The sequence below is a fragment of the Castor canadensis genome, chromosome 17 (genome assembly GCF_047511655.1).
Source record: "Castor canadensis chromosome 17, mCasCan1.hap1v2, whole genome shotgun sequence".
Taxonomy (NCBI): Eukaryota; Metazoa; Chordata; class Mammalia; order Rodentia; family Castoridae; genus Castor; species Castor canadensis.
In genome coordinates this window covers 15,063,817-15,207,995 of record NC_133402.1, presented here as the reverse complement: position 1 = coordinate 15,207,995, position 144,179 = coordinate 15,063,817, and the positions used below count along the sequence as shown (strand labels likewise).

General features: G+C 43.3%; 1 protein-coding gene and 1 long non-coding RNA gene across 2 annotated transcripts; one reads left to right on the top strand and one right to left on the bottom strand.

The window, feature by feature from the left end:
• Window positions 1-51,138: 51,138 nt before the first annotated feature.
• Window positions 51,139-125,385, bottom strand: LOC141418482 (uncharacterized). The gene is made up of 3 exons (XR_012443123.1): window positions 125,253-125,385; window positions 52,026-52,228; window positions 51,139-51,460 (listed from the first exon to the last, which is right to left on the bottom strand). It is a non-coding gene; the product is annotated as an uncharacterized lncRNA (long non-coding RNA).
• On the top strand, window positions 81,692-120,390 carry Gpr139 (G protein-coupled receptor 139). Its single transcript, XM_020180053.2, has 2 exons — window positions 81,692-81,815; window positions 118,231-120,390. Exons 1-2 carry the CDS (start codon window positions 81,692-81,694, stop codon window positions 119,163-119,165), a joined length of 1,059 nt encoding a protein of 352 aa, XP_020035642.1. The 3' UTR covers window positions 119,166-120,390.
• Window positions 125,386-144,179: the final 18,794 nt, after the last annotated feature.

Here is a 144,179-nt window from a genome sequence, read left to right as displayed (position 1 = left end):
CTTAGTACACTGCCATAGCTCCTATAACCAAGACCCCAAAAAGGCAGTTGAAATGAGAAGTTCATTATTATCCTGTGAAACAATCTGTAATAAGCAGAGGCCCAGAATGCTTATGGCCCAAGATCCTTCCATCCGGTAACTCTTCCACCCATAAGATAGTATGGTCCAAGATGCCTCATCTCCATGCTGCATTCCAGCCAACAGAAGAGAAGAACAGGGATGAACTGGACTGCTCATCCCTACCCTTCAAAGGCATGACCCAGCAGTCGCTCACATCACTTCTGCTCATTCTCATTGACCAGAACTTAGACACATGTCCATTCCTTATTGCAAGGGAGACTTGAAAGCAATCCATTCTGAGAGGCCATGTACCTAGCAAAAAATCTATTATGACAGAAAAATAGAATAACAAATATGGAGGACAAGACAGGGTCTTTCATACTCACGATGCAGCTGCTTATGTACTCATACTTAGCATAAACAAACATGCTCAAATGCACACATCTTATATCAATCCATGCACATGGTACCCACACTCATGTGTATCACACACATGCAAATGTAGTCACACTCCGATTCAATGCATATTTGCATATTCATTCATACATTCGTTAAAGGCATACACAGAAAGCGCAAACATACCAACATAGTCGTGTCATTAACATACATGTACATATGCATATATGCATGGAGAGACATCCTGAAAAATCTGTCACTCTACTTTGCAGTGTAGTGTCCCCACTCAATGAGCATGCCTTTTAAAGGATATAGTCTCCTTCCCTACATTCAGAAAAGTATTTAGAACAAGATCAAGAGTGTGCAGTATAACACAATGTAAAATAAAATGAGCTATCGTGAAAAGTGCCTGCAAAGAGATCCACATCCAAAACCACAAGAGTAGGTGACGCCTCACCCTCTCTATTGGAAGTCTGCCAATTGCATGCTTGGGGTCATCCTGCATACCCAAGGAGATGGGAAATATTAGCACCTAAGAAGATCTAGACTCTAAGAAGATCTCCAAGATCAATGGCTACAGGAAAGGAGGCAGAATTAGAAACAAGCCCAGGATATTGTGAAAGACCCAAAAAGGTTACAGAATGAAGACTCGGTTAATATCTGTTCAGTGGGTAGATAGATGGATGAATGGATGGATAGATGAATGAGCAGAAGGCATAGAACATCCACATCCCACCCCAGTTCACTCTAATAACTAAACTGTGCGCACACCATCAGGCATACAGTATGTGCTCAAAGAATAGCTAAGCCCACTGGCTAGCTGATAGAATAGATGCATTAATGATGTAAAGCCATTCTTCTTGGAAAATGAGTGTTTACCACAAGGAACATTTTGAATTAAGTAAAGCCAGGCACTGGGGAGAGAGGAACCAGAATTTATTGGCATTTTCTATGCTTCTGGCTGAACAGGTGCTCAGGTGTCACATTTAATTCTCAAAAGAAGCCCATAGGGTAACCTCTATTATTTATCTTCCTCATTTGTGATGGTAACTTTTAGGTGTCAACTTGACAGAGTTATGGAATGCCTAAAGAGTTGCTAAAACATTTCTAGATGTGTCTGTGAGGGTGCTTCCAGAAGAGATTAGCACTTGAATTGGTGGACTGGGTAAATCAGATTACCCTTCCCCAATAAGGCCCTCCATTGAGGGCCTGAACAGAGCAAAAAGACAGAAAAGAAACAAATTCACACTTCCTCTTCTTGAGTCAGGACATCCATCTTCTCCTGTTTGCAGACAGCAGAGATTCCGGAGTTCAAGTCTTCAGACTCAAGCTGGAATTCATACCATTGGGTTCTTTGGTTCTCAGACTTTGGGCTTGGATTGGATCTGCCCCCTCCAACCCTGTCCTGGATCCCCAACTTGCAGACGGCAGCTGTGGAACTTCTCAGGCTTCATCTCTCATGACCAATCTCTTCCTTCCCTCTATGTATGTTCTAAGGGGTTCTGTTTCTATGGAGAATTCTAGTTAATACACAGCTGATAAAAATGAGGCATGAAAAGGTGACCTGCCTTGCACAAGGTCATTTGTCTGAGGTCACTTGCTCAAGAGAATAAAGAGAAAACAGGCATTTGAACCAGGGATGTCTGCCTGTAACCTTGCTATACTGTACAATGTGTTCCCCAGCTATAGTGGAGCATGGTGCCCAGTTTATGTAACAAGATGAGAGAGAAGCAGCTCTAGCTACAGCTCTGGCTGTTTGACTCAGTTCCCCAGAGCTCTGCTGCACCCTGTAACCCTCTGCTTATCCCCAAAGACACATCTATGGGCCCCTAGAGCTCTACAAAGCATGAGATCAAACAATGTGACAACCACAGCTCTCTAGGATACTCCAGGGCTCTTCCTGTGGACCCTGTGCTAAGATGCTGCCTAGCCTACAGAGTCAGAGACAAAATGACACACACACCCCAAGTCCTCTAACCAATAGGGAAAAGGCTGTGGACACAACACCAGGAAAGAATCCAATGGGCTTAGCTTTTGTTAACTTGTCATTTTGAGCTTCAATTTCCTCCAATGTGACATGGGCCTAATAACATCATCTTCACAGGAGTGATAGAGGATGAAAGGAAATGGTATGAGTGACATGCTTAGCTCTGTGCACTGCATATAGCAAGTGCTGCACAAAAGCCAGTGGGTGGAAGTAGTGGGGGAGGCTACCTCCCCAGTTTTATGGACCCGATGAGTGCAACTCCTGTTCTTTATCTCTTCTGGCAGTAATGGGGGCAAGAGCAATATTTAGATTAAAATGCCAAATCTGCTCTTTACTAGTGCAGCTCTGGGCAAGTCACTTAACCTCTTGAGCTTCCATTTCTGCTTACTTAAATGTGGCAAATATTCTTATTTTTATAAGAATATAATTATAAGAATATAATTTTATAATTTCTTATCTTATAAGAAACAACTGAGATAAAGAAGAAAACATGGCATCCAGAAAGGAGTACAGAAGCATCTGTCTTCCCTTCTTATTGCCCAGGCTTAGGGACTAAGAGTGAGAGCTCACAACATCACATGAAATCCATAGGTATAGCTTTGGGATGCAGATTTCTAGTCACTTCTCATCTCTGGGTTTACCAAGATGCTGGCTTCAGTTAGTCTACTGGGTGACAACTCCCTCATTATTATTTATTTATCTTTAAACAATGATAAAGAGTAGGCTGGCTTTTGCCTTAGGCAGACAACACTCACAAATATAGGTTGCTCCAGCAGCCAGGGAGCCCTGGATGAATGGACTATGAGCTCCTTCCCCACACCCTGGGCCTAGAGGAAGAGAAGGATACCATAGCTCCATCATCAAGCTGTCACCATGGAGAAATAGGAGATGAGTTGCCAGAATTCCTGGAAAATGACGGGAGAGAGGAGGCTTTTCAGGGGAAGGAAGATGATTTACCAATCCACCAGACATGAATAACCATGCCCGGATGTCCTGTGATACTTCCATCATCTTAGGAAAGGAGCTCCAAGTGAGGGCGGCAGCTGTAGCAGAATCCCTAGTGGCAATAGGTAATTAATTGTCATCTCTGCCTTTGCCATTGCCAGGGAAGTTGAAGCTCTTCTCTCTGCTCCTTAGGCTGCTTACTCTGGAGTTTATATGTGTAGGATAGGGATGACAGAAGGCAAGAAGCCTAAGAACAACCTTGATTACAGACAGGAAATAAAACAACCCTATCAGGGTAATGTTTTCTGGCTATATTTTGATGGTCACACATTCTTCCAAAGGTCTTTGTAAGAACCAACTCACACAATTCTCAGGGCAACTCTTGTGAGTTGGGTCCTCTTATCATGCCCATTTCCAGATGTTCAAACTGTGTTAGTCAGCTTTCTGTTATTGTGACAAAATACCTGAGATAACTCAACTTATAAGAAGTTAAAATATTCATTGCCGTGGAAGTTGAAGCTCTTCTCTTCATGATTTTTGGTTCATGATTTCAGTCCATGGTCATTTGGCCCTGTTGCCTTGGGCCTGTGATGGCTCAGTGCATCATGGTGGGACTGCATGGTGGAGGTGACCTGCTCACCTCATGGTGGCCAGGAAACAGAGAGAGAAGAAGGGGTTCCAATATCCTCTTCAAATTCATGCCTACAATGACTTCACTTCCTTCCACTGTGCTCCATCTATTAAAGGTACCACTGCCTCCTAATAGTGCCACAGGTTAGTGACCAAGCCTTTAACACAGGAGACTTTAGGGAACCCTCCAGATCCAAACTATAACAGAAACAAAAACATAGGAATCCTCTTCTTATAGGTCACACAGGAGGGAAATGCAGAAGCTGAATTTGAACCTGGGACATTTAATTGCGACGCTCATGTTCTCAACAATTGCATAGTCAGTGACTTCCAAGTCCCTTAGGTACTAAGCTGGAGGCTGGTGAGCACACATCCATTCTATCTGATTGACCCTTGCACAAGAATGTTTTGAACACCTGTCAGGTGCCTGCTGCTGAGGTGGGCACAATGATGGTATGGAGATGAGTTGCATCAGAAAGAGGGTTGGAAGGACTAGATGCTGTTCACATTGTCATGTAACAGTCACGGTGCTGGGCACCACTTGCTAACTTCTTTGCCTTCATGGCCACCTTATGAGACAGGTGCAATTATTCCTGGTTTTCAAATGAGGATAGTAAGATACACAGTTCAGTGATTTGCCCAAGATCATAGCCAGGAATGACAGAGGTAGAAATGGAAACCAGACAGTATAGCTGCACTGTCCACCCCCAGCAGGTCCTCGGCACACCACTCAGGGCAGAATGTGGTGCAGCACCTTCACATCCAGATAAAGTGCTAAGGATCGTGGTCTACAAAGGGGCCCAGGGAAGTTTCCTAGATCCCGTTCTGTTTGGGAGGCCTTGAAGAGTGAGAAGGATTTGGAAAGATGGGGAAGGGAGAAGATGGCCAGTCAGGCAGATGAAAACAAGAGCAAATGGATAGGTGAGAATACCATGTGGACTCAGAAAGTGGACAGGGTGCAGCCCAGCCTCATTGGTCAGTAGGGAGAGTCCTGAAAGAAAAAGTTGGGAAGAGAGGACTCAAGCACTAGGTTGAGCCCAGTAGACTGATCCATGTGCAGATTTCGGGGTCAGTGGGTTCCTGAGCAAGAGAGACCTGCTTCAATATGTGCTTTGGGGTCAGCAGTGTCATGAACAGAGGAGTAATGGAGGGGCCCCAAGGCTAGGGATGAAGAGAAATGTATAGGCTCTTATAAAAGATTCTGTGAGATTTGAAGAAGACGAGAAAAGAGAGGAAAATAGGAAAGAGTGAGATGAAACCCAAGGAAAAAAAGAGGAGAGAGGTACAGGGAAGGAAGGTAGAAGGAAAGGAAAGAAGAGACAGAAGGGAAGCCTCTTGAAGGAGTGTCAGTTGGTTTTCCCACCTCTCAATCAGCATTTCCCTAAGTACAGTGCTCATGCATCTAGTGACAGGTAAACACCAGAGATGACCAGAGGGGGCACCCAGCTGTGAGATTCAACAATCCTGAGCCTCACAGTAGAATAGTGGTCACTTTAAATTCTCTTGATCCCCAATTATACCAGAGAGAGCTTCCATTTGGAGCTAGTAAAACCTTCAGCAGCCACTTAGCATTTGATGGTTTTCTTTTGGACAGAGTAGGCCTTAGGCTCACAGCCATCTATAAACCACAGTAAGTGACTAGCATTTGAGAACACTATTTGTTTGCATTCTTATTGTGGAGCCAATAAAAGCAAAACCCACAAAGTTAGTGCCCTAATGACAAAAACACTGATTTTTCTACCTTCTAAGCTTTATCTGGTAGTCAAAAAATTATTGATGCCCAGGCTATACCACAAGAGATTCTGATGTCATAGCTGAGATGGGGTCAAAGTATCAGGATTTATAAAAATTTCCCCAGGTGAGTTCAAAGAGCAGCCTGGCTGAAAACCAATGGTGACAGTCTTGCAAATGTCATACTGACTCATTTCAATCCTCACTTGCACGATGTTACTCTGCAAGTGGAGGCAAAATCCCTATCTCACACCATTGCTCAGCTCTTGGGGTTCCTACCCTCTTTTATAGTTTAGGTTTATCTCTCCTCCTATGATCATGCCCTTTGCCTAGCCCCAGTCTTCATTCCATCACCCAGTAGGCTGGATCCAGGTCTAGAACCATAACAATAGAAAGTTCTTCAGGGTCTTCTGCCTTAATAAAAACCTCACCAAAGTTACCCCCAGTTGCTTTCCAAGCGCACATAGTCCCAGGTCTGGCAACATTGGAATTTTACAGGCTTGCAGAGGAGCCTAAGAAACCCCATGACCTCTCCCTAACCCTGCCCCACCCATCCACTCCAGTGGAGCAAGCCAGCACGTAGTATTCTTTTCATTAAGTCCCACATCAGTGCCTAGCACTCCCAGAGATGGCGTATAAGAGAAGTCTCTGGAGTATGAAGCAGGTTGACAAAGTGAGGGGTCATAATGAATCTCTTCACACCAGACCCAATTTGTTTCTAATGACTTGTGACCCAGCCAACATCAATCCAGGCTACAGAGGCCCTCATGATGGATTTGTCTCCACTGCAAACCAGAACTGAGTTTCACTCGAGGGAAGTCAATTCCTAAGTATGCCATTGCCTAAGATGTATTAGTCTGTAAAACAGGAATTGCAACCTCAAGTGCCTACAGGAGGCATAGAAGAAACATAGTGAGTGAAGCACAGCAGAATGGAGGTAGTAGGGAGGAAAGGAGAGTGTGGCGAAATGGAAGCAAATGCCTAATCATCTGACATTGAGGTCCAGCCTCCTGTCACTCTGGGGCCATTAGGCCCTGATCTAACCCAGTCTCCTGGGGTATTTTTAGTGAATGAGGATTCCCAAAATCCTGAAAAGTTTACAAAGCCTTGCATGATCTACTTCCCCTGATCATCTCTGTGTCCTCTTCTTCTACCACTCCCCGCTGTTTGTCCTGTTCCAGCTGCTCTGGCCTTCCTGCTGAAGGATTACTTACACACCAGCCCCACGCCTGTCTCAGGATCTTTGCTGTTCCCCCTGCCTAGCAAGCTCTTGCCCTAGACATCCCATGGCTCCTTCACTTACCACCTTCAAATCTTTGCTGGAGGACTGGGGGGCATGGCTGAGGTGGTAGAGTGTCTGCTTAACAAGCACAAGGCCCTGAGTTCAAACCCTTGTACCACCAATAAAAGGAAATAACAAATCTTAGCTGTAATATCTACCCTGTCAAAGAAAGCCAGCCTCAGATGACATTGAGCACTGCCATCTGCCCTCCTCTTGTCCTAGCCTTCATTTTTATTTTTCCCATACCATTCATCACCTGTTAGAATATAAGCCCCATCAGGAAAATGTCTGTTTTGCTTACTACTATATTCTAAGCACCTGGAACCATGCCTGGCACATATTAAGTGGCCAACAGACATCTGTTCAATGAGTAACTGTAATCTGGTGTTAGGGGATAAATTGTGCCTCCCTTCCCAAATTCATATGGTGACTCCCTAACCTCCAGGGTGACTGTATTTGGAGATAGGACCATTATCTCATAAGGAGATAATTAAGTTCAGTGAGGTTTATAAGGATAGAGCCCTTGTGCAGTAAGACTGACATGCCTAAGAAATAAAACTGGGACAAGATGACTCTAAAGTCTTGACCCAATTGTCCCAACTATCATCTTACTCTGATCCAAGGGACTTAATCCCTAAATCTGGTATCTTAGTCTATTTTTTGTTGCCATAACAGAATGCGTGAGACTGGGTAATTTACAAAGACACGAAACTTATTTCTTACAGTCTGCAAGTCGAGAAATCCAAAGTCAAGGGGCCACATCTGATGATGGTTTTCTTGCTGGTGGAGGCTCTCTGCAGAGTCCTAAGGCAAACCAGGGCATCACATCACATTAAAAGAAAGCTTATTTTTACAACAAAGCCACTCCTTTGATAACTCACTAATCTATTAATGGATTAATGCATTCATAAAGGCAAAACCCTCATGACTCAATTACCTCCCAAAGGTCCCACCTCCAAACACCATTGAGATATTTTAATGTGAATTTGGGAAATTATGTTTTCAACACATGGATTCTGGGGGACAAACATTGAAGCCATAGCACTTGGTCTCCCTGCCAAAGCTAGCAGGCTCTGCACCTTGTACCGCCTTAGGAAGGAAGACTCCCTTCTTAGTCCTGCTATTTCTCATCCAGACTCTAGCACTGGCCCTTGAAAGAAGTTCTATTCCAGAAGTCCACACCAGCAACCAGCTCAAGAGGCTATCTCATTCAACATGGCCACAGAACTAATCTTAGTTCATTTTCTTCCAATTCCATTTCTGAATGGAAAAGAAATTCCATTTCTTTAACAGATTGAGGATGGAAACAAACTCACATAATGGTTGAGAGGTGGAGATCTGAAACCAGCCTGGCTGTATTTAAATCTGATCCCCATTAATCACTAGCAAGTGACCTTGGATATAACTTTCAGAGCCTTGATTTGTAAAATAGGCCTAAAAACAGTCCTTGTTCTCAAAGTTTTGTGAAGATTTAATGAACTAATAAGTATAAATTATTTAGAGCAGCGTCTGGCACACAGCAAGCACTCGATGAATTATCACTTACTGCTGTGTCACATACTAACTATATTGTCCCATTTTTTACCTGGTCAAAAGTAACATTCTATTCTCCCTTCTGTACATGAAGAATTAGAGACTCATAGGGGTTAAATAACTGGCCCTGCCAAAAAAAACTTGTCAAGGATCTCACCAAGATTGAAAGCCATGTCTCTCTGCCCTCACCTTTTATTCTGCTTCTTCAAAGTTAGGCCAAGTTTATAAGACACCCATCAATGCTTTGAACCAACAGTTTCAATTATCCCCCAACAGCACTGGGAAGTAAGGAACAGAACCCCCCAATTAGCAGTCGAAGAAAGTAACTCTCAGCAAAGTTAGAGAAATCACTGAAGGTCTCCCTGCTAACAAGAGTAATCAGGCTTTGAAGGCAAGTCAGTGTTACTCCAGGGGTCACTCCAGTGTGCCTCACTACCTCTTGGAGTAATTAAAGCTGTTTGTGGAGGCTTCTTTCATGTTTCAGGCAAAGTACAATTCTCATGGCCTCCTTTGGAAAGGAGAATGTTGTCCTTATTTTAGAAACAAAAAAATCAAGGAATGGTAAACTCAATTGGTTGCTCTAAGTGCACGCAACTCCTAAAAATCTGTCACCTACATGTTTGTTCTTGTCTGACATCAAATTGCAAAAACTAAAGGCATCCATAATGACACAATTCTTCCCCCACCTCACTGGTCACATCATAGCTGTGCCATAACAGTTCATTGACTTGCATGCTTGGATTGTAATTCAGAATTTATGATACTCTGACCAAATTTGAAGGTTCTCAGCATGCTATGCAGAAAGGATCAGCCTAGCGAAGAGGGGTGAAGAGATTATAGGATCTTCTTGACCTATGCTAAGCGTGTGCTCTTTAAAACCTTCACGCATCTGAAAATTGCACCCTTTTGAAGGAACCATCCCCCCAAACTATTGAGAAAGGACATAAGGGTCCAGCTTCTGCAGCTAATTAATTGCCTGTCAGCCAGGTGACATCGATAGCTGCTGAGGCTGGTCCAGCTCTGCCCCACAGATAAGAGATGCTGCCAATGTTAAAGTCCCCTTGGAAGGAAGGCCAAGCTACGTCCCAGCTATCCTCCATTTTCACCATCCTAGGGGAGGCCAGGTCCTCAATGCAGACCATTTTCATCACAAGAAAGAGCCAAAGAAAATGCTCCTGCTACTTCAGAAACACATAAGGCAAACCCCAGTAAACCAAGAAAGCAGGATGTTTTCCCCTCTTAAGAGGACCTCCTGTTTTCATTCCTGTAAGTGTACTAATTGCCCTTCTGCAGCTGGGTGCTGCTAATTACAAATGAATGGGATTTATTCATTATAGGAGACCAGCAGGGGGGTCTGTACTTAGCAACACTATGTTAATTTGAGTTTGCTTCCTTTAGAAGGTCATAAAACTGCTTTGAATGAAAAGGTTTCTACAGACAGAACTGCTTCCCCTTCTCCTTTACCCTTGGATATAGTTTCTGCCCTTTTTTTCTCTGCTCCTGGACTTGTTCCTGCTAGGATCAGAGAGCCTGAGGCTATGGTTTGGACCTTAAATGTCCCCAAAAAGGTCATGTGTAGAGGGCTTGGTCCCAAGCCCATTGCTTCATTGGAGGTGATAGAATATTTAGAAGGTGGGGCCTACAGGAAAGAAGTTAGGTCACTGGGCGCATCCTCCCAGGAACATTAGAACCCAATCTCTTCTCCTCCTCTCCCTCCCTCCTTCTCTCTCTCTCTCTCCTTCTGAATTTCAATTACATAAGGCAAAACAACTTCCATTTCTAATTGAATTATTAGTTAGGTTTTCTGTCAGTTGCACTTCCAAGTGTCTTCAGCATATACCAGCTTTATGCATTGTTGTTGTTCTGTTGTTAGTATTTTTATAGCCCATGGTTAGATTGCTTAGCTGTGGATCAAGAGACTCTTACTTCACTTAGAATTTAAGGGTGATGGACAATTTGTATATGTAATACATGGTGTTTGGTTGAATAGTGACCTCCCCCTCTGCCAAAACCTCACAATGTTACCTTATTTGAAATTAGAATCTCTTCAGATGTAATTAAGGCAAAGATTGAGATAAAACCACATTGGCCTTAATCCCAATGAGAAAGTCCTTTCAAGAGCCAAAGGACACTTTGAAACACGGAGAAGATGGGACAGTGAAGGCGGATATTAGAGTGATGTATATGCAAACCAAAGAATACCAAAGGCACTCAGGTGGTGGTAATTTGTCATGGAACCCTAGGAAGCTAATGTATGGTAAGGACTCATGCTTAATAAATAGATTTGTTTTTTCCCCTGTGTTAAAGAGCATCAGTCCACAAACCATCTATTCCAGCTAGATGTTTCTTTACTCAAGCTGCCATAACACGTACCACTCATGGCTAGATGATGTAACAAACAGAAATGTATTTTCTCACTGCCCTGGTGACTAGAAGTCCAGCATCAAGGTGACAGCAAGGCTGTTTCTTTTTTGGCCTCCCTCCTTGGCTTGGAGATGTTCTATTTCTCCGTGTGTCCACGTTGTCTTCCCTTTACATGTCTATGCTAATTTTCTCTTCTCATGAAGGCACCCAACCTATCGGCTTAGGGCTTACCCTAAAGGCCTCATTTTAGCTTAATCATCTCTTTTCATAACCAGTCTCCAAATTTAGTTCCATTCAGAAGCACTGAGAGTTAGGACATCGGTATATGAATTTGGAGGAGGCACAAATCAGCTTGCACCAATGTTGGCAAATGCTTACTGCACTGAAGCATTAAAATGTTGAGTCCAAAGTTTGCAAAGACATCTCAGTAACACTGAACAAGGATTTACAGGGCTTGCTATGGAGATCATAGAGGTATCCTGGTCATATCCCACTATACAGAGTAGGGCTGACTTACAGCCTCCACCCATCAACACCTTTGTATTTATGGCAGTATTTCTGCAGGTCATGCTTCTGCTAGGCAGCTCTAGCAAATGGCTGAGCAGTGGGGGAAAGGAGGGGAGCCACTCATGTGGCTGCAGCTTTCCCATAAGGGACAACTATCTCTCTGGGTGTCCCCAATGGCTGCACCAGGACCTGAAGTTTTCCCACCTAATTCATCTTCCCTCTCTCCTTGCATAGGTGAGTCATGGTTGAAGCCTCATCCCTAACTCTTTATCCTTCATAGGAATTTCCCCCAAATAAACCTCTCGTACATTGTCTTAGCGTGCTTGGGCTGTTATAACAAAGTAACATAGATTGTGCAACTCTGATTTCTCAGTTCTGGAAGCTGAAAGACTGAGATCAGTCTCCTAGCATGGTGGGACTCTGGTGAGGGCCCTCTTCTAGGTTGCAGATGGTTGACTTCTCATTATATTTTTACATGGAAGAAAGAGGGCAAGAGATCTGGGATCCCTTTTATAAGGGCATTAATCCCCTTCAGAAGGGCTCCCAGGTGACCTTCAGCACCTCCCAAAATCCCCACTTCTTACTATGACAACCTTGGAGGGTTCAGATTCCAACATGAATTTTGGGAAGCACAGACATTCAGTCCTTAACAAACCTTGACGTGTGCTTCTCAGAAGACCAAATTGACCAAGTGCGCTGCTGAGAATTTGGGAGTGAGACTAAACCTAGAATTCAACAAAGCCACCCCAAAGCACAAAATCATTTGGGGGTAAATTTATGGTCTGGTGCTTCCATTTTCATCTCACAATAACATAAATTGAATAGGTACAAACACTGTCACCACTCTATGTATCTTACATAAATAAGTGGAGAAGTTGGAACCCATATTTAGGTCTTTCTTGTCCCTAAGCCAATGCTCCTTACTGTTATGTCCTTAGGGTTCTGAAATGCAAATGGATGAGACATTGGGCAGATAACAGAGTGGCAGGAACCAAGGCAGATTAAGATCCAAGATGTAATGGGGCTGGAAGAAGCATGCATTAAAACTCAGATTTAAGTCAGGCAAAGAAAACAATCTGTGGACAGGACTCAGCCTTCTGGACACCTCACCAGGAGCTTACAGTTCCTCCTGTTTTTCTTCATCACTGCCACCGATCCCTCCTCACCATCAGCATCCTGCATCCTCTGCTTGGAGATATTTTTTTGGATACTACATGGTGAACTCTGCCCAAGCTTCAAGGCCTTAGATAAATGTCACCTTTGTATTATTCCATTTTCATTACTGCTAAGATTTGAATATAAAATGCCTCCCATGAGCTCATTGTTGAAGACTTGGTCCCCAGCTGGTGGGGTTATTTTGGGAGGTGGTGGATATTTCAGGATATGAAGCATCTTTTTATAAAGAAGTTTATTTAGCTCATAGTTTGGGAGGCTGAGCATCCAAGATTGGGCACTCCCATTGATTGGGCCTCTGATAAGGACCTCAGAACATGGTGGCAGAAGCATATGTAGGCATGAGAGATCCCAAACCAGGAAGCCAGGGAGCAATTCAGGAATCGCTCTTACAACAACTCACTCTCACAGAAGCTCAGTGTCCCCTCCAAGGACAGCTCCCTCAATGACCTAAGGACCTCTCACTTGGCCCCAGCGCTTACAGGATCTATCACTCCACATTGTCACACTGGGAACTGAAACAGTCCCCAGTGGTTTGGAGCTAAAATGTCACCACCACTACCCCAACCATGTGATAAAATCCTGGTCACCAACCATGAATCTTTGGGAATAAACCACGTCTAAACCATAGGGCTTATGCAGAACCATCTCTCATGTCCCTTATCCATTCCCACAACGTATGTGCAGGACTTTATTCCAGTCACATTTCTCTGTAGGCCTGTCTCCTGTGCTAAACAGTAAGCACCCAAGGTCAGACCATGTTCTTCTCCCATTTCTCACTTGCATTTGGGAACAGGAAAAGATGTACGGGGGCTTACTGTGTACCTTACATTGTGACAGGTACTTCATCTAGACGAGCCACCTGCATTTTATAAAAAGAGATTCTGAGTTCCAGAAAGGTAAAGCCACTTGACCAAGGCTCCACAACTACCAAAGCTATGGCAGAAGCCAGAATTCAAACTCAGGTGCCTTGATACCAAACGGCCTTCTTGGTATCTCACCCCTCACAACTCCCAGACATCCAGAGGGGACACCTGCCTACAGATGGCTGGGAACACAGACAAAGGGCTGCTGGAACAAGTCCCTGCCCTGTCTGTATACTGAGGGAGCTAGACTAACTGATATTTAGCAACTTGCCTGCACTGACATTTTATTCTAGTTTTGTTATCTCTCCTTGTGACACTGCCTGCACTATTCAAGACAAGTCCCTCATCCCTCTGCCTTAAAAATAATGATAAAACTGCCTGTCAGTGGAAATAAGCTGCACACACTATCTCACTAATAGAAACAGGAGCATTTCTGAGATACCTCTGCGAGTTCGTTAGGCATGCAAGATTAAACTCAAATTTATCTCGGCCCAGTCATACGCGCTCTGAAACTGAATTGCAAGGGATGGAATTGTCAGCCACTTTGTGAGTTCATAGTGAGGGTGATAGAGATGGACAAACATGCAGAAAGCTGGCCATTGGAGGACAGGGGCTTAAAATTCCCCACAGTCTAGTGGATTCTTGCTAACTTGGGATAGGTAGCAGAAAGAGTCATTGCACAAACTCTGGAATCAGAACATTGGAGTTCACACTGAGCTCCACCATTTGTTAGATAAGTAAGATAAGCAAGTTTCCTCATCTCTCTATTCCTCAGTTTCCTCACCTGTAAAATGGGTGAATGATAGAGCCCATGCCACTAGCTATTGTGGAAAATAAATGAATGATAGTATGTAGTTAGCTCAGACCTTGGTGTATGGGAAATGCTTTATAATGTAAGTCATAATTATTACATAGGGTTTTTCCAACTACAGTCTCCTCCATATCCTTGGATCCCTGCAGATATCACCATGCAAGATGCTCATGTCTTTTATATCAAATGCCATAGTGTTTAATATCACCAGTGCACACTCTCCTGTATACTTGAAACCATCTCTAGATGACTTACAATCCCAAATCCAATGTAAGTACTTGCCATACTATATTTTTTAGGGAACAATTTTTAAGAAAAATTCTGCACCTGTGCAGCACAGTTACAACTATTTTCCATAAATGGTTGATTGGATCCACAGACAGACCCTGTGGATATGTAGGGCTTTGCAGGACTCCAGATATGTCCCACTCTCTTTTCACATACAGCCTCCTATTTACCCTTCAGAGGTTGCCTCCTCTAGGAGCCTTCTCCTGCTTCCCTGCCAGACAGGAAAACTGGACTTGGGGCTGCAGGGAGATCCCTGCAGGTGGGGATGGCGCTCCAAGGATACCACCCCTCAATTCACCTTGTCCTATGGTAAGTGCACAGGAATGTGCCTTGGGGGGAGGGCAGTTGTGCAAAGGGTCAGCATCCTCAAACTGCCAGGAGAGACCAGGATGCCATCCACGGCAATGACCAAAGGCAGCTTCTCTGAGAATCAAACAGAATCTTGTCTCCTCTGAGTTGTACTATTGGTAGCAGAGGTCTTGGAAATCCCCATCCCAAGAGTGAGGTGTTTTTCTTATTCACAAATTCTGGTAATCTTTGTCCTTGATTTCTAGCACTCTCCCCTACAATCCTATCACCCCCATTACCCCACATGAGGCCTCTCTTCTGAGCCTCCGGCACCATGCTTTTCTCCTTTAATAGTTCTTCTCATGCTGTGTACTATTGGTGCTCAGAGTGTGGATTCAGAGACCAGACTACTGGATTCCAATCCAAGATTCTTCATTTCCTAACCTTGTGAACACAGGAAACTGACTTAATTTCTCTGAGCTTCAGTTTCCCCATCTGTAAAATGGGCAGTACTAGTACCTTTCTCATAGCTTTGCTGTGAGGGCTATGAGTCAACACATAGAAAGCTCTTGGGATAGTGCCCAGTGCACAGATCTTGCCTAAGAAACATTAACAATGACCTGTATTGCAACTAACCTGCATCTGCCTTTCTTGTTCCTACTGACTTGTAAAATCTAAAAGATTAGTGGCTATCTGCATTGTTTATCCTTTGTCCCAACACAGGACTTAAGACCAGGAAGAACCCAGTAAGTACTGGTGGAAAGAAGGAAAAGTGGGGGAAAGAAGAGAGGAGATGAGGAGAGGGAAAAGAGAGAGGGATAAGGAAGGAAACAAAAGGCAGGGGGAGAAAGAAAGTGAAGAGTGAAAACCTTAAAGATCATTTAATTGCAACACATAAATAGAAAATTATCTATAATTGAGGAAATCCAGATAAATATATTTCATCCAAGTGAAATCAGACACCCTTAGTATTCCAATATCATTTAACTATCCTCAACTATTCCATAATTCCTTATATTGAGTTTATTATTTGATATTTTAGGGAGTGGGATTAGGATGCATTAGTGGATACCTGAAGATGCATCAAACGGCTACTTTGTACCAGCATCTAGCTGATTCAGAATATATCTCAATCCAGCCAGTATCCAGAGAGGCCAAGGACCAATGAGGGATTCATTTCACTCATAGATTCACATTACCCAAAATCTCAAGCTTAATACTTAAAACCAAAAAGCTTATTCAATCATTTCCAATACAAAATCAGACAGATTGAATTTCTTTAACTCCATGTGACCAGCATTTTCTCTGCCAGTCAACAGCCAAGCAATATTCAAAGGTCATCTGATGATTAGAGATACTCAGAGCTCGAGGACTTACATGAATCAAATTTCCAGCAGCATCAAGATAAGATGGTCTGATGCCTTCACCTGGCAGTGACAGAGGGTCATGCTTCATATTTCTCAAACTTCACTTATTCAGGCACCACCTACATAGGTTTTTTGTTGTTGTTTTTGGGTTTTTTTGCTATATCCACTGATACAATTACTGACTATCTTGATTCAGGGCTCCTGGACAATCCCTTTGTGGGGAAGGCCTTGGGGATCCCATTAAATAACTTCACATCAAGCATTTTCCCCTTGGTAACCAGGGGTAACTATAGGTCTTCCTTAAATGCAAAGATGTGTGTCAGCCTCCCATCACTGGGACAAAATACTTAAGAAAACCTGCTTAAAGGAGGAAAGGTTTACCTTGACTTGATTTCAGTCCATTGTTTTTGGGCCTATAGTGAGGCAGAGTGGTCATGGCAGGGAACAGGTGGTAGAGCAAAGTTGCTCACCCTGTGGCAGCCAGGAAGCAGAGAGCTGGCTTTTAGAACAAAAATTCTTCCTTCAAAACTCATAAAGCTATGAACCCAACAATGGATTAGTCCATTGATGAAGTCAGAGCCCTCATGATCCAATCACTTCCTAATGGCCCCACCTCTGAACACCGCTATATTGGGAAGCAAGTCCTCAACACACTGAAAGACATTGAAGATGTCAACCATAACAAGCTGTCTTTGCAACTTTTTTAAATCATTTATTTTTGATAAGCATTTGAGCCTCAGGATTCAACAGGGTGATCTAACATATTACTTTATAGTCAGGAAAAAGGATTATTAAATTCTCAACATTTCACTTATTTTTAGCAACAAAATGGCAATTACATATGGTTCAAAAAGTAAAATTTAAAAATTGGATAATTTCACATTTTCCTCAAAATTCTGGACATTAAAATACTTTTAAATTTAGAAAAGAAATAACAGATAAGCACAAATGCTTAAATAATTTAAATTTAGTCAAATATCAGTAGTAGTCAAATCATTAAATTTAGGTCAGTAATAATAATTAGTTAAAGTGGTTACACAAGTAGGCAACTTGTGTACACAACTATATTAACTAAATATAGTTCATGTATGTACTTGTTCATGGTGGCCTGATATTTTGTTAATGGTCATCTGGTGACTACAGACACCAGCCCTGTGTCTTACTCATGGCTATGTTCATAGTACCCAGTAAAGTGCATGAAGTATGGTACATGATCAAGAAACATCTACTAAAATGAGCAATGGTACACTTACCCACTGTCTCCTGTAAAAGAAGGCTCCAGGTTATTTTCATTGCATGTTTTTTCACAGTCACATTACACCCAAACCAACTTACCTGCTGCTAACCAAGGCATACAAATGCCTGCACAAAAGGAGAAAGGTGGAGGTATCAACAATCTGAATATTTTCTAATTGTGTCCTCTGTGTGACTAGACTAAATAACAGCAAGAGGTTCATCAAAAATGGGAACCTCCAGAAGAGATAGTACAATACAACCAGAGGATAACTTCCACCATGGAATATTTAATTTTCTAGAGGCAATATGGTGGTCTATTAGGAGAATGAGGCTTGTATATTGAGGCTTATGTCTGTGTTCAAAACTCAGCTTTTCTCCTTTCTAGGCAATTGACATTGGGCAAAATCTTTAACCTCCCTGAGCTTTGGTTATTCATTTGTAAAATGGGGGTGATAATTATCCATTCATTGATTCATTTATCAAATATGCACCATCTGGAGTATGGAACAACCACCTGCCATATTCCAGGGCTTGAACCAGGCTCTGGGGATACAACAGTGAATAAAATAGATCAAGATTCCTGTCCTCTTGGACAGTACATCCCCAAAAGAATGACAGACAGTAAATCAAATAAATGATAGAGTATGTTTGACAATGAAGAGAATTTTCAGGAGACAGACTGTGCATGAGCAGGCAAGGCAAAAACCAAAGGGCACTGAGTAGTTATTGGTAATGGGGTGAATTACTTATAACAATGGGCAGCTTAAAACAATTACCTAAATAGATTTAAGAGAGTGATCATTGCTAGCTTGATAGACGGATGCCTGCATAGATTGGTATGATGGATAGACAAACAGAGCAACAGATGGATGAAGTAGAGACTCAGGAAGGCAGACAGACAGACCTAAACAGATTGGCACAAATGGTATCTCCAGGTGCCCAGACAACAGCATCTGCTGATAGAATGATTAACTGTTGACCTTGCACTTCTGGCTAGCTAGCAATAGAGACATTTGAGTCTCTCTCTCTTCCCGAGCCACATGCATCCTCACCATCCTTGAACACAATGTAGAAGAACTGGTCTTCATGACAGTACCTACATAAACCCATGCTAGGTCTGTCCTCTAAATCCTCTGAAGAAATTTGGCTCTTTCAAGCAGGAAAGACATATACCAGGAAAGTCTTTGCAGTGCCAAAAGCTAATAGCAGCAAGAGATAAAAGGAAAACAGAGACCAGAAAGCTGGAAAGAAGATACATCCAACAAGGAGTTGGATGTTGGAGGATGTCAGGTTTTATTTCGATAAGACCAATAGTACATCCTTCAGAATGCTCCATTTCAGAGGATTGAGTCTAGACTGCACATCAAAAGCTACTGGAGGATTATTGTTGGTCTTTTGGGTGTGATAATGGCATTGTAGCACTGTAGAGAAAGAAAGGTCTGTCTCTGATGTCTACAGTAGAATAATATGATATCTGGGACTTACTTCAGCAAACTTCAGCCAGAAAGGAAGTAAAAAAGGAAGTTGAGAATTTAAATGAATCAAGGTTGCCAGCATTTATGGTTGTTGGGCCTAAGTGTTGGGTGCGTGAATGTTCAATAGACATTTTTCTCCACTATTGAGTGTGCTGGAAAGTTTTCACTGTGGGAAATTAAAATGTAATCTTTCTACTCATATTTTGAAAAGAAAAAATATACATGAGCACAGATATATGCTGTTGTGGCATTTTTCTAGCTTTGGGGATTAATTCTGTCAGACAGACAAAAGGTAGTCCATTAAATGGTTTATTATAAAAACTGCTGGGAAAAGTGGTTAGCAGTCTGCAAAAAACTGAAACTAGATCCATGTATATCACCCTATACCAATATTAACTCAAAATGGATCAAGGATCTTAATATCAGACCCCAAACTCTAAAGTTGATACAGGAAAGAGTAGGAAATACTCTGGAATTAATAAGTATAGGCAAGAACTTTCTCAATGGAACCCCAGCAGCTCAGCAACTAAGACATAGCATAGATAAATGTGACTTCATAAAACTAAAAAGCTTCTGCTCAACAAAAGAAATGGTCTCTAAACTGAAAAGAACACCCACAGAGTGGGAGAAAATATTTGCCAGCTACACATCAGACAAAGGACTGATAATCAGAATATATAGGGAACTTAAAAAACTAAATTCTCCCAAAATTAATGAACCAATAAAGAAATGGGCAAGTGAACTAAACAGAACTTCCTCAAAAGAAGAAATTCAAATGGCCAAAAAGCACATGAAAAAATGCTCACCATCTCTAGCAATAAAGGAAACGCAAATTAAAACCACACTAAGATTCCACCTCACCCCTGTTAGAATAGCCATTATCAGCAACACCACCAACAACAGGTGTTGGCGAGGATGCGGGGAAAAAGGAACCCTCTTACACTGTTGGTGGGAATGTACACTAGTACAAACACTCTGGAAAAAAATTTGGAAGCTACTTAAAAAGCTAAACATTGATCTACCATATGATCCAGCAATACCACTCTTGGGGATATACCCTAAAGAATGTGACACAGGTTACTCCAGAGGCACCTGCACACCCATGCTTATTGTGGCACTATTCACAATAGGCAAGTTATGGAAACAACCAAGATGCCCCACCACTGACGAATGGATCAAGAAAATGTGGAATCTATACACAATGGAATTTTATGCAGCCATGAAGAAGAACAAAATGTTATCATTCGCAGGTAAATGGATAGAATTGGAGAACATCATTCTGAGTGAGGTTAGCCTGGCCCAAAAGACCAAAAATCGTATGTCTCCCTCATATGCAGACATTAGATCAAGGGCAAACACAACAAGGGGATTGGACTTTGATCACATGATAAAGCGAGAGCACACAAGGAAGGTATGAGGATAGGTAAGACACCTAAAAAACTAGATAGCATTTGTTGCCCTCAATGCAGAGAAACTAAAGCAGATACTTTAAAGTAACTGAGGCCAACAGGATAAGGGGACCAGGAACTAGAGAAAAGGTGAGATCAAGAAGAATTAACCTAGAAGGTAACACACATGCACAGGAAATTAATGTGAGTCAACTCCCTGTATAGCTATCCTTATCTCAACTAGCAAAAACCCTTGGTCCTTCCTATTATTTCTTATACTCTCTCTTCAACAAAATTAGAGAGAAGGGCAAAATAGTTTCTGCTGGGTAGTGAGGGGGTGGGGGAGAGAGGAAGGGGATGGAGGGGCTAAGGGAGGGGGTGGGGAAGGGGGAAGAAATGACCCAAACATTGTATGCAAATATGAATAAAAAAATAAATAAAAATCTACATTAAATAAATAAATAAGTGGTTTATTATACTTAAAGAGCAATTTGGGTCCATATAATTGCTACCTGAAATTAACTGCTACCAAAGCCTGGAGAGATGACTATTAGGGCCAGAGTGGAGGAAGAGGTGACAGTGAGCTTCAAGTTATATTGAGTGATTTCAAGTGTGGCCAGCAACTTGGGGGAATCTCCCATTCCCCAGGCAGTATATAGAATTCCCAGGTAGAGTTCAAAACCCACTGCTCTCAACAATCTGCCAACATTTAAGTAAAAGTTTAACTGAATTCCTTCCCAACCATTCCCAAACAGAGAGTTTTGCAATATGTAGGAATTGTTACATAATTGAGTCCTGCCTTACACACCTTCAACATTCATTCACTGCATAATTATTCACTGTCTCCTCTGTAACAGGCACTATCTCAGACATAAGGGATATATGATAGACAACCCAGAGAAGGACACTACTCTTTAATTAATTAATGAATTAATTAATTGATTTTGGCAGTACTGGGAATTGAACTCAGGATCAAATGCTTGTTAGGCAAGCACTCTATCACTCGGGCCATACCGCCAGTCCTTTTGATCTCTAATTCGTTTTTCAGATAGGGTCATGTGCTTTTGTCTGGGCCAGGCTTAGACCATGTTCCTCCTACCTCCACTTCCTGAGTAGATGGGGCTATAGGCATGCACACCACACCTGACTTGTTCTGAGATAGAGGCTTGCTACATTTTGCTCAGACTGACCTCAAGTTACAATACTCCTATCTCTGCTTCCTGAGTAGCTGGTATTACAGAAATGCACTGCCCTTATGAGAATGGCATTGCTCTTATAAGATTCATGGTCCAAGCAGGAGAACAGGCATCCTCAATGTCTAAGTACACAATACGCAGTTAGTTACTACATGATAAGTGCCAACGTTTTAGAGCATGGTAAGAATGTACTACATGTTCCACAACAGCAATTCATTTTTCTTCTACAGATGAAGAAACTAAGGCACAGGGGAGTTAAAATAATTTTTCCCAAATTAGGAATTTGAATTCTACTTTGAAAGGATGAGGAGACCCTGAGGTTGAAAGCAGCAGAGAGCAAGGCTATGCCATGTTTTCTAAAGGCTCATTCTTTTGGGAGTGAGGTTGGTTGTATAGAGAACCTTTAGGAAGCTGTTGTAATGGTCCAGCTGTTCATAACAGTGGCTTGGACCCACAGAGGAGGATGGCAACTGACCCATACTGGATGCATTCTGAAGGTGACAGAGCCAATAGAACTTGCTGGCAGGTTGACTGTGGGTATGAAAGAAGATCCTGAGTCATTTGGCCTGAGTATCAATGAAGAGGAAGCTGCCTTTGAGATGGAGAAGGCTGCAGGACAGCAAAGTCTCACCTCCTGGCACCTGGGGCAGGGTCTGGCAGGGAAGAAGAAGCAGGAAGAATGGGTCTCCTCACTCACTGGAGACACACACCTAGATGGAGTCCTAAGTCAAGGCTGGAAACGAGACTAGAAGAAGAACAAAGGATTAGCACAGACCAGAGAGCATGGGAGATCTGAAGGAATCCGGGAGCCTAAATGCCTGTGCCCAAGAGGGATGTCACCCAAGAAAAAGCTGGGGTGCTGCTTGGTTTTTAATGTAGCATTGGAGGATGGCGAAAGCACAGAGAGGCAGAAGGAATGGTATTCCAGCAACCTAGCAAGCAAAGGTGCAGAGGGAGGCATGGCCTTGACATGTGCCAGCACTCAATGTCCCCAGACACCATCAAATAGACAAGGCTACCAGGGCCCCATTTGCAGGTAGTGGGCAAGTGGATGGGCAGAGCAGAGTCTCCCAGGCAGACACATTAAGCCTGAAGGAGAAAAACAGATGGTACGGCAGCCACAACAGGCTACTCGCTTCATGGCTCAGCTGTTTGGGTTGTGAAATTATTGATGGAAGCTGAGCAAGTGGAATCTGGGGAATAACAATTCAGTTTAGTAAACTTTCAATAACTTTCTTAAACATGGTGATTCTGAGAGGAGGATTTAGACAGTCCTCTTCCCCTACAACTCACCACACCCCTCACTACTCATCCAGGCCACCCAAGCTGCTGTCCCAGGCTAGAACACAGGTTCTGGAGGAACTGGGAAAGGGCAGCAGAGACAAAGGGTTAGGGAAATTGTTTGGGAGCCTGACTTCTGGACTTGAGAGCTTCACTCTCACTTGCTAGCTACATGAGCATGAAGAGTCACTGGGCTGCTCTATGCCTCTTGTAGTGAAGGTCACAGGGGCTCCTTGTGGGTAGTTGTAGCATCAAGTGAATTAATCCATGTTAAGCAGTAGCACAGTGCTCAGTATGTATGAAATGCTCAATAAAAGTCAGCTATACTTATTATTATTCACCTCTGCATCCACAGAGCTGAGCATGCAGCTCGGCACCTCTTGGGAGTTCATGGAATTTGATACAATCTTCATTATCAAGGCTATTGAATATTTAGTGTCCAGTTCTTTGCAAAGCAGTTGACAGACTCATAAGTTTCTTGGGGTATGGTGTAGGGAAAACTCAAAAACCTGGGGACACTGTCAGGCACCAATTTTGGGCCTGACATTCATGATCAGTTGCAGAAGCAAATTTTTCCCCTATTTTCTGTGTCTCTGCCTTCCTTCTATTAACACTATATCTATTCATTGAATTCCTGATACATAGCTTAGTGATTAAGAGTGTGAAACCTAGGAGACAACCTGCCATGTGACCTTGGGCAAGTCACATCTACCCTACTATGCTTCAGTTTCCTCATCTATAAAGAGGATGGAGGCAATAAAAGGAGTGGCCTCAAAGGGTGATAGTGAGGATTAAATAAGTTAGTATTGTAAAGTTCTTAGAACAGTCCTGTTTCATAGTAGTGATCAACACACGATAACTATTATGAAAACAGCTTATTACTGCGTTACAGTTCACATAGTTGAATGAAACTACCCAAACTAAGACAAAGCAGAGAAAAACACTTGGAAGAGTATTTCAGAGTTTAATTTCCTTGAGTTTTAATTTATAGAAGGGTAGTCAAACTGAGAGGGTTATATAGGTTCCATTTGGGAAAGGGTGTGATCACTGGGAAGCTGAATACCATCACTGGGTATAGTTTGAGATAAAATAGGAGTGAATTTTCAGGTTCTGTAATGCCTATAGAGTTTGCTTAATGAAAGAGTTGTCATGATCCATTTCAGAGAATTCTGGAGATCAGTAGCTGAACCATCTTTCCTACTGGCTCCAGGAAAACAGCATGCAAAGATGTGTTGGGAGAGAATTCTCCTAAAAGGAGAAGCAGAATCACTTATTTACACTTCCTCTCCTCCCTCAAGGAGAAACATTGGGTTTACCATGTGACCCAGTAATAATGAAGATGAAACCTACAGAGGGTTTCAAAGAAGGGTAGTGGTTTTCCTCTCTCTTCACATTTCTGGCCTCTTCCTCAGGGAAGAGAGAATTCCTGACCTTCTCTATAGCCGTCATCTCTGTGTCACTGAAACATGGGGACAGGAGTGGAGAGGGAGAAATTGATCATCTAGTATTCACTGGGAACAATTTTGCTGGAAGTCAGTACATTAAAAGGGGAGACTTGCAGTTGTCAGTGTGTTTCACTGTGTCTTGTTCTTACACAGATGTGATGTATTTCAACGTTTTCACTCTTTGGTCTTTCTCTTCTCCCCTAGTCTCCTCGAACAGTCCCACTGTGGAACGTGCTCTGTATGTATATGTGTATGTGGTGATGCTTGTATTTGTATTTGGATCTATCTTCCTGAAAACTGCTGAACAATATGGGCTAGGAGCGAAAGGGTAAGGAAGAATAATAAAGTAGGTTAGACTGTTTAAAGTACAACATATTTACAGGTAAAATACTAAGGCAAAACCCACTAAACAGTGAAGACAGACTTAAACAGTGAAGGACAGGAATGTAAACCATGCCATGTTAAAAGGAGAGCAGCAGCAGCAGAAGGAGGGTAAAAGAGGGTAAATATGGCTGATGTATTTTCTACACATATATGCAAATGGAACATTAAAACCTGTCGAAATCATTTTAAGAAGGGAAGTGAAGAGGGAGAACAATGGAGAGGATGAACCAAACTGGGTTACATTGTGCTCATATATGGAAATGCCACAACAAAACCTCCTATGCAACTATTAAAGACTAATAAATTTTTTTTTTAATTTTTTGGTGGTACTGGAGTTTGAACTTGGGACCTCATACTTACTAGGCAGGCTGTCTACCACTTGAGCCACTCAACCAGCCTAAAAAAAATTTTTTAATAAAGGAGACTTTCTTTCTTCTGCTTTGTATGGTAGACACATTAGGACTGGCACTAAAGATACCTTCACTTTCCTCCACTCCCTCTAGAATATGGATAAAGAGTCTTATAATTTCCTTTTCTTCATATGCCTCCAGGCAGACAGCTACCAGCCAGAAGTGAAAGCCAGGTCCAAGTCTGTCTTATTTCTGCCTGCATCCATGTGTCACCTCCCACCACTCCCATCCAGGCAGAACCCTGTGACTAGTCCCCTCCTCCCGCCTGCTGCCCGCAGGCTCTCCCTGTGCATGTATGAACCCGTGGTACAGAACCACATGGTTCTTTGAGGCAAAGCTCCAGATACCCTACTCCCTTTCGTCTAATTACATTCAACCCTAAACAGCACAGGTGGTAATTTCTACTGTGTAGATGGGAAAACAGAGGCCCCAGGACTTAAAGGGCTAGAACATAGAGAATGGGTAGAGAGCCAGGATTCTATGACTGGCCTTCAAATTTTCAATTCTCTTGACAGTTTACCCACTGTCTTATCCATATTCATTATTCTCTGATAACCTAATCAGAGAAAAATGTACATATATATTTTATATGTGGGTAATAAAATAAAATAGTTAAAGGAGAATATAACAATAATGTACACAATATATAGTAGAATCACAGAATTCCCTATCCAATGTCTAGATTTTGGAGGAATATATAAAAATCAAGTCATGTTATTGTCCACGTAGTCTTATTGGGCTCAGGGCTGCTTCTCTACTTCCTAATTCACCATAGACTCTCAAGACAGCAGCTCTGCCTCCACTCTCATTCCTCCATCTGGCAGTCAAGTTCAGAGCTATGTTCTCATTAGAGCCGCCTCCCACATTCAGCACAGGATGGAGGCTCTGTGGCACTGAGGGATATAGACTTTGCCAACAGTTCCAGTCAGGGAGACATGACAAAGATGCTTACAATGCCCAGAGTGTGGACAGAAGATGAAAGACTTGAACACGGACCCCACTAGACACAGATAATAGCCCTGGTTTGCACAGACTGGGCAGCTGCAGCTTACTGCTCCTGCCTGTCTCTGAGGCAGGATGTGGGATGTTGAGTAATGGGTGCAATAATGCCAACTGGACCGCCAGGTGCTCTGGGGTCAGATTTTTCTCAATTAATGAATTAATGCTGGTATCACAAGGATGGTTTCTGCACTGCGGTGCCTGAGCAAGCCTGGCAGCATTCTGTCCCCGTTAATCCTGCAGAGGATTTTCTAATCTTCTCTCCAGGGTGGCAGGGAGCTGAGGAGTGGGGGACAGAGCTCGAGGCAGCTATAGGGAAGGAAAAGGAGCCCCAGCTTTAGAGTGAGATCCTGGGCTCTCATCACAATTGGGTTTACATAGGAGTTAAGGGACCTGGGACAAATCACCCCATTTTCCTTGGGCATAGCTTCCTTATACTCCCCTGTATATAAATTATATAAGTATATAAATTATACAAGTATACATGTACATAGTCACCCTTAGTCCACAGGGGATCCTTTCCAGGACCACTACCAGATGCCTGCTGATGTTTAAGTACCTTATAAAAAATGTCATTGTAATTGCATATAATCTATGCACATCCTCCCATATTCCTTAAATCATCTCTGGATGACTTATATTACCTTATGCAATAGAAATACTATATAAATCATTGTTATACCATATTGGTTAGGGAATAATGACAAGGAAAAATGTCCATACATGTTCAGTACAGGCACAATATTTTTTCAATTCTATTCTTTTTGTTGTTCTTTCTTTTTTTTTTCTTTTCCCTTCCTTCCTTCCTTCCTTCCTTACTTTCTCCCTCCCTCCCTCCCTTCCTTCCTTTCTTTCCTTCCTTTTTTTCTTCCTTCTTTCTTTCTTTCTTTTTTTTTTTTTGAGACAGGGTCTTCCTATTCAGCCCAGGCTGGCCCTAAACTCATGATCCTCCTACCCTAGCTTCCCAAGTGCTGGGATTGCAGATGTGCACCACCACACCTGGCTTTCAAGTGTTTCTGATCCTCAGTTGGTGGAATCTATGTTGCAGAACCCATAGACATGGAGGACCAACTTTGCATGAGAGCATTAGCTCCCACCACATTCTGGCCCCACTCATCCTCCACCTTCATCTCATTGGCTCCAGACCCTGGCCTTCTTGCATTCCCTTGAAGGACCAAACTCATGCCACCTTCACTCTGCACATTCTCCTCCCTCTACCTTGAATACTTCCCCACCATTTTTCTTTGGTCCATCTTCCACATCTCAGAAATTTCACTTCTTCCAAGAACCTACCTGAACTGCTCCCTGTTCTAGACTGAGTCCCTGTCAAACAACCTAGGAGGTCATGTAGTCTAATAGTTTCACACAGCTCTGGAATTGTCTTACCCAGGCTCCAACAGTCACTGATTCATTGCACCTTGGGACAAGTGCTGACTGAGACCCTGTTTGCTAGTCTGTAAAACAGGGCCCATATTACCTTTGTGTGGGGGGAGGGCTGATGTGAGGATTTAATGAGATTAACTACATAAGATGCAGACACTCTGTAAGTGCAACCTGTCCACATACACCCACAGCACTTAGGATCACTGAAATTTTAGAAAATATCCATGCTATCATTGGCTTCATGTCTCTTTTGTCAGATTTTGAGCCCAGTGAGACAAGGAACCACTTCTGCCTGTTTTGTCCCAGTCCACAAATGTCCACAGGATCAGGTGCTCAACACATTGTGTGCTTAAGTAAATGACTAAAAGGAAGACAGAGCACCCACCTCCAGGAACAGTGAGATCACATGCAGCTGAGTGCATCATAAACCATTAAGTGCTGTGAAAACAGGAAGGGCGGTTATTACCATCGCTCCTAAGGAGCAGAGGGGCTCAAGACCACTGAGTGGGGCAAGAGCTATGGCCCAGCTATGAGAAGGAGAAGAATTAGAAGAAGATGGGTAAAGGCCTGGAGGAGATGCTGGGGGTGGGGGGCTGTTAGGAGGGTGACCTAGGGAAATGGAAGATGAGTGACTGAGGGAATGACATGGCATTTGTACAAAATATACAGGGCCCTAAGCAGAGCTGAACATTCAGTCTAGTGGGGAGAGAGAACTAGTAAGTAAATTGGCCCCTACAGATCCCATGTCCAGGATAAGTGTCATGAAGGAAAATAATGCTACAGGAAAGGGATGGGGTGACACTGGGAGGGGCTGCCTCAGTCAAGGATGCTCAGGTCAAACCCATGTAAGCAAGATCTGAAGGAAATGGAGGTTTGTCATACAAGAACAGCAGGAGTAAAAGCTCTTGGGTAGGAAAATGCATGACAGATTCAAGGAATAGCCACATGGCCATTTTGGCTGGAGTAGAGTGAGGAAGAGGAAGTGGAGAGAGAGGAGGGCACCTGCTCACAAAGGGCAGTACCAGCCATGATAAGGACTAATGAACGAGGGCAGTGTCTGACTTAGCCACTGGCAGCTCACTAGCTGCCCTGGGGAAGCAGAATGTGGGGGCAAGGGTGGAAGAAGACCATTAGGAAGAGGATATTGCTGTGGTCTGGGTGGGCAGTGATCTCACCTGGGACTGAGGTATTATGGAGGACATGGGAGTCTCCACAATGGACTTTTTGCCATCTAAAGGGCATTAGATTTGTATCAGAAATCATAGTTGGAACTGACAGAGAAGTTGACCCTCAGCTTGTCCAAACACCCTCATTTGACCAATGAGACTTCTCCAAGGCCTTCTCATCAGAGTCTGGGCATAAACCCCTTTCCCAATTCATACACTTCCACCTGATGCCACCTTTCTGGTCCTTGTCACTGTCCCTTCACTCTGTGGCTTTGGAGAAACAAAGCTACTGTGTTCCAGAGGTTGAGGGTAAAATTAAGAACAATTTGCTTTTCATTCATAATTTATGCATTATACACAACCTACTTCCCAAAAGGATTTGATAGAGCTTACAATAATAATCATCTTCAAACCATCTGCGCAGCCACTAAAAAACATGTTTTCAGAGAATCCTTAATGGCACAAGGAAATGCTCAAAACATAACTTTAAATGAAAAAGACAAGATACAATACTTTATTTACTATTACATTATTACATAATTCAGAGATGAATAGGGAACAAGGAGACCAAAGAAAGAGAGGGAGGGGGGAGGAGAAGGGAAAGGAAGAGAAAGGAGAAGGGGAGAATAGGGAGGGGAAGGAGGAAGGAGAGAAAGAAACATTAATAGTGGTTCTTTTCTTTCTTAAAACTGTATGGTGAGAACTCAATGCTTGCAGAATGGTTCCCAAAACAAGATGCAAATAAGATTTTCAATGGTACTCTAATGTCTCTTGTGTTAATAAATATGCATTTGTGTATCAAATGTGTATTTTTTAATATAGTTCACACATCAACAGTATGCATGCTTAGACTTCCTTTCTACCCCTTCTGTCCTGCTCAATGCAAAGAAGTCTCCTCACCTCTCTGGCTTTTGATTAATTTGGACCAATAGGGACTCTGGATTTAAAAAACAAATCAGAGGACAATAGAAGAGGAGGGGTAGGCTACCTGTCACCATCCAACCCAACCCTTCCTGCTTTTCCTCAGCTATGGATTAGCTGCATTCCTTGGCTGCCTGAGAGCCTCCATCCTAGGGCTCCAGCTCTCCTTGGTGTCACTAATGCTGTTCTGTTTCCCTTGGATACATCCTGTCTCCTATGCTTTGTTGCTTCCCTGATCTCTGGACTCAACTCTATAATTCCTTTATGAAATTATTTGTTTAGTACTTCTTAATATTCACATGCGTAAGAGTCACTGAGATGGAAAACATAGATTCATATATAATACATTATTGTCCGTTCAAGTCAACCTACTGTGCAATGGAACACCAGAGCTAACTCCTCTTACCCAACTGTAACTTTGTGCCCATTGATCAGTTTCCTGATTCCACCTTCCCCTGACCTCCCCGGTCTCTGATAACCATTACTTTATTCTCCACATCCATGAGCTCCATATATGAGTGAGAAGGCGCACTATTTGTGTTTCTGTGCCTGATTTATTTCACTTACCATAATGTCCTCTAGTTCCCTCCATGGTGTTAGCTACCTTTTACGTCACTCTGACAAAACACCTGAGCAAAATGACTTAAGGGAGGAAAAATTTGTTTTGGCTCACTATTTCAGAGGTTTTGGTCCAATGTGGCAGAGATGGTGGGGAGGAGCAAAGCAGCTCACATCATGACCGCCAGGAAGCAGAGAGAGAGCATGCGTGAGGCTAGCAGGCTTTCTTCTCCTTCACCTTTTATTCCTTCTGGCTCCCTATAAGATGGTGCCACCCTCATTCAAAGCAGTTCATTCTCCTTTAATTAATTGGAAACATCCTCATAGACACACCTAAGAGGTATGCTTGTTCATCTCCCAGGCTCTTAGTCCAATTAAGTTGACAATCAAGCTTAGCCATCATAGTGAATATGCCACATTTCCTTTTTCCATTCATCCATTACAAAATAGCTGAAAGAGAAAACATTTGATGTTCTCACCAAAAAATGATAAATGTTTCTGGTGATGGTGCAAAATACTCTAATGTGATCATGACACAATACATGCCAGCATTGAAACATCACACTGCACTCCATAACTACGTACAGTTGTCAATGAAAAATGAAATAAAACTTTTTAAGTACATACATTCCTGCACCTCCCCTTCCCCACAATCATGATTCAGGAGGTCTGGCAAGGACCTGAGAAGTTCTTTTCTAAAAAACTCACTTCTGGTGATGTTATTGCTGGTCCGGGGCCACACTTTGAGTAGCTATGGTTTAGTTTCCTTTTGAGTATGCTGTCCACTTCCTGAAAGTCCCTGACTTAAGCTTTGATAAGAGCAGATTCCACAAAAGTTTCTGCAGTGGTGGAGAGGCTACATAAAATTCTGCACTCTCTCACGACTCTGCCATGATTATGTCACAAACACTTGAAATGTGACTGGAGATATTGAGCTGCAGGTAGGCTGGACTTTTAGGTAATAAATGCAATTGCACTTTCAGCATTCTTCCTGGAAATCTCCTTCACCAATTGACAAGCTCCTTGAGTGTCATCTCTGTCTCTGTGTTTTGCTAATTGTTCTGAAGCTGGTCACTCTGGTTCCATTTCTTCTCCTGGCTCTAACAGTACTGTCCCCCTCTCCTTCCAATCTCCAAAAATGGTTTCCTGGAAACACTGCAGGCCTCTCCCTACTGCCCAGTTCCAAGGTCAATGCCATGCTTTAGGTTTATGTTACAGCAATGTCCTATTTCTCAGTGCCAACTTCTCCTTCAACGACCTACTGGTGTATAATAAACCACCATGACTTCATGACTTCCAACAAGCAGCATTTGATTATCTCTTAGCAATGCTTCTGCTTTTTATGATGTTGGCTGGGGTCAAAGTCTACAGGGGGTTCAACTTAGATGGCCCATTGACGATGGCTTACTCAGCTGGCTGGTTGTAGGGGTTGGCTGAATGCTCAAATGGGACTGTTGATCAGATGTGTTCACCCAAGTGTCTTCTCCACATAGCTTGAGTGTCTCACCATATGGCAGCAGGGTTCAAAAAGAAGTGCCAAGTGCTCAGTTATCCCAGAATGTAATTTCCTGTGCACTCTAGTGGTTAAAGCCAGTCTTGAGATAAACCCAGGTGATGTTTCACTCCTTGACCTACACTCCTTGTGTAGTACTTGAGGATGGATTGTTGGGTCATCTTTGGAGAGTCTGTCTTCAGTGACTATCTTTCCATAGCAAAACAATGGACTATGTAGACCACTGGTTCTCAAACCTCAGTGCCCCTCACCATCTCCTGAGGATAGTGTTGAAATGCAGACTGGTTCAATAGATCCAGATGAGTCCTAAGAACCTACATTTTTAAAAAAGTTTCAGGTGATGCTGATGCTGATGGTCCCCAAACCATGGTTTGAGTAGCCATGATGTAGACTGTACAGTGGAAGTAGCCTGGTATTTAGAATCACAAGACCTAAGTTCAAAACCCACTTCTACTCCTTTTGCTTGTTTGTTTCGAATCCCTGAGTAAATTATCTAACGCACTCTAGCCACAGTGTCCACATCTGTAAAAAGGGAATTGTGGGATCATTTTGAGAATTAATAGAAAAAAATACAATGTAGTGCTATTCGAGTCTCTTATTTGCTGTGTATCTTGGGGTCCTCAATTTCACCTCTCTGAACTAGTTTCTGCACTTAAAGTGGGGATGCTAGTGATAGTAGCTATCTCACAGGGTTCTTGCAAACATTATTTAGTGACACCTGAAACAAATGGTGACTATGTGAGAAGATGTAGTACATGCACTAGATCACTTTCTTGTTCATCCTGCCCACTCCTCTCCCCTCACACACCACTCCCCCCAACTCCCACCAGCCCCATCACATATGCCTTAGCTTGTCAACATCTGCCTCTGTATGGCAGAAAAATAGGTTAGAAGGATGAAAGACTGAGCCTGAGTTAAGTGAAGCTTGAAGTTTACCCTTGGCCCACCTCTAACAAGGACCCTGTTACCACAGAAAAGTGAGGATTGAGTTCTCTTCCTATCACAGTGGGTTGAAACCAAAAGTAATAACCAAGAGCCATATTCTTCCAAGATGTGTGGTGAGCAGCCTCAGCCCTGTTGCTTGTGGTATCAGTGACTGGTGTGATTAATGTCCTCTGCTGGGACACTCAGCTGTGGGATTCTGTCAACTGTGGAGTCATGAGGCATTGCCTTCTAGAATGTTCCTGACCTAGCTTTATGTAAGCTGCTCCCCCAGGGTGATCCTTGGGCTATTCTTGGGAATTGGGTATTTTGAACTTCTGAGGACAATACTTCTTTGTTTGGTCATTTATATGGGTTTTACTGAGATCTGTGTAGAATTCAAAATGGCCCCCAAACTTTGAGATGATGTCAGAGTGTTAACCTAAGCTGACATACCTGGGAATAAGAAACAAGGTGAGAAGCAATAGTATTCATTTTGTTCTTAGTAAATGCAAGGCTCTGACCCTAACTGGTGGAGATGTGATCTCAAAGATGTGTCATTAGGGGACTTCACATTATGAGAACATCATAGAGTGTACTATGTCACTAGGTGATGTAATCTTACAGGACCACTTTCATCTGTGCATTCCATCTTAACCAAAAGGTCATTTTGTAGTATGGAAATACTGCTGTATGGAAATAGGCTTTGTCTTCTCCTCACATCCCTAGGAAGAAGACAGCATAATAAGCCCTCATTACCAGATAAGGAAGCTGAAGTGCCTAAGGATGAAATAAATGATCTGGTCAATGCCACACAGTGAAGTGGTAGGGCTTGGATTTGAACTCAGGTCTGGCTAATGTCAGATTGCATAGTGAAATGATTTTTAAGGGCTGATGGATTTTGGCTGGGGTAAGAAGGGAATAGTGTCTTGCAACTAAAATTATTTTTCTCTTGATTCAGTGACTGTGATGTTCCCTTGTATACACACACACACACTTCAGAAAAAGCAGGCATATAGAAAGGCAATTCATTGGTTCTGTTAACTCAATGTAGATGCTTTGAGGCTCAGTAGTGGACCTGGGGGCCAGTTGTTCCAGGCTGGACACCCCCACACATACAAGACCTGCCATTATACTGCCTGATGACCACAGCACCTTCCTTCTTTCATATGCAGGCCTTCTCTGTCCCATTGACTATGTCTTCCTTGAGGATTGAGACCTTCCTGTGTTCTTTTTCCAACCCCTGCAATTGTCTGGCCTGGTCAGTGAGACAAGAACCTTCTCTCTGATCCCCTGTCTCTACCTGGGTCCTCTTCCAGCTCATCCTTGGAAATGCAAATTAAAAAATGTCACTCTCCAACTTTGAAATCCTTCATGGGCTCCCCTGTGTTTAGGGCCAGAGCATCTTCCAGAGCATCTCGCAACGTCTTCCACCTCTTCCCTTTCCACACCCAGCTCTGCAGCCACACCCAGTCACCAGCAGCATCACTGACCCACTTTTGCTCACACTCCTTCCTGGGCCTGGAATGTCCTTTCCCCAACTCACTAGTCTGGCAGTGTGGCCTTGAGTGTGTCACCTCTCTTTCTGAGAGACAGCTGACCCATCATCCCTGTGAGGCCCATCATTTATGCCTCCCTCAAAGGCAGCTGGAGGAGTAAGATTGACAGGGCAAGACCCTAGTAGTCATTAGAGACTCCAGTTGGCTATGCAGGCAGGAACTCTTCCTGGGTTCTGAACCAATATCAGTTTATGATGATATCGCCAGAGTCTGGCCTAAAACTAAAATTCCTGGACAAATGGGAAATGGAGTACAGCAGCATGTGAACAGAAAGTGTGGGGAATAAACACAGAGCACAGTGTAATCTGTGTAGGTGACTCAGCACCTGAACATAAAAATTGATCAGTGAAGGCCAAAGATTCTAAGCTGCCTGCACATAGTATTTCCTGATGGAGAGGAAGAGAACCTAGTGGAGGATGAGAATTTGTGTTGGCCCAGTACACCTTCTAGTACATCTGCCTGATGTAATGGAAGAGCCTTATGTACCCTGTGAACGTTGTGAGCAGACAACCATATAACCAGGAACTGTACTTTTCCCTCAGTCACACCACACCTGTCATCTTTATCAAAGGGCATAAATGCATCACTTGCCTTCAATTGAATTTCGTTAGAAAAATTCCACTAAATAGATCAGTTATGTAGGAAAAAATAGTTGACATTTTATACTTTTCCAAGGAGAAGACACTTCTGACACTCTTCTGACCCCCCTACCAATGCTTATTTTTTTCCCAAAAGACCTTATTTTGCATGATTAACAAGGAATAAAGAAAAGAGGTGTTTTTCTTTTTCTTTCCACTGGCCAAAGGAGAAAGGGGAAGAGGGATGGATGACCCAAGGAAAGCAGAGATTTGGAATGACTGTGGTATTTTAAAGAAGAGGCCTCTGGTTTAGGCATGCGGGAAGGGATTGGTGACCTTCCTTTCTCTTAGGAAGTGACTTGAGGCAGGCCCACGCACAGCACTTTCTTGGCAAACTGCTGCCATTGCTTGCCCTTTGGAAAAAGAATGAGCAGCAGGAAAAAAAATATATTAGGAAAGTATTTTACCCTAAAAGCCTCACGGTCTGTAAAATGAATTACCTGACATGGCCAGAGCCACAGGGAAAGTTCCCACAGTTATTCATCCAGGAGCCTCATAAATCCTAAACCCTGGTAGTTGGATGCTAAGCTGAATTTGAGGGACAATGGGGACAGCATAAACATTAAATACATAATATACTTCAAGTGTGTCCTTTCATTTCCCGACTGTTTCTTCTCCAAAGGGAATTGCTTCCTCTCTCTTTGCCTTTGACATAGCACTGAGGAGTCAGAGCATCCGTTTGATTTCTGATTTACCACTCAGATCACAGAGCTCTAGGAAGAACCACTTTAGAGAAAAGTGGTGTGCAGGAGCCAGACGATCCTGATTGTCCATCCCCACATCATCAATACCAGCAAGATGTCTCCTCTGTAAGCCAGTTTCCTCATCTGTGAAATAGGAATAAATCATGTCTACCCCTCAGGGTTGTGAAATCTACACTGATGAATGCATATAAAAGGCAAAAGACAGGGCTGGCAGAGTAGCTCAAGAGGTGGAGCCCGTGCCTACCAAGCATGAGGCCCTGAGTTCAAGCCCCAGTACTGAAAAAAAAAAAAAAAGCAATAGGCAGGAGACATTTGATGATCATCTCTTACTATTATTGTTCTTGTTGCTGCTATTCTACTTAAATAAGATACTTTGGTGGCACCAATGAGTCCTAGAACCCGATCCCTGCCTCACACTCTTTTCTTCCCCTGCTGCATTTTTCTCCATAATCTTTATCAAAATCTGATACACTCTATACATTTCTTCATTTGTAATTATTAATGTTCCCCATAGGGAATCTAAGCTTCTTGGGTGCAAAGATTTTGGACTGTTTGATCCAGTGTCAAAATTCCAGCACAGTGTCTAGCACATAGTAGACATTCAGTAACTATTTACTGATTGAATAAATGAAAAGGTTCACTTTCACTGGAGAGAAAGATTCACCTCACCGTCTGCTGTACCATCTGTAAGTATGATGACTTGCCAACATACCAAACAGGGATCCTGGGTCCATATATCTTTGCTGGCTGTCATAAACCATACCAAGTTTAATAGCATAAAACAACCACCCCTTCGTTTTGCTCATGATTTTGTGGGCCAAAAATTCAAGTCTCACATGCAGTTGCAGTCAGATGCTAGCTGGGCCTAACTAGGTGTTCACAGGAACACCTGAGCTGGCTGCTCCAGCATAGCATGTTCTGGGTAGATTTTTACATGGCAGCCGCCCCCAAAGCAACAAGGAAGGTGTTGCTTGGTTGTTATCCAAGACAACAAGGCAGAAGCCCTGGCCTTTTGTTGACCTAGTGTCTAAAGTCACTTTGTGTCACCTTTGCTGTACTCTATTGGTCTAAGCAGTCACAAGCCCCCTGAGGTGCAGTGGGAGGGGACATGGACCTCAGCTTATCTGACTGTTTAAAAACTTAGGAACCATGCTTTACAACCTCCACCAACAAATCTACAGGGACTTACCAGGTCTAAACAGTGAAGTGGGTGTGGGTAAGTGAGATGATTGAGAGCAGTGGGGCCTGTGGAAAAATGTAGACTTTTCCCCTGTCTGTGGGAAGCATCCATAGCTCGACCCCAGCCACCGTTCCCCCATGTAAATGTGGGCCCAGGACAGCCAGACCTTTTGACTTTTCAAATGAACTGTGAAATTTCCCAATTTTAAAACATCGTGTGTGCCAGAGAGCAAGTCTGAAGTCCCATGGGTTTCCATTTCATGGCTCCTAGGACAAATGATGAAGTCATAGGGGTGTGTGATCACAGCACAAGGGGGGCTGCTTCAATGCCCCTCCCCAAGACAGGGAATGATGGAAACCAACCAGAAGTCCTCTTCATTACAAATAAGTCATTATCAGTCCTGAGATATACAAAGAAAAATAAATGCACTGAAGTGACTCACTTGTTGACACCCTCTCCCACCACTACCATCAGGTGCCATGAGGTTTTACACACAGTTTGTAGCTAACCCAGCCAAAAAGTTCATGAGATCCCATCTCAATCTGTAAAAGTTGGGAATTGTGGGGCACCTGTTATCTCAGCTATACAGGAAGTGTAAAATAGGAGGATTTCAGTCCAAGCCAGCTCAGGCATAAAAGCAAGACCCTATTTTTTTTTAAGTCATAAAGCAAAAAGGACTGGTGGAATGACTCAAGTGGTAGAACACTTGCCTAGCAAGTGCAAGGCCCTGAGTTCAAACCCCAGCACCGAGCCCCCCCCCCAAAAGAAAGAAAGAAGTGAGGTCCTGTAGAGTTCCCCACAGTCTGAATTACTGGATGTCCCTGTAGACGAGTTTAGCATTCCCATCTGTCTACTGTACTTGTGGAAGTTACATTTGCAAGGTGGATCCAAGTCTGGTTCTGTGGTTTACTATTCCATGGTTAGGGACACACCTCTGTCAGGAGGGCATTGCCTCTGACATCAGCAACCGCCAGCAATCACTTCCTAAATCCTTCCGTTTAGTAGATTTTAAAATAGTAAAATTCTACCAAACCTTCTTTTCTTACTAGATACAATGCCTACAAAGATTAGCATGCCTTTCAGCGATCTGGTTACCTTGACAGGCAGTTTGTTTACGGAAAGTAGTCATTTATTCTAAAATGCTCGCTCCTCTCCCTTTGTTACCACTTTCAACATAAAGCATTGATAAGCTGCCACTGTGCAAGGGGACCTGTGCACTTGGTTGCTGTGGTGGTGAGTACCTCATCAACTCCTGATGAGTTCATATTAACAGCATTGTCAGACCCTTGCAGTTCTGTTCCTTTTGATGCTGAAATTGTTTTGTCTTTGGCTCCCAAGTCCCTCTGATGGCCCCCAGTGCTCTTGTGCTATTTCCTGGCTTCCTAGGATGACAAGACACTCCAGGTTCATTGTGCTCAGCTCCTGCCCCAGACCAGGGATCAGTCCTGTCTTCAAGGAGCCCTAGTACCTTTTAGTAAGTTCAAGCTTCTTTGCCACTTCCTCTGAACAAGGTCCCCGAGCCACTGACCTCCACACTAATGGCCATGAGAGGTAGAAAGGAAAGATTTGACCTTGGGGGCTATTGCGACAGGAAGCAGCTTTGCTCCCAAGATGACAGAAAGAGAAGGTGTGAAAACACTTGGAGAAGAGAGACAGTGGTGTCCCCAACACCACCACCAAGTGACAATTCATATTCTCTCTTCCCTTCCCCTTCTCCTCTTTCCTCCTCCTCCTCCTCTTTCTTCTTCTCCTTCTCCTCCTTCTTTTTCTTTCTTTTTAGTTCACATGACTGAACATGACTGCTCCCACAGTTCCTGAAGTCACATGTCCTCCCAACTTAAGTGTCAACAGAAATTAAGTCCCACCTCTACATTCCCAGAGACACAGTCTGACTCTTCCCATCTGGCTGAGTATAATTAGGTTTATCTTAAGGTCAAGGTCATGCAACACAATCCTACCCACAGAGGTTCCCCATTGGAAATGGAAAAACCAGCTCCTAATAAAAGGAAGACCAGTCAGAGTTCACATCCCAAATACAGATCCTCTGCCTACAGCCAGAGTTGGAGGCTGGGTGATTCAAACTCTGGAAGTTTCTAGTTCTGGGAATTTAATGTTGCAGTTCCCAACATGTGTGGCTCCCATCCATGTACCTCAAACCATATGCAATCGCCAAACCCTTGTCTCTGACACCAATGACCGACCTCTCCTGCAGCTGATAACCTCACCTCACATGTACTGGGGGGACAGCTTCATTGGAGGGGCAGTCCCCCATACAAGCCTCTCTTTAGCCTCTCTCTCATGGACACTATGGTCATTGTCCCTGTTTTTCTGATAGAGAAAGAAGCTACAGTTTGGAGACATTAATATTTCCCATATTTCATCACCTTACTAGTAAGAGATGTAGCCAGAATTTGAGCCTAGAAGGTCTAACGCAAAAGCCTATGCTCCTCAACATGTCACCATCCTTTGGTGTCACTTGCACTTGGGGACACTCAATTCTTCCTCTGCACAGTAACCACGGTGTCTAATGACATTGATTATGTCTCTGGTTGCATCCAGGTGTCCCCCACTCTGCAGTGAGCTCTCAGGAAGCCACCCGATTCTAATGCCAGTCCCCATACACTCACCACAAGACAACTCAGTGACCAGACTGACTACCCTGCTCCCCATATAAGGGACCTAGCTGTCAATAATAACATACAAAAAGCCTCATTATACCCATTTGTGTGCTGAATGAGGGTTTATCAAAGTATTCAAAGATACAAATTAATTCCATAATTCAGAAATCACTGTTTCAGGCACGGTGATAGAGCAGTTAGTGAAACAGGTACACAGCCTGCTTTCATGAACTTACACTGAGTATGGGGTGGGTGTGGTCTATCAGCAAGAAAAGTAAGTACATGGAATTTTAGACAATGATGAGTGTTATGGAGAAAATAATAAAGGAGGGAAACGATGTGAAATGTTGAAGGCAGGGAATTAAAACTTTAGATCATTGTTGGTGGAAGGGCCATGTGGATAAAGTGCTGAAGGCAGTGAGGGAGTGTGAGGTTACTTGGAGAAACATCAGTACAAGAGGAAAGAATATCAGGTGCAAAGGCCCTGTGCAGTAGGAGCCTGATGGCAGGTGTGTTCCAGGAACAGAGAGAAGGCCAACATGGCAAAAGGGAAGGCAATGGAGGTGTCATCAGAGAGAGCAGAGAACTGGGTCCTATGTGGCCTTCATGGTCACTGTGAGCACTTTGACTTTTACTCTGGGTGGGTGAAGTAGGAGCCAGAACACGAATGACAAGCTCAGACTTGTGCCATCCTAGCATCCCATGGCTGCTACACAGCAAACAGATGCCCAACAAGGAAGCCAGGATACAAGTTAGGAGCCTATGGCAATAATCCAGAGAACTGATGATGTGATTTCAACATCGGAGGTAATGGTGGAGGTAGACATATTTATCTCCCTTCCTCATAAAGGAAAAGGTGTCAAAATTAATGCAGAGGGTGAGCCAAAGAGGAATGTAAGGGAGTCTGAGGTTTGGCCTGAGCAAATCCTCCAACCTATAAAATTTCTAGGTAAAGGGACTGAGTGTGGTGATTCACCTTATAATCCCAGCTACTTGGGAGGCAGAGAAAGAAGGATTGCAATATGAGGCCAGTCCTGGGATGAAGGGAAGTTAGCAAGACACCATCTCAACAAACAAAAAAAGTTTTATGGTTCATGGCTATAACCTCAGCTATACAAGAGGTCAAGATAGGAGGATCATAGTCCCGGGCTAGTCTAGGCAAAAGTTTGAGACACTGTCTGAAAAATAACTAAAACAAAAGGGCTGGAGGCATGACTCAAGTGGCTTAGGTCTTGCCTAGCAAGCACGGAGCCTGAGTTCAACCCCCAGTACCATGAAAACTTTAAAAGTCCAAGTGAGCCAGTATGTCACTAATGATGCCTCCAAGCTGACCATGACAGTAGTCTGTCGAGTAGCTATGTATTTTCTTTTTCTTTAACAAGGCCAGGTGGAAGCCCATTTGTTTATAACTTAAAAACCTCAAACCACTTTAAAGAGGAAGTACAGGTAAAAAGATTGTACCTCCTCTCTCACAGATGCCCAAAGTACTTGTAGACCATCAGCTACTAAGGACTGCTCACCACCTGTCCAGCCCCTCCCCAGACAGCCAGAGAAATAATTTTCCTAAAAGCAAAGTCCAAGCAAAAACACATTCTTCAGCTTATGGTCTCAGGCAAAGTTCCACTACACTGCTTAAATACTGCCAGGCAATTAGTCAAAGATGTGTGAACTCACCCCAGTACTCTAAGACAGAGATGCTCATGTGTGTGTGTGTGTGTGTGTGTGTGTGTGTGTGTGTGTGTGCTGTTTAACATATACTATTTACCAAAACACACTGAAACCAAGAGAAAACCAGAGGATAAAAAATATTAAAGATGAGAGAGAAAAATCACAACTGGGGGAAGAAGTTCAAACCTATAGACTTAGGATAGCAAACCGTCAAGCCCTTGGGTTCCAAGAAAGAAGAATTTAAAACAGGAGAATCAGGGCTGGGGCTGTAGCTCAGTAGAACACTTCCCTAGCATCTGTGAGGCCCTAGTTTCAATTCCCAACACCACAAAAATAAATAAACAAAGCAAAAACTGAAATGAAAGCCTCTCTCTCTCCTGATAATGTACATATATTAGAACTGTCTCCATGGAAACATCGTCAGACATTCACCATGCCATGGGCATTGATTTCTCCCCCTATAGATCCACCATGCTGTTTTGCAGTGTATTGAGCTTATCTGTGGAGCGGAGCTGCTTGAGAAGGGGCAGGCCTGTCCTACCACAAGAAGAAAACGACAGTTTCTAATTCCTTCTGGGCAAGAGCTAAGAACTGGAAGTAAGGCATCCTGTTAGATGGTTATTTCCTGCCCAACAGGATGCTGATGGCAGGACAAAAAGCTCTGACCAGAAGTGGGTTCAAATCCCAGCTCTGAACCTGGGAAAATCTTGCCCAGGTGATTTAACCTCTCCTAGCCTCATTTTATTCATCTGCAAAATGGAACAATTCAACCACACTCCTACAGCAGCTATGAAGATTTTTTTTTTAATTCCATAAAATGTAGCACAGTACAGCACCTAGCAAGGAGGGAGACCACAGGAGACATGGGTCAGAGCGATTTCATTCTTGACAAAAAAGGCTTCAGGGAGTGTCTGGTGACTAGCGTTACTTCATGTTTCCAGATTCAGGGACCAAGAGTCCCTCCGGTGTGTTGTGACACAGCATCAGTGGAATGTGAATATTTAATGGCACACAGAAGCTAGCTTTGACAGCGTGTTTTCCTCTGTCGGGCTGTAATTTCTTAATTGCTTCTAGCAGATGTACTGGGTTTGTCAGCCAAGTTGTAAGGAGACAGGTTTCAGGGTTTGGATTTCAAAACATGACATTAGCATTGAGTCTTTTTGTGTTTGCAAGATGGCCCCTGGGAGACATTTTCTGACTTAATCAGGACAGGACAAGGAGTAGGACTTTCTGGGTTCCTGCATGGCAGGTGGAGTAGCTGAAATGACCCCAAATAAAGTGGGAGTGGAGGGGAAAGCTGGACGGTGTCATTGGGGCTGGAGGTTATAAGAAACCAAGTGCCACTTCTACATGCCCAGAGACATCATCTGACTCTTCCTATCTGGGCCAAGCTTTATCCTAAGGTCAGGGTCATGCAACACAATCCCACACACAGGGGCTTCCCTTTGGAAATAGAAAAACTAAGCTCTGAATACAAGAGAGACCTGTCGGAGCCCACACTCTGAAAACAGATCCAGACCCTATTGGGGCTCCCCATCCCACATTTGATGACACTCATTACCAGTGTCATGGTCATCGCTATTGAGGACTCACAATGTGCAGTGCACAGTTCCAAACACTTTGCATAAATCAATACATTACGTCCTTCCAGAAGCCCCAAGGGACAGGTACAGTTATTGTCACCATTTTATTAGTACACGCTTCCATTTTGCTGCACACACACACACACACCCTGAAATCATTTCTGTACTCTACACCAACAGAAACTGTTTCAGCATTCCAGGAGTACTTGGACCCCTTGTTCCCTTAGCTCATTCTTCCTTAATATCCATTCATTCATTCGTTCAATAATTATTTAGAATCTTTACTAGGAAAGGGAGCTGGGCCCAGTAGTTTTCAGTATGGTCTTTTGGATGCAGGCTCTGGAACATTCTGCAGGGGACAGCAATGACAAACAAGGGAAAAGCCTCAGGACCTTCACATCACATTGCAGCCAAGTGCAGTGGATCCTCGTGTGGATCTGACTTGAAAAACATCTAAAGACATGTATGACACAATCAGGGAACTGTGCCTGCAGACAAGGTATTGGATGGTATTAAGGATTGTTGTTAATTTTGTAAAGAGTGATAATGGCAGGGAGGTTATGTAAAACACAGTCTTCATGGCCTACTTTTTCTAACAAATAAATTATAAGGAGAAAAAAAAGCAGAGACAGAGGGAAAAATCTATAGATAAAAAGACTTAAGAAGCATCTCAACCACTTGCAACATATGGTCCTTGTTTGCATTCTCATTCAAACAGATTGTAAAAGAAAAAAGGGAGCGAGCGAGAGGGAGGGAGGGAAAGCAAAGAAGAAACAGTAAGACAATTCGAGACAACTGAGGAAGTGTGAATGCCAACTGAATATCTGATGATCTAAAGAAAATGACTGCAGGATGTTTAGGCGTGATAAGGGTATTGTGGCTATGTTTGTCTGTTTTGTTTTGTTTTGTTTTGTTTTTAACATACTCCTTGTCTTATAAAAACCATGCTGAAATATTTACAGATAAAATTATACAATGCCTGAGATTTGCTTCAAAATAATTGTCAGGAAAGAGGAAGGAGAATATAGATGAAAATTTAATGCACCAAGACCACCCGTGAGCTGAGCACCATTGAAGCAGATGGGACACAAAAGAGGGCTTGTCCTATTATTGCCTCTGCCTTTGCCTTGGTTTCACATTTCCATCTTTTAAAAATATTCACATAAGTGAGATATACAAACAGACATAATTTTAAGTGAAATAACAGTGTCTGGGGTTTGTTTTAAAATAATCAAGCAAAAATGTTTGAAATGTTGGAGGAAGGATGAAATAATATTGGGGTTCCTAATTACTGAAACTGATGGACAGATCTAGGACATGTGGTATTTGGGTCTACTTTTGTTTTTATAGCACTTTATTAGCATGTATTCATTTTACAAAGGGGCTTTGCCACAGTATTTCAAACATACTTCTATTGATCACATTAATTAACCCCCTCCACTGCTCTTTTTCTCCACCCCTCCTATTTTTTAGCAGTTTTTAGTGGGCTTCTTTATGCCGTCTTCAAACATAGACACAATGTACTTTGATGCCATTCACTGCTCCCACCCCCCATTCTCTTTCTCTCTCCCACCTTCCCCCAAACGATCCCCAAATTACACATACACACACTTTCGGGCTAGATTCTACATGAGACAGAATATGTGATATTTATCGTTCTCAACCTGGCTTATTTTGCTTAACACAATGATTTCTTCTAATTCCACCTATTTTCCTGCAAGTGTCATAATTTCATTCTTCTCTGCAGAAGTAAATATCTGAAATTTTCTTTGCATAGAAGAAGTAAAATGAGCTCTCTGAACCTATAGCACCCAAGTCTGCATAGGACTTTGAAATATTCCTTAAACAATTGAGATCCACCTTAAACAATTCATAGCCTTCCTGACTCGGCTTCCTCATCTGCAAAATGGGGCAAAACTACCGCCATAAAAATAAAACCTATCCCATAAAATAAAACCTATATCCATAGCAACTTTATTTTTGAGAGCCTCAAACTGAAAACAGGCATTTATCCATCAACAGGGAAACAGATGCATGGCTCGTGATGTGTCCATACAATGACTGGAATGCCACTCCTAAGTAAACAGAAACGAACACCAATATGCACAAAAAAATGGATGAACTTCAAAACAATTATGCTGCGTGAAATAGAGCAGACAAAAGAGTGCATTTTATAAGATTCCAGTTACATAAAATATCAGGAAAAGCAAGCGTTTCCACAGTGGGAGGAAGTGAGCTGTGAGGAGAGATGGTAGGAAGGGGCATAGGGAGCGTTTGACCTCAATGGACCTGTCATCTTGATTATGCTTTGTTTCTGCAGGTGTATATATGCTAAATTTATCAAATTTTACACTTAAAACACGTAGTTTATTGTGTGCCCATTACATTTCCATAAGCCTGTAAATAATAAGATAAAGCTTATCTCAGAGACTGGTGAGCATTAAATGAGAAAATTTATATGAAGTCTGTGAATCATCATCTTAGGGCCCATTGCCAGGTGTCACATCCCATGCAAGGAGTTGGGAGTACAAGAATAAGCAAGATAGCCAGGCATGGTGGTACACATCTGTAATCCCAGCACTTGGGAGCTGAGGCTGGAGTGTAACAAGATCTTGTCTCAAAAAAAAAAAAAAAACATAATGAAACATACCAGGATCTTCACTCTTGCTCCTTGTGAAGCTCTTGGTCTTCCCAGAAAAGAAGAAAAACAAATCACAAAATATTTTAATAGGAAAGAACCAAAGGGAAAGAGAGCACAAGTCAATGCAGGATTCCTGGGACAAGAAATAAATCAGCTGAGGCCTGCAAGATGAGTAAGAGTTGCTTAGAAAGAATTCTGAGAAAGGTGTGTACTGGTCAGAAGAAATGCATATGCAAAGTTCCCATGGCAGGAAAAAGCATGGTATAGTCTGAAAATACAAATTAATCTAATTGGTGGAATACCCAGATCATGAGGGTCTGAAAGAGGGAAGGTCAGGAGGGAGGCTAAAATGAATAAAATAATAATGTGAACCAGTATATAGTGTTCACTGTTAAGCATTTTGTGTTCATGAATTCATATATACTCAACAACAAACCTATGAGATGGGTACTATTGCTATTCCCATTGTACATAGGAGAAACTGATACACAGAGTGGTTGAGTCACTTTATCCAAGATCACAAAGCCGGGAAAGATGGCAAGGGGAACTCAAATACAGAGCTGGTTGACTCCAACTCATAACCATATCCTAACACCTCACACTCATGACAAGACAAAAGAGAGTTTGCAATATTAAACAGCCCAGTACCAAAGGGAGCCTTCCTCCTAGATGGAGCGAAAAGTATCAGAAGAGAATGAAAAAGGGAAGGCTTTCTCTAGAATACCAACTGTGGGTAATGTTTGCTGTGGTACATAATATCCCCCCCCCCACTGAATGAATGAGAAAACTAAGATTCAGAAAGGTCAAGCAACATTCCCAAAGTCACAAGACTGGAAAACACTGGAGTCTGTCTGGCACTGAATCCCAGGCCCTTAAACATCCTGCCATCTTGAAATTAGAGTTCTCTCCACAGGTCAATATCGCTCCTTCCCCTTTGTCTCACTCTTTGCACCCCATGCTCAGCAGGGCTCAAGACTCCTGTTTTCCCTTCTTTTGCCAATGCCAGGCACCAAGCAAAGCTGTCTAAGGAAAGTTGTTCCAACCACTGTGGGCAGAGGGGACATCAGATGTCCACCTTTTGCAAATGGGTGTCAGAATCCTATGACACAATACTCTCAGTCATCTCCTTTCCTATTGAATTAGCACAGTTTGACACAATCCCTCTTCAGTCATTTTAATGTGATAAGTGGCTAATTTGATGGGATTCAATGAAATGTAAATGATTGGATTCAGTAAAGAGCCAGGGTGTGTTTCCCTCCACTCGCTGACCTCATCACTCATTGGAGGGACAGCTTTCTGCCCAGGAGCATGAAGAAAGGAGACAGAGGGCCTGGTGAGCATCCTGAAGATAAGGAAGACTCCAAACTGCCCTCCTGCTGGGATCTGGATATTGTGTGGCTATCCCCCAAGGCTCATGTATTGAAATTTGATCTCCATCATTAGGTGTTAAGATCACAGAAACATGGTCTGGCTGCCATGTTTAGAAATGAGGCTTCTTGGAGGTGATTAGGTAATAGACAAGGTCATGAGGTAAAGCACCCATGATTCGTCTTGGTGCCTTCATGAGAAAAAGGAGACCAGAGACAGACACACATGTGCTCTCTGACTCTTGCTTTTTGATCCCCCTCAGGATGCTGCCAGCAAGAAGGCCATCACCAGATGTGGCACCTGGTCCTCATACCTCCAGAACCATCAGCCAAAATGAACCTCGTTTCTCATGATTTGTTTTTCAAGAAATGAAGAGTAAAAGAACACATCGTTGAACCCCTCAGGTTAGGCCTTTTGGTTAAGAATAGCTGATCTATCCAGGCCTACGAGCCAACTCCAAGTGCATGAACTTGACCACATTACCTAGTCTCTCTGAGCCCAACCTCCCCTTCTGCTTTTATTTATTTATTTTTTGACAGCCCTGGGGTTTGAACTCAAGACCTCATGCTTGCTAGGCTGGCACTCTTACCACTTGAGCCACTTCACCAGCATCCCTTCTGTACACTGAGGGTAACACTAGCACCTACCTCAGCAGGTTGTAAAAATGAATAGGATAATGACTAGTAGGAGGTAGTCAAACCTGACACTTACCAAGTACTTAGTAAACATTAGCTGTTGCTACATTAGTGTCATAATTAGAATTGGCAATATTAAGGCTAGGTAAGAATTGCAATTTAAAAAAAGTAAGAATCTATTACCTAAAAGCATCTGTTTAGAAACTAAAGAGTTTTTTTTACATATACAACATTCTACTTTATGGCATCTTAATTGGATAATCATATTTAATCTTCTAACTCATCTACCCTCTTCCTCTCTTTCTTCCTTCCTCCTTCCCATTCCCCTTCCTTCCTTTCTTCTCTTCCCATTCCTTCCTTCCTTCCCTAAAAAGAGATTTGAAATAAAATAAGTTTACACCTTCTGTGAACCAATACAATACCCACAAAGGCCATGTGCAACACGCATTTGTCACTTCAAATCAAACTCCAGACGTCCCTACCTCAAATACTCAAAGGTGCCCCCCACCATCAGGCCCATGTGCCAACAGGTGGCTGACTTCTAGGCACTGCACATTTCATCTGAGTTCACCCCTCAGGCCATCAAAGAAATGAGTCAATGGCTTGCTGGGAAAGACTTCAGCCATCCCACATCTCCTGGCTGCTGCAGTGACCCACTCCCCACCACCCTCTGCTACAGAAAGCAGATAGGGAATGGGAAATCTAAGATGAACCCATTTTAAAGGGAGCCCAGATTAGGACTTCTTTCAAAAGATGTCTTGGTTGAAAGAACCAGGACTCTGGGGTCAAAACAACTCATTGCAGCCCCAGTGAGGTCCCATAATCTTCTCACTGTAAAATGGTACAAGATGATACCTCCCTGGCAGGGTTTACAAGATCACACTGTAAAGAAGGTTCCCAGCACATAAGAGGCCTTCAACAAATAGTAGCTAGACACCTACCAGGGTTGGCTCCATAGGATGATAAAAGTGCCTTCAGGGTGTTGCTCTAACAGAAGTGTATCAGACACATCCTTCATGGTTGTCTATAAGACAAATTTCATTCTTCCCAAAAGTTCCTAAATCCCTCTTTATCCCGATTAATCAGAAGAGGAATGATGAATTCTTCTAGAGCTTCTTGACCAAATTCACAGGTCCTCTCCCACCCCCACTCCCCCACACACAATCACTAAGAGAAGACAATGGGTAATTCTCTGACAAACCCATTACCTCTTATTCCTGGGCACATGACTGAACAGTTCCCAGCCTCCCTTGCAGCTAGATGTAGCCATGTAACTGCAATCCAGGCAGTGGTTGTGGACAGGGTGATGTAAGCACTTCCATGCCCATAGGGACCTCCCTTGCTGCTCCTCCATGGTTTCTCTTTTATCTCTGGATGGATGCAGAAAATCCTACAGCTCCAGAGGAGGGGGCAAAGCCACAGGATAGAAAGAACCTGGGTGTCTGAGTTACCCCATGAACAGTCCCCAGGCACCAGGAATGCTCCCACTGAGCACCAAGTGAGCATGAATCAAGCTGGCATGACAGCAAGCTACTGGATTTCAGGGTTGGTTTGTTCCAGGAGCTAATATTACATTAATGTCTGGAAAAGCCCACTCAAAATCCTTTCATAACCTGCACACTAAATGTGTCAAGTGGACACGACTCCTCTGGGGATTTGTAGGTTAGCTATTTCACCTGCAAATATGAATGCTTTTATATCAAAGGTGCCACAAAGGGTTTCTCACAGAGAATTAACCTATTAAATACTGCTACTGTAATGCTGCCAGACACTTCTGAGTGCTTTCAGATGCCAGGCACCATGATACATCCTGCACGAGCTTAATCTCACCTATTTCCCATGATAACCTTACGTGATAAATATTATTAAGCCCATTTTACCACTGAGGGAACAGAGGGTCAATGGTATTATGAAGCTTTTCCTCATCTCCACAGTGCTGAGCTAGTTCTGCAGCTCCATCACTGACAGCTCCAGTTTGGCAGGAGAAGAAGAATAGGTCTTCCTCGGGGTCTTCTAGAAGCCAATAAGGAACAGAAGGGTTACCAGGTCCCTAGATGTGGGGAGAGGATCATGCTGCCATTTCTGGATGGTGAGGAAAGACCAATATCTGAACTTTGAAACATTTGCCCCAGGTCAGCCCTGCCCAGTGTCACACACTTAATGCAGACATTTCATTTGTCTATTAGAAGTATCCACCAGGAGAATATTCACTTTTGTGGGTTTGGATGCCGTCCCTACCCTTTCAGGCCAGCCATTAAGTGGCTTTCTTCTGAACTCTCAGAGCACTTCTTCAGTATCTCTCGCTGTGTAAACTCAGGCAAGTTACTTAACCTCTCTGAATATCAGTGTGACAATTCACAGGATAGAGACAAGAATAGCACCAACTCCCTTGGTCTGCTGTGAAGATTGAATGACATAATGCATTAATATGCTTAGCATGAAGCAAACGCTCAATCTACTCCATCTATGTTTGCATATATATAGCCACGCCACGTTATCTCCCGCTGTCTCTAAAGAAGATTAACTCCTTTGGTGCCAGGAGAGCTGACTAAAAAAAATATTTCCAATCAGTACAGCATCTTGCACATAAGAAATATTCACCAATCTTTGTTGGCATTATTGTTTCAAGTCACTCACATCCGCATTGAACCAGGATTAAGAAGTCCCTAGTTTGATTCCCTGGCTAGGTATCTTTGGCCAAAGCAACTCATCTTTCTGTGCCTCAATCTTTATGCCAACAACGTGGGAACAATGTGCTCACTAGAGAAGGGTTTATTTAAGCATGAAATGCTGTATACAATATTCTGTAGGTCGTAATAGGTTTTTATAATATATATAATTACAATTATTTGGGGACATGCCCTTTCTATTTAATAAGAAACAGATGATTTTACTATAGTCTATCAACATCCAATACAATGCCTGACACATAGCAGGTCCTCAATAAATCTAAGCAACTGAGTGAATGAGTGGGCTGAATGTCTCGGACTTTCATAAGCTTCTAGAACTCAGGCTTTTTGTCTTGAAAACTAATTTCTTTTGGAACGATTGTCTCTACATGCTGTTCACCCAGGACCTCAAGCTTGATTTTCAATAACAGTGATGAGGGTTTTCCAAACCCTTTCTGATAAGCACGACAATAATAATAATTTAATGCCTTACTTTTAAAGTGTCTGGGCATCTATCATTGCATTTTATTTAGTCAGAACCCTCATAAAAGCAAGAATTATTCTTTCCATTTTGCAAATGGAAAATGAAAAGAAGGTGGAGAAAGGAAGTACCATTCTCCCAACATGGCAAGCCAACGGCCTCCCCAAAATTTCTAGAAGAAAGTTGATTTTGGGTGTTCTTCCCTGTCCTCAGAAATCTTGGTGTTTTGATTTAGGGGATTGAAAAATGCCTTCATCATAGTGTCCATCAGCACTCACTACAGTTCAGATATTTGATGAATTTGGCCATTGTCCAGTCTAGAAAGTTGCAAATTCCCCTGAGTTCTTAGCTGTCTCCATACCCCTCACCCCTGTGCAAACCAGTCACCATGTGTTAACCACTTCCTCTTAAAAATGTCTCTCTTGTCTTCTTCTCTTTCCCACAGTAGACCAGGCCACCATTACTTCTCACCCAGATGACATCTCCACCTCCACCTCTGACTCATTCACCCATTCATGTTTTAAACACATAAATTCTATCCCACAGACTTAGGATAGAATCAAAACTCTTTCTGTATAGCTATGCTTATCTCAACCAGCAAAAACCCTTGGTCCTTCCTATTATTGCTCATACTCTCTATACAACAAAATTAGAGATAAAGGCAAAATAGCTTCTGCCAGGTATGGAGGGGGTGGGAGGGAGAGGGAGGGGGCGGTGTGGGGAGGTAAGGGAAGGGGTTGGGGGAGGTGGAAGAGATGACCCAAACATTGAATGCACATATGAATAATAAATAAATAAATAAATAAAACTCTTTTCCATGACCCACAAGGTCATTTAGGGTCTGTGTTTTTCCTCCTCTCTCATATCCTCTCTGTTCAGCACCCCCTTATTCTCAGACCAGAAAGAAGTTCTTGAAATTTCTGGAGTATTCCCTGTTCTCTCTGGCCTCTGAGTCTTCACACACATTGTCCCTTTCTCTGGGAAAACCTGCACCTCCATCCTGCTCTAATCCCCAAGACTTGGCTAAATATCACAACCTCAAAGAAACCTGTCTTGTCTCTCCAGTCCTCCTCCTTCCCTTTACCATTGAACACACTTTGCTGTTTGGGGATCTCCTTACCAGCAGTAATGTATCAGTGAGACTGCGTTGAGCCATCATTTCTCTGTGACTTCCACTCCCATCCAAAGTCCTCCCAAAGACTCTATGATGTCCTAGGACACAGAGAAAATTCTTTGTTGGCACATCTGTCTGCTTGAACACTTCAAACCCTTCTTCATTTTTCACACTAAAAAAAAAAAAAAATCACTCTCTCTTTGGCTATCCTACAAGGTCTGGAGATACCCAGAGAGATGTGAAACACACATCTTTCTGTCATTTCACTGGAATGTTTTCCATTTCAAAGCCTCTGTCAGTCCCCTTCCTTACCTCCTGCAAAACAGCTTAGCAAATCCTTGAGGTCTTACTCCTGAACCAGTACTGTAGCCACTAGCCACATGTGACCAACTCAGTGCTTGGAATGTGACCAGTTCAAAGAAAGACCTACTGTAAGTATGAAATACACACCGGATTTCAAAAACTTAGTATTGAGAATGGAAAGCATGTCAATAATTTTAATACATATTGGATATATTGAGTTAAATAGTTATCAAAATAATTTCACTTGTTTCTTATTACTTTTTTAATGTGACTACTGAGAAATCTGAAGTAGTATCTGGGACTCATGTTACTATTGGACAGACTGGCTTTTTTATTATCTAATTATTAATGCATACTCACACATGTTCATGGGTTTCACTGTGACATTTCTGTACATGTTACGTTGTGCTTTGATTGTATCCACTTTCCCAAGCATCTGCTCTTTAACTTTTTGGGCAGACTTTGTCTACACCATTGAGTTCACCAATGACGGCTATTTCCCCAGGAGACATTCCAGTGCTTGGGGTTAGGATGAAGCGTCTCATCAACCTCCTCTTCACACACTGTAAGGTGAAGGCACCATAGCAGAGAATTAAATCCTTTTGTCTGTTTTCCCAAGGATAAAATAGAGGGTATTCATTTGACTGGCAGTTTCAGAGCCCCACTATTCAACTAAAGGCAAAGGGGTAAATTAAATGGCATAGAACCCACTAAGGAGTGGACAAGAGGATCTTTAGGTCCTTGCATCTCTAAAATGTCCCCCTCAATTCACATTTCTGACTTTCAATGATGCAGCCTAGGAATTTCTTGGGGTTGGGATCAGAGCATGAGGAAGTTGGGCTCCTAGAACTTAAAATAATATTTTTCCATAGACGTTCCATTATAAAATGTGAGCTATAAGATCTCAGACTACCCCATACATTTTTATTTAACCAATAATTATAGTAATATATTATCTATTCTATATAAAATATGATGTGATTTTAGAAATCATCTCTATTTTTCATATCAACCATCAGAGTTAGACATTAATGTGCTGGTTTTTTTTTTTTCACATGAAGAAACTGAGGCTCAGAAAATCTTAGGGGCTGTCCAAGGGTTAAAGCATTGCTTAAACCAGAATTTGAACAAAAACAAGGGTCGACAGGTGAGGGGAGAGGGAGGCTGAAGATTATGGTGCTTCACTACTCTGAGGTAGAACTGGAGAAGGAAACTCTTCTTCTTCCTCTATCAGATCTTTCTTTTATACGTTCTTTCATGTTTGCTTCAAGTTTGGTCCAAAGTGTGAAAACTGGGAGGAGTTGAAACTATTTCAGCAACACCTTATTAATTTCCAAAATATAGAAAACCCAACATAAATAAGCTCAATCCAAACAAAGATGGGGTGAAGGTCACACTGGCTCAGCCACTTTAAAGTTCAGAGATATTTGGCATCAGACCTACCTTGTGGGTTCTTAACTCACATCAGGACCTGCTATGTAGCCTTACCCTTCAAGTCACATGACCTGGAGTGAGTACTTCTCCAAAGGAATTTTGCAATCACCAGGAAAAGTGACAGGCAAAACTCACAAATGTCAACTGTTAATCCTTACCCTTGGTGGTACACAGGTAAACCAGCTCTCAGGGAAACAAACCCTGACTCACAGCATTTGAAGGTGTCATGTGGTGCAAATGATCCCATTGTGGTTGATTTCAGGATATCAGCAGTCTTAACAACTCTTAGAAGTTTCTGAATATTTAATAGTCTGTTCTAATGAGCCAATGGTCAGCACATCACTGCATCCTCCAAAGGAAGAAGAGAAGAACTCCTGCAGAGAGAAAATCCTTACAAGAAGAAAGGGATTTTCTATTCCTTTTGTATTTTGGATTTTCTTAAATGAAAGTCTAAATGCCTTTTAATCCCACCTCACAAAACATCCCTGCTCTTATCTCCACAGCTAGAGAGGAAGCAAGGGACAACTCCAGAGAGCTCAGGGTAGCAGCTCCAATTCCTGAGCAACAGTAGAAAGCTCCCTCACTCATTTTCCAAAATCTCTCAACAAAAGCACATATGGCACAAACAAAAGTTTCTCTTTCTACCTTAAAATTGATGTTTATGTTATTATCAAAACACTGATTCAAAGAAAATTCTGCCTTCTGTGAACATCTGTTGTTACTGATTAGAAACTACTTAGAACTAAGCTATTTTCCATCTTGCCTAATATTAACTGCAAACAGACACTATACCCAACTTCTTCTAAATAACTTGTAATAAACAGGGATGTTTCCTTAAGTGAATACGCTGGTGAAGACTCACCCTAGCAAATAAGAATGCCAGGAATTGAGATGCGTGTGGCAAATACGGATGCAGCTGTGCTGTACCGGGTTCTCAGAGAAACAGAACCAACAGAAAATGTGAACATAAAAAGATGTTTACCTTGAGGAATTAGCTCACACAATTGTAGACACTGAGAAGTGCAAGATCTGCAGTCAGAAAGCTGGGCATCCAGGGAAACTGATAGAATGGTTTCAGTTCAAGTCTAAAAACCAGGAGAGCCAAAGATAGAAGTTCAAGTTCAAGTCTAGATCCAAAGCCAAGGGAAGACCAGTGTCCCAGCTCAAAGTCAGACAGGAAAAGAATTCTTTTACTCGGACTTTTACTCTAGTCAAGCCTTCAGAGTAGTCAGTCTACTAATTCAATGTTAAAACCACCTTCACAGACATTGCCAGGGAAAGATTAATGAGCGCTCCATGGATCAATCAACCTGCCACATAAAATTAACCATTTCTTTTATAGTCCAAATCCAACAAGGATCTGATCATTTCAGACCTTATATTATACATTTTATAATGGAGTTTTTATGGAAACATATCCTCCAAGTTCAAAGCTCCTGACTTTGGACCCCAGGAGAGTTGCAGGAATTTCTAGCCTAGGCCACTGGATGTCAAACATTTGAGATGAGGTGGATGATTTTAAGTTTGAAAGCATCGTAAAGTTCACCCTGTCCAGCCCTGAGGATGGGCATAATAACATGCTAAGAGCTCAGCACTTGAAGTCAGATAGACCTAGATCCTATGTCACCACTATCACTTTATATTGGTCACTCTGAGCCTATTTCTTTTTCCCTATTTTTATTGCTGTATATAATTGTACAAAGTAACAGTTTCCATGATCACACTTCCATACATATATATAACGTGCTGCAATCACATTCACCCCCCTAGTACCCTTCCTTACTCCCATTTCCACTCCCCTTATAGCCTTCCTCTTACTTTATGTTCTTTTTCGTGTTTGTAAATTCCACATATGAGATAAAAATATGTGATCCTTACCTTTGTGAGCCTGGCTTATTTTGCTTAGCGTGTTGATCCCCATTTCCATCCATTTTCCTGCAAATGACATTTTTTCATTCTTCTTTATAGTTGAATAAGACTCCATTGTGTGTGTGTGTGTGTGTGTGTGTGTGACATTTTCTTTATCCATTTCTTCATTGGTAGGCAGCCAAGCTGATACCATAACTTAGCTATTGGGAATAGTGTTGCAATAAACATGGGTACACAGGTATCTCTATAGTAAGCTGACTTTGACTCCTTTTCAGTATATTCCCAGGAGTGGTATAGCTGAATTATGTGACAGTTCTATTTTTAATTTTTTGAGGAATCTCCATACTGATTTCCACAGTGACCGGACTAATTTACACTCCCACCAATGGTATGAAAGTCTCCTTGCTCCCCTGCATGCTTGCCAACATTTGTTGTTTTTTTGTGTTTTTGATGGTAGCCATTCTGACTGGGGTGGGATGGAATCTCTGAGTGTATTTCCTTTTTTTTTTTTTTGATTTTTTTTCTTGTCCTTTTTATTATTTATTGATTTGTAGATCTTTAAAAAGTTTTTTTTTTCATTTTTCTTTTATTATTCATATGTGCATACAAGGCTTTCTGAGTGTATTTCCTAACTTCTCTGAACCTCAGGTTCATAATCTATACACTGAGAAAAACAATAGCACAGATGGAAAGTGATCCACCTTCAAAAGGTACCATACTTGGAAGTTTGGATTTGGATCTTTCACCTGGCTGACAGTAGTGGTACAATACTGTCTTTAAATTCTGGGCAGTGGCTGTGAGCTGCAGCTCCCCATAGCCAGGTCATCACAGAGACATGACAGACACTTTACAGTGCACTGTGTTTCTAAGCCAGGGTGTTCTGTAGGTTACATGTATTAAGCATATTTTTACTTAAGATATTTTCAGGACATGACCCCATCCTAAGTTAAAGCACTTCTGTTTCTAGCATGGACTAGGTATTTTATACTTATTTGCTGAATTGACAACCAAACAAACAAAATAGATAACTTGTTAATAAACAGCAAATACCCAAACTGAGTGATGATGATAGCTGGTGTGTGCCAAGACTGTTCTAGAACTTTCTAACCTATCTAATCCCCATGACAACCCTAAGAAGAAGGTATTTTGTTTTCTGTACTCATCAGAAAAGCCAGGTCAGAATGGCTCAGACATCTGCTCCTAATCATATATCCAGGAAGTAGCAGAGATCTAGATGTCTGGTTTCACAGGCCAGTTGTTCAAGTAATGCACTATTTAATGTACAGACGGGGTGCAGAGCAAGGAAGACAACCTTGGATCTGGCACACAAAGGCCCCACTTTCTCTAAGATTAGGAAACAGATTATAAGAAAGCTTAGATCAAGGACTCTGGGGTGAGATGAACTTGACCTCCAATCCCAGCTCCACTGCTTTCTCACTGTGCCCTGCAACAAGCAGTTTAAGTCGACCTGAGACCCAGAAAGATGGAGATTATAATCAATAGTTGACAGGAGCAAGTGAGATCATAGGTATATGGCTCCTATCTCAGTGCTCAGGACCTGGAGAAATAGCAGTAAATGATAACAATTGTGATAATAACAGCAATGCCAAAATGGTAGTCGTGATCCAGATACCAATGGTGCAAGGCTAAGTGAAAATGGGGAGGAAAGGGAGGAGCATGAGGAGGAGGAGGAAGGAGAGAGGGGAAGTCAGCGCCTTCCAGAAAGAAATAGACTCCAAAGAAAGGTTAGGTTCTGAAGAAGGGTAGGAATAATGTCAGAGTCTAGGCTGTTCCCCAGACAGGGCAAGGGGATCAGGGAAATGGCACATCAAAGGGCACAATTAGCCTTGAAACCCACTCTCTGTACACAGAAGAAGGAAAGAAGAGCCCAGGAAGTTTGCAACAGGAGCAGCACTTGAGGACACAGAGCCCAGTAACCTGGGTCCCTTTAGCCATTTTCCAGGAAGCCTGAGGTTACCGCCCAGGTGACTTCACTCTAGGCCATCAGATGGCATGTACTTCCTTCACATCACCACAGGATTGAATTTTCAGCCACATCCTGCAGACACATATACATTTTGACAGAGGTGCTATTTGCAGGGACCAATCAGAACGTGTATCTTAAATGCAATTGCCCTCCTCAGAGTAACCTCCTCTCTGTGCCTGCGTGCCCTCGCACACCCAGACAGAAAATGCGTGTGTCTGAAAGGTTAGGCTTGCCTGAAGCAGTTGAGCAGAAACTCAAATTCAGAGACCAATTTGCTACTCGTAAGGAGCCATCACTCAGAAACGCACTGACCAGCCTCGAAGAATCAGACCATCACTCACAGCTCCTGTGCAGATCTAGATTTGGGGGACCTTGAGGTGTGATGTCCCTAAGACTTGAAGCCTAGCAACAACTTCTGTTGCTCAGCAGAGACCCCATCCCAGGAGGGCCAGAGGCCACAGAATCCTGAATGAGAAGCACGAAAGTCAAGGACAGACTAATTCATTTTTCTCTGTCCTTTCCATCAATGAGACTTCAACATGTCACATTCCTTACAGACCTTGCTACTCAAAGCAGCACCAGCATCACAGGAAGATTATTGGCCATGAAAAATCTCAGGCCCCACCTAGATTTTCTGAATCAAAATCATCTCATCCTAAGACTTCCAGCTGATTCCTGTGTACATTGAAGGGAGTCACCCCTCTGAACTCATGTAGCCCAAACTCATCATCCTAAACTTAAAGTAAACCAGTCAGACATCCAAGGAAAATCAGGACAGCCCCTGCTTTCCAAGGTCCCACCAATCTGCCACGTGGCTCCTCATCTCTTTGCCTCACTTTTTCCAGGTGCCAGCACTGAGATTCAGACAGAGTATCTCGCACAAGGTCAGTCACCCACTAAGTGACAGCTGAGACAATGATGGCTCACTGGGAGGCTGAAGATGTGGTTCACCTCCCCAGAGCCCATGGCTGCAGGCTTTATTAGCCAGGAAGAAGTTATCATGGCTCTTGGATGGAAGGCCAGTAATGTATTTTGAATGTGGATTGTGTTCCTCAAGTGTTTTTGTGATTAAAGGCTTGGACCCAAGGATGGAACTGTTGGAAGGTGATGGAATATTTGGGAAGTGGGACCTAATGGGTGGTCAGTGCTTAGATCATTGGGGGTATGCATTCAGAAAGCATCATGGGACTCCAGTTGCTTGTTCCCTCTCCCTCTCCCTCTCCCTCTCCCTCTCCCTCTCCCTCTCCCTCTCCCTCTCCCTCTCCCTCTCCCTCTCTCTCTCTCCCCCTCCCTTCCTCATCTGCTATTTGATTATAGAAGCTCTTACATACATATGTGCCTTCATCTTATGTGACACAACTGAGAAGGAGTTCCTCACCAGAACTGAGCCATGAGCCTCCTAAACTATGAACCAAATAAAACTTTTCTTTTTATAAATTAGCTGCCTCCTGTATTCTGTTGTAGTAACTATAGGCTAACTAATGAAAGTAATGTCAGCCACACCTGGATTGGAAGAGTTGCGCTCTTCCATAGAGCTCCGAGGCTCAAGAAACTAGACACATAGCTCCTGAGACAGAGAAGTCATTGCAGGATCCATGTGCCAGTGCCAGGAAACCTGGATGATAGTTCTGAACTGTGACTAGTCCTTGAAGTAGCATAGGACAAAGACTGGGACTAATCACCAAACATACTTGAATCATGTGATCACATTTCTTTTTCAGATGAACTGTCATCATTCCCATGATACAGATGGTAAACTGTGGTTTGTAAAGGCAATGTCTACTGCTCAGAGAAAACTGGATAGCAGATTAAGTCTGCTATGATCACAGAACTCTAGCTCTTTTTACTACATCACACACAGGTATTAAGCTCTTGACCTAAGGGAGTAATGAATGAAAAGGGATGAACGGAGAAGACCTGCACAAAGGGGTCAGATATCAGATGATGGGGAGGTCACTCAGAAATCTCCAGCTGACCACATTAATCGTGGATAAGTCACTCCTTGCCCATAGATAAATAATGAAATATCTGGGGATTAATTCTCAAGATTTGGAAAAGACACTGAGCTGCACAATCACACAGCATTCTATCCCCAAGGCTCAGTCATTTCCAGAAGGGAAAGGCTGAAGCCAGAGGCCACGACCCCCCAGAAAAGTGTTCCCTGTCCATAGGGAAGTAGCAGCCTACAAGATCCTACCCATTGCAGAGGTTTGTGACACCCCCTCACAACTGTCACTAAAACACCTGGACTGGTCATCTCTCTTAGGGCTTAAGTGAAGGTAGGGTAATTCCTACAACCTTGACTTCTGACTCTATCCAAAGTTGGAGAACCCTTCAGTCCAAATGTTTTCTAACACTTCTGACACTCTTGTCTAATGGCCAAATTCTACTTCCCTTTAGCCTTCTCTCCCATAGCAAATTTGCAGAACTCTGTTTGTGTCACCTAGAAGTTAGCCCCCTCCCAGAGTGATGGTACAGGAGGGGGAGCCTCTGGGAGGTAATTAGATCCTGAAAGTAGAGGCCTCATGAGTGATATTAGCACTGTTACAAAAGAGATCTGGAAAGCATTCTCACCTTACTTCCACCATGTGAAGATACAACAGGAAGTCAGCCCCAGGTGACCAGGGAAAGGGCCCTCACCAGAGCCCAACCATACCAGTGCCTGATCTCAGATGTACAGCCCCATTACTGAGAGAAATAAATTTCTGTTATCATAAGCCATTCAATCTGTAGCATCCACATACAGCTAGAACAGACCAAGACAAGCCCCTATAACTTAGAGGATTTCAAAGAATGATGCCTACAGAAGAGCTTTTCCATCGAGCAGATAGGTGTCTGGTGAGCCTAGTTTCCAACTGAAAACAAATGCAGAATGGATGCTGACATCTCTTCCCATGTTAGGGTTGCCAATTGAGGCCATGCATCCACAGAAACAAAGAACCTTGGATGTAAGATAGTGGGGTTGGTGGTGTAGGTGAGTGGTGGAGCCATGAGTTGCCATGAGTGTAGGTCAGAGTTGTCCCATGAGTTGCCAGCTTCAAAGGCAACTCTTGAGGTGTGGCATTCAGTGCTAGCACAGTGGGAACGACCTCCTAAACAATCCATCCTCGTGACTTATGCCACTAGACCCAGAGAAAGGCTCCCTTGAATCCTTTGCTCTGTGTCTCTAAAGCAAAAGAAACTGCATTCAAAAGCCACAAGGAATTGCAGATGTCACCCCTGCTGATTTCAGGAACAAACACTGCTCTGCTAGCCCAGAAAGTTTCAGTATTGAAAACACTTAGGTGAGGAAAAGTACAAATTAATTAACTTGTCACATCCTCCAGCTCAGGTAACACAAATGCAATATATTCTTACAAAATGAAACATTGTTTTCCAGCACTGCTAAGCAACTATTTATTTGTTTCCTTCATGTCTCAATTCCTGGGTCCAGAGGCGCCCATGAATTAGGGCGGCATTTGCAATAGTCGGACATGACAGCTGAGAAGCATTTTGCAATATGAGATGATTTATGTGATGTGGAAGCTTATGTAGGTACAGAGTTGGATTCCACTCTGGCAAGCGTGAAGCATTCTTTCGATTAACAGCTGGCTGGACTCTGAATGCTTAAATGAGAGTTTGAATTTGAGTTCTTAAAACTGACACTCACTTCAGTTTGATGTAAATCATGTGGTGTTGGATTTAGGTACTCATTAATTATAACTTGCAATTTGCTTTTCAAATATAATAGATAACCGAACATATTTAGGCATGAGGTGTGTGAGTACCCCTTTGTTCCCTAGGGACCTAAAATGTTGTAGTCAGAGTTTCTCCACTGTTCTAATTCCAGTGGAGTTTCTTGAGTTCCTCAAATACAGAGACTTCTTTTTTACCCCCGGGCCTTTGCACTTACCTAGAACTCACTTCCCTTCAGCACTCATCACCTAGATAGATCTTCCTCTTGCCTCATAGCTTACCTTAAATTTGTCATTCTTTGGGAAGCCTTCCTTCAGTCCCCTGGGTTTTGTTTCCTTATCATGCACACTCTTTGTACCTGTTCTTCCCTTTCATATTTATTGGTCCAACATCTGCCTCCCCCAATAGACTGTACATTTCTTGAAGGCAGAGACTGTTTCTGTCTTATTCTCACTTTCTCTCTGGTACCTGGAACAAAGCCAAGCGAAGAGCAAGTGCTCAATAAATAAATAAACAGCTACATGGATGACAGAGTGCCACGTACCAGCTCTGATCACTCTGAATTATAGCCACTTTTTTGCTGAACCACAAGCCAGAGGCCAAGAGTCAGCACTCATGAGCTACCTTTGGTCTGCAGGTTGGTTAATTTGGCTTGTAAAATATTGCCCACACTGTGCCTTTAAATTTTTAATTAAATGCCAGTATTTAAGAACAGGGAAATTATACTTTAAAAAAATCCAGATTTTCAGTTTCTTTTGAAAAAGCCAGACAGTTGGCAGCATTGCCCGTGTGGCAACCGTCCCTTGGGTTAGACACATATGCTCCTTGCAAAAATATCATTGCCAGCCAGGTGCTGGTGGCTCATGCCTATAATCCTAGCTATCTGGGGGGGACTGAGATCAGGAAGATGGAGGCTCTAGGCCAGCCCAGGCAAATAGTTCTCAAGACCCCATCTCCAAAATAACCAGAGCAAATGAACTGGAGGTGTGGCTCAAGTGGTAGAGTACCTGCTTCATAAGTGTAAAGCCCTGAATTTGAACCCCAGTCCCACCAAAAAATTTTAAAAAGGAAAAAACCCTGGTCATGACCACTACAGTTCTTGTTGACCCCATGCTGCAGTTTGAATGTGTCCCCCAAAGTTCCTGTATTAGAAATGTAATCCCCAGTGCAACAATGAGGGGAGGTCACAAGGGCTCTGCTATCCTGAATGGATTAATGCGGTGGATGTGTTTGTCCCATCCACCCTTCTTTCTCACTCTCACCTCCTCTCTCCCTCTACCTTCCACCATGAGATGACGCCACAGACAGCCATCACCAGGGGCCAGCCTCTTGATAGTGGACGCCCCAGCCTCCAGAACTGTGAGGCTGCCCAGTCTAAGGTGGCTAGAGTTTGGGGTCTTTAACCATCCCTCAAAGCTCATGTGTTAAAGGTTTGATCCCCTGGGCAGCACTATTGGAAAGTGGTGGAGATTTTAAGTAGTGGAGCTTAAGGGAGGGGTGAGGATAGGTAAGACACCTAAAAAATTAGCTAGCATTTGTTGCCCTTAATGCAGAGAAACTAAAGCAGATACCTTAAAAGCAACTGAGGCCAATAGGAAAAGGGGACCAGGAACTAGAGAAAAGGTTAGATCAAGAAGAATTAACCTAGAAGGTAACACACACGCACAGGAAATCAATGTGAGTCAATGCCCTGTATAGCTATCCTTATCTCAACCAGCAAAAACCCTTGTTCCTTCCTATTATTGCTTATACTCTCTCTACAACAAAATTAGAAATAAGGGCAAAATAGTTTCTGCTGGGTATTGAGGGGGGGAGAGGGAGGGGGCGGAGTGGGTGGTAAGGGAGGGGGTGGGGGCAGGGGGAAGAAATGACCCAAGCCTTGTATGCACATATGAATAATAAAAGAAAAAAAAAAGAAGTGGAGCTTACTTGGAGGTCTTCAGTTCATTGGGGGCATGTCCTTGAAAAGGATTGTGGGACCCCAGCCCCTTCTTCACTCTCTCTCTCTCTTGCTTCCTGGCCATGAAGAGAGTGGTTTTGTTCTGCCCCCACATTCCTACCATGTGTTACCTCACCACAGGCCCAAAGCAAGGAGCCAGTTGATCATAGACTGAAACCTCCATAACCAGGGGCCAAAATAACTAGGGGCCAATTTATCAATATAAATTGATAGTCTGGGACATTTTGTTGTAGTAACAAAAGGCTAATACAATGGGATTGTGTTTCAGCAACAGAGTATGGCACCACACTTCACTCCTTTCTCATGGATTCCTACAGTAGAGATTGATATCCAATCACCAAACCCTTCTTTTCTTCCCAAGCTCACAGCTCAATTACATTTTCCAACCTGCCTTACAGTGTGTCATGACCATGTGACTAAGTCTAGCCAATCAACTCTGAGAAGTCACAGGAGCCATTTCAAGTCCTGGACCAGGAAAAACTTCCATTCAAGGTCCTCCTCTATCTCTTCTTTCATTTGTCATATAATATTAATGTTCCTGGAAGCCCCAGAAAAGCCCTAATCAGTCTGGGTTCCTGAATAACTGCATGGACAGAGACCTCCCCATTCAACTTCTGTAAACCAGGAATACCCACATTGAACTGTTTCACTAGTGAGCAAATCATTCTTCCTGTGTGGAACCCATAGAAATTCTGAGGATTATTTATTATAGTGGATAATGTTATCCTAGTATAGCCCCCATAGGTATTTGAACTTGGGACTCCTGTATAGGCTCTTGGAAGAAGTAATGGATGTATGAAAAGGTTTGTTGGATGAATGGGTGAGTGGGTGGATGGAGGATGGATGGATGGATGGATGGATGGATGGGTGAATGGGTGGGTGGATGTATGAATGGATGGATGGATGGATGGATGGATGGATGGATGAATTACAGGAACAGAAAGAATCCATGTAAAGTGCAAGCAGAGCCATGGCAGTCTAACTATAACTCCGCCCTGATTGGTTCCACTACCATTCTAGCTCATCACCAGCCCCTGGCTACACAGCAGCACTTTCTGCTCTGAAGACCCTCTCCAGTTGGCTCCTTACTTCTCATATCTCCTTGACTCTCATGTTCCACATGTATGCCAAGGACTGCAAGAGGTGGCCTGTAGGTTGATATGAGGAGACAGGCATGACATTCAAACAACTGCCCAGAACATAAGCTCGATACAATTACCTGCTATTCTGTCCTAATCTCATCTGGAACCTGCTCTCCCAGTCCCTGCTTTTGATCTTTTGCTGTTGGCTGCAGAATGCTCTAGAAACAGAGCTTCAGTGGGCAAGAGGAAGAACAGGACAGACTCTACCTTTTCATGATAATGCATCATCAAATGTTTATTCTGTGATCAATTTAGGCTTAACAGGGAGTGCTGAGCAATTTCAATGCTGTGCCTTCTTGTCCAGAAGTTTAGAATGATAAAATTGTTTTATATCACATCTTTAAAATCTCACTTATATTATTCCATTTAATATCCAATCATTCTTGTGATATATGAAAGCAGAATGGACACAAATGTTTCCATTTCAAAGACGCAAAATTTTCTCATACTTTTGCTTTGTATGTGCCAGACACTATCCTGATGACTTGACATGTAGCATTTCATTCAAAACTCTGTAAAGCATATTTCGCTATCATCAACCCATTTTTCTAAAGACGACAGGGCTCAGAGACCAAAAATAATTAAGCATTTGTTTAAGGCTCATAAGCTAGAAAGCAATGGCCAGGCATTGAACTCCTTATCTGACTGCCTCCAAGTGCAAACCAGTTTGTTGTTACACCAACCCTCCCCGGCCCTTCCTCACCCCATGGGTTATATTTGTTGGGCTATCTCTTCTACTGTATTGTGAACTCATCCATGCAAAGACCAAGGCATAGCCACAACTCCCCACATAGTTCAGAGCCTGATACTCAGGACACTACACATGCTATGAAGGGAAAAGGAGGAATAAGGGGGAAAGAAAGAGGTCAAATGACCTACCCATAGCCACATAGCTACCTACAACTCCCTGGCCTGAGACACAAACAAAGTTCTTCTGATTCCCAGGACTTTTCAATAATAATGGTGGGAAGAAAAATAAGCAGGAGGAGGAAGGGAAAGGAAAGGAGAAAAAGGGGAAAAGAAAGGGGGGGGGAGAGCTACCACTTCTTGAGAACTCATCTTAGGCCCTATTATGCATACACTATTTCACTTAATTCTTGAGATAACCTTATAAAATGGATACAAGAATGTCCTCATTTTGAAACAGAAGCTCAATAAGATAAAATCAATTGCCTAATGTCATTCAACTAATAAATATCAAAGACTCAAAAAAGAAGTAGGGGGAGGAGGGCTGGAAGCATGACTCAAGTTGTAAAGCACTTGCTTAGCAAGCATGAAGCCCTAAGTTCAAGCCTAGAAACTGCCAAAAAGAAAAAGAGTTCTATCAATGACAAAGGCTTACTTTGTCATATCTGGGTTATTTAACACTTGCCAACCCCTCTTCTAGGAACTAAGCATGGCCTCAATATCTACTAGATGGCATTCTTCCCTCTTGAGGTCCAAAACCATTGACCTCACCTATCTGACTACAAAAATCATGCTGCTCAGAGACTCCTGCAATAGAGCTCTACCTCCAGATGAGGCCTCTAGGGCATGGGGTACTCTCCAGGACAAAACCAGAGGGCCTAAGAGCATGGGCTTCTGAGCCAGGCAGTTAAGGTTCCAAGGCTCTGCTGCTCTATAACTGCATGAGTGGTTAGAGGGAAGACAGAGGGGACCTTCTGGAGATTCTTAAGAGTGACCTGGACTCCCTGACACATCTTCTGCACCCACTCTATATTTCAGAATGTTCTACCCATGCATCTATCTTTCCATCCATTCTTTTTATGTATCAATCAACTGAACACCCTTGCACACTTTCTTTCAGCTACCTTTTTACCATTCCACACTTCCAGAATCTTTCTCTCTTCCTTCAGTCCTTCCTTGTACCCACTCATGCAACAAACATTTATTGACAAGCTTTTAATCTCAATGCTGTATTGGGCTTTGAGATTACAAAGATGAATAAGTTGCAAGACATAACGTAGTACTGTGGTCAAGAATGAGCATCAGCAGGTGAAGCAAATAAAGTTAACATCAGGATTCTGTCCCTTAAAAGCTGGATATCCAGCTCGGTTTTCCTATATAAAATGAGACTGACAGAGTATATAACTCATGGGATTGTGTGTAAGAAGAAAGGATTGAGCTCTTGGAAGTGCTAATACACCTTTAGTTGGCATTGATATTATAAAACCATTTCCTGCCCTAGAGGAACTCAGAATATATTTGAAGATACAATCTTAATAAAGTCAGACATCTGGCAGGGGTCAGAGTAATAGGAAGTAGCTAAAGTCAGCCTCAGTCACCCAGACAAGAAGAGGTGGATCCTAGCAACTTTTCCTCCTAAAAGGCTTTTTATCCAAGAGAAGAGTGTGTCTGCATTACCTGATGACACCAAGGCGTCTAAAATGGCCTCATGGATGATAACTTGTGGGCTCCCTTTGACCAAGGTCTTTAACAAAGTGTTTGTCAGCACTCTGGTTGTGTGATGATATTCCGTGTCCCTCTATCCCTGAGTTTAATAGAGCTCTCTCCTATATTTTACATAATGTCCTTGGAACTTAATGTGTCTTAGATTCACCATAAAAGAACAATAGTGAAAAGTGCCTTAGACACCCTGTGCCAGAAGACCAGACCTAGGTTTAGTGACTTGTCCAAGATCACACAACTAACTTGGTCACCTCATTAGTGGTGGCACTCCAAGGTTATTTCCAGCCAACCTGACTGCCTACTCCTCTATGTTTCATGCTACCTTACACCAAGCTTCCACCAATCTTTCTCCTGTGTATCTCTTTATCTGTGATGTGGTAGGAAGTTTAGAACCAAATAACTTTGAAATTTTTATTTGGCCTCTCCAAGTCTGCTTTCTCTTTGGTTAAATTGTGTTGATAAGATTAAGCTCACACATCAGACAAAGGACTGATAACCAGAATATACAGGGAACTTAAAAAACTAAATTCTCCCAAAACTAATGAACCAATAAAGAAATGGGCACGTGAACTAAACAGAACTTTCTCAAAAGAAGAAATTCAAATGGCCAGAAAACACATGAAAAAATGCTCACCACCTCTAGCAATAAAGGAAATGCAAATTAAAACCACGCTAAGATTCCACCTCACCCCTGTTAGAATAGCCATCATCAGCAACACCACCAACAACAGGTGTTGGCAAGGATGTGGGGAAAAAGGAACCCTCTTACACTGTTGGTGGGAATGTAGACTAGTACAGCCACTCTGGAAAAAAATTTGGAGGCTACTTAAAAAGCTGGACATCGATCTACCATTTGATCCAGCAATACCACTCTTGGGGATATACCCAAAAGACTGTTACTCCAGAGGCACCTGCACATCCATGTTTATTGCGGCACTATTCACAATAGCCAAGTTATGGAAACAGCCAAGATGCCCCAGCACTGACGAATGGATTAAGAAAATGTGGTATCTATACACAACGGAATTTTATGCAGCCATGAAGAAGAATGAAATGTTATCATTCGCTGGTAAATGGATGGAATTGGAGAACATCATTCTGAGTGAGGTTAGCCTGGCTCAAAAAACCAAAAATCGTATGTTCTCCCTCATATGTGGACATTAGATCAAGGGCAAACACAACAAGGGGATTGGACTATGAGCACATGATAAAAGCGAGAGCACACAAGGGAGGGGTGAGGATAGGTAAGACACCTAAAAAACTAGCTAGCATTTGTTGCCCTTAACGCAGAGAAACTAAAGCAGATACCTTAAAGCAACTGAGACCAATAGGAAAAGGGGAACAGGTACTAGAGAAAAGGTTAGATCAAAAAGAATTAACCTAGAAGGTAACACCCATGCACAGGAAATCAATGTGAGTCAATGCCCTGTATAGCTATCCTTATCTCAACCAGCAAAACCCCTTGTTCCTTCCTATTAATGCTTATACTCTTTCTACAACAAAATTAGAGATAAGGGCAAAATAGTTTCTGCTGGGTATTGAGGGGAGGGGAGCAGGAGGGGGTGGAGTGGGTGGTAAGGGAGGGGGGCGGAGGCAGGGGGGAGAAATGAACCAAGCCTTGTATGCACATATGAATAATAAAAGAAAAATGAAAAAAAAAAAGATTAAGCTCACAGATCTGACATGAAAATTACATGAGAGGATTTCAGCAAAAGTTCTTTAAGAAATACTATCCATTGTCCTTGACTCTCAGAACAGCCTGTCAGTCAAAAGATCAGGATTATGACTTAGCTGTACCTAATTGTGATGTGTATATATTTTGCATTAAATTTCTACCACTTGATAGGTGCTTACTAAAGAAAAGAAATTGGATTTCAAGAAAGTGAAGTGGATGTACTTTTAGCTGTTCCTCCTGCTAAGCAGAACTAAGCATCTTGGGAATAAAATAAAGAGATGTACAAGTTCTACCTCCACCTGGTAGTGTCAGGTCACACCTCAAACTCTTCCCCTGCCAGAGCAGTGTTATTTTAAAAACCTACTAAAATAGAATGCTTACATAAAATCCAGTTTCCTAGCATAATGCAAAAAATGTCTAGGCTTTAATAAAAGCATTCATCACATCAAGAACCAAGGAAGATCTCAAACTGAATAAAGAAAAAAACAACCTAGAGATGCCAACACCAAGCTGCCAGAGATGTTAGTGTAAACTGACAAGGAATTTTAAACAGCCATTGTAAAAATGCTTCAATGAACAATTACAAACACCCTTAAAACAAATGAAAAACATAGAAGAGTTCAGTAAATAGTGTCAGTAAATAAACAGAAGATTGGAAGAACAAAATGAAAATTAAAACCTAAAAATACAATAATCAAAACTTTAAAACTCAACAAAATAGAGCTGTAGCTCAAGTGGTAGAGTACCTGTTTTGCAAACACAAAGTGCTCAGCTCAAACCCCAGTTCCACCAAAAAAACAAAAAAAAAAAAACGCTAGGTAAAACTCTGTAAATAGGCTCAACAAATGAATGAACAAGAAGTAGAGAACAATCAGTGAACTAGGAGACAGAACCATAGAAATTACCCAACACAGAGAAAATATACTTAAAAAAAGAACCCCTGGCGTCCAAGGGACATTCATGTCATTGGAGTCCCAAAAGAAGAAGAGAAAGAAGATGGAACCAAAATCCCATAGGGCTGGTGCTAAGCAATGGCCAGAATCACTGTCTCCAGTGTCACAGCGTGTCCACGTCTCTGTCTCACTCCTGCTGCATCTCTCTACACAACTCATTTCATGATCTCATATCTGGTCTTCCTTCACTACTTGTAGCCCTGAGTTTCCATCCTAACAGCTCTGGGCCCAAAGAAATGAAAGAACTTTTTCCACTGCCTCTTATCCCCTGGAAGGATTCTGATTGGTCAGAGGGGAAGCCCTTTCAGAAAGACCTGAAAGCAGAAGTATGAGTGAGATTCTGTCTATCCAATCCAGTGCCTGGGGATGGTGGAGGGGGTGTCATTAAAAAAGAGTCCTGAGTGCTGGACAAATAAGGCCTGTGCCGGATGAAACTGCTTTTAAAGTATGAAGCCATGATGAAGCTTAACTACTCTCTTCCCATTAATTTAATCTTCACAGTACAGATCCTTCAGAATCTGATAATAGGGTTTTTCAACCTCAACCCTGCTGATATTATGGGCCAGACAATCCTCCCTTGTGGGGCTCTGTCCTGTGCAGTGTGGGGTGTTGAGCACCTAGTGGTCTCTACCCACTAGCAGGACTCCATCTTCCAGTTATAATAACTAAAAACACCTCCACACTGTCAAGTGTCCTGTGGTGAACAAAATGACACCAGGTCGAGAGGCACTCAAGTAGAGAAAGGAGAGATGGGAAAACAGAGAGCACTTTTTCCATATGAGGTTATCAAAATGGACCCCTTGAGGGGTGGGGAGAATATTGAGAAAGATGTGAAGGAAATGTAAGAGGGAGGAATGATGACCTTGAACCTTCAGGCAATCAGGACTCTGAAGTCACAAATTCTCTAACTCCAGGGAAAACCCTGACTTCATTAGGAAATTTGGAGTCAGACAAAGCTGCACTGGAATGTTTAGTATCCAAATGATATTTAAGCATACAACTTTACTCTTAAGACCTCAGTATAATGGCCCTAGAGTCAGACTACACACAGGTTCAAATCTTGGGTCTGCCACTTACTAGCAGTGTAACCCAAGATAAGTTTCTTATAAGCTCACTGGACTCGGCTTCTTTGTCTGTAAAATGGAGAAAAACATTGGATCTAACTGTTTGGGTGATGAAGATAAAGTGATAACCAATGAGAAGTTACTAAGAGCCTTCTATCAGTCAGGCACGTCCTAATGGTAGCAAAAAGAGAAGGTCCTTCTTGCCACAGAACTCACATTAAAGTAGGAAGGAGTAAGTATGGTTAATATTTAAAATAAAAATCATCAAACTTAAGATGCAGTAAGGTTTGAACAGAGAACAGCAAGTACAAAGGTCCTGTGCAAGACAGCATTTAGTGTGTTCATGGAGGAAAATAAAAGCCCAGAGAATCTGGACCAACCAAACCAAAGAAAGTCAGTGCAAGAGGAAGTCAGGGGCTAATCCTGGGATGATGGTCACCCACTGGTCACCCTTGTCAGTACTTGGATTTTTCTCTACTTGAGAAAGGAAGGCATGGGCAGAGGTTTTTAAACAGAACAGTTCTTACCTGAGTGCCCATCAGGAAACACACTTTCCATAATTCATACCCATTAGTATTATGCTTAGATGAGGACAATGTATCTTATTTTAAGAAGTTGTGAAAATAAATTATACTGCAAAGAAGCAAGAATGTAGCCTGTTATTTCTTTCCAATCTCTGCTCTATGCATGCTAACCTCTGGTGCCATGTTTAGACCAGAAAACACCCTCCAACCCACATTTTAATCAAAGACAAATTTCTCATCTGCCCTTCATAAACCAGCCCAGGGAGTTGACTATTTTTTTAATGTACAGAAGTCTCCCCTTTTCGGATGGGCATACATTTCAAGACCCCGAAGTAGGTTCCTGGAACCACAGATAGTACTGAAATTATTCAATAAAATAAAGGTTGCTTGAACACAAACACTACAATACCATCAGTAACCAAGATGGCTGCTAACAGGTGGGCAGCATATACTACATGGAAACACTGGACAAGAGGTATGATTTGCCTCCTAGGTAGGCCGGAGCTGGATAGCACAAGATCTCATCTTACTGCTCAGAATCTTGTGCAAAAAGATTCATGCATTGCTTCTAAGTGGAAGTTTCCATCTATCATTTTCAAACAGTGGTTGACCATAGCTAGTTGAAAATGCAGATAAGGTGGGGAGAAGGGATGCCTGTATCCTTCCAACATTGCCTCAAAAAGCAGCAACAACAACAGAGTAAATCCATGTTGATCCTATTCAGTGAATCAAGCATTGTGTAAGGCACAAATGCAACTACCATATTGCCTTAAATGCCATACAGAGACACTGCGGAGTGGACCACTTTAAGGTTCTCAGACCTGGTATAAAACAATATCTAATCACATGGTGAGAGGGCTCATTCCTCCCCTTCATTGCAAGAGGACATGTTGCCTCAGAAGGGAGCTAACATGGCTCTTTCACCCCTCCCACGTTTGCTAACTCTTGCTTTCAACAAAAAATGAACAGCCTGACACTTAGAGCCTTGGCAGGCTGAAGCACTTGCTAGAATTTTAATGACCTTGATTTTTCTTTATTTCTCCATGATTTTTTTAAATGGTTCCCTTCTTTATAGAGCAAGAGAGACTCGTTAGCATATATGCAGTAAAACTTAATTTTTAAATAAATTTTAAACACTTAATTATTTAAATAGAGTCGATTTAAATAGAAAGGCCAAGTAAGCAAAAGCACAAGTGACAAAAATCATACACATACTATTTAAATGGCTAAATTCTAGGAAATACAAAGTTCTTTCTTTTATTCTAATAGCAAGCCTGTGAAATAGCCACCATTTTTCTCTCTAATTTGCATGTAGGAAACTGTGACACAGAGACAAGAAGTGACCTGGCCAAGGTCACACATGCCACTTAACCCCTATTGTACTGGTCTCCAGCGTTTGAGATCTTTCCACGCTAAGAGATCAAGGTGTTTCCTTCTACAATCAGAAGTCATCAACTTGGGAAATCCTCTGATGTGTCAGGTTAGGCTTCAGTGACCTGATGGCTTTGGAAGTTACCTATCAGGTGTGTGGTGACTCTTTACTTTTGAAATCTTGGGCAGAGTCCCAGAAGGTCTCTCTCCAATCTCCTGCAGCTTTTCCCACAGTGTTATTCCCAGAGAGGGGCACAATGCCACCACAACCCATGGTGTATTATAAACTTGTCCCTCGGATCAGTGACACAGCACCTCCCAGAAAACAGAGCTGTTAAAGAGAAGCTTCCAGTGTTCAAGTATCAAGGACAGTCTGGAACCTTCCAAGCAAGACAGCTCATCACTATGTTCCCACCTAACCATGGGATTGCCCACCTGCTGGCCTGGCTGACTGTGTGGCTTTTGTCACTGTCACCGGTGCTGCCTAGTGGAGTTGGCCTTATCTGTACATTGGTGAGTCATGGTTTCTGTACATTTCAATGCTTTCTCCCTGTGGGGAGGATTCTGGTAAGTACCTTCCCTCTGGGCTCTTAATACACTGTACCTCCCTCTTAAGACTATTTCTGAAGCTCTTAAAGAAAATTGAACTTTTTGGCAGTTGGAGTGTGGTGGTTAAGGGGGAAAAAAAGCATCAGGAATGGGGGAACTGTCCTCATGATTAGCAGATTGCAACAAATATTCAAACCTTCTCTCTTGTAGCTCAACACCTTGAAGGCCTGAAATGATCAGGGGGTGGTACACAGGGTGTGATTATCTGTTAACTTGTTATTCACACAACAGGCAGATGTGATGTCAACTGTAAGCCACTGTTACTGTCTCTTTGGAATCCAATTCTCGGTAGGTAATGCAAAGAATAGCACTTTTAGACTTTGAGTTTTAAACATTACATTTGTGCTGCAGTCCTGACATTGTGTGGGGGGGGATGTCACAAACATCCTCACCTATCTTCTTTGAACTCAATTTTCTTTGCTGTAAGATGGGAGGATAGGATGGGCCCATCTCTGTGGTGTCATGCTTCTCAAACCCTCTGTAAACGTGAGCACAATGCTTACTCTCTCTGGCTGTGGGTTTCTCATGTATAAAATGAGGTGAGGATGTCAGCCTTGGCCACTTCCCTTAAGTGACGATCAGGATTAAAATAAACCAGTGTACACAGTGACACATCCTTCAGCAAGGTTCTAGTAACTGACACTATAATGAAAACAAGAACCCAGGCTGATGACACGTGTCCTTGGGATGTGTCCAGTAGAAACCTCCTCAGAGTGACTTAAACAAAAGGAATAGAAAATTTTTATTTTGGAAAAGTACCCTTTACATTTCTACAAAGTCTTATGTGAACAGTCTTTGTGTTGTGTTTGTTTGTTTTATGTGGGTTTTTTTTTTTTTTGGAAAGTGCTAAGAAAATTTAACATGATCTATACCCTTTTAACAAATCACAATAGAGTAGTTTTCACATATTTATAAAGCACGGTGTTGTGTTTTGTTGTTTATAGTTGATTATATTTTGAATTAGTATATATTAGTAACATGAGAGAAGCTCATTGTGATAATTCCATGCATGCATGCAGTGTGCTTTGGACAAGTTCACCCCTCCATTATAGTCCTACTGCTCCCCCTCCTCCCGTCCCCTCCCCTTCCCTCTCTCCTCCCTGTCCCCTTTTTATGCACTGTTTCCTTATACTGCCTTTGAATATATACATGTCGCGTATTCCCATCCTCTTCCTCCCTCCCTCTCCCCCCTCTCGCTGACCCCCCAGACCATCCCCTATTCACATTCATGTCCCATCACCATCATCGTCTTTATTTTAGGTCTAGGGTTCCACAAATGAGTGAGAACATGTGATATTTGGCTGTCTGACCTTGGCTTATCTCACTCAGCATGAGCTGATCTCCAGTTCCATCCATTTTCTGCAAATGACAGAATTCCATTCTCTTTATGGCTGAGTAACATTCCATGGGATACGCACACCATATTTTCTTTAGCCATTCATTGCTGTTGGACACTTCAGCTGATTCCACAGTTTGGCCATTGTGAAGAGTGTTGCAGTAAACACGGGTGTGAAGGTATCTCTCTTGGGTGTCATTTGCACTTCTTCAGATATATGTCTAAGAGTGGTATGGCAGGATCATAGCAGTTCTATTTTTAGTTTTTTGAGGACCCCCCATACTGATTTCCACAGTAGCTGCACCGGTTTCCATTCCCATCCACTGTGGATGAGGGTCCCTTCCCCTCACATCCTCGCCAGTGTTCCTTGACTGCGGGTGCAACACTGCACAGCAGACTCAGGATCTTATGCATCTTGCTTAACTGAAAATTTGTACCCATTGGGCAGCTCCCCATTTCGCCTCCCCCAGCCCCTGGCAAGTTCCACTTAACCCTCTAAAACCCAGTTTTAGATACCTCATCTTAAAGGAATCTTAAGGAAGGATTTGTCCTTCTGTGACTGGCTTATTTCACTTAGCATAATATCTTCCAAATTCAGTGATGTTGCTGCATATGACAGGATATCTTTCTTTTTTTAAGGCTGAATAGTATTTCATTGCGTGCACATGCCACATTTTCTTGTCCATTCATCCATTGATGGACATAAGTTTGCTTCCACATCTTGGCTATCATGAGTAGTACTGGGTGAGCATGAGGGTGAGGAGCTGTGAGGTCTCACAGAGAAACAGGAAGGGGCAAGAAGCAGAGCCACAGCAATGGCCCAGACCAGATGATCCACCAGGAGAGCAGAAGTCACTCATTTCAGAGAAGAAGGCCTCTAACTGGCCAGGTATAAGACACCTCCTTGCCCACCCCAGACTGTCGTGATTCAAAGGATCTGGTCCCTCAGGATGGCCGGTGCCTGATTCACCATCACTCCTAGACCACGTGGGTGGGGAACCACTGCCCAAAACAAAGTCAGGATTTGTTAAGAAGGCAGATGAGACTCTGGGCAGTCTCTAAATGCAAATTAACTAGTGTTGAGTCATGACCACCCTGTGCCACTCTCGCATATGAGCTCTTGTGTGTTTTTCTATTTGCCTTCCATGTCCCCATTCCTATGGTGATTTAGACTGCTAGCGTTTTTTTCTTTCCTCTGCCTCCTCTTGTCCCTTCCTCTTTTCGTTCTTCTCCCCCTTCTTGTTCCTCTTCTCTACTCCTCTTTTCTTATTCTCCATCTTTCTTCCCTCAGTATCTTTCCTTCCTCGTCTTCTGTTCTCCCCTCCATTTCCCTCTCTTTTTTCTGTCTCCCCCACCCTATTCCAGTCAGGTAGGGTTTCCCCAGAGCAAAGTGAGTCTTGAAGGATACTCAAGAGCCTCTTGGTCTGTCTGAGCTAGAGAGGGAAAGTTTTCCAGAAACAAAAGCATCCTGGTCAATTACACCCTCCTTCCTCCTGCCGCACATACACACATAGATGTGCATGCACACTCAAGCAAGCATACATATGTGCACACTTGCACACATGCATGTGCACACGGCTATCCATGTGGACATACCCACGTGTGCACACTACACGCACACACACACTCGTCCACACATATACACATTTACACAAGTGCATGCATGCACATGTACACACCTGTGCAGCCATGCATACACACTTGCACACGTGTGCGTGCACATAGCCATGCATATACACACGTGCACACGCATGCATGCAACCATGCACGCATACACACACATGCATACTAGCATATATACACATGTACACACATGCACACAAGCATTGCATGTACATACATATGGACACACACACTTGCACACACCCCAAGCCCTTGCCCCCCTCTTCCTCTCAGGCAATCATCCTGCACCCAGGTGCACCTCGGGTTCTTGGTCTTCCCCTGCTGGGCAGTAGGAGGCAGAGAGGCGTGCAACTGTGCACGTATCCCCATCCTGTTCTGGGGCTCTCCCGACCATTCTGACAGGTCAGTGATGGACAACAAAAGGCCCCATCCAAAATCTACCGAGAATTGATGCTGTGTAGGGAGTGATCATTACAACGACTGCCGAGTGGAGTCTCAGCAGCTCACCAAGACATCCTCAGCAACAAGCCAGGCGTGGGGGAAAGCAAACGGCAGAGAAGCGCAACGTTATCGTTCTTATTAGAATGCAAACAAGAGCCTGCAGACAAAGACAACTGGCAAAAGCTCTGACAGAGCAGGCCAAGGTCACTGGAGAACCGGGAGCATCAGGGGAAAATACCAGGTACCATTTTTTGACAGCCTAATAGCAGGAAAGGAATTGTCTTTGCAACAACTCCAAAGGTTGAATTTCTGAAGAATTGCAACACCACTAAGTGATGTTGGTTTCAATTGCCTCTAATAACATGCTGACCAAGACCTGTACACAAAATATTTTTCCTATAATTTATTACGAGAATTCTCAAGCACCAGTAAATGTTGAAAAGTTCACAGCTAAAACACATGCATCCAAGACCTGGATTGCACTGGTAACATGTCCTTGGTTTGTTCCACAGCTATCCCTGTCTCCATTCTTCTATCCTGTCATCAGTCCTTTTAATTTTCTTATGCATTTCGAGATGAGAGGCAGGCATTTGTACACTTCAACTCACAGCCTCAGCAGGAACTTGAGGTCAGTATTTACTTATGGTTCATACAGAAGATATTTTTGACATGAAAAATAAAACAGAGCTTAAGGAAGGGACTAAGGAAGGGATGTATAGGTGAAGTGTGGAAGAATTCTAGGATGACGTGGTCATGTGGGGGTGTGACATTATACATTTGTCCAAACCCAAAGAAGATGCATCACCAAGAGTGAACCATAATATAAGCTGTGAACTCTGGGTGACGATGACGTATCACTGTAGACTCATCCCTTGTCACAAATGGCTGTGGTATGCAGGAGTCTCCCCCAAAGGTCCACGTGGAAAACGCTCAGTGCCCAGGATGATGACATTAGGAGATAATGTGGACCTTCAGGAGGTGGGGCCTTGTGGGAGATCCCTAGGGCTCTCTCTCTCTTTCGCCTTTCTCTCTCTCTCCCTCTCTCCCTCCCTCCCTCCTGGTTCTCCTACCATGATGTGCTGTTCTCACCAGAGGCTCAAAGCAAGTCCAATCCCGAACTAGACTCTCCAGAATCATGAGCCAAAACAAACCTTTTCTCTCTTTTTAAGTTAGTTGCCTCAGGTATCATGTTACAATACTGCAATGCTATCTAATATACACAAATGCACCACACCCTGGAGCAAGATGTTGATAATGGGGGAGACTATGCATGCACATGTGGGGACATGGGGTATATGGGAACTCTCTGTACCCTCTGCCCAGTTTTGCTCTGAACTTAACACTGCCCTTAAAAATAAAGTCTAGGACTGGCAGAGTGGCTCAAGTACTAGAGTGCCTGCCTAGCAAGCATGAGGCCCTGAGTTCAAATGCCAGTGCCACCAAAAAATAAATAAAGCCTATTTTTAAAAAATTAATAAAACATACAACCTAGCTCTAACAGATCTAACAGAGCAATAGCAAGCTGAATTCAGCTTGTAGACAGGTGTTGGTTTTGCCTGCCTGGCACCTATCCCAGACATCCTGTTACAGAATCCCTATTTTCCTTTGGCTAAATGGTCTGTTTCATCCCACAGTCCACACAGCTTGGGGAGAACTGACTCCTTGCTTTCCCTCCATCACTGGATACATTGATCACATCTGGCCAATCAGTATCTTTGTTGGTGGTGGTGGTTACAGAAATCCAGCTCAAAATGAGCTTGGTGGAGTAAGCACATGACCCAGGCTGGGACATGGACAGCCTTTCCCAGGACTTCTGCTGAAAGTCTCTGGCAGCTCAGGTTGTTAGGCTCATAGGATAAACCCAGGGACACTCGTGTGCACCTTTTTATTACATTGTAAGAACCTGCTAAGAACACAGCTAATCCAAGTAAAGCAGAGCCCACTGATAGAAAGAAACAGGTACATTTTGTGCCTGGGTCCACCAGGCTGAAGTCACACAAACTTCCGTACTTTTCAGGGATGACAGCCAACACATTTCTTTTGAAAAACTGAGCTAGTTGGAACCTTTCTCTATCAATTTCCATCAAAGGATTCCTGAGGAATACAGAGCTACGAGGCAGCTGGCTTCAGATTGTGATCCTTCTACTTATGAGATCCCTTGTAGCTGGAATCACAGGCACATATTACCACACTCAGCTTGTTTGTTGAAATGGGGTCTTGCCCAACCTCAGTGATCCTCTCAGTCTCTGCCTCCTCAGAAGCTGAGATTACAGGTATGAGCCACCACACCCAGCCTGATATTTTATTCTTTTTGATGCTAGCATAAATGGAATTGTTTCCTTTTGTTTCTTTCTTTTTTCCTTTTTTCTAATGGTACCGGAGTTTGAACTCAGGACTTCAGGCTTTCTAGGCAGATGCTCTACTCTGCCAACCCCTTTCTTTGTTCTTCTTCTTTTTTTTTTTATTAGTACTAGGGATTGAACTCAAGATCTTGCACTTGTTAGGCAAGTACGCTACCACTTGAGCCACGCCTCCAGCCCTATGTGAGCTCTTACTGTAGTGGTCATTCCACTGGCAGGACTACAGGCAAGGACCTGTGTGACCACACTGGGCTGCACACTAGAAGGACTCCACACTCTGTGTACTTCTCTGCTGTTGTCATACTAAAACATGTCCATCCCTACAAATCCTGTGGCCAGTCCTGAGCAGCACACACACAGTGTCCAGTAAATCTTGTTGAAAGAATAAGTGAATGAACAGACTTGGCCAACCACAATTGACAGCCAGCCCAAGCACGCCATTGTCCCCTGAACAGCCAGTCAAGTGAGTCAGCCTTTGAACAAAACTAAATATACTTTCCATGTTCTTTCATCCTGCCCCATCTCTGTGACCAGGATCCCCACAGAGGCAGCAGTGGACCATGTCCTAGTCCCCATTTCCCAGAATTACATCTGCACTGTCTCCATCATTGTGTTCCCTCTCCCTGCTCAGTAGCCCTTGGACAAAGGCATCCTGTTCTCTTGCCCCATTTGACAGATGGAGAAATAAAGGCTTGCTACAGTAAGGTCCCCCAACATTCCCCATGAAACCCAGTTCCCTCTTCCCAGCCAAGTTGTAGGAAGAGTACCTAACAAAGCATGCAAGCCATTTGGGGGGATGGCTAGTAAGACATGATAATTAATTACTTGGTAAATCTGAGATTTGCCTATGCCCAGCCTCCATAGTGTTTTGTACTCTGACAGTCAGGACGCAGAGAAAATCTCGCCTAACCTCCCTACGCCCTGTGCACCTGGACTAGTGGCTGCTGCCAGTTTCACTCTTTCCATGTTTTTTGAGACTCTACAATTTGCAGGCACTGCATGATGCTGAGGGTGCAACCAAAGCCCACAGACAAAAGACCCTGGCCTTCCAAGACAAGAAACAAACCAAGTCAATTGTATATGGCGTGCTAATGGCACGAAGCCTACAGAGGAAAAGTAAGCAGGGAACAGAAAGGAAGTGGAATCTTTCAACGATTTCAATTTCAAATAGGGTTGTGAAGAAAATCCTCAGTGAGAAATGGACAGATAACCAAACACCTGAAGGTGATGGGGCCGCCATGCACCTTACTGAAGGGAGGGCACTCTGGGCAGAGGGAACAGCCAGTGCAAAGGCCCTGGGGTCTTCCTTACCCAGGGATCACAATATAAGGAGATCTCTGAAGAGACTGGGAAGCTTTGCTAAACCATATATCCCCCTTCTCTATCCCCAAATTCTCATCTCAGTCTACCCACTAGCAGACAAACCCAATCTATAGGTTTTTGAACAATTATTTATTGAGCATCTACCAGTTAGGCACTGTTAATTTTCAACACAGTGTGTTTTCCTTTTGTTTGTGGTTTTTGTTTGGTTGTTTGTTTGGGGTAGTCACATTAAAAATAGTTACAAGAGAGTATTTTGGATGTTCTCACCACAAAGAAATGATACAAGTTGAAGGTAATGAATATGCTAATTACCCTGATCTGATCATTACACATTATATACATGAATGGAAACATCAAATTATGCTTCAGAAATATGCACGATTATGTGTCAGTTAAAATAAAAATACAACTCAAAAATTAAACAATGAGAGAGGTCACAGTAAAATTTTAATATCTAATGAGGCCTGGCATATCCGATGGAGCTGCACCGTGCCCATGTGACTGTAATAATCTGTCCTTTAGGGCCAGTGCCTGCGCGTCCACCACAGACTCAGCCAGACACAGCAAATCCCAGGCTGTGCATGGTGCCTGACCATGGATGTTTGGGAGGGGTCCACCCCCATCCTCCCCCCAATCCCTGCCTGGGAGAGCCCCCAACCAAAATGTGGACAGGACACATGGCCACTGGCTAGGCATGAAAGGCAGAGGTCCCCTCTACCATGGAGACCTGGAAGAGGCTGGGAAAAGCCCAGCCTGCTCCTTCTCTCCAGGAACCAGTGTTCCAAGGAGGGCAGGCTGCGTGGGAGGAGCCAGGAGGGTCTCAGGCTTCTAAGAGCCCATTACGTGCCCCACGCTGGCAGCTGCTTCAGCTTGCTCCTGGAAACACTTGCCTCGGTATTTCTGCAGAATCTTCAACTCTGTTGCGCACACTGTCTACAGCCCGGGACAGACATCAGTCCCTTCTCCACAAAAGCGCTGCCCTTGGAACTCTCCACCCGCCTGGCCTGAGGAGGAGAACGGGCGCCCCTCTATTGTGAATTGGATGCCACCTGCTCTTCCCATCCTATCCTTCACACAACCTTCAAACGCTCAAGACCACTCCCCACCGCGCCCCCCCACGTGCGTTTGCGTGCGTGTTTGGAGCTCGGAGCTAGGTGCCCTTGTGCGTGGACATGAGGATGTGTGCGCGTTTTTCACGTGTGTGGCTAGGTGTGGGGTGCCAGGGCAGCTGTGTGCGTGCGTAAGTGTGTAAGGGCACCCGCCTGCTGGGGATTGTGTGGATTTGTGTGAGCGTGGGTGAGTGTGTGTTTGAGCGGCTGCAGCAATTCTTATCCCAGACGGAAGGGCTGCGTGTGGCGGGCTTCTCTTAACATCCCCTCCAAGTGCACTCAAGTTCAGGTGCATCCCCAAAGCGGCCGCCCCCATGGTCAACACCACACACACACACACACACACACACACACACACACACACACTCGAGTCGCCCTGCCTTCCAGACCAGCAAGCTCAGCTCCCCTGATCCAAGAAAACCCACAACCTTTAGCATCCTGGGGCTCCCAGAGCCTCCCCCTCCCCCCACGCTCTGGATGTAGAATCCGCTATAGGGAGATGGACTCGAGGCACTGGCGAGGGGGGAGAGGTGACAGGGAGGAGTGTCAGAAAGGCAAACTGAGGACATGCTGGAGAAGTGAAGGAGCCGCTGCAGGAGCCGCAGGTCCCACCCACACCACGCCCCTCCCGCGGAGGATGGAGAGGGGAGCCTTGTCTGCACCCTGTCTTCCTCTAGGGCTCCCAGGTTCTTCTCCCCTGAAACTGGAGCCAAGAAAGGAGCTGAGACCCCCTCCTCTCCAGCATCCAAACCGATGCCATCCCCCAACATCCCCCCCCACAACATACACACCCCACATCCAGGCAGCTGCTGATTGGCTGCGGGGAGCGGCGTCCCAGCCCTACTCCCCCCACCCGCTCCAGGCTCCGAGGCGGGAGCAGAGCGAGTCCGAGGTGGGAGGTGCACAACCGGCTCCGGGAGCCCCTCCCGAGTCCCCAAGTCCCCGCACCCTGTGCCGCGCGCCCTGCACCCTGCAGGAGGACTGAGCCCGGACTCCAGGCCGGCAGGTGCAAGGGAGCAGAGGGGACCACCGGCCAAGGGTAGAAGCAAGTCCTGTAGGGAGAGGTGGTGCTGCTCCAGCTGCTGCCTCCGCCACCACAGAGCCGGCGTCCAGAGCCCGGCTGGCAGGCTGCGGGGAGCGACGAGGGGAGCCAGGGGCGCTCATGGAGCACACGCACGCCCACCTCGCAGCCAACAGCTCGCTGTCCTGGTCCCCCGGCTCTGCCTGCGGCTTGGGCTTCGTGCCCGTGGTCTACTACAGCCTCTTGCTGTGCCTCGGTTTACCAGGTGAGGGGCGTGGGGGAGAGGGAGGGAAGCCAAGAGCCCCCAGTGTGGAGTGACCCCAGGGTCCCAGCCACGTTCCTCGGTGCGTGCCCCTCTGGAAAAGTTTAAGTCTTGATGTCAACTGTAGAGATTTCCAGGTTGGGGGGGAAAGAAGTTGCTCTGGCATGGCAAGGAGCTGTGTGTGTCTGTGTGTGTCTGTGTCTGTGTCTGTGTCTGTGTGTGTGAGGTGAGTGTGCACGAGGGCAGTGAACACTGAGTGTGCATTAGTGTGAGTGTGCATAGACTCCGGGGTGCAATTACTTGTGCATCTGGAAGGGTCACCTCTAGGAGGGGTCCATTGAGGGCTGCCTGTGACTTGGATACCACTTCTGGACAGAAAACCTGCTCTAGATGTCCCACCCAGCTGGGGACACCTCTGCCACTTTGCCCCTCTGCACATCCCAGCCTGACCCAAGAGGAAGCTGGAGATCTGACCACGGCCACTCTTTCTTGGGTGCACTGGAATGCTCCCTAGCTGCCCTATAAGGGGTCTTCTATTGGCAGAGAAGAGTAGGAAGTGGCTCTGGGACTGTGCCTGCTCAGGGCAAGGCTGCCCAAGCCACCACCTAGGATGGGGGGGTCAAACTCTCCTTGGGAACATGCCTGGCCCCCCAGGCTTTGCCTCCATGTCAGCCCTTGGGCAGTTCACGCCCACTGCAGAGATCTGACTATTCCCACATCCTAACGTCCTCTGGAAAGTATGGCTGAGACTTGGGCTGAATTCCTGAAGAGAGCTGATCTGCTGGAGATGAGGGGCGATGCTGGGCTGTGTGAGAGAGAAACCCGGAGAAACAAGGAAAAAGACTTTCCTGGAGACTCTAGTTTTGGATGACCCCTTCTTCCATAGAATCTACAGCAGAAGGATTCCTGGAGATGACGTTCAGGCAGAAGGAGAGAGAGACAGAAAGGAACATAAGAGGAGGGGAGTGGGAATCTGATGTACCAGCTACAGTCTCAGCACAGTCCACCTCAGCATTACTAGCCTGACAGCCTGAGCATCCTAGGATTCTGGGAAGTTGGGAGCAGGCTTTTTTTTAACCAGTCCCCCTCCCAAACCTGGCAGGCATGGAGAAAGCACAAGTCTCTTAACATGGGAGCCCCTCTTCCTCCAGCAAGGCTTTTATTCCTAACTGATACCTCTGGCTGCCCTAGGACAGGGTTCTGCCTCTGAAGCACCCTGCTGGGGTAGTAGCCAGTCCTGTAATTACCTGGAGCTCAGATTCATTTCCATCCCAGATGAGCCTCTCACCCCACTCCACAATTCCCCATCCTCTGGTCCTCCTAAGCACCTCCCCAGAACTCTTTTGGGAAGTGAGTGTTTGAGAAGGTTGGTTATTGCTTGCTGAAATTGAGAAGTCCCCTTAGCTCACTCATCAGAAGTTATCTGAACCTACACCTCCCCCCCGCCATCTCTACATCCCAGGCATTTCTTCTGCCAAGGGACAGAGCCACAATGACAAGTAGAAGACTGACCTCCAAGAGTCCAAAGCAGGGACATGAGAGCAGAGAGAATGAAGGAAAGCTCAAACCATCAAGGACCTTGAGGTGGAAGCCATAATACCTTGGAGCGTCACAGCCTAACTCTCATACTAGTTAGGTCATTCCTGATCCATAGCATTGGCACCTACTGTATGCCAGACACTGTGCTAGACAGATCTTAGGAATCTGAAGGAGAAGGGCTGGTTGGGATTAGGAAAAAGGGTTGGGTTGTGTTGGTGTGTTTATACACCTACTGTGTGCAAGTGCTTAGGGTGTACCAGATGACCTAAGGGGTGAGCCCTGAGTCCAGGAAGCTCACCACTGAGGGCTTGCGGCGCTACAGGCAGAAGGACTGAGCACCCTAGAGAAGAATGACTGGGGAGATGAGGCTTGTGCAAAAGTCACAGGCTGAAAGCAGTTTTGTCCATAGCTTACAAGGTTGGTTCAAAGACAAATTCCTGAAGTCACACTTTCAAAGCCTTAAAGGGAGGCAAGTGTGTCCTAGCAAACAGGAGTTTAGGCTGGAGGGTGCAGGGGGCTTGTAATCCAACCTCTGCCGGGGTTGGGTGGTGGGTCTTTATGCCCTCTGTGCCTCAGTTTCCACATCAGTAAAATAGGCATTCTGGAAGATCCCCTGAGATGGCTGTGAGAAGTGATGTCAGTGCAGGTTAAGCACACAGGTCAGTGCCTGATACATTCACTGATTGTTGCTGTGTGGCAGTTGGTGTGGTTGTCACAATCCAATGGGGTTGTCAGAAGAGGGGGTTGTCAGAAAAGGGGGCTGCCCAGCCCCAGGAGTGAACCAGAGGAGGCCCAAGAGGTGCACGGAGAAGAGCACTTAGCTTGGTGGGTTATTCCTCTCTCAGGTTCACCACAGTAATCCCTGCCTTCTCCCCGCCCAGTCACCAGTAATTAGCAAACCTCATTCCCCACCGCTGATGGAGAGGCACAGCTTTGCGGGATGTGAAGTAACGGACCGCAGACCATCCTGATATTATTGAAAGCTGAGGTTTTAATCAAATTGGTGTTCCTGCCAGAGAACTCACCCCAAGTTTTCCAAATCCTTGTGAGGGCATTGGAGAAGAGGGTAGAAATTGAGGGATAGATTTGGAGAGGTTGTTTGCATGAGAGATCTTGGAACTAGGGGACCAGGACCAATGTCTCCAGCTACCTACAACTGGGAGAAAAAGATTGGGAAAAACCAGGTAGTCCAATCCCCTTCTTCATTGCCCCACACAGGCTAAGGTACTTGGCCTGACGTGTAGTCCAGGGAGTTCTACTGTGAAGTATGGGTGGAGCTCTGTGCCTTATGAACTCTCAACACTTCAGTCCCACAATTTGCCCCATTGGTAAAACGGTCTAACAAAAGTACATAACTACTCATGAATGTGGTACCTATTAAAATAAAATGATCCATATAAAAATGGCTAAAGCCCGGCCTGGCGGTACATGCCTGCAGTCCCAGCTACTCAGAAGACTGAGGCAGGAGAATGACTTGAGCCCAGTAACTTGAGGCCAGCCTGGGCAACACAAAAAGACCCTATTGCTCAAAATATTCAGCACAATGCCTGGTGGTTCAAAGAAAGCATTTTTGGGTTTTTTTTTTTTTTTGGTGGGACTAGGGTTTGACCTCAGGGCTTCTTGCTTACAAGGCAGGAACTCTACAGCTTGAGCCACACTTCCAGTCCATTTTGTTCTGATTATTTTGGAGAGGGGTCTTGTGAACTATTTGCCTGGGTTGGCCTCGAACCTCAATCCTCCTGCTCTCAGCCTCCCAAATAGCTAGGATTACAGGTGTGAGCCACCAACACCTGGCTAAGTAAGGAAAGCATTTTTGAATCAATGCCTTCTTCACACTTCATCTCCACCACACCCCTGTGACCTAACCGTGTCTCAGAACCCATTTTATGGATGAGAATGCTGAGACTCAGAGACATGGAGGATCCTGTCTATAATCACACAGTCAAGCCAGCAAACCAAGCCTGCTCTTTTCATCATTGTGTCTTCATCATGGTCAGGAATATGCTCTCATTAACTCTGGTCCCTCATGCTTAGCAGAGAACACTAGTGTCCTAGCCTTCCTAAAACTCCATCTCTCTCTCTCTCTCTTTCTCTCTCTCTCTCTCTCCTCCTCCTCCTCCTCCTCCTCCTCCTCCTCCTCCTCCTCCTCTTTCTTCTTCTTCGTTTTCAAGTAATGGGATCTAATCCAGGGCCTTGCACATGCTAGGCAAGTGCTCTCCCACTGTGTTCTCTCTCCTTTTCAATTAAGCAAGATGTCTCTCACTGTCCTCAAGGCACAAAATAAGTCAACAGAGCTAACACTGCTTGGCTGAGTAGGGACACGGCAGTGAGAAGGAAAGGCAGTGCAGGGAGAAAAAGATGAATTTGAACTTGAATGCCTGAGGGAAGGTAGCAAGCAGGAGAATGGGTGAACCGGCCTGATAAGAAAGGAACTGATCAAACTTAAACTGAGGTTTGAAAGATTTTTTTTTAATTTTACTTTCTGAAAGATGGCATGGATGTGAAGGAAGATGAGGTGGGGAAAGAGGTGACAGTTTGAAAATGCTCACCACCCCTCTGAAGGGAGCCTGTCCGTGGCTGCCAAGCAAAGGAGATAGGTTCTGCTCTGAGGGTTGGGACGAGACAAGGGAAGAATAAAAGGGTCTGCACCCTGGCAGGGAGCAGGTAAGCTGACACATGGTAGTTTCGGGGGTTATTAACCAGAAGTAGAAAACTAAGCCCGTACTCTCCTTAACCTGTGAATGTTTCCCATTAGAGGCAGTAAACAGGCTGGATCCTCCAGAGCAAGACCTCTAGGGGTTGCTTCCTGGCCTTGCTGCTTATAGTCCATACGACTGTAGCCAACTGAGCTGAACTGCTCTATACCTCAGTTTCCCCATCTGTAAGTAGGGGCGATGATAATAACAACTCATGTTTTGTAGAGTTGCTGTGGAAACTGTGTTAAGCATTGAACACAATGCCTGGCACACACTAAGCTGTCTCTAAGTGGTTTTTCATCATTTAATCCCAGATACTTGGGAGGTGGAGATCAGGAGGATCTCAGTTCAAGGTCAGCCTGGGCAAAAACCTGGACATGTTGGCTTACACCTGTAATCCCAACTGTGCAGAAGATGTATTTCACATCCAAAAATAATTCAATTTAATTCTCACCACAATGTACCCCCAGTACTACAATGATATGATAATAAAAACGTTAAAAAAGGACTCAAAAAAAGAGACAATAATTCACCATGTTAACAAACTAAAAAAAATCCAAGATGGGCACTGGTGGCTCATGTCTAGTCCTCGTTACTCAGAGGCTGAGATTGGAATGATTGCAGTTCCAGGACAGCCAGGGTAAAAAAGTTCATGAGACCCCATCTCAACCAACAAAAGCCAGGAATGGTGACACACACCTGTCATCCCAGTTACAGTCAGAAGCTTAAAATAGGAGAGCCATGATGAGACCCTAGTCCCAAAATAACCAGAGCAAAAAGGGCTGGAGGTGTGCATCAAGTGGTAGGGCATCTGCCTAGAAGCATGAGGCTCTCAGTTCAAACCCCAGTGCCGCCAAAACAAGAAAATCCAAATGTTCCATCTCAATAAATGAAGAAAAAGCATTTGACAACATTCAACATCCATTTTTGATAAAAGCTCATCAAACTAGACACAAAAAGAGAAGTTCCTTAACCCAACAAAAGGCATCCATAAGTAACGTAGGGCTTGCATCACACTTAATGATGAAAGCTGAATATTTCTCCCTAAAATCTGGAGCAAGGCAAGAAGGACTGCTCTCCCCACTCCTTTTCAACATTGTATTGGAAGTCCTAGCCAATGCAACAAGGCAAGAAAAAGAAATAAGAGGTACATGTAAAGGATGAAAAAGAAATGAAAGGTATACAGAAAGGATGGAACTTGACCCTTACCATTCACAGATGACACAATGACCTTCATGGGAAATTACGGACTCCACAAAAAAGCTCATCAGAACTAATAAGTAGCCTCAACCTGATTAATGTATAAAAACTCACTGTGTTTCTAGGTGCCAACAATGAATAATTTGAAGTTAAAAATTAGAATTTTTTTAAATACATTTTCAAGTTCCCTTATAAAATCAGAGGACTATACACTGGGCTCAGATTCCCCAGGAGGTAGCAATTTTCTGGTGCTAAGGAAGAGTTGCGTTTTTGTTGTTGTTGTTGTTCATTAAACAAGTAATGACATTCATTTGGTTCAAAATCCTAAAAATAAGAAATGCTGCACATTGAAAAGTCTCCCTTCCACCACTTTCTCCTGCCCACCAATTCTTAAATCCATCACCACACAGGTGCCTTGTGTTCTTAGCAGCTTTGTTTCTTGTGTATTTTTGCAGGGCATCTTAGAGCATATGAAAGTAAATATGAACTGAGGCGTTCAACTGAGCACATTACACACTGCCTATGTCTGCTTTTTCACATAATTTAGTGAAAAAGATATGACTTTAGCTAAGAAGCTTTATCATTCTTTCTATAGCATTGCATTGAACATTTGCATCAATCTGATGGTACCCCCTTTCCAAAGCACAGGTGCACTCTGATTCTACACAGTCCCTGCCAGGTACACCTGATTCTCCTCAGTAACCTGCTTGCCCCCTCCTCAGGCACATGTGACCACAGGACTCTTGTTGTACCAGTTTCAAAAAGAACACTGCGTCAGGAGTCCTGGATTCCAGGCCTGGACTGGCAGTCACTCACCATGTGACCTTGGATTATTCATTCTTGATCCAAGACATAGCAAAACGGGGCTCTGCCTGTGCTGTGGTTGGGGACCCTGGCCTTCAGTGGGATGCAGCACAACCAGTGATGAAGTTCTGCTGGAGGCTGCCTGGCCTGACCTTGGGGTGAGGTCCAGAGCAAATGTTATATAGTGCTTGCCTTTGCAATTTCTGCGACAATCACATCAGTTTTGCTTTGTGAAGTTGAGTGTATAGCACATTGCATTGGAACTGGACGTAGACTTGAATCCTGTATGTTAGCCTTGTTTGCTGTGTGATCTCAAGTCTAACACTCCATCTCTGTGAGCCTCAGCTTTCCATCTAGGACAAAGTAGACAGTCAAGTTCAACAGAGAACCAAGTAGTCTCTGAGGTCAGGCTACCTGAGTTGGAATCCTGACTCCCTTCCTTGCTAATCTGTTACCTTGGGCAAATTTCTCACCTTCTCTGAGCCTCAGCCTCCATAGCCATGAGGTGGAATCATAACAATACCTATTCCACAGGGTTGTTTTGAGGATTAAATGAAAATGTAAAAATGCTTAGTGCATTCTTGGCACAAGCTTACTGTCACGTAGCGTTCAATGCTGTTATTAACCTCCTATGCCTTGCATTGTTGCTGTGATGATAAAAACTAAAACATGGAAAGCTTTTCAGAGTCCCTTGCACATGGTGGGAACTCCAAAGATAATAGCTGGCTTTGTTTTATTATTTAACACGTCTACACATTCAAGCCCCATAAATGCCCTGTAGCCCTCATCATTTTAGACTTAGGTCTTTTCCATAAATTCACAGCTTTACTCAAGGTAGAAATGAAACTCCATGCCCCAGCTCACTACAAGAGGATGAGCTGATGGATTAAGCAATCAATTCCATCAGAAGCCTAGGGAATTCGCGCTGCTAAAAGAGTTGCCTGGAATTCAGTGCAACTTGGAGAGATAAAATCAGTGTAGAGCATGCAGTGGTCTTCAACCAAAGCTGGCGAACATGGACAAGTGCCACCAGAGAGGTTGCCTTGCCTACAACAGCCAGGATCGTGGGCAGCGGGGTCCTGCCTGAGAACCTCCAAGTGCATCTGAAATGTGTAGACAGAAGCCTGGTAGAGGATGCCAGCTATGCAGAGGACACTGTGAATGGGTGGGGTGGGGAAGGAGGTGCAGGTGTCTTGAATTCAAATATTTGCAAGGGACAGATAATATAATTGAAGAAAGTGATCCAGTTTTAAGAACTGCTTCTCTTACCCAAAGAATGGTGCTTCCCTGCTGTTTTATCTGAAAGCATGTGACTCTCTTGATCTCTCTCGTGTTCCCTCGGTGATTGATACCTGTACCTCAAAAATCTCTTTCCCCTTAATAATGGCTGGCACTAGTATTGTGCTTATGAGTGGCAGCATTCTTCAAGCACCCTCATGCATGAGGTCATGTAATTCTCATGATTATTTGAGGAATGGGTGGATCATACCCATTTTTCAGATGAGAACTTTGAGATACCTCCCCAAGGTCTCACAGCTAGGAAATCACCAAGCAGTATTCACTTCATCGCCCAGGCGAGTTATAGGAAAACAGCAGCACACTTGACAGCCGACAAGTGACCCTCAGGCTGGGTCAAGAAGTACCAATGACAACACAGAGAGGGTTGGGATGGGGGAGCTAGAAAGTCTCCTGCCACTCAGCTTTCTAGACAATGGTTCAGTGTGGCCAGATTGTTTCCTAAATCTAAAAATCCAAGCTTGTTATATGAAATGTCTAATATTTCAATGTTTGCAAGTAATTCAAAAAGTTTTAAAAACACCCTGTGAGCCAACACCCTGTAAGCCAAAGCAAACATATCTGTAGGCTGCCAATTCAGAACCCCCAGGTTGGGCAGAGCTGCATGAAGCAGCAATGGGTCACAGTCAGTGTGGGGGGAGAGGGTGGGGAATGATATGGAGGGAGACCCAGAGAAATATGTGACTAAGGAGGAAACACATGCTAACTCTGCAAACCAGAGATTTGGTATAAATTGGAAGAAAAGGCTCCAAGAAATACCACAAATTACATGTTGACGAGGTCTGGGAACACAAATCCACCATTTTTTGGAAACAGAATAGTTTCCAGCATGACACATGAGGGTGTGGGTTCAGTGGTCCCCAACCTCCTGGCTTCCTGTCAGCCAGACTCTAGCAAGTTGCTTTACTCTGAGCCTCGTGGCTCCTATCTGTAGAATGGGTACAGCAATCCCTTTTTCACAAGATTTATGGTGTGGATGAGATGGGATAATTCAGAACTAGCACAGGGCACAGGACCTGGCACTCTGTGGCTGCTGAGTTGGTTTTACTGTTTTGTTTGTTTGTTCGATTATTTGGGGGTTTTTGTTGTTGTTGTTGTTTTGGGAGGGTTGTTGCTTTGTTGGTTTTTTTGCTTATTTTTTTTGGCAGTACCTGGGGTTGAATTCGGGGCCTCACATTTGCTAGGCTGGAACTCTACTACTTACCAGGAACTCTGCCACCCATTTTGCATTGGTTATTTTTGAGATAGGGTGTCGCTTTATGCCTGTGCTGACCTAGATCACGATCTCCAATATGTTCTTCCTTGGGTAGCTGGAGTGACAGGCTCACACCACCATACCCAGGCATTGGGTGAGATGGATGGGGACTTGCGAACTTTTTGCCTGGGCTGGCTTTGAATCACGATTCTCCCGATTTCCACCTCCCAAGTAGCCAGGATTACAGATGTAGCCATGACACCCAACTTGTTCTGTTTTGTTGATGAGTCTAAACACCTGCATTGTACAGCATAAGGAATCTGAGATCTTTCCCACAGTTGCAGACACAGGGATGACAGAATCTTAACCAGATCTGAGCTCTCCCAACTCAAACTTAGTTTGCTTTTCACAAAATCAACCTGCTAGAGTTCTCTTAGGGGAGCAGAGTGGGAGGAGTGAAGAAGGGATAGACCAGGGAATTTTAGAGCTCAAAAGTGATCGCTTAAATTTAGGGTTTGTTTCATTGCCATCTAGGATGATTTTAGGTGGTTCAAATCTGCAGCATTAATCCCTTTTCAGTTTTTTTAATCCTCCTGACTCCATCAAAGGGAAAGTCTCAGGTTGGGCATAGCCTGTCTCTAACACCTCCTCAGTATATGTTAAATCTCTATCTTAACAGACACAGAGCCGGCCATGGGCTTAGCACCTTGGCTGGCAGCAGTACCTGCCCTGAATATAATGTCACTCTTGTATTGTTGCTGAATTTTTTTTTACATCTTTTTTCTTTCCTTTCAGTGCTGAGGATCAAATTCAGCACCTTGCACATGCTAGGAAAGTGCTCTAGCACTGAGCTACACCCCAGCCCTGTGTTTACTTTTCGACTACCTTCTATTTATAACAAGGAGGCTGCTTTGTTGGGGTTTGTTACCTGGACTTTAATGTATGGCTAATATAGTAACCACATGCCTCGTGAGGCTATTGAACATTTGACATTGGAGTAGTGATAAATGGAGTGGAATTTTTCATTTCACTTCAATTAATTTCTAATTAAGCCTACTATGTGATTCTGTTATTAGAAAATAAGTTGGGTATACAAGTCTACTATTCTTAAATACAAGCTAAAGGAAATTTAGCATCCACAGGGAGAGGTACTGAAAGTATGGACCACACATCAGATTCTGAAGATCTAGCACAGAAAGAAAAAAGTTCAGTACGTCAATAATTCATGCAGACTACATTTTGAGTGTATTCAGTTAAATAAAATGCTATCAAAATTAATTTCTTTTTCTCTTTACTTTTTTATGGTAGTTACTGAAATTTTTCATTGTGTACGTGGCTTCTGTCACCTTTATATTGGATAGCATTGTTATATAAAGCTCAAATTTAAGAACAGGCCTGCAATCCCAGCTGCTTGGGACGTGTAAAGTAGGAAGACTGAAGTCAGAGGCCAACCCAGATGAAAGAACATGAGACCCTATCTGAAAAATAGCTAAAAGCAAAAGTAGATTGGGGCCATGGCTCAAGTGGTAGAGCACCTGCCTAACAAGCACAAGGCCCTGAGTTCAAACCCCAGCACCACCAAGAAAAAAAAACTAAGAATAAAAGACAAATCACTTTCAAACCAAATGCAAAGTAAGCAATAGCAAAGGTGAGACGTAAAGCTGGTGGACATCTTAGTCCATTTGAACTGCTATAATAAGGCACCATAGGCTGGATGACTTATGAAAAGAGAAATTTATCTCTCATAGCCCTGGAGACTGAAATGCAAGATCAGGATGCTGGCATGGTTGGCTCTGGTGAGGACTCTTTTCTGTTGTGTCCTCACGTGACAAAAAGCTCTTTGGGTCCCAATGGTAAGGGTACCAATCCCATTCATAAGAGCACCACCCTCAAAACCCAATCACCTCTCAAAGAGCCCACCTCCTAATCCCAACACCTCGGGGATTAGGACTCCTGTGTATGAATTTGGTAGGGATACAAACACTCAGTCCATTGCATTGGAACAATCACTAAAGCCTGGGGAACACATATCTAACACAACACCGTTACTAAGTAAAGTGAGGCTGAGAGACCTAGCAAGTTCCCCAGGGACACGTAGCTGGTTAGGGGCAGAGCTGGGCCTGAGCCCCTCTTCTTCCAGACTCCAAATCCATGTGCTTTGGCCATTGCAGCCCTGAAGGAGTCAGATCCCTACACACACACACACACACACACACACACACATACACACAGATACACACACACACCTGCACCATCCCTAGGGAAATGCAAAGGAAGTAGGGTTGGAGAGTGGGAGGGGGTAGCTGCCTTGGGTTCCTATCAGGTTCAAAGAGGAGGCCCATCTCTGTATGGATGACCTGGGATCTGTGCTTTTCTATTATCTAGAAGCAGAATAACTTGGGCTTCTCTTGCATGAAGGTCATGATGAGCTGGAATATGTTAAGAGTTCACAAAGGACTTTTCACCCCAATGTGTGTTTTCACTTTACCCCGTGGCAAGGAGGATTGAGAAGAGAAGCCAGAGAACATTGGTCCTTTAATCCATCAGTCTACTGTCTACCCACATGCCATGCCTGGCATTGCAGGAACCAGGCACTATGCTATCCACGTGGTAGCCAAAAAAAAAAAAAGACCCATTACCTGCTATGCAATATTTACATATACCCCACTGTCATACAAACATATGCACCCACACACAGGAAATCAAAACCCAAATGTAGAAGTTCATCTGTGCTAAGGTGATGAAGAACACACGTGGTGCTGTGCGAATATCACTGGGGAACTTGACCCAGACCAACAAGCCAAGGACAGCTCCCCTCATGAACTCACAACTGGAGTGAGAAGGATGAGGAAGGCAAGATGGGAGGGAGAGAACAAAGTGGGCAGACTGTGGCACGACTCCAGGCAGAGGGGACTGGTGTGCACACCTTGGGACAGAAAGAAGGCCAGAGTGTCCACAGTGACAAAAGAGGTTCAAGATAGGAAGTGAAAGCTTAGAGACAGCACTTTACACAAGCCAGGTAAACTGACCCTGCATTAGGACAACACACTTTCCAGTGTGTAAACTGAGGTACCATCAGTGACTTCTTTTCCTTCCCTCCTTGTTTGGCCGTCAGTAAAGCTGGGGGAATTGCTTTCTTGCCATGGATGGTTCTTACCACTTCAGCTAAGTGCAAAACAAGCTATCAGTCACATCACTGCAACCAAGGGACTCTAGTCAGACACACACACATACACACAGACACGCACACACAGGTACCCACCAGGCACATGTGAACACTTGTAGACACCACACAGAAACACGAGCACACACAGGCGCACATGCAGATACACAGAGACATGCACATGTGCCACTGCCAAAGGTAAGTAGTGGCCTGCAGTTCCGGCTACAGCCCTTTGCTTTGAACATCCCTGCTTCCACTACCAGGTTCCGCTCCACAGATCCATGGGCCAGAACCATCCTCTGCCTCTGGAGAGAAAATGGGGTCTTTCCTGCAATGTGGGGGATTGGAGCAGAGCTGGGAGACAGTTCTAGGGTGGATGATGGGATGAGTAGAGCAGGACTGGGCATTTCTTAAAGGAATCCCAGCACCCACACTCCTGAACCCTACAGAAATGTGGTCCTACATCTCATCTACCCTCCACAGCCAGGACCCATCCATAGCACCCTTCTCCCCAGGAGAGGGTACTGGAGAAGTAACACTGGTTTAGGAATCAGGCGAGTTTGGGTTCAAGTCCCCACACTGCAATTGTGCTGTCAGCCTTGAACTGGCAATTTCCTCTTCTTTGAGCCTCAGTTTTCTCATCTGGGAATAGGGAACAATATCAACTTTATTATGTATGTGGTGACTTTGTCCTATACCAGGCATGCCTCTAGGCATTGGAAGAGCAAAGAACATAAGGAGGTCCCTACAGTGATCCATTCTACCAAGCAAGTAAAACAACACACAAAAAAAACCACTAGAGATGTGACATGTGCTTTGGAGATTTCCCTGTGATTGTGTCACAGGGAAAGGTGACAGGGAGTGACATTATATTGGGTGTCAAAAGACAGTTGTTCAAAGAGATGGTGTTTGAGCAAGATATGAACAACAAAATGCCAGCCCCAGGGAGCACAGGAAAAGAGAAGTCAGACAGAGGGAACAGTAAGGATAGAAGCCCAGAGGTGTGAACCAGCTCACATTGAAGACCAGTGTGGCTGGAGCACACTGAGCAAGGGAAACTGGCTAGGGATGGGGGAAGAGGCAGACATGGCTCCATTATGGAGGCTTTTTGGTCCATAGCAAGGAATTTGGGTGTCACTGTAAGTTCTGCTGGATGACCCAGGAGTCTTTCAATGGTGCCTGTGGCTGCCATGAAGAGTGGATGGACAGTGGAGAGAAGAGAACAGAAAAGAAGGAAAGTCTGCTGCAGTAGGAGGGACCTCGGGTGCTGGGAGCAGAGAGAGTACCCAGCACAGCACCTGGTACACAGCCAGAGCCAGGAGTTATGTTCACAGCCAGTCTCCCACATCCTATTCCCACTCCCAACCACCATTACCCACAGTCCCCAGGTAAAACAGAGACAGCAGGTTCATGATGTCCTCAGACCCCCAAAGACACCTGTGTCTGGCTCTCAGGGGCCGTGGGCAAACATCCACACCCAGCACAATAGAGAGCTAGCATCTTGGTGGTAGTGGCCAAGTCCTGCTCAAGATCCAGCTGTGGGGGATGGGGATGGGTTAAAAATCCTAAACAGAGAGAAAACAAGAGCCTGAGTCAGGCTACTGTCTGACAGAGGCAAATGAGATGAAAAAGGTCACCTTCAGCACTGTCATTGACAAATGAATGGGATTGAGTGTAGCAGAGGGACATTGTCATCATGACTGCATTCAGCTCTGATGATAGAGTCTGGCAGGAAGGAGGGAGTGATGTCCCCAAGACTTAGGTGGAGATGTGAAGGACATCTTGAATGTGGCTCATGGAAGAGAAGAAAATGCCGGCTTCTTCTTGAATCTTCGCAGAATAGAGCTGACCAGAGGATAAGACTAGGAAATAATGACACTTTTGCCCATTGCTCTCAGCATCTAGTACTTCCCTGACAATGTTGGTCAGATGTGTGCCAGCTCACAACCTCACTTCCCTTCCTGAAGAAGTCTGAACTGGGGTCCAGCCAGGCCACGGCCAACTGGAAAGGTGTCCCTCAAAACAGCACTTTCCAAAAAGTAACATCCAGAAGCAAATTCATAAAATTCCAGATTTCTCATGCCTCTGGAGAAATTTTCAAGTCTGGGAAACAGGGCCCTCTCCGACAATCACCAAGAGCTAGAGCCCTGTAACTATAGCCTTCCCAAGACAGGGTTTGTGCTATGCAGTTCACCTCAGCCTCTCTCTCTCTCTCTCTCTCTCTCTCTCTCTCTCTCTCTGTCTCTCTTTCTCTTCTCCTCCTCTTCCTCCTCCTCCTCCTCCACCTCCTCCTCCTTCTCCTCCTCATCAAAATGAAGGTTTTTTTTTATGCCTGGCTGCTTTTCCTCTTTCATTCACCTATCCATCTATCCAGGTGAATTTGAACAGCTATTTTGATGATTGCCTCAAATGCCACCATCTGTACAACACACACACACACACACACACACTTATACCACAGTTTGGGTCTTATCTCTCCTTTCCAACCATTCCTATGAGAAGGAGAGTCATAAAATCTGGATTTGAATTCCACCTGGACTTCCTAGCTGTGTGTAGTTAACAACTCTGAAGTTCTATGTCCTCATGGGTAAAACAAGGGTGGTGTCCACCTTGGGGAGGGGAACACATGACACACAAAGTACCTGGCACATTGCCAGTGCTTAATAAATAGAAGAGTTTCTTTTTTATATCCCTCAGGATTTCCTGATAGATCCCCACTTGGGCTCTTTAGACTGCATTGTGGAGGACCAGGTTCCAAATTGTGAGGCACTACTTTGTGCCAGGGGGAAAGCGGATAGCAAAGAAGCAAAAGACAAAGACCATGAAATGGTCCCTGCCATTAAGAACCCACACTCTACTTAGGTAGAAAAATAAACCAATAATCATAATAATATGTGACATGGTCTATAGTAGGGTGAGGTTGGGAAGGGGAGTGAAGTATTTACATTCCTGTAAGGACAAAAGAATGGTTTATCTCACCCATGGGAACATCAGAAAGATGCTGAATTAGACTATGGACCATGAACCCTTGACAGTAGGCATGGAGATGAAGTCATCTCTTTGACTCCAATGTCCTCTGAAGGAGCTAGATGAGAATTCAGTGGGTAGGTAGATGGATGGATGGATAGTTAGACAAGTGGATGGATAAAAGGATGGATGGATGGATGGGTAAATGGATGGAAGGGTTGGTTACTGCCTTCGCAATCTTATAAATATAACCTCCACAGTAGACATCTTGATCATAACTCCATCCCCATCATCACTATCACCATTTGTTGGTAGACATTTAATATCTACTAAGCACATTTACTCCTCCCAGCTGTGCCTATGATGTTAGTAGTTCTATCACACTCATTTGACAGATAAGGAAATTGAGTCTCTAAAGAGGGAAGACTTTGACCTTCCCAAGGCCATTCAGCTAGTGAGCAGCAGCTGAGGTGGGGCTAGTGTCATTTTGCTGCCTGTGCTCTGTGCTTGCTGGTGGGCCTGTGGCAGACACTGGCAGACAGGAGACACAGGACAAGACAAATGCTGCATCTACTGACTTCTGACTTAGTTCATCCTCCTGGCCTGCTCTTTGCAGATGCTCTAAGGAGCTATGTCTTCCTTCTTGATTGAGGACTCTCCCAGTGCCCGTCCACATCTCCCCAAGCAGGTGGTTTAATTGCTTGGAATTATTTTTAAACAAGGGCAGATAGGTGAATTCCCTCTCCACCACACACCTAACGTACAAATTGGAAATTGAGTTGCCTCTTTTTTTTCTTAAACTTGCATATTGTGATGAAACAATTCCCCTAAAAGTAATAAACCCTACCTCTTCCAGATCTTTCCAGAGTTTCCTCTATCAGTCATAAAGGGCTGATGTCAGTAAGTACTCAGAATTCTAAATCCAGTTCATGTAGTGAATGTTTATTGATCATCTGTGATGTACCAGATTCTATTTCTAATGCCTAAAAAAAGTCATCAATAATAATCATTAATGTTAATATAGTGCTGACCGATATGCCAAGTGAATTAAAAATTACCAAGAACCCATCCATTATGAAACTGAAGCTCAGAGTAAAATAGCCTTTCCAAGCAAATTCTAGAATTCAGGGCTGAAAACGGATGCTATGTTCCTATACCTCGAACTTAGGACTCAGCACTCTGTGACATACACAAAGCTGTCAGAGGCAAGGTGACCTCCAAAGTGGACCAACCTCTCTGAATCTTGCTAGAACTTTCCATTGTCCACATGTGTGTGAGTTGTGTGCTAACAACAAAGACGGATAAACCTGGGTTCCTGCCCTCAGGGAGGCCACAGTCAAGATGGAAAGATGAAAGTAAGTCCATCATTGTGAAGATTGATGTGTGATGTCCCAGAAAGAAACCCAGTGTTCTATGCACAAAGAGGAGGGCATTAACCCCAGCTATGAGTTCTGAGCAGTGCTGGGATTAGTGTGTAAGGTGTGCATATAGGCAGACTCTTTGTCCCTAATCTCTTGGGCTCACCCTCCTTTTTTTTTTCTTTGGTGAGACTGAGATTTTAACTCAGGGTTTCACACTTGCAAAGCAGGCGTTCTACCACTTAAGCCACACCTCCAGTTCACTTTGCTCTGGTTATGTTAGAGATTGGGTCTCATGAACTTTTTGCCCAGGTTGGCCTTAAATCATGATCCTCGCAATCTCAGCCTCCCAAGTAGCTAGGATTACAGGCATAAACTACCATGCTAGGCTTCCCTCCTCCTTTCTGACACCCACCATGCAATGCATGTCCTAGTCAGATGTTCATTTTTTCATCACACACCTCAGAATAAAATCACTAAAGAATGGAGCAAAGACAATAAGCTTTGCCCAGTCTTTTAAGATGCACTCTTCCAGTTGGAAGAAAAACAAGTAAATTGAAAATTTTTTACATTCTTGTATCATATGAAATAGTTGATATTTGGCCATCTGTTACAATATCCATTATAGATTATTTAGTCTTTTACCATACAGTATAATGTACTCTGGAGAAAATCAAGAGTTGGATACTAAGATTGCTGAAGCTTCCATAGCAGAAACTAAACTAAGTCATTTGCCATAGTCACAGATAACATTCAGGGAGGTCGTCCTCCATCCTTGGCACTGCTGACAGCACTTTACATGAACTGGCTTTATGTAAAGTGAACCACGATCCACGAAGTAGATGTATTATGACCCCATTTCACAGTCAAGGAAACAGATGCATGGGGTCAGTGATAAGTGCCTTGAAGTCACACAGTGACAAAGCCAGCCTTCCAAGTCACTTACTGGGGGCTGGAGTCTGTGCTCCCATCTGCAGCAGGAGCTGGGAATCTTAACAGTGCTTCCTGGCAGACAGCTCCTTGGTTCCAAGATCACCCAAGAGGGTATTTCACTAAAGCCATATTTTTCTCTCTTCTGAAATGGTGATACCTACCAGATCCCACTTTGGGGTGAATCATGTTGGAGATACAGGCATATCTCCACAAGCCAGGCAGAAATGTTATCTCTGAGCTGAGGTGAAGTCATTGCCCCATCAGGCAGATGGAGTTTGAAAACTATTTTTTACACTGGTAGAGATGTGAACAGCTATGAAGACTGTGGTCACAAGCCAAACCACTTGAGGACCCGGGAGACAATATAAACAACCCAGAGATGCAAACAACAACATCATGCTCCCCAGCTCAGCTCCAAGCATAGCCCTCCTCCATATGAACACTTAGGACCTTGAGCCTGGAATCTTCTTCCCACCCCATTCTCCATCAGCCATGGCAGATGCACTTGGGCTTTGTCCTCTTGACAACACTCTCGCCACCTCTGATAACTTTCCACTAATTCTCTTGTGTTTTTAAGCCTGCAAAAAATAATAACAAATGTGACTTCTCAAATAGCTACTCTTCTTATTTTGGCTTCCCACCTTATGACTGGTTAGCCAGTGGGTTTGGAGTCCTTGTCAGTAGAATTAGTATTAGTTATTTGTTACATTAACCAATACATTTGTTACATTTTACCTACAGTATTTTATTAGAAGAAGAAATGGATTGAGTTTTTCAGCAAATACTGAAAGACTTGGAGGACAGAAGGGCCTCAGCAGAGCAACTCAGGTGTGATATGTTGATATCTAATGCAAATGTAGCAATAAAAACTATTCACCAGGTATCTAATGTGTGTCAGGTACTATGCCAGGAACTAAGAATATGACTCTAAACAAGCCAGACAGAGATGTCTCCTCCCAAGAGTCCCAGCATCAAGACAGCCAACGAAAGACACAAAACAGCATCCATCTAAAAGGTATTTTCGGTAAAGAATTAACTGAATGTGGTTTTACAGGCAGGCAGCAAAATATTACACCAAATCTCTGACCCTGGCCACGTAATCAATAGCAACCAGGAAGCCGGCTGAATTTTATCAGCTTCTGAAGTCTATTATAATCTATTTATCTGAAAAAGGGGGTGAGAGCAAGGAAATTAGAGTTTTTCATGTCTGAATGCTTTTAAGAATGTGGATTCAAGAGAAATTAGCAGATATTTGAATTTTCTGCTGTCTTCATCCCTGTACCAATCAGGCCACCTCTGAAGAATCTCATGCTAATTAGCATTTGCCTGGCACTCTCTAGCTCACAAAGCCACTTCATCTGAATTATTTTCCAAGGTCCCCACAACAACCTGTGAGTTTGCAAAGCGATTTCACTGAGGTTATCACCCCGGATTCTGGAATTCTTATCCCTCATTTCCTCTGGTCCCCACACCAGCCAACCCTGTCGCTTTACAGTTCTGCAAACACAGCATGCTTTCACACTTCCTTGATCTTGATCTTGCATTTGTGGTGAAGAAAGAAGCCCATCCTTTCCTTGTTCAACCTAGACTGCCCTGGATCCCCGGAATAGGGGACATCCAATGATTGTGCCCATATGATAGTGTGGGAGAGGGACCAGCAGGCCAGGGGCACAAGTTCTGTTCTGTAGTCAATTTGGGTGTCAACAAAACAATGGTACCACAGACTTCTTTAAAGAAATGTGGCAGCTGACACATTGTAGTCAGATGGAGCTGGGTTCAAATCTTGAGTCTGCAACTTACTAGCTGTGAAACATTCAGTAATTCTCTCAACCTTGTCCTGCATCCCCTTCTCTAGAGAAAAGGCCTAATAACATCCACCTTCAGGGTGGGGAAGGGGCAGAGATTATTAGGTATAAGGCACTTGTCACCACTTCTGGCTTATAATAAGAGATGGCTAAATGGAAGTTATTACCATGATTAAGACCCCTTCCCTCAGGACAGAAAAAGGTTTAGAATCATTTACCTTCATGAACACCTGTCACCTGTGCCTCCTCTGGCACTATTCACATCTTTTCTCATTTCTAGCTAGAGGGAAGAAGTTGCTTCTCTCACCTCATCCCCCACCCCCAAACACATTTCCTGACCTGACTTGGAAATGGTATTTTTGGTCAGAAAAGGGAAGGTGGTGTGCTTTGTCATAGACAGGGTTATAGCAAAGGATGAAGGACACCAATCTGTCACTGCTGGTGGCTGGACAAAGTAGTTCTTGAAGGAGAGACAAGAATCATCCAGAAGAGAAGGACTATAGAAAGAAGGGTGAAAGGTAATAAGGAAAGGGGGCAGGAACTACAGGAAGGGGCAGAAGCCCAGAGGCTGGAGATAGTGTGGCTTGTTTGAAGAGGTTCAAGATTATATAGAGTAGGCAGAAAGGTGAGGAACACAGGAAGAAGACCTGAGCAGAGATAAAATTTCCAGTGGTACCTACCATGTGTCTCAAATCCTTCTAAGCACTTTTGAGTCATTTACTTATTCAGTTCTCACTCCAGTCCAGTGAAGCGGGCTCTATTTTAGCCCCATTTTACAGTTGAGGAAACAGAGGTGCAGAAATTTCAGTAACTTTCCCAGTGTGTCTTTTGTTGCTAGAACAAAATATCCAACATTGAGGGACATGTAAAAAAACGAGGTTTATTTGATTGGTGATCTTGGTGGCTGGAAAGTCTGAACAGCATGGGCACCAACCTTTAGCAAGGGTACACTGGCTGTGTCACACACATCAGAGAAAAAAGGGAAGGGAAGCAGATGATCTGAGAAGGAAGAAAGAAGCCACATGACGGAAAGGAAGTAAGAGACTTGTTCTTCTGTAACAACCCACTCTTACAGGAATGAATCCACTCTTGTGAAACCTGCATTAATCCCTTCGGGAGGGCAGTCATGACCTAATCACCTCCCCCTAGGCCTCACGTCTTAAAGGTCCCTCCAACTTTTAATACTATTCCACTGGGGACAAAGTGCCCAGTGCATGAATCTTAGAAAACAAACCACAGCAAACACACAGCAAGCATAGACCAGATCTGAACCCAGCACCCCAGCCATCACCACTGAGCCAGGAAGGCAACACTTTTCCTCTGTGACCTCAGGCATGTGTCCCTCCAAAGTCACCAGGAAGCCAGTCGTCCTCCATCCACTCAGCCCAGCATGGACAGGGTCAAAGACACTCTGTCACCTCCTTGGTGCAGAGGTGGGTTTTTACAAGTTCCAAAGGTAAAGCCATTTCCATATAATTCTACCTCTTCAACCTACATATCGTCTGCTTTGTGCTTGGGGCTGGAGGCATAGAAAACAATTTCTCCAAACACAGGAAATTGCTTCCTGAGGACCCCAGGTAATTAGACATCGTCCTCCGGGCATGGCCTGTTCCTTGTCCATCCACATCTCCCAGCACAGATGCTGCCACCGCGACCTGGCATCTGAATGCAGGTCTCCAAGATGGAACAGAACATCCAGGCAGAGTGGCCTTGGAGAGCACGTGGCTGGGCCATATGCACCAGGGAATCTCTCGTGTTCTTGAACATCAAGCTCCCATGGATCTTTCCCTCTGCTAACCCCAGAGGAGGAGGAAGGTGTGCGCCCGGGGGAAGACATTACCTCACAGCACTTTTGCTCTCTCTTGTCAAGTGTCACCAATGAGGAAGTGACAATTCCACACCTGTGGGCAACTTTCACAGAGATGGATTACAAAGGCTTCTGTTACACACACACACACACACACACAAGTGCCTTGCTCCCTTCAGAAAATCTACAAATAATAAGCTTCTTGGTTAATAAAAGCCTAAAGCCCTTTATCCAGTATGCCCTATCACCTTGAGGCAAAGCCATCCCAACAAAACCTCACCCCGACACTCTCTTGGGCAAGGACAGAAAGATGATAAAAGTGAGTGAAGAATAGTGGGGACCTCTTGAGCTGGACACCATGGAAGGGAAGGGTTAACATGGCCTTCTTTCCTGATTTTCAAAAGAAGTTCAAATCCTAGATTAGAAATAAAGTATCCAATTTGTAAATAAGGCAGTTAATTCACCAACCTCACACATCTGCCATCCAGAATCCGCCACATAAGGCCACAGTCTGTGACTTCTATTCTATGCTAAGCTTCCACCCTGCCCCTCGATCTTAGCCACTGCATACAGGATTCCCTCTGGCTGCCATGACTTGCTTCCCAGTCACTTGGTGGGCCCTACCCCTCTGCATTGCTGTACTCATGCCACTTCCTCGAAGAAGCCTTCCTTGATTCTCTGCGTTAGATTTCTTTCCCATTCTTAAGTGCTGCCTAGTATAATATCCCCTTCTGACTTGGATCTTCTCTCTGAGTGTCTGTCTGGCTTTTCTGTGGGGCTGGAAGCTACAGCACTACAGAAACTGGTTCTTCTGGTTGACAGTGACATCCACAACCTATAGCAAGGTGCCTGGACACAATAGAGAGACAACAGCTGTGTGTGACAGAAAGCAGGGGAGGGAGGCTGGCCTAAGCCATCTTGGTGAAACTGTGAAATGCTCATCACTCCAGCATCTCTTGGGTTGGATCAGTAAACAACCAAAATAACATTCGCTGAGCACTCACTTAGTGCCAGATTTTCTCTTCTGAGCACTTTATCTGCATTAGCTCATTTAGTTCCCGAAAGAAACCTCAAAGACTGCACAAGAGTTCTGCACACACTTGGCCAGGATCCCCAAACTAGAAGTCAACAAACTTGTGATTCAACCCCATGAAGTCTGGCTTCAGAATTGACCCTCTTAACTTCTCCACTTTTCAACAAGAGCAAAGTTCAATGTTCATTAACAGGGAAATTGTCTATCACACTTGGTAGGAGATACCAATTTCTGGGCATCTCTGGCATTCCAGGTACTGTAGAAGCATTAGCTTCTGCACAGGTAGGTTATTCAGTCTTAACAGGCCTTATGGGAAGATGTTATTATTTCTCATTGCATAGTTGAGGAAGCAATTAAGTATCAAGATCAAACATTCATCTGCCACCAAGGAGTTAAAGGAGTTTCTAGGAGACTACCTAGAGACAAGAGGCTTAGAGAGAAGAAGGCAGAGGAATAGGGTAGGATCATCATGCATATGGTAAAATACCATGACAGTGACAGCAAGTAGATGAATGTTCCAAAGACAGTCTTGAAGAATCCATCCTCCCATCTCTCCAACCACACACCCACCCACCCATCATCCTTCCAATCATCCATCATCCATCCATCCATCTACCCACCCATTCTCCCATCCATCCCTCACCCACCCAACCACCCACTCATTTTCATATCCACCCTTCCATCCATTTATTCATCCATCCTCCCATCCATCAATCTATCCTCCTACACACCCACCCACCCAATCTTTCATCTATTCATCATCCATCCAATCCACCCACTCATTTCCCCAACCACCCTTACATCCATTCATCTATCCTCCCATCCATTAATCTATCCACCCACCCACCCATTGTCCATCCATCCATTAATCCATCCATCCACCTACCCATATCCCCCCCACCCTTCCATCCATTCATCCATCCTACCATCCATCTTACCCACCCACAATTCTCCCATCTATACACCCATCCATCCACCCATTCATCCATTCACCCCCCACTCATCCACCCACCCACCCTCATCCATCCACACCTCCATCCATTCATCCCTCTTTCACTCTACAAATGGTGGGGTGCATAGTTTTTGACAACCCTATGATAGACCCTCAAGGTTCAGAGAAAACAGATACAGTCACTGCCTCTGGAAGCTGCCAGGGAATGGTGGCAAAGACCTTGAGGGAGGTTATCACAAAAGTGTTGAGAACTTGGGCCAATGAGGTGCTTAACTCCACACAATGAGCTCGAGGAAGGCTTCAGGAATAAAGTCTCCCAGGTGCAGGGTTGTGGTTGGGGAAGGCATTCTAGGCAGAAGAAATGAGCCATGCAGTGCTCCATGGGTTACAAAGACCTCCTTGCACTCAGGCAAAAGCTCAGAAAGGGCAGTGCCAGGTGTACTCCAGGAGGTACAGAAGGGAACTAACAATGCTGGGGGCGGTGCTTATTGGCCATGTAAGGACTTTGGATTTTGGCCTAGAGAGAAAAAGTTGCAAACCACAAACCATGGACCCCTCTTGTGTGTGTGTGTGTGTGTGTGTGTGTGTGTGTATGTGTTGCTTGCAAGCCTTTCTCAAAACACTAGAAGACATGGCCACAATTGGCCATCATTCCAAGTAGAACCACAAAGTGATGCCCTCTGGAAGTGGGACATGAGCTGTGTCATTTACTGGGGACACCCAGACCCCACTCCCCCAACTGTGTACCTGCCTGCCCACTGCCACTGCCATGGAACTTGCACATGCCTCCACAGAGCCATGTGGAGCAGAGAGAGGGTGATGAGTCCTCCTGCCGAGCAAGGCTTATTTCAGCAGTTCTGAGCACCTTGAGCCCAAGGCATGGGTCTTATAGTCTGGGAGCCTGACCCAAGCTCTGGCACACAATTGGACATCACTAAATTTAGGTTGGACTAAATTGAGGTCACGTGAAGAAGGCTGGCACAAAACATCTTCTCAGGAGTTCACAGTCTCAAAAAAATTCTCTCTCACACACACATGCACTGAACACCAAATTAACTTCCAAATAATTTCCAGTTGCCTTTAATTACATCACTTGATTCATTTTCTGCAGTAAACCCTTAGCAATCTTCCAGTCTGTTCAAAACATTAGCCAGTCCTTCTGCCTGTCCACAATGCTTGTTCATCTACATCACAGTCATTCATTCATTGAACAGTTATTTATTGAACATCTGATAAATGCCAGAAACTGCCTAAGAAGTTAGCAATACATGAATATTTATCAACATGTCTAATTGCAGTGATGGTAAATGTATCTACCAGGCACTGTCCCTATATTAATTAATTTTATCTTCACAAAAGCCTCTACTAGATATTATATCCATCTTTTCATAGATGAACAAATTGAGGTACAGAGAGAAGTTAAATAAATCACTCAAGGTCACACAGCCAGAAGCAGCAGAAGATTCAAAACCTAGCAACATGGCTCCAGAATCTGCATTGCTTACCACCTGTCTTTCTGGGTGCTGCTGGGAGCCCCTGAGCTCATCTGAGTATCAAGGAGTTTGTTGTAGTGGTTATGGCCAGCTTTGGCAGGGTCTGGAGCAGTGGTACCTGGAGTATGGATCACTGCAGTTTAGACATGGCTTTAGCTTCTGGGCAGCCCGATCTCCCCAGGAAGTGGCCCCTGAGAAATTCAGCTTGAAGGCTAGAGAGACAGCTTGAGTCACAGGCCAGAGAAGTCATTCATTTGTTTCCTATGCTCCTCACAGTCACACATCCCTGTCTTTTCTCCTGCTGTTCCTGGACCTGTGAGTCTGTTCCCCAGCCTCTTCCTTCATGCCTCTCTAAAGCCCTCCCTGAACCCTCCCCAGGGATCCAGGAAATGCCTGCACACCCTGAGTCTCACTTGCTGCCTGGTCCTGTAGCCTCTTTCCCTCTTTGCTCCCTTAAGAGAAGAAAAGGTCTGCCACCAGCATCCTCAGGACATATATGCTATCCAAATGAAAGGACACAGCTTACTCAGGGCCACACAGCTAGGATGTATCAGAGCAGAATTCAGAATTCTGTAGGCCAGAGTAGAACATAAGCTCCATGTGGATAGGCATCACTTGTGTGTTTGTGAATTGCTGCATCCCTGTGTCTGGTAGGGGACCTGTTGCATAGTAGGTAGCTCAGAAAACATTTGTTGAATGAATATGTGAACACCAACCTAGTTTGATTCTTCCTTTGTCCTTTGGAAGAACAAGACAGGGTCACAGAAAATGATGGCTTTCTGTTAGCTGCATTTTGTATGCACAATTGATAAGCTATTTGCCCACAGCTAAAAATACCTCCCCCTGGCAGTCATTGGATGGATGGTACTTAGAGCGAGATGTTTAATCACACAGCGACAACCCAGGCAGAGCCACAATTAGCCTCTAACACCCCAGTGAACTCCAGATGAACAGCCTGGAAGCCTCTGGCTTCCTGTTGGTCCCCTGGTACCCAGTGACCATCACCCTGGGTCCACAAAACAAAAAAAACAAAGGAGCATCCTCTGTCCAGGGCCACCAGCAGGAAGTCAGGGGATGGGCAGAGAGTGAGCAGAGATCAGTCAGTGAGGAAAGCGCATCCCTGGAATTGATGGAGCAGTGCCAACACCTCAGCTGCATGCACTGGGCTTCAAGAAAGCCATCAGACCCTCAGATCCCTTTATCCCTGTCCCCAGGGCTCCTCAAAGGTCATACGGTTCCCAAAAGAATTGTTTCATGTCACATATATGTCAACTGATACATGCTGTTACTTTTAAAAGGCCAAAGAAAGGAACTGGACTATTCCTACTTAATGGCCCATTCTTCTGAGCTGATTATAAAAGCATCCAACAAGCAGGCTATCAGGAATCTCACAAATTGTTCTTAAGTCCTGTGTTTGGCGCATTCCTGATGTCTGATCTGGCATGTCTCTTAACCCCTCTGAGCCCCGGCGTTCCCATCTGTAAAGTAGGGTTGGTAATGCTGTCTATCTTCAGATGTCATGAGGGTTAAGCTAAATAAGGAAAAACCTCCAGCAAGTGAGGTGCACAGTAAGTGCTCATGAAAGGGGACCATTATTTTCAATGCATCAGCTTTGATCAGCTCTTATACAACACGAGCCAGAGACAGGAGAGCTGGAGGAGGTGTTCTGATGTCATTGCGTGCACTTGAGTCATGTTTCTAACCCTTCCGAGGCTCACTATTCCTCCATCTATAAAGTGATGAAAATCTAACCCACTATTTTAGTAAGAATTAAGTACTCAATCCTCATGGGGTCCTCACCTGGTTCTGCTTCTCACCTTAGAAAGACCCATCATCATGTTTTTTATGTTTGTACATAATAACTGTGACCACTTACAGAGCTCTGGAAACAGCTTTGTGCGTACACTTGCCTTTAATCACAGCAAACCTCTGAACTGGGTACCATCATCACTCTCATTTTGCTGGTGAGGTGCTTGAAGTTCATAGTGTTTATACCACTTTCACCAAGCATGACAGAAAACTGCAGGCTGGGAGTGTCAAACATAATGGTGCATGCCTGTAATCCAAGCTACCATGGAGGAGGAGGTAGGAGAATCATGGTCCAAGGCCAGACCCAGGCAAAAGTGAAAACCCTATCTGAAAATAAACTAAGACAGAAAGGCCTGGAGGTATGACTGCAGTGGTGCAGTGTTTGCCTAGCAAGTATGAGGCCCTGAGTTCAAACCTCCAAAATGAGGAAAGGAAAATGTAGTCTGGAAGACTAACCTAGGTCTGTGAGACTCCCAAAAGCACATCTTTCATTTTTGATACCCTGACCATTTTGGTAACTCCCACTGAATGGTTACTGGAGAGCCAACTGCCTGCCAAAGACTTGTTGCCTTAAGGCCCTGCCCCATCTGTCTTTATGACAAAGTCCCAGAGCTGAGAAAACACAGCTGCATCCATCACTTAGTATAGAACCTGACCCAGGATGGCATGTGGGGATCCTGTGAGCTGCTTCTTCAACTTACCAGCTGTGTTGTCTTGGGCAGGTGGTTCACACTCTCCGAATATCATTTTCCTCATTTGAAAATGGAAACAGAAGTCTGTTTTCCATCTGCACCGTCATCTCTGTATAGTTTCCTTTAAATCAACTCACTTTTTAAATAAGTTAGGCTTGTTTTATAAGCAGGCATTTATCACTGACTACATGGAAAAATAACGTTCCTCTAATATTGTGTAAACTACACGCATAACTTCTGCAATGAAAATGTTTATCAGCAAATCCCATAAAATCATTTCATCTATACTGGGCCCCCAGCACACAGTAGGTGCTCAATAGAGGGTATTTATAAGAAAATTAACTTGGCACTGAACGCTGTTGAGTCTGTTGGCTGCCTTGGACTCACATCAAGGCCTAAAGTTGTCATGGTTACTCAAGGAAGTTGCCCCTGGTCAAAAAGCCAGAACCAATTGTGCTGTCACGAGAAGGTTAATTGATTCGCAAGGCTGAATCCAGGATGCAGTACCATGCTGAGTCACAGTTCCTCCTGTCCTGAGTCAGCCTGCCCTGGGACAGCAGCCATCTTAGCTCTTGCTGCCTTGGACTCAGAATCAGTTGCTAGATCTCACCTAGTCTACTCTGGAAACCAATGCTGTGTTAGTTTCTGGGGGAACCAAGGAGGCAGCACAGCATGGATCCCGGGCTCAAAACCCACAGGACAAGTTCACAACATTTGTTCTACCTTGACCGACGTCACCAATTCATCCCAGCTCCACTAGGCTCAGGCACAGTTGAAAATATACTTTTCAACATGGTGCCTAGCTAGCCTCTACCAATTGATTAAAGATGAAACATTTTTGATAGGAGACCCTATAAAGAGAGAAACAATGAAGAAACACTAACTCTAGTTTGGAAAAGTATCCACTTGAGTGTTAAAATGTGATTTTTAAAAATATATGGTATCCTATTTCCATTATTTTTCTTGGTATCCACAAGAAAAGTAACAGAAAAGAATATGACTGTGAAACTTCAAAGAAAATTGAAGAGCTATCAAAATAGGAACTAACTTGTTTTGAAAAAAAAACCAAAGACTGTTTCAGAGGATGCAAGAGACAACTGTGTCATTTTGCAATAATGGCTTTTTGGGTTCTATTTCCGTAGGTAATGACTGATATGCTCTACCTAGCAGAGAAGGAAAGTGGGGGTGGAGGTTGTACACAGTTGTAACTAGAGAGCTTAGGTCAGAGGCAAGGAAGAATTACCTCATAGGTTGACAGAGTTTTCAGTGCCTGGAATGAGCCATGGAGGGAAACCAGAGTCTTTTCTGGGATTCCTGAGAGCTTGGACTCTCTCATCTCATCTCTGCATCCAACCCAGGGCCCGGTCTCTAACAGATGCTCAATAATTGTCTGCTGATGAAAGCTGACTGGGTGTTAAAAAAGTAACAACAGCTAATTTTTGGAGTGTTTATTCTTTGCCAGGAACTGTGCTAAGTACTGCAAACAAATTATTTCATACATCCTCACAACAACCTAAGAGAGCACTGTTTATTAGGATGTCCATGTCACAGATGTGGGAACTGAGGCTTAGAGGATTGTGCCACTTGCTAACCTTTAGAAATGGTTCTCTTGGGGTTTGAATCCAGACTCTGAGCAAATCAAGATAGATTCTTTGGTATCCAGATATTTGAGTGAGATTCAGCCTTCAAATAAATGAACAGACCAAATGACCCTTCAGAGCTTTTAGGAAACTGGAAGCCGTTCCACAGGGGTTGTCCTTCCCCTAAAGAGGAGTCCTCCTGCCTAACCTTCACCTCACTAGTCCGCAGTCAGTTTTATGCCTCTAATAACCCCCCACTTCCAAGTTTATGCCTTACAGGAAGTAAAACCACAAGACACAAAGGTGCCCACAGGACGGCCTGCAGTCCCTGAGACTTGGAAACACATGGGGGGACAGCTGCCCTCAGGGACTCTCTCCCAGCTCCTCTCCTGTCCCAGAGTGCCACACAGAGCTCAGGGCAGAGCTTCCTGAAGACCTCCCAGCACCATCCACAGAAGCCAGAAAGATTGAAAGACCAAGACATGGCAGCGGGCTCTTTTTCTTTCTCCTTCTTCTGCCCTGAGACCCAAAGTAGGCAGGTATCAGTGAGGAAGGCGACACCCAACTCAGTCTCTGCTCCTTACAGCAGCTAAACAAGGGCATTGCCAGCCTCTTCCCCAGGAGGCTGAGAACTTGCTCTTCCTGCACATCTACCTTAGGGGATTCCAAGGAGTGGGCAAAATAAAATCACTGGAATTCCTTACAATGCCAGGGGTCTGCATGGCAGGAGGGTGACCTCTTTTAATGCAAAAGGTGGACAATTTTGGTGGGGGAGGCATTTAAGTAACAGGCAATGGCAACAGAAATGGTGACTGGCCCTCTTTTTGGAAATTCACAAGAACATACTTTAAGATGCAGAGAAACTGGCTTTGCCAAAGGTTACACCAAGAATTTAATTATCCCAGATAAGCAATTCTCTGTCCGATTCTTAAGAGTTACAGGGACAGAACAACCATACAGTCAGTGTCCTGCTCTTCTGCACATAACTGACATTGTAATCGAAAAGTTCTTCTTGGTGTCTAACCTAAATCTTTTTATAGCTCCTGTTTGAGCTCTTTTCCTGGTACAAAGTCCCTTAGTTTTCTTAAGGAGGGAGAGAAACGATGACAGAGATAGAAAGACAAGAGGAAAAGAGGGAAGAAAATCATACTACCCTTTAAACCAGCAGTTTTTATTTATCCTAAAAAAATGCATAAGTGTCTAATGAAGTTCTATAGAAAACCCCAAAGCAGTAATAATAAGTATTATCCAGAAGAACATTTCATAAATACTATTGACATGAGAAGAAAAATCTATGATTTATTTCTAAGTGAAAAGAATCAAGTTACACAATGGGATTCCTGCATAATCCCATCTTGTGATGATCATTACTACTGATTATGTTATTATTATAGGGATAAGAATTCTGGAGATATGAACACCAAATGACTAACAAACATCTATTCTGCTTATCTATCGTGACCTAACAAACCACCTCAAGACCTGGAAACCAAAAACAACGATTTATGATTATTCCTCTCAGTTCTTTGACAGATGGGGCTCTGCATGTTGGGTCTTGCTTCAGGTCTGTGACAATTACATCCAGGCATCTCCTGGGTCTACAACCACTTGAGGCTCCACGGAGTTGAGCATCTAAGATGGTGGCTCACTCCCATGCCTGAAAGTTGATACTGAATTTTGGCTTTAAAGCTTATAACTGGGCCTTTCAACTAAAGTCACTGTCCAAGTAGCATGGACATCTCACAAATTGACAGCTGGGTCCCAAGAGAGAGCATCCCAAGAGCAAATGTTTCATAGTCCCTCTTATGACCTGGGCCTCGCAGTCATGGAGTATTCTTTCTGCCACACTCTGTCAGTCAGATGTCACAGAACCAGCTCCAACTCAAGAAAGGGGGCTACATGAGGACATGAACACCAGGAACAACTCCTGGAAGACCATCTGTAGGGCTGGCTGCCATATCTGTGGAAGATGAGGTGTCAACAGACTACCATTGGGTAGTAGTGAAATGCATGCATGCAGGACATAAAAAGCCTAGTTTGAGACCCTGGTTCACCACCCTCTAGCTGTGTGGCCTTAATCAAGGGACTTAACCTCTCTGAATCTGAAAACTCTCAAATCATGGTTCCCACCTCACAGGGCAGGTGCGAAGGTTAAGTGGGATAGTGTACAACAAAGGTAAGCTAATCGTATTACTACACACTGACACAATATTTCTTTTTTACAAGTGTCTATTACTTTTACAATTGAAGAAAATAATTTTCAAAGACAAAAACGAAATAAAGCCGAACTAAAAGATGTGAACCCAGAACTCTCAGTCAGTGCACTATCTCCCAGTCCAGTTGCCCCTTCCACAGAAACTGCAGGGACCCCGCAGTGACCTCAGACACAGAAAATACTCTGAAAGACTGTGTTCCCCTCTCGCTGGGCCAGGCAACCATTCAGTGGTCCAACAACCTGACTTGTGTTTTTCTTTCAGCCATTCCCCAAGTCCTCTTAAGTTTGTGCAAAATTCTGGAAATGAATTCCAAGAACAAAACCCAGAAGTTTTGCAATCACAAGACATCGGCTCTCTATTACCTGGGAGCTTAAACCTATCCAACAGCACTACTGACAGAAAGGAATTGCTACTGAGAGGCACTGACCGGCTGGTGGTCAAGTTCTTGGCCTGGCTCAGGCAGAATGGGTTGGGTTTCCCCAGCCACAGAAAGCCTCGGCCCCTTCCTTTGAAATACAAGCTATGAAGTGCAATCAAGCAATGATGATTTGAATTTCTTAGCTTAGTCATCCCTTATAAATACAACAGTCCCATGGTCCCTGTTGGTAACCACTCTTTCTCTTTGAAGAAAAATGTGCCACCATGGACCCAAAAGGATTCTTTTTTTTTTTAATGGGGAATGATAGCAAATGTCAAGACTTAAGAATTGAAGTCTCTACCTTCTCACTTCTTTTTCAAAAAATCAATACACAGCCATGGTTCCAGTCCCCTACGGCTCTCTCTAGCTCACCCCAAGATCCTAAGAGCTCTGGGTATTCCCTTGGGAGGAGAGGATCTACCATGCAAAAGAAATGGGAAACTTGGTGTCTGCAGGTTAGTTTCTCAAGAAAGGCAGTTCCTAGAAACTTCAGGAAATGTCAAATATGAATGCCCAGCAATTTCGTGTGGAATTGATGACTCGTCTGCCTCAAAGCATTAATTAGGTGGGACCAGAATCTTTTTAAAGAGTTTTGATAGGGAGAATTTTTAGCACCATGCTTCAAACAGCATTCAGCTGGGGAGAAAGAGAAGTGACAAAGTCACTCTCTGCAGAATATATTTAGTGCTTTTTCTGGGGACACCTCAGCATCTATCCATTTCCACCTACTTATGGGTGTAAGCATTGACCAAGTGATGGGGTGAGGGGGAAATGAGGTTCTGTTGTGAAAAATGATGGGACTTTTGTAAGTCAGAGGCAATGGGCTAAGAACCCTTTCCTATGACCAAAAATAAACAAAGCAGAATTTTATGCAGCATAAAGTCACACAGAGCTGAAATCAATCACTGTCTGGCTTCCCCACTTGCTCAGTTTGTGACTTTGTACAAATGACCTAAAAATCCTAGCCTTGAGCTCATCTGTGAAATGGAAAAATGTCCCCATTTCTCTTGTTTTGTGAACATAGCGAGCCCATTCCTGTCCCAGGGCTTTTGCACTGGTCATTCCCACTGCCTAGAATCTTTTTTCCATCATGGCAGATCTCTTTGAGTGCAAATGTCACTTTCCAACCTAAAAATAACTGCCCCATCAATTTGCTTTGTCCCTTGGTTTTATCCTTTACGGTATCATTAGCTGAAATTCTCTTGTGCATTTTGATGTATATTTATTTATACTTACACATTTATTGTGTCTGTCTCCCTCACTATACTATAATCCCCTTGACGAAAGGGAACTTGCCTATTTTGTTAATCCCTGTGTCTTCAGCACCTCAAACAATCCTAGCATAATAAATGTTTAATTAGTGTTTGTGGAATGAACAGATCATGAACCAACAGCTCACAGCCACTGGATAGTTACCTAGTGCCATCCACTTTGTAAAAATTATCTCACTCAAAACAACCTATGAGGAGGATATTCTTATTAGCCTCATTTTATAAGGAAAGACACTGAGGCACAGGGAGATGGAATACACCTGCCCAAAGTCAAAGAGGCAGCAAGTAGCAGAGTCATCAAGCTCAAGCCCAGCCCCAAGCCCCACAGGCTTCACCTCTGGGTTCTCACACCTGGGGTGCAATAGGGGAGACTCAGCCCTGACTTTGGGGGCTGACTGACAAGAAGCTCTGAGTGTGTGTGACTAGAATGGGACAGGCAGAGACAGGAAGCCTAGACCTCCAACCACACCCTCCTCTGCCTGTTGTTTTGCATCTGTTCACCAGTGACTCCAATCTCACTGTGTGTGTTCTCATTGGTCCCCTTAATACTGGACCACTTGTGTGCTACTTTTACTCTGTCTTAAGTGGAGACACTAAATGTCTGCATTGCCCATCTTTACCCACCTTCACAGGGGTGAAGATCTTTGCCCACAGAACGTAAATGCAAAATACATTTTTGAAAGGATTTCTGGATGAATAAAACATTTTGGAATGCTTTTTAAAAGAACATGGCAAGGCTGTTTAATAAAAGAGAGCTATTAAATGCAAAAATGCTTACAGAGCAAGGAGAAATCAATACGAGTGTTTTTGCCTTAATAAATCTAGTGCTCCATGCTTCCCCCACCCAGGGCCTTTGCACATGCTGTTTCCTTTGCTTGAAATGCCTTCTCCCCCACACTTTTTGCCTGCTACCTCCCTCCTCATCCTCCAAGCTCAGTTTGAGTATCACTCCCTTGGCACAGCTTTTTCAGATCACCTCTCCCAAACTCCCTTCCTAAGACTTGCTATAGCTGACTTTCTGCAATTCTCTTCTGCAGCTTTTTGGTGAATGTTCTTCTCCCCTGGTAAACTCTAAGTTCTATGAAGGCAGGACAGGCAGAGTCTGTTCTGTCCTTCATCTCTTCCAGGGCACAGCTCAGTGCATGTGCCTAAAATCATTGCTGAATGTGTAAATAAATTTTCAAAATGTCAGGTTTCCAAATATGAATGGCTTTGCTCTAATGGGCCTGATTTCTGAACTAGTGACTTACAGCAGTGTGGCTTGTATCAGGAACAGTATAACATACCCAATAGGATGGAATATTCAAGCATCCATATTTACACGAGCATTGTGCCTGGGGCGAAATGCTGATTGGTTAATATGAACAGTACTTAACTCTCCATCACTCCAAGACATTATTTCAAAGTGCTTTGGATAAGAGCAAGAGCAACACAGACTTTAGAAAAATGACAGCACCAACTATGGAGAGGGTTTGAAACAACTGAAACCTCATAACCTGCTGCTGTCAATTAGAGAAACCACCTCACGAAGGACGTCAGGAAGGGTGTGCTTGATGTACTATCTAGCAAGAATGAACATAGGATTCTTAAACCTACTGAAACCACCTGAAGAAGGGGACATAGGTAGAAAGGACAAAAATAGAGGGGATGAACCAACTCAGGTCATAATACATATATACATGGAAATGTCACCAGGAAACTCCCTGTAAACAAACAAACAAAAATGTCATTTTTTTCTGTTACAAAATCACAGAACAGGAGAGTAGTACAGGTCTTGTCTAGGGGAGGGGGTGGTACCAGTGAAAGAGGGGAGGATATGGGGAAAGGGTGTAGGTAGGCGAATATGGTGCAAATACTGTGTATACATGTTTGTAAATGGAAAAATGAGACCTGTTGAAATTATTCCATGAATGGTGCAGGGGTAGGGGAATAAAGGAGAATGATGGAGGGGTGAATTCAACCATAATATATTTGATGTTTTATAAGAACTTTTGTAAATGCTACAATGCACCACCATATATTTGTGCAAAAATAAAATAAATAAATAAAACCACTCTACAGTTAGTTCTCAACAGCTGATAAAGATGAAGGCATGAATGTTTTAAAATACAATAAATACATTTGTGTATAGACTACCTAAGAGGATTTTCACATAGAAATATAATATACAGTGTAACATATACACTAATATACACTAATAACAGTGTTTGTAGTAGCAAAAACCTGGAATCAATTTAAGTGTGTTATATAGAATTGATATAATAAATTACATGTGATCTCTATATAAATAAATTGCAATGAGTTCATACAATGGAATGCTGCATAGTCATCAAAAATGAGTAAATGAGATCTACCTGTATCAACATGATTAGGTCTCAAGGCATGTTGAGTGAAAAAAAGCATTTAGCATGGCAGGATTGGTATATAAGGGCAACGGGATGCAAAGGTGGCCCTGAGCACAACACTGCCCACAGCCTGTGGTTGTCTCTAAGGAGGAGAAAGAAGAAGGAGTAGAAAGAATGGAATGGAGTGATATCAACTATATCTGTGGTGTCATTCCAGTCTCTAAAAGAGGCTGAAGAAACAGCAAAATGTTCAAGTTTATCAAATATGAGTGATGAGTAGACCAGAGTACATGTGAGTGCACTTATTATATGATTTTTTTTTATTTTATTATTCATATGTGCATACAATGCTTGGGTTATTTCTCTTCCCTGCCCCCACCCCCTTCCTTACCACCCACTCCACCCCCTCCCTCTCCCCTCCACCCCCTCAATACCGGGCAGAAACTATTTTGTCCTTATCTCTAATTTTGTTGTAGAGAGAGTATAGGCAATAATAGGAAGGAACAAGGGTTTTTGCTGGTTGAGATAAGGATAGCTATACAGGGAGTTGACTCACATTAATTTCCTGTGCATGTGTGTTACCTTCTTGGTTAATTCTTTTTGATTTAACCTTTTCTCTAGTATATGATGTTTTCATATGGGTACCATTGCATATTTTTAATGGCTACTGAGAAAAGAAAGGAGGGAGAGAGGAAAGAGGGAATGAGGGGGGAAGAGGAGGGAGAGAGATAGGACTCTGCCTTTGCCGCTGGACCTCAGACAAAGGACATAAGCTCTCTGAGACCTTTGTTTGCAAAACAGAATTAGTAATGTTCAGGGTCAATTGTGAGAATAAATGAGAATCAATGGGCAGAATAACTTCCAGATATGACCCACTGGAATATCATTTGGGAGTGAGTCCCTAGTGACTTTCTAAATGTGTCTTATTCAAGGAGAAATTTGTTTATAAACTGATCAGAAATTGTGTTGCATGCATTTTCAACTCATATATGACCTTGAGAAAAGAATACATTGCTACTGATTGTGCAAAAACCATATACGTACATCATGTATAGACATATGTACATATTGATTATTTATTGGTTATGATTGTCCTAGGGGAATAGAACTTGGTAAGTTGAGAATCCAAGTAGAATAGAAATTCACGTTTCCCCACTATTATTTTTAATTATGTACCCTGTGCATAGATCACCTGTCCCAAAAATCAATAGAATTTATTTTAAATTAGTTTGAAAGTCATGATCATCTCTTCTCCTTCAATTCTAAATCCACTTAAGAAGCAAAAGTTCTAAAATCTAAATTCTAAAAATGTTTTTAAGAGTTTATGTCTCTAGGGATGTAGCTCAGTGGCGAGCACTTGCTAAGCACACACAGGCTCTGGGTTCTATCCCCAGAACCAGAGAGAGAGAGAGTTTGTATAGCTCAGGCTTCTTCCTGAACACATAGCAGGAAAAAGCATTCTAGCAGTGAAAACAAAAGAAAGAGCATGTGACACTTGGGATTAGGGGTCCAGGTTTGGGTCATGTCACCGCAACTTGGAGCTGTACAACACTGTATCCCTTAAGTTCTCAAAGCCCCAGCTTCATTTCTAAAGTAGAATAATGACAGCACCTTCTCTACTGCCTCGTGAGGAGAAAATGAACTAGAAGAGCAGTGTAAACTTTAAAATAGCTTTGAGATGTTTCTATGAGGTGCAAATTGTATGCAGACGTTGTCCCTCAAAAACATTGGTTCAATCCTTTTACTTCCATCTGAGTGACCCAAGAACCATACACCTAGGGCCTCCCTAGTAGCCATGGGTATCATCCTTGCATCACAGCTAAACTCCATTCTCTTCTCCCCACAGCAAACATCTTGACAGTGATCATTCTCTCTCAGCTGGTGGCCAGAAGGCAGAAGTCCTCATACAACTACCTCCTGGCACTTGCTGCTGCTGACATCTTGGTCCTGTTTTTCATTGTGTTTGTGGACTTCCTGTTGGAAGATTTTATCTTGAACTTGCAAATACCTCCGGTCCCAGACAAGATCATAGAAGTGCTGGAGTTCTCATCCATTCACACCTCTATTTGGATTACAGTCCCGTTAACCATTGACAGATATATCGCTGTCTGCCACCCACTCAAATACCACACAGTATCCTACCCAGCCCGTACCCGGAAAGTCATTGTCAGTGTTTACATCACCTGCTTTCTAACCAGCATCCCCTACTACTGGTGGCCCAACATCTGGACTGAAGACTACATAAGTACCTCCATGCATCACGTCCTTGTCTGGATCCACTGCTTTACAGTGTACCTGGTGCCCTGCTCCATCTTCTTCATCTTGAACTCAGTCATTGTATACAAGCTCAGGAGGAAGAGCAACTTCCGCCTTCGTGGCTACTCCACAGGGAAAACAACCGCCATCTTGTTCACCATCACCTCCATCTTTGCCACCCTCTGGGCCCCTCGAATCGTCATGATTCTCTACCACCTCTATGGGGCACCCATTCAGAACCGCTGGCTGGTGCACATCATGTCTGACATCGCCAACATGCTGGCTCTTTTGAACACAGCCATTAACTTCTTCCTCTACTGTTTCATCAGCAAGAGGTTCCGCACCATGGCGGCTGCCACGCTCAAGGCCTTCTTCAAGTGCCAGAAGCAACCTGTACAGTTCTACACCAACCATAATTTTTCCATAACCAGTAGCCCCTGGATCTCGCCAGCGAACTCACACTGTATCAAGATGCTGGTGTACCAGTATGACAAAAATGGAAAACCTATAAAAGTATCCCCATGACCCCACAGGTTTGGCACCTGTGCCTCTGGATAATCCATTTGAAGATGGGAGAGTATCCCAGCCCATGGCTAAACAGCTCTCCTTAAGAGTGCTAACTTGATTTCTTTCTCTGCAGACTGAGCAACTCTCAGACTGGCAGATGAGAAAAGGTGAAAGAAAGGAAAGGAAAGCATGAGTCATGTCTTTGTTTCTTTTCACAAAATCATGTTGACAGCAAAAGTTCCTACCAGTTTGAAGATGCCATTGGAAGTTGTAAGTATCATCATCCTGTGACCAATAAGAACCCACAGTAGAGAAGTAGTCAATAACTTAGTACTATCCACAGTCACTGAGAATCAACTGCTCATTTATGTGACACACCAAGCCACTGTAGCATATAGCTGAGCCACTCTCTTCTTCCAAGAGCTGAGGCCATCCATCAATTCCTTGTGCCATTCAATGCTGACTGATTTGGGATTTTTTTTCCCAAAGTGCCATTTGTCCTAGAGAGGATTGTGGTCTTTAAGTAGCCCTGGCACCCTGGCTACAGAATGGCACCATGGGCAGAAGGGAGTATGAAATCCCAACCAGACTCTGACTGGAGCTTTTATGGGAAGGCTCCAAATCAATATAACTATGACCCTTAGACCTGGAGTCTAGGATAAAATTTTGTATTTACCATACTGTGTAGATTTTATCTCTCTCCTCCAAAACAAAGACCCTGCCTGGTGTGTAGGGAGGAAAGGAGGATATTTTGAGCCCAGAAAAACAAAAAAGCAAGCCCACTCTTGCCATTGCTCCAATCCGTCGCTGTGTTGGTTGTAAACAACCTTTCTTCAAAGTCGCTGCTTCTGTTGTGGACCCACACAAGCTTCCTAAGAAAAGCCTTTTTAGGTGTCAAGTTGCCAATCCTGCCTCCTTGCTTGCTGAAGCTCCCACCAAATTGTTTTATTTGAAATGACTTCCTAAGGAATGTAATATTTACAGGTCAGAAACTGCAGTTCTCCTGGTCTAAAGCAGGTCTCTTACCTCCTGCCACAGTTCAGCCGGCACTGCCATGAGGCCAACACAGAGAGGCATGAAATGGCAGGGTGCCTCTGCTGATTGTTGGCCTGTCCTTTGATGCATGTGGCTCAAAAGGGTGGTACCCATTGTCAGTGAAGCTGTTGAACCCAGACTCTTTGCAAAATGCTAAAATATAAATTTATGTATTTATTCTCCCCTGGCCTGTCCAAGGCAAGAAAGATAGGACACAATGGGTAAGGGCTTCTCTGGAAGTCACCACTCGTGTGTGCGGATGCACACGCATTGAACACATTAGACCCCTCTGGGTCCTATGGTGTTTCAAAAGGAAAATTCATGCTGAATTTCCTCTTATTTTGCATTTTGTCTTTACCACTTTCCCACATCCCCAGTATTTGAATTCATCCCTGTTTTGGAAGATATATTCCAGAATGATTTTGGAATTGCATATTTTTGGTGACCAAACAAAAAGCAAACAGTCCACCTGAAACACTTGGTTTTACAGGCTGGAATTTTACTGAATTTTGTCCCTAAATTGGAAGAGATGTCTATATCATTTTTAAGGGTATTTGAAAGAAATTAATATGGAATAGAAAAGTCCTTAAACTTCAGCCAAGGCCCTCAATACCAATGCGGTACAATTCTGGGTTATATTAGTCCTGATGTCCCTACTTCCTTTAAATGATTACCACCTTGTGCCACCAGATCCAGTGATAATAAGATTCTAAAGTTAGTGCAAAAACCAAAATTCTGATGGCATTGTCAAAATTACCTGTGCAACCTCCTTAGGAAAAAGGACCTTAAAAAACCTAAGGCAGCTGAAATTTCCTCCAGGGTTAAAACAGGTTGCTGGTTCTTTGGTTAAAACAAAGACAGAGCTAGCTTTGTGTTTGGGGACCATGTTGTATGATTGGAATGTATTTGAAAACAGTAGAACCAACTGGGTAGACCAAGATGCTTCCATGATAAGGTCTGCAGAGGTTCAAGTGACGGACAAGAAGATCCCTAACCCCCTGTCTCATGCACTCCCCAGGGCATTGAGTGGTGAGAAGATTCCACCCACCTTCCTTAAATTTCATTGCTCTCTCTGTCTTTTTCCTGCCAAGCATGAGAAGTTGAATATGTGTTCATTAACTGTGTGTGTGATGCAACTCCATGGCACCCCTTATAAATGGACATTGACCAAAGGCTACCTATATTGAATATATATATAGATATACATAGATTTATTTATTTATTTTTACAACACATAGCTCTGAAAAATGCCAATTGGAGCTACATGTGGATGAGTCCAAGTGCAATATCTATAAAGGTTAAGCAATTTCTTTTGAGGACAGATGTAAGATGGAAAATAAGTCTGTGAATCTGGATGCTGTCTGGTCCACGTTTTTAACTGTGGGTAAAAAATTGTCAATGTTTCAAAAATTTGGGTGTTTTCTTCTGACGCTCATTTGTTACATCTCTTAACAGTAGTGGTTCTACCACATATATTGTGATCACTTTTCCTTCTGACGTTTTCTATTTTGCTAAATAATCTTTTCTAAAGGTCCGATTCTTGAAAGCACTTCAGTGAGTGGTTACCTTCTGCTGAAAACATATTTTATGGTCATCGGATGAAGTCGATGCATAGCTCCTAAAGTTGATTTCAGGTCATCTAAGGACTTTTAACTTATTATTTACAATAATGATGATGGACTATAAAGAGAAGAGGATTTTTTTAACCTTAAATATTTGTAAACCTTTTCTCCTAGGCCAGTTTTGGAAATGAAGCCTTGAATTTCCAAGTCTGTGATGTAAACAGCTGCTAGCAAGGGCATCAAGAATTTGCCTTAGCTCGGTAATCGTGGTGCATTTTTCAAAGACTGTTAACAGCATCTTCCTTGCCATATGAATTGTGTCCCTGGTTGGACATTGCAAAGATACCATGTACCTGCATGCTGTGTCTTTTTCTTGAACAACTCAAAGACTGAAATGTCTCATGGGAAGTAAAGGAGGGAGATGACAGACAAATCATAAAAGACAGACCACAAGAAGGCATGAACTTAGGTTCTTGTGAACACTTTGCAATTGGAAAAAAATTACTTTGCACAGTTGGTGCCTACTAACCCAACACAGGGACCCTACCTGAAGGGAATCCAAGACTTTAATGTTGGCTGTTCCAGCTCTAAGAATGGAATAGGAGGTTACCACCGAAAAATAGTAAATGTTCATATTTTCTTAATTACATAATATATTGTGTTTGGACTTGTTTGTATTATAATAAATTCTAACCTGGTGCACACTTGGTGTTTGGCATTTGCATATAGGTTCAAGCAATTGCAGAGTGCTGATTTTTCAATTAATATTTTAATTGACAAATCATAATTGTATACATTTATGGGGTACGATGTCACATTTTAAAAAATGCATTCAATGTGGAATTATTAAATCAACGTAATTAACCAATCTGTCACCCACTTACATATTATTTTTGTGATGAAACATTTGAAATTTGCTCTCTTTGCTATTTTGGAATTTACAACACATTATTATTGACTATAGTCACCCTGCCATGCAATAGATTGCAAAACTTGCCCTTTGCCCCTGAATCCTTGTACCTTTTGACCAAGAACTCCCCTCTCCCCCACCTGCCCTCCCAAACCTCTAATAACCATCGCTTCACTCTCTATCTCTCAAACTTCAGCTTTTTAGATTCTACATTCTATTTAGATCATGTGATATTTGTCTGTCTTTACCTGGCTTATTCCACATGGTAGCACATCCTTCCAAGTTTCAGAACACTGATTAAAACTTTTAAATGGTTTAAATGGACATTTTACTTATCCATTGTGCTGGGTGCTAGAATAAAGCCAGAGACCCACCTGCCTCCTGGTTAGCCAGTTACATTTCAAAATTGAAGAGCAGAGAACTGCTTCCTATAGTGCTAAGTTAATTCTTTCACTGAGTAGAAATGTGGATTCTCTTCTGATCACATCTGCCATACGTCTTTGAGAAAGTGATGGCTGTAATCATAAATGGAAATCTAGCATCCTGGCTAAGAGCCTGAATGTCAGTGTTAGATCATCATGGATTCTGTCCCAGTGCCACTACTTACTAGATATGTAGCCTTGATCAAGTCCTTGATGGTCGCTTAAGATGTCCTTATCTAAAAAATGATGCAAATTGTAAATTTTTTTCCAGTTGCCTGCAAGGTAAGTAGTTGCTTTCTTGGTCAAATCCCCAAGACATGGAGTCTGTTATTGCTGGCTGTGACTTTGCAGGCGGTGTGACCTTGGGCAATGCTCTGAATCTCTCTGGGTGTCAATTTCCTCTTAGCCGCTAAAATGGGGCTAACCATCATTCCAGTAAGTACTTCGTGGGGTGGTTGTTAGTGGCAGAACATTTTAAAGCCTCCAATCGTATATAATTTTATAGGTGAGAATGGCAAACCCAAAAAATTGAATGGTTTTTTGCAGGGTGGAGCCCAGTTTGCTCAACAATTCACCCCCTCTACTCTTCCTTAGTGCCTTCTCTGCAAGATTCTGAGTCATCCTCCAAAAAAATCACATTAATTTTATGCCCTTTTTAGAGTTTGGGAATAGTGTTGCAACTGTTCAAAACCTGGTCATCCAAGCATGAGATATGCTATAATCGCATCAGAATTAAAACACTCAGCTTGACCTTTCTCTGTAATGTAAAACGTTTTAAATTGATTCTATCAGTTCTCAAACTCACTCTACATTTTCCCACACAATTCTGACAGCCACCCACAAATTATTGTCACAATCCATCTTTGCATCAATTTGGAATGTGAAAGTGACTTGTAAGATGAGAGGAAGTACAGAAAAGCAAAGAATATGCTGAAAGGGTCACAAACAGAAACTGTTAGTCATAGCCTTATGGCCACAGCATCCTCATTAATTTTGCTCACCAACTCAGAGAGGCAGGATAAAAGTGAGCTAATGGAGGTTGAACTGTTAAATAATCATCCTTTTATTAATGCAACTCAGCTCCCTGTGTTAGCTCAGCTCCTTTGGAGGATGTGCAATTAGTCCAACACTTGCCAGACACAACAAGGGAATAAGAGGCCTATATTTTCTGGGATAAGTAGATATTGAGAATTTGCTGAAAAGTGTCTCAAGTCGTGCCAAAAAAAAGAAGAAACTTTCAGACTCAATGGAGCAAATGGGGCCACAGAGAAGAGAGATGCCTTCTCGAGAACTCTCCACATGGAGTGGTACCCTGTCTACGGAGCACTGTTATCTGGAAAACAACATTAACACAATATTTCTCTCCAGTGGCAATGGGGCAAGATGACAAGTGCTTCAGTGGCAGAATGGGAGATCTAGATTAAAACTGAAGAAGAAATCCCCATAAGAGTATCTGATAGTTCCACAAAGGCTTTCAGTGGGACTTCTCAGCATCTACTTCACTGGATCTATTTCAGAATGAATTCTATATCAAACAGTCTTAGAAGGAACCAAATTGTACCTGGATGGTTTCAATGAGAAGTCTAACAGAGGCTGTTAACGATGAGCTGAATAAGATTGAAGGAACCAGTAAGGGCCGTTGGGAACCTAGGAGCTAGAAATAATAGGGAGCCTCGCTTCCTTCAGCTGTGACATTGGAGAAAAGAGTATTACTGGAACTTGGGGGGTTCTGGAATTTTGTAGGAAGAGCCTTCCAGCAAAGAGGGACCATACCACTGTTGTTTGACTTACGATATGTATGAACAGATGGCATGGGGAAGCCTGACATCTCTCTTCCTTCTCCCTCTGTGGCAGGCTAAGTTCAAACAGAAGTCCGCCAGGAAGAGAAAGCAGGTGCTACAGTCCATAGTGGCCAGACCCCAAGGGACCAAACCATAAAGACCAGGCCAAGATTGAAATGAGGTAGGAAACAGAATAACAAGCAAAGACTCAATTCTTATTTTATCATCATTGAATCCTTAAAGAGCCACAGAGGATCTTAGAAATTATTTCATTCAAAGAGTAAAAAAGAAAACTAAGACCCAAAAGGTTCCCTTACCCAAGGTCACACAACCTAAGTGTAAATAGGTACTCTTTTCTTGCACATTTCCCAAAAAGTGAAAAATAGATTACATACCTTCATAAGATTGTTTTAAACCTTCCCAGTTAGAAATTTCCCATATTAGTCCTTTGCATGTCCAGACTGTCAACTTGAATGTGTTTAGGGATAGAAATAAAAGAACACCAGTAGAGTAGGCACCTGTTTAACAACCACTATGTCCCAGGCACTCCAAAGTCATTTACTTATTTGACTGGCATTTATTAAAATTACACTATGTGCCAGTGTCTATTTTAGGCATAGTGATTTGTCAGTGAACAAGACAGATAAGGCCCCTGCTGTTGTGGCAGTTACATTCTAGTGGAAGAGACAATACACACAGAAGCAAATAAGATCATTTCAGGTACTGATAAGTTTTGAAAAGAAATCATAGTAACTAATTTGAGTCTGGCAGAAATATTAGATAACTCACTCAAGGAAGGTCATATGAGGTGATGGTCACAGAACTGGGGCCCAAATAAAAAAGGAGAAAGCCCTTTTACTCCAAGCAAAGGGAGCAAAAAGTACAAAGGACTTGAAATGGGGATAACCTTGAATGCTCTTAGATGAAGACTGCTATTGCTGAAGTGTTGTGATCCGGCAGCAGGAGTGTGGTTGGAAACAAATCAGGGCAGATTAGTCAAGAGCCAAATCATGTAGGGTTCTGCAGGCCCTGAGCCTCATTTGGAAGGAAGCCATGCTGTATAAGGCATTGACGATATCTTCTCACCAGCAAGTCTTGAAGGGGAATGTTGGTCCCTCCATTTTTCAGATGTGAAGACTGAGTCTCATGGAAATTAAATTAAATTTACTTAGGATTACAGTGAGTAACTCAAGAGTTGGTGTTTAAGCCTAGTCCTGTCTGGTTCCAAGAGCCTCTTCAGCAGGCCACCTTGATGTGCATTTGTTGACATCCCACACAGTCTTGAATCAGCAGCATGGCCCTGTTAGCCCTTTCATCATCCAAGGTTGATATTTAGGCTACTCTAACTCCATTAATAAGGAGTCAGAAATCATGCAGGCAAAATACTATATGGCTCTAGCTCATGACCCAATTTATGTGCTTGATGAAGTCTGGCAGAATATCAGCCCTCCAAGGTTGTAGAGAAAATAATATGTATTTTACTAGATGGGAAGGAACAACAACAACAAAAAAGTAAAGACTTTTTAAGCTTTCCTGCACAGCTTTCCATATATTTTCAATGTCTTCATTTTACAAATGCTTTCATACACTGATTTTAATTGTTGGTCTTTCTCCAGCATAGGCACTGGTCCTTTAATACTTATTATCTGTGCTTCTGCCCAAGGTTCTAAAACCATTAGGCCATGACTTTGATCAATATCAGTATCTGTCTTAAAAAAATTTTTAAGTGTGAAAATACAGATTTGCACTCCTCCTTCCCATAAAAATAGAACGTCAGAGAGCATTAATTATTTTATGGGAATACTTAAGATAGAATTTCTTACAGGTCAAATTTCATCAGGACTTTGCTCTCTAATTGTAATCCACCTTTTAGCAATATATGCAGCACCTTTATAAGAAATGTAGACTCCCTGCCCCCAACCCAGAATCAGAATTTTAACAAGATCCCCAGCTGATTCCTACACACATTGAAGTTTGAGTAACCCTGAACTGGTGCACTATAAACCAGTGGTTTTGTACCCAGATGAGCTTTGGAAAATCCCCAATTCTCAGGATAAAATCCAGACATCAATATTCTTTAAAGCTCTGAAATGACTCCACCAGGCATCCAAGATGGAGATTCACTTATTTTTTTTAAAGAAAACCTTATACTACCACCATAAATGGAAAACTAGTATCACCTACCATTGATAGAAAGAATTAAAACAGATGACCAAAGACTGCTAATAATTCTCGCTACATACTATTGCCTGAATCTGGTATCAATCTCTTTTGTTAAAAACAGAAGTTGGGGGCTGGGTGTGGTGGCACATTCCTAAAATCCCAGCTACTCAGGAGGTAGCAATCGGGAAGATCCCAGTTCAAGCCTGGCCCCTCAAAAAGTTAGTGAGACTCCCATCTCAACCAACTAGCTGGATTTGGTGGTACACACTTGTAATGCCAACTATGTGGGAGGCATACATAGAAGGGTCATGGTCCAAGATGACCCCCAGCAAAACTATGAGACCCTATCAGAAAAATAACTAAAGTAATAAAAGACTGGGGATGTGGTTTAAGTGGTAGAGCACCTGCCTGGCAAGCACAAGGCCCTGAGTTCAAACCGTTCAACCCTAGTACTGACAAATAAAAGTTGAGTGTTAAAAGCCCAAAGAAGTTTTCTTCTTAAGCTAATCAGAAAGAATGGTAATGAATTAGAAAAGGAAGCTTTCACAACAGACTTTAGTATTACAAAGCCAAGCCTCGTACTCTGTAAACCCACTCACCACCCCCAGTGTTAACCTGGCCATCCTTTGGGAAGCACTGATCAATTAAATAAGGAGTTTTTGCAGCTTCTTTGTTTTAGTGATTCCTGTTTCCAGACCCTATGCCCAGATGTGTTACATTGAACTCTCCAGGAATGGCCCATTTTCAAAAACACACCAAAGCAATTCTGATACATAGTCAAGATCGAGAACTACTTTCCTATTTAGTAAATCTTGGTCAGCTATGAGAACATGAGAATCACAAGACAGCTCTCCCAAATAATCTGTCTTTTGGCCACTTTACTAATTCAAACTCCTCGATTGGTTGAGATGTTTTTCCCCTATGTGTGTACGTCTCACTGTTGAAGCTTTAGGGAACTGATGAATCACACTCACCCATCCCCCCAGTCTGGGTTTTGAACAAGTTGAGAAATAGATTCAAGAAATGGACTACTGGAGATCAAAGATAAGTTCTATTACTGCAAGGATGGAGTGGAGAGCCTTGGTTGGATACAAGGCCCGTGTACTTCTTACCCAACCAGTTTAGGTCTTGGACTAAACACCCAGACAGTGTGGGACTGCATAGCAAGCAGTTATCCATACTATCCATACTGCTGCAAGCTGACTTTCTGCCTCCCAAATTAATCCCTGGAGATGAAGATAGTGACCTCCTTTGGAAGTCAGGCCTGGGCCATAATATAACTAGTGTTCCCTTTGCGAGTATGGAAGTATAGCAAGAATTCCTCCCAGCCTGAGAAACAGAAAGAAGGGAAGAGGCTTGCACTCACATATATTGTATCCCTTCTCACAACTCTACAAATCAGTCAAGGCCTTTCTTCTCCATCGGGAAGAGGGGGTAAATCTAACTAAGATATATTGTAAGAACTTTTGTAAATGTTACAATGTACCCCCAGTACAACTAGAATATGCTAATAAATAAATAAAAGAGAAAAAAGAGTTCCTTCAGTGGGCTAAGGTAGAATGACTAGTAAGAGAACACTGTTCCCCTACACTCACTCCTCCTGACCTAGGAAACCCAACAAAGGTGCCTCAGGGAACATCACAACCCACAAGGAGGTAGACGGTTGTGCTGTGATATTAAAACACTTAGAGAGACAGCAAGAAAACATACTCCTGATTCTCCCCATGCTTCATTATCCTCTAAGTGAGGCTGAGCTGTTGGGCACATCCAAAGATGTATTTCTATCCTTAGGGACAGAGATCTTCAGCTTTGATAACTCCTCTCTCCCACCTCTCACACGGTCCTCTAATAACTCTGGAAGAAAAAATAATTTTATTTGACTTTTATTAAGATAAAGACCTCAAAATGGCACTTTCAAAAGTGAAAAACCTGGTGCCCAAATCAGACACCTGAAGCACTGCAATTCCAGAAGGCAGCATGCTGTCATTGTAGAAGTACGTGAACCAAGTAGATTTGGATTCAAATCCTGGCCCTCCCACTTTCCAGCTGAATGACATTAGACAGGTCACTTCCACTCTCTGAGTTTCTGTTGCATCATTTGTTAAAATGGAAATAGCGTAGTATTGACTTCAAAACAGGAGTGCAGTAATTATTTATAATATGCTGAAATACCTGGAAATTGTTATAGATATATTAACACAATGTATTATTATATAGTTGTCCCCATAATAAGGAGAAGAACACGGCATATTCCAGGACCTCTCTGAGAAACTGGGTCCACTTTGAGTTGGTATAAAGGGGTTTAGCTTTGTTCTATTCTAGGTCTTTCTCTCTTTCCTAACGTAAAGAAGGCCTATCATTCATTACAGTCATCCAGCGACAGTCTCTGAAAAAAGACAGAGCATCAAGAATTTGGAAGAAAAAAGACGGGCCATCTATCACTTCATACTCATTTTCAGTACCATGAAATGAGGCTCCCATTTTCATCCTTGTTCTTCCCCTCAAACCATCCCTCATCCACTGCCAGTCTCTAGAGTGAAGGTTCAGCCTTCTAGACGAAGTGGTGGCAGTTGTCTGAAGGCCACTTGCCCATCCCATTAGAGTTGTATCACTTGACTCCAGTGAGGATAAAAATGGAAATTGTCCTGTTGGTGGGTGAGTGTTGATACAGGTCATCTATCCCCACTATGTCAAGTATGTCTCCAAGGTTCTGAGAGAGGACACAAATATTCCTCAGCTGGAAATAAGGGTTTCTTGTTAGTATAAATTAGTATTATAAATGTCTGGTTTCTAAGAGGCTATAAAGAAATTTCTCCCTACTGCTCTCTGTGTGTGTCTCTTAATGGATTTGATTGTCAGGGGCATGATGATGGGCTGTGACATGGCTGTTTAAGAAAAGTCTATAAAGGAAAGGCCACCACCATAAATGGAAAGGACAGGGTCTTCCCCAGAAAGTGAGGTCATCATAGCATCTGTCACCAAAGGGCAAGGTAGGTCATCAGACAAGAAAAAATGAAATAACTCCAGGATAGCAGGACAGAGGCCTCAGCTTCTCTTTGTCTTGACTTGGACAGTCTAAATGTCTACATGAGCTTTCCTGAGGACAAGATGCTAAAGATGGGCCTTAAAACCAGAATAAAAAGGACTGGGATGGGCCATTCTTCCTGAGGCCCTGCCAATGAGATAAGTCAAACTGGAGAGGCAGGTCTATTTCGAGGTTAGCCATCTACTTAAAGTTCGCTTTGTTGACTTCCTGCCATAGTCCCAGACTTTTAGCAAAATCTTCTTTCAATATTCTGTCTTGTCTTGGTAGAACAGAAATGTTAAGAATGTACTGCCAACTAGGGATATAGCTCAGTGGTAGAATGCTTGCCTAGCATACACAACACCCTAGGTGTGATCCCAACACTACAAAAGAGAAGCACTCCCAGACAAAGCAAGCACAGCATGGAACTGAGAACTTTCCTCAAAATCACAGTGAATTCAGCACAGGGTCATCACTCTGTCCTGGCAGGAGATTCTGTCTGTTTCCACCCTTATCAATGCCTGTCTCTTCAAGACCAAGGGAAGCATCTCAGAGGCTTTGCTTATTTCTTATCAGTCTCTCTTGGTCCTTGGACTTTGAAATTCAACAATCACTCTTGGAAGCCACTGACTTCTTAAGAGACTGGTGTAGACTCCAAAGGAATACTTTTCTCTCCCCATCCCCCTTCTCTGACTAATGACGTCAGAACAAACCATTCTGTTTCTCCCAAAACTTCCCTTTTTTGGAGAGAACTTTTGCTTCCAAATCCCTACTACAACTTAGCAATGGTATTGGGTAGAAAAACAGAAGAAAATAGAAGAATGGATTTGGGAATTTTAAAATTTTGTCTCAAGTACTAGGATGATTGCTTAGCATGTAGGAGGTCCTTAGTTCAGTCCCCAGTACTGCAAAAAAAATAAAGAAAAATTCTGCCAAATAGTCAAACCCACCTCAACCTATTAATATCTAGTTGTCTCTTTCTCTTCTATTGAACAAAAGGCAGTCATTGCTTTTCATTCCAAAGTCATCTTTAAACTTGCAGATTCTTAAGTTGCATTATGTTCTTCTCTAATCCAAATAATTTTGGTTACTCTTAAATTTCCTCCATTATCTTTTTTGTTTCCAAATGTATTTCAAGCATCAATGCTATCTCCACTGTCCAAAGATAATTTCATGGCTGGTAACCTATTTCTTTTATCTACCTCTGTGGAGTGAGATAAGAAGGCAGACAGAGTTTAATCAGGATAAAAAAATAATTTTAGATTAATCAAAATACTTTTAAGTTAATTAAAATAAACTTACAATGAAAGATTCTTCAGGTTTTTGTTTATTGGCTTTCTTGTTTGCTTACAGTCCACTTCAAATACCAAAACTTTCAGGAATATTCTTGAAGAATTAACAGAATTGAATCAATTCTTTAAAAGTCAACAATAATTGCAAGTGTAATTGCTGCTGCATAGTGGTCGTTGCCATGGCTATTCTACAAATACACTCACATTTATCAAAGTTGTCATTCATTGTTCTTTCAATGCTGGCTACGATTTTACTAAAAATAATCACTGGGCTGCCTGTGATTTCTTTTATATTCTGAAGACAAAATTCTTATGACATATGGGTTGGTAGTATTTCAACAAATCTATATTTAACTGAGTCAAAGGGAGGAGAGAGATAAAGAGAGGCAGAGAGAGAGAATAAAAATATATAAGGAGGGTTATCCTCTACATTCAGCAACATCAGAGTGAGTCTGAAATGAGACCCATGAATGTACAATTGATTCAACCACCATTCCCACACCCCTCTTTTTGTGTGGGTATCTCAATCTACTGGGAGGTATTTTCATGTAACCTGACCCCTGAACACAAGCCTACTACTTCAACTGGGCCTCAAATGAATATTTGTTGCAATTCCAGGGGACACTTTTACTATTTATCCATAATAATGTTATCTTATTAATGATTCAAGGGACTTTTCAAAGAAAATTTTTGTTACACTCAATTTCACCTTACTCAATTTTAGAACCTAATCTCCATCGAGGAAGATCTTAAAAGAACCTCTTACATTATGGGGAATTTGTATCGGAGATACTCATTTCTCTTTTAAGGATGATAAACAGGTTCTAAATGTTTACTTGTTCCCAACTTCGTGCTAGAATAGACATTGTTGATTGAGCTACTAATAGTTTCCTTGAAGAAAATAGCAACACTTTTCACACTAATAGATTTAACATTTTACTTTTATATTATGGGTATTTAATGCATTTTCTCTTATTGTTTGAAATGCTTTTCAAAGATTGTTCAGATAATTGCCCAACTCAGGAAACAATGATTAGTGTGGGAAATCAATGATGTCTTTAGGGTTTTGCCGGTTGGGGTGAATGACTCAGTGGTGGGCTTGCTAAGTTCTCCTGACAGACATGTTGTTTTTCCAGCATCAAAACTTCACTTACAAAAAAGATATAAAAAAAAAAAACTTCACTTACTTTGGAAGTTGTAGGATGAACAATTTACTTAGTGAACTTCTTCTTGTAAAGGTTTTCATAAAGTGATTCCTGACAGCATAAACTGCTGCTTCTCTGTACCATTTGGCCTTTCTTTGTCGCCAGTGTGATATCACATCACACTTCCTGCTACTTTCTTCCAGAAAAATGTGCTCTCTACACATCATACTCTGTGTCCCACTCATCTGACAGCCATTGATTTCACAGGCTGTGACTTCAACTACAGATGGAATAGCAATGTACCCATTGATTGAAATTTGGAGGCAGGCATAGAACACTAAGTCACAAATCAAATAAAAGAACTAAAGCCACATATGTCACCATGGATAAACCTCAAAAAAGGAATGTTGGATCCCAACACTTGGGAGGTGGAAGCAGGAGGAGCTCAAATTCAAAACCAGCCTGGACTATATACATAGTAAGACCCTATCTCAAAAAAAGAAAAGAGAGAGAAAAGAAAAAGGAGGAGGAAGAGGAAGGAAGGAAGGAAGGAAAGAAAGAAAGAAGGAGAAATGTTGGAACTGAACTCTATGAGAGTATTATTCCATTTTTATAAAGTTTTCATGCCTCATGCCTTTATAAGAACATCAAAGGAGATACTAAATTCCACATTTTTGATAGCATTTACTTCTTAGACAAAAGGGAGAAAATAACAAGGGGACAGACACACAATAGGCTGCAACTCTATGTGATAGGTGTCATTACTTGAACAAATACAGCCACGTGTGAAATTATTGTATTGGTGGATGTTCTTTCTGTTATTCCCTGTGACTCTCTGTGCACTTACCATTTTTATAGCAATGTGGCACGTACTTCCTAAAGCAACCCCCAATGAATCATGTTCTTTTATAATCCCCTCCCTGAGTAGAGACAAAACTTCAGACTTGATTATTTTTAATTTATCTTTATTTTAATTAGCACATTGTAACAGTGCATATTTATGGGATACTGTGTGACATTTCAGTGCATGTATACAACGTGCAATGATCAGATCAGGGTAATTGGCACATCCATCATCTCAGACATTTATCATTTCAGAACCCTCTCTACTAGCTATTTTGAAATAAACCAATTAATTTTTGTCAAGCAGTTATCCTACTGAGTAACAGAGCAGTAGAAGTTATTCTTAGTCACTTCTTAATGCACCCCTAAACTCATTAACCATTTCTTCCAAAACCACATTACATTGCATAATTCTCTGCCTCATCAAACTAGAGTGAAAGACTTCTGGTGGCTTTGAAAATAAAGATACCTAGTTGCGACAGGGCCAGTGGCAGGGACCTGTGAATGTCTTTCTAGGACCAAAAAGGGGCCCAGCTGGCACTAGCAAGAAGCGTGGGCCCTAAATCACATAGTCATGGGCCCTCAGTCATGTATCTACAAGGAAGTAAATACTGACAACAACCTGCCTGAGCCTAGGGTAGAATTTTTCCCCAATCAACACTGCAGATGAGAACACAGCCAAGCCAACCCCTTGGTTAACACATGGACCTGTGAAGGACATTTCAGAATCAAACTATAATACTCTTCTCAGATCATGGCACAGGACACGGGTAAGCTGTACCTGCACTCAGGACCCAGAAACACTGAGCTCATAAATGTATGTTGTTGTAAGCCATGAAATGTGCAGTAATTTGTTACTACACACTGAAAATTATAAGATATCCATGAAAAGAAACAAGAGTTCAGAGAAAACCCATAAAATTGTGGTGTCATAATGTCCAAGTGTCAAAGAGGAAGTAATTAGCTGAACAAATACTCCAAAGACTAAGGTCTGGATGGCCAAGCCACCTTATCAGAATCTGGGTCCCAGTTATTTGAGGACCTGATAGGAGATGAGGAACTGGAGACAGGTCAAGAAGTTTATCGAAAAGGAAGGGTGAAAGGAAGGAAACCACTCACTGCTGTGGGGCATGAGGCTGAGGGATCTTTGCTGATTATTTTTTAATAAACCAGAAGAAAGTTAAACATGTGTCCTTGGATGTCGCAAAGGTTCTGGTCTATAATGCAATAACTTAGTTCCTTGTCTCTCAATCTGTACTTCCCATGAGAACCACATAAACAACTTTCAAAAAGTACCTATAACCAGTGTCTATCCAGGTGATAGATTAATATCCAACGATAAAAGGAGCAAAATACCAATCTATGCTACCACAAAGGATGAACCTCAAAAACATTATACTGAGTGAAAGACCCCAGATGCAAAAGCACACAACCATATGATTCTGTTTATGTGAATTGTAAGGGAAAAATGGCACCTCTATAGAGACAATGTAGATTGATGGTTACTTGGAATTGAAGGCGGGAAGAAGGATTAAACGTAAACGTCTTTTTAATTTACAAGTGCTCCATAAAACAAACTTTTTCAACTCATTTGTGTCCAGACCCCTGGAGGTCCACTCTTCTGTTGGAGTAGCCTCAACTCACTGAAGGACTTTCATGTATGCCACACCTCAGAGTATGACTCACAGCCAGTCCCCTTCCATGGAAATTTAGGGCAACCTTGCCATCTGAGACTTGAGCAGCAGACTATTTCCAGAAACCCCATCTCATAATCTACCTCCAGTTAACCTTGGCTTTGAACTTGTAGACAAGCAACAGGCAACTGTTTTCTATTCTTCAGGTTCTGAGGGCTATATCCAAGCAGGTATCTTAAGTTCAACACACACACACACATTTCTAAAGACACTTTTACACTTTGGTTTAGTCACCCTCTACTCTTTTCAATTCCCAAATTAAACTTTAGCCTTCTCTCTCATAGTCTTGAGACTAAGGGTGGCATGAAACTAGAAAATCCAATTTGCAGAACTTCTAAAGTGCTCCCCCAAATGGTCTAGCACCTACTTTAGAATGTGGGGAACCTTTGGTGCCTGTTACTCTCTACTTTGGGACTCATCCAAAGCTCTAGATTTAACAGTTTGAAATATTATTTCATTTCATGCTGCCTCACTGTAGTGTCCAGAAAGTGTGAGGACCAAATTGAGGCTTAAGGGCAGGTGTCACTCCCAGGGAAAAGGTGTGAATAGATGGACGGCCCTTCTCATTGAAGGTTCAGAGCTCAAACTGTGAAGTGATAGCACCGCAGCACTTGGGTGGTATAAGGTGATGTAAGCAGTATCTCAAATGGTTTTCACTTGGATATCGCTTCACATGGCTGTGCTGTGGTTACCATGCTGGTGAATAATTATGAACCATGATCTTCATCACATATTTTTGCTCCTTTGAAAACACACATTACTCCAAGAAGACAACGCCCAACTCGCCACAAAAACTTTCGAATTGGACAGGGTGAGTTTTATCATATCAGAAACACAATGCAGACCTTGAACCATGAAGCTATGGTTTGTTGTGAACCTTGGCTACATTCGTATTGAGGTGATAGTTCTACACACATAATTCACTTGAAGCCTCCCGTTATCAGTTCTTCACCTTGAAGTACACTGTTGGATCTTCTCCAGACTGGGGGCCAACTTTGCTGCAGAGGTCACGTGGAAAATAATTTTGGTTTTGTAGGCCAGATGATCTCTGTTGCGGCTACTCAACTCTGCAACTGTAGCACAAAAGCAGCCACAGACAATACATAAATGAACCCAACTGTGTTCCAATAAAGATTTATTTACATACTTGGGAGGTGAAGGCAGGAAAATGGAGAGTTGAAGGCCAGCCTAGGCTATATAACAAGTCCCTGTCTCCAAACTTTATCTGAAAAACAGGCTGTGGCCAGATTGGTGCCATGGGCTGCAGCTGGTTGACCTTTATGCTAGCAGATTGAACCATTTGTCAAAATAGTGGTAACTCTTCTCAAAAAAACTGAAGATGTTTCACCAAATACTCTTGGTTCCTTGGAATCTTATTTATTATCCAATAAATTGTGCATTTATGGGAAGGAATTTTATATGCCCTAATAAATGGATTCAATACAGGAGAGGAGTTGAAAATGTGGGAAGGATGGGGTACAATTGCTGGAGTGAAGAATCCAGGATGGAGTACTCCAGCGAACAGGTGAGAGGCCTCTTGGACTACAGAAAAGGGAAAGAGGAGAGGCTGGGTTGGAAGGAGACTCACCTTTTATAGATGTCTTCTATGACCATTGTAGAGAGGACGTTAGAGGTCAAGAGGTCTGAGAAAGTCAGGATGTTTGAAATTGCCTTTATGGATAATGGGTGAGAAGGCCAGCAGATCATAGAGCCTCGGGGACCAGCCACAAGCAGGTCCTCATTAGCTCATTGTGCAAATGAAAATGCCACCTGCTTCACCAGGTGGTGCTAAGTATTGAAAATAATAAAACTGGTTCATCTGAGTATTCAAGAGTCCTGGGGGTTAGGGTGTAGCTCAGTGGTACAGTGCTTGCCTGGCATGCGTGAGGTCTAGGTTCCATACCCAGCAGTTCAAAGAATCCCAAGCAGGAAGGGACTAGAGAATCACTGAGACTTCCCAAAATGAGGGGTGACTATCACTGAGAGATAATCTATGCAAATAGATTATCATCATGCAGTCTTCACTGAGAGTAGAGACCGGTTTTATGAGGTGCCCACACATGACCTCAAAGAACGTCAACTCACCTGGCCAGGCAGTGTTGCCCTTCTCCATTCTCTTTCCAACTTTCTGATCACATCATATGTAAAGTCACCAGCAGGTATTTGTCCGTCTGTAACACTTCCTTAAAACAGGGCATTTTCTCACAGAAAATGACTCAGACCTTCCAACGTGCAAAAGGATCTGAGCAGAATTTAATATCCATGGGCCTGTTTTCTTTCTATGTGTTTTCGTGGCTGTCTTCATTGATAGCCGATGAATAGGCGATGATCATCGCCTATTCTTTCATGATATAAATTTACAATAAAGTATTATATTTTTTTCTTTTATGGTAAATTTAAAGAGTCATTTAAAATGAATACAGTGAACACATGTCCAGGAAGTGCACAGATATGGCCAAACAGTGGAGGTGTTCTAGGAATCAGACTTCACAGACGGAAGCATCCCCTCTCATTTTCGCAGCATGTCAGAAGCTGTGCCAGAATCCACCACTAGGTCTCTCCATTCCTAGTCCTCTGTCTTTCTAATAGACCAGCCTTCGCCCTCACCCAGGATGTCCCATTTTATTTGCACTGCATATCCCAAAGCCACACTCAGGACCCTTTCTTTCTTGCCTTGCAATCTGCACCTGGCTAGAATGCAGCCGCTGGTCAGCATAATGGACACAGAGCCTTGTCCAACAGTGAACACACCTGAGAAAGCAGCCAGTCAGGGGCCCATGCCTGGGAACCCCATGCCCACTCTGTCCCCAAAGCTTCCTGAAGCAGTAGACAGCTCCAGGAGCCACTGGCACTGGTAAGAATGTGTGCGGGAGCTTTGGCAAAGATGCAGGAGGTCAAGAAGGGAAGGGGAGTGGAGCCTGGGGCATGGGGGGACGTCTGGAGATGAAGAGGGCAGGCCCGCTCAAAACCTCAGTGCACAACCCGCCCTGTCTATCTGCTAGGAGAAAAATACTTCTTGCTTCACTGCTGGAAATTAGTGACACTTGCCGGCTCACTGCCATATCTCCATGTCCTGGCACATGGTGAACCCTCAGTGAACATCTATTAAATGTCAAATGAAGGTGAACTTGAAAAAGAGAGAAAGAGAAGGAGGAGGAAGAGGAGGAAGAGGAGGACAAGGCAGAGGAGGAGGAAGAAAAGGAGAAGGAGGAAGAGGGCACAAAGAAAGGGAAAGAAAAGAAGCCCATAGTCTCCATGCAGTGAGTTGTCTCTGATTTCTTCCTCAATGGTTCTCCAACTCACAAGACAGTGCATGACATGTAAGGGACTCTCAATGACTATCTTCTAAACAAATGAACAAACAGGACATAATAAGCACTCATAAATAAACTATAATGAAATTTTAAATGGGAATGAAAAATAGCACTAACTGAGTACTTACTCCCAGCACTCAATGGCTGTTATAGCATTAGCTCTTACTACTACTGATCTTACCAAGCACCAGGCACAGTGCTAAGACCTTCACATGTTTACATACATGATCTCATGCCATCCTCACAAGCTCTCAAGACAAGACCACTTACCAACCCCATTCCATAGCTGAGATCACTAAAAACAGAGAGGTCAAGAATCTCACTTAAAGTCCCTCAGCTAATAAAGAGAGTGATGATGGATCTAAGACCCTCGACCTAGTCTGTGGCTGTGCAAAGTCTGGAATCTGTGCCTTATAGTACCATGCCTAATAATGACACTCAGAAGGCTGGATGGGCATGGGGGGTATTGAGGAGAGACTAACAAGCACAGAAAGAGAAAGGGGAAAGAGACAGGGAAGAAGCAATTGTATAAGACATTACTAGGCTTCACCAGAATTTGGACTCTTTTTTTCAGTCATATACTCACTTAAGGTGCAGAATGGCCAGGTGACATTCTTTGGCCAATGAAATGTGACCACAAGTGATCTATATCACTTTGGGGTTGCAGGCATTTAAGAATCACTAAGTGCTCTCATCTGTGCCCTCTTTCCATGAGAAGCAGGTGGCAATTGCCATGTCTGCAGTGAATTTTAGATGGGTAAGAAATAAACATGCTAGGCAACTGTATCTGGTGATGTTTGTTACTGCAGTCTACCTTTGCCTGCCCTGACTAATACAACGATGACTACAAAAGAGCTACCCAGCATCACTGCCTATTATAAAATCAAAAAAATGAGCTGGGCACTAGTGGCTCATACCTGTAATCCCAGCTAAGTAGGAGGCTGAGATCAGAAGGATCATGGCTCTAGGCCAGCCCTGACAATAGTTCATGAGACCCCATTTCCAAAATAAACAGAGCAAAATAGACTGGGGGTGTGGCTCAAGCAGTAAACTGCCTGCTTTGCAAGCATAAAGCCCCAAGTTCAAATTCTAACCTACCCCCCCAAAAAATGAAAAGTAAGACACAATGTTTACATAAATATATAAATATATATATAGATTTATATAAATATAAATCTACTCATGAATCTACTCAAATCTGTTTAAAAACAGATCGGCAACATCAAGTCTACTAAATGAGCAGTGCAAAGTGGTGGAAGGGAAGTCTGACCCCTTCACACCCGTCCCAGTTTCATTTCTGTCCTGGACACTCAGCAGCTGGGTGACTTCATCTTTCCATACCCATTTTCTCATCTGTCATGAATTGACAGGCACACTAATTGCCAACAGTGGTTATGAGTTTTAAATGAGATTTTACAGATGACAGTGCTCCACATAGTACGGTGTCACAGAGCAAGTCATCAAGAAATGTAACTATTACTGAGGGGGGAGGATAGCGCTGGCAGGAATGAAAAGTGCTTAGTTTGCCCCTGTGAGTTCTGAAAGAGGGATGTTTTCAGGCCTGCAAGGGTTAATCAAGATAGGCACGCACACACAAGGGCACGCACAGCACTTTGATCCCACTCCCAAGGCAGGAATGGAGCTGAAGTCTGCAGACTGCACAGTCTTAATTGCATTTTCTTCTGAAAGAGAGTCTGGTGCAGAACACCTGCGGTCCAGCGCTACGTGACAGAGGGACTGTCGCTGTTGCAGGCAGCAGAGGCGCTGGCCTTGTGCAAAGCAGAGGCTCTGAGGCCTGTGACTCAGACAGACCCTTGGGTGTCCTCCCAACTGCCACTTCCACCCCAGAAACAGAGTTTCCTCCCAGAGGCTGGGGGCAGCCTGGAGTTTTGTAATTCATGCTCTTCCAATACTCTTGGGGCTGTGGGTGAGGAGAGAAGAATCCAGACGTTTTCCTGGTGCTTTGGGAGGCAGAAATCACTGCATGGTGGTTGAGAACAGAGGGTTTTGAAAGGAAGGAGCCAGTGCCTGAAATCAAACTCTGATTTGTGCAACTCAGGACACACACCTTCCCAGGAGACCCATGGTGGTGACATTTGCAGGACTGGAGGAGAGACTGTACCAGAAGTGCTCATCAGCCAATACCTTGCATGTAGTAGATACCTGCTAAGTTACAAGGAGGCTGATGCATTCATTTACTGGACAAGCATTTATTGGACACTTACCATGTGTCAGATGCAGTTCATGCTCAGAAAACATGAGTTTCTTAGGCTAAGTCTCTGTCTGTGTAGAGCTTGTATCCTGGAGGGGAAGAGAAAAAGAAGCATCTAAACCAACTAGATAAATTTAGCACAGGAGAGGTTCTCTGGGGAAAATGACAAAGGATAATGGGATAGAAAAGGGGATGAAAATAAGGAACCCTCCTTTAGCCAGGCTGCTTAGGGAAGTGTTCTCTGAGGGTCTTGATACAGAGCATGTTAGCAGCTATGAGAAATTGAAGAGTGATGTGTCCCAGGCAGAGGGAATGGCAGATGCAAAGGCCCTAGGGTAGACCACTCGGTCATTGTGTGAAGCTGTGACAGGGGAAGTACCATGAAGTATGGTTACCACTCTTGGGGATATACCCAAAAGACTGAGACACAGGTTACTCCAGAGGCACCTGCACACCCATGTTCATTGCGGCACTATTCACAATAGCCAAGCTATGGAAACAGCCAAGATGCCCCAGCACTGACGAATGGATTAAGAAAATGTGGTATCTATACACAATGGAATTTCATGCAGCCATGAAGAAGAAGAACGAAATGTTATCATTCGCTGGTAAATGGATGGAATTGGAGAACATCATTCTGAGTGAGGTTAGCCTGGCCCAAAAGACCAAAAACCTTATGTTCTTCCTCATATGTGGACATTAGATCAAGGGCAAACACAACAAGGGGATTGGACTTTGAGCACATGATAAAAGCGAGAGCACACAAGGAAGGTATGAGGATAGGTAAGACACCTAAAAAGCTAGATAGCATTTGTTGCCCTTAACGCAGAGAGACTAAAGCAGATACCTTAAAAGCAACTGAGGCCGATAGGAGAAGGGGACCAGGAACTAGAGAAAAGGTTAAATCAAAAAGAATTAACCTAGAAGGTAACACACATGCACAGGAAATTAATGTGAGTCAACTCCCTGTATAGCTATCCTTATCTCAACCAGCAAAAACCCTTGTTCCTTCCTATTATTGCTTATACTCTCTCTTCAACAAAATTAGAAATAAGGGCAAAATAGTTTCTGCTGGGTATTGAGGGGGTGGGGGGGAGAGGGAGGGGGTGGAGTGGGTGGTAAGGGAGGGGGTGGGGCAGGGGGGAGAAATGACCCAAGCTTTGTATGCACATATGAATAATAAAACAATAAAAAAAATGAAGTATGGTTACCATCGTTTATCCAGATTTGTGGACCAACAGAGAAAGGTTTCAGATGTACCAAGCTTCCGTACCAAATATTCCATAAAAAACTATTTCATTCCCTCCACAAATACTTACTAAAGAATCCTCCATGACCCAGGCAGTGGGCTAGATACTAAGAGGTGCAAGGTAAATCAGGATGATTGCTGACTTCTATTCCGGTAACCACCTTGTGTCCACGTTCAAAGCCAAGGGCCTGGAAGATAGAAAGTGGTCATAAGTATTTGTTGGCAGAGGTAATAAGAAAAACAGTATTTGATAACCAGAATATATAGGGAACTTAAAAAACTAAATTCTCCCAAAACTAATGAACCAATAAAGAAATGGGCAAGTGAACTAAACAGAACTTTCTCAAAAGAAGAAATTCAAATGGCCAAAAAACACATGAAAAAATGCTCACATCTCTAGCAATAAAGGAAATGCAAATTAAAACCACACTAAGATTCCACCTCACCCCTGTTAGAATAGCCATCATCAGCAAAACCACCAACAACAGGTGTTGGCGAGGATTCGGGGAAAAAGGAACCCTCTTACACTGTTGGTGGGAATGTAAACTAGTACAACCACTCTGGAAAAAAATTTGGATGCTACTTAAAAAGCTAGACATTGATCTACCATTTGATCCAGCAATACCACTCTTGGGGATATACCCAAAAGACTGTGACACAGGTTACTCCAGAGGCACCTGCACACCCATGTCTATTGCAGTACTATCCACAATAGCCAAGTTATGGAAACAGCCAAGATGCCCCACCACTGACAAATGGATTAAGAAAATGTGGTATCTATACACAATGGAATTTTATGCAGCCATGAAGAAGAACGAAATGTTATCATTCGCTGGTAAATGGATGGAATTGGAGAACATCATTCTGAGTGAGGTTAGCCTGGCCCAAAAGACCAAAAATCGTATGTTCTCCCTCATATGCGGACATTAGATCAAGGGCAAACACAACAAGGGGATTGGACTTTGAACACATGATAAAGCGAGAGCACACAAGGGAGGGGTGAGGATAGGTAAGACACCTAAAAAATTAGCTAGCATTTGTTGCCCTTAACGCAGAGAAACTAAAGCAGATGCCTTAAAAGCAACTGAGGCCAATAGGAAAAGGGGACCAGGAACTAGAGAAAAGGTGAGATCAAAAAGAATTAACCTAGAATGTAACACCCACGCACAGGAAATCAATGTGAGTCAATGCCCTGTATAGCTATCCTTATCTCAACCAGCAAAAACCCTTGTTCCTTCCTATTATTGCTTATACTCTCTCTACAACAAAATTAGAAATAAGGGCAAAATAGTTTCTGCTGGGTATTGAGGGGGTGGGGGGGAGAGGGAGGGGGCGGAGTGGGTGGTAAGGGAGGGGGTGGGGGCAGGGGGGAGAAATGACCCAAGCCTTGTATGCACATATGAATAATAAAAGAAAAAAAAAGAAAAATAGTATTTGAGAAACTTTTATTCAATTATTCTTATACCATTAACATATTATTTAATACTTATAATTCTTGCATTAAGTACTATGATTATCCTCAGTTTACAGAAAGAGTAACTGGAGCTCAGAGATATGAAGTCACTTGTCCAAGATCACACAGCTGAGAAGTAGCAGAGCCAGGACTCGACTCTGACAACACTGGCTTTATAGTCAGTGCTCTTAATAGCCAGAAGAGTTCCCAACCATCCAGGCATACATGGAGCTGTCCAGATTGTAGTGCTGAAAGTCCCTTGAGGTCCCCCACCCACACCCACCGCCAATCCTAGGCAAACTAGGACAGCTCACTCTACCCGAGATATAACTGCCTTCCTAATGCAGCACACTGTCATAAAACCAAATAAACTTCAGGATGGTTAAACAAGTACAGTAATGAATGAGCACACAGTTACAGATGTGGAGAAGAGAATGATGAACTATGTGTGAGCCAAAAGAAGCTTTCATGTAAGACACCTGGGAGAAAGGACATCCAAGACAGCTTTGAAGTTTTTCTGATTGAGTAAGATATTGGAGGACTTTATAGGAATGAGGGAAAATCAAAAAATGGAGTGTGAAGGAAATCCTAGACAGGTAGGGATCACTGGAGTAAGCAAGTGCAAAAAGCAGGGAAATAACCATCAAGTCAGTTTGGGGGTTTTGTTTTGGGGAGGGTTGACAGTATTGGGGCTTGCACAGGGCCTGCTAGGCAGGCACTCTACTACTTGCATAAATGATCAAGTTCGTATCTTACAAAAATCTCTAGAATGGAGACCAGAAGCAGTTGTAGGGATGCAGGAAAGGAGATCCAGGCAGGCAATGCTGCAGGCTGGAGCAGTCTGGTGAGTATAGACATAGCCAAAGTGAGCAATGGGGAATTTGGGAGAAATGTTGAATTTACTATTTGAGATCACCTTGAAAGGAAGACCA

Bases quoted from the DNA above. Each gene is read 5' to 3' on its own strand.
- Gpr139 (XM_020180053.2), top strand. From the start codon at position 81,692: ATGGAGCACACGCACGCCCACCTCGCAGCCAACAGCTCGCTGTCCTGG. The intron at 81,816-118,230 runs GTGAGGGGCGTG...TTCTCCCCACAG, and splicing joins GCTGTGCCTCGGTTTACCAG to CAAACATCTTGACAGTGATC.